This window comes from Mchenga conophoros, linkage group LG17 (assembly GCF_057382185.1).
Source record: "Mchenga conophoros isolate Kocher_MC1m ecotype Shallow Benthic linkage group LG17, M_conophoros_male_GT1.1, whole genome shotgun sequence".
In the NCBI taxonomy this organism is placed as follows: domain Eukaryota; kingdom Metazoa; phylum Chordata; class Actinopteri; order Cichliformes; family Cichlidae; genus Mchenga; species Mchenga conophoros.
Window position 1 is genome coordinate 5265944 of NC_140542.1, and position 144179 is coordinate 5410122.

The 144179-nt window shown below is 40.7% G+C and overlaps 1 protein-coding gene and 1 pseudogene across 1 annotated transcript; both read left to right on the forward strand.

The window, feature by feature from the left end:
- The first annotated feature begins 44369 nt into the window (after positions 1–44369).
- Positions 44370–47850, forward strand: LOC146554942 (uncharacterized; annotated as a pseudogene).
- Positions 47851–78342: 30492 nt separating this feature from the next.
- ntf3 (neurotrophin 3) lies at positions 78343–117042 on the forward strand. The gene is made up of 2 exons (XM_085252194.1): positions 78343–78483; positions 115965–117042. Exons 1-2 carry the CDS (start codon positions 78466–78468, stop codon positions 116826–116828), a joined length of 882 nt encoding a protein of 293 aa, XP_085108320.1. The 5' UTR covers positions 78343–78465; the 3' UTR covers positions 116829–117042.
- The last annotated feature ends 27137 nt before the right edge of the window (positions 117043–144179 follow it).

The window sequence follows — 144179 nt, forward strand, 5'->3', positions numbered from 1 at the left end:
ACAAAGCGAGGCCTGAACACAAGAAGTGAACGCAGGTCACTTAATTTTCTGATGATCTCACTGACTAAGGGGTGTCTGTTTTTTAAACTAAACTACTGTATATGCCTTCTTTGAAGAAGGTGATCGAGATTACATAACATTACAGTAGTCTTTTTTTAATCCATTATGCCACAGACTTAAAGGCCTCGTGTGATGTCTACAAACACTGTTGCTTCTTAGACTACAGTTCAGTTGTGACTGTTATGAAATTCTGTTTTGACACCTGCGGTCAAACCGGGTTGCTCCTCACGAGGTTCACTAATGGTCAAAAACAGAGTCTTATTGTAACAGATCAACAGTATACTTGTCTGTTGTTTATATCCATCTTTGAACACAGTTAAGCTTTTATGTACAGTTAGGTCAATAAGTATTTCAACAATGACACTTCACGTAATTTTGCCTCTGTACACCACCATATTGGATTTTAAAATCATCTAATCAATATGTGATTGGAGTGCAGACTTTCAGCTTTTGTTCAAGAGGTTCAGTAAAAGTATTGGACAAACCATTTATAAAGCCTGATCTGATGTTTCTGTGTTATTCCTACATCATTATAAAAATGCTGGGCCAATATTTGCTTGCCAAACAGGATCAACACCGAAACTGACCAATCATGAATGATTATTCAGTTGGCATTAGCCAAGAAGTTAGTGAATGATATTAAAAACTACCACTAGCAAACTAATACGAGTAACCTAAATTTGGCTAGCAACAAGCCTGACTTGATAATATATTTGTTATACTGGATCAATTCCAAAAGGTGGATTCTGTTCATCTGGACGTAACGTTTCCAGTGGGCGAAACGTTTTGTCACTCATCCAAGTGACTTCTTCAGTCTCAGCTGACTGCAGGTTTCCCCAAACTTATAAACAGTAAACTTGCACAATAACTAAATTTCTGCAATTGCAGCCATTCCCCAACTCTCTGTGAATGGTACACATGGTCTTTGATCAGTGATCTTTGATCAACTGGCTTTGATCAGTGGTTGATGATCAGTGGTCATGACAACTGACTATGGCTATGATATCACAACATGACTGGCCAGTTGCAATGTTGATCCTGAGCCAACATTATTATGATGATGCAGGAACAACATAAATGCATTTTTACACATAATCTCCAAATTTCAGACGCTGGGGTACTTGAGCAAACTAACCCGATTTTAAATGTAAGTATTCATTTTAGTACTTAGATGAACATTTTTGCATTCAATTACTGCTTGAAGTCTAAAACCCATGGCCTTTACCAAATGGTACATTTCACCCCTTGAGATGCTCAGCCAGGCCTCTACTGCTTTATTACTTTACTTTGCTACCTTCAGTTGCTGCTTGTTTGTGTGCCTTTCTGTGCTCAGATTTGCTTTCAGTAAGCATGCTCTTTTGGGTTGGACCTGACCACTGAAGTACATCCTACTTCATCGCCTTGACAAACTCTAGGGTTGCTTTTGCGGTATGCTTTGGTTCATTATCCATTTTAAGTGTGAAGCACTGTCTGATCAGTTTTGCAGCATTTTACTGAATCTGAGCAGTTTCATCTTTCCAAACAATTTCTTCCAGATATGGGCAGGCTCTTTTAGATGTTTAATAGCTAAGCTGGCCTTCTTGTTCTTGAACGTGACCAGTAGTTTGCATCCTGCTGTAAAGATGTCTCCTGGTTGTAGAAAACGACACTCTAGTGTTCTTATCTTGGTGAAGCTGTTTTCTTTAACCATTAGGAACTAATAGCGTTGCTAAACTGACTACTGCATTCATTCATTTTTAGAAATGTACCAGACTGTACATTTCCACATACATGGTATACATATACCAAATGCATGTTCAGCATTCGGAATAATCTCCAAAGCATTTATGGGCATAATTTGTCATGAAATAAAGAGGTAAAAGAGGAAACAGGGGTAACATAGAATTTGATGGCAACATTACTTTTAACAACAGTCTGTACACGTCTAGGAATTGATTTTGGGGGAAATTGTGGGTCCATTCTGGTCTGAAATAGGGTAGTCAACGGTCCTGGGACTTCTTTTTCATATTTTTCATCTCATAACCAAATGATTTTAGTTGATGAAATTCTGGAGGTTCAGCACCCGGATGCTTTTAACACACAGCCAGGTTGCTATTTCAGGCCTTCCATGAAAAAGACAATCTGCATGGGAGCATATGCTGCTCTAAAGTCTATATATACCATTAAACATTGATGCTGTCTTTACACAACTGCAATTTGCAAAATCTACAGGCAGTGATGCAGAATAATGCCTGATTTTAATGCAGTCATCTCTTACTCAGGATCATGGGGATCCAATAATGATTTTTGACTTTGTCCCGTGTGCACAGAGATTTTGCCAGTTCTCCGAATCATTTGATGGTCTAACGCAATGTAGATAATGAGATGTTAAAAGTCTTCACAATATTATGATGGAGAACATTTTTCTTAAATTGTTCCACCATTTGGATTCTTTGGTTTTTATGTTTTTTTTTGTGGCATTTTTGCAAATCGAATCTGAGCAGAGCCGTGTTTACTTCTGAGAAACTCTGTCTCTCTAAAATGGTCTTTTTATAACCAATCAAATGATCATCTTTTATGCCAATTAAGCAAATTAGCTGCAAAATATTCCCTCAGCTGTTTTGTTTTAGTACCACTTCTTTTTTCAGCTTTTGGTTGTTCCCATCTTATGATTACCGCCCAGTAGCACTCACTCCTATCATCACTAAGTGCTTAGAGCACCTGGTCCTAGCACACTTCAAATCCTGTCTCCCCCCCACCCTGGACCCCCACCAATTCGCATACCGCCAGAACAGGAGCACAGAGGATGCACTCTCCATCACACTGCACTCTGTCCTCTCACACCTGGACAACAACAACACATATGCCAGAATGCTGTTTATAGACTTCAGTTCAGCATTCAATACAATCCACCCCTCACAACTCATCAGGAAACTGACAGACCTGGGCATCAGTTCCCTCATCTGCAAATGGTTACTGGACTTCCTGACCAACCGCCCCCAACATGTCCGGCTGGATAACTGCTGCTCATCTACAATTACAATGAACACTGGTGTACCACAAGGCTGTGTGATGAGCCCTTTCCTCTACTCCCTCTTCACCCACGACTGCAGACCTGCTGATGGTTCCCACACCATCATTACGTTTGCAGATGACACCACGGTGATTGGCCTCATCAGTGACAACGATGAGGCCGCCTACAGGGAGGAGGTGGATCGTCTGGCTGAGTGGTGCGACAGAAACAACCTGCTGCTTAACACCGAGAAGACCAAGGAGCTCATCGTGGACTACAGGAGGAATGCTGACCCACATCCACCCATCCACATTAAGGGGACGGCTGTGGAGCGTGTGAGCAGCTTCAAGTTCCTGGGAGTTCACATCTCCGAGGATCTCACCTGGACGACCAACTGCTCCAAGCTGGTCAAGAAGGCTCACCAGCGCCTCTTCTTCTTGAGGACTCTGAGGAAGAACCACTTGTCCTCAGACATCCTGGTGAACTTCTATCGTTGCACCATCGAGAGCATCCTGACCAACTGTATAACAGTACGGGAACTGCTCTGCCTCGGACCGGAAGGCGTTGCAGAGGGTCGTGAAAACTGCCCAGCGCATCGCCGGAGCACCACTTCCTGCCATAAAAGACATCTACAGGAACCGGTGTCTGAAAAGGGCTGGGAAAATCATCAAAGACCCCAGTCACCCATCACATGGACTCTTCACCCTCCTGCCCTTTGGGAGGCGCTACAGGAGCCTCCGGACTAAGACCACCAGGTACCGGAACAGCTTCTTCCCCACAGCTGTCAGACTCCTGAACTCTGCCTCCTGACATCTGACCCACGTTAAACTCATGGACTGAACATACACACACACACACACAATGGACAACCGTACCCTCAAACACACAATAATAACATGGACTGAACCACCACTCACAACCACTAGCACTTTATATAGCCTCTGTAGAAACTATCTACACCCTCACTTATCTTAACTGCACTACTGTATAGCTCTGTGTAAATAATCATTCTGTACATTCGATAATCTTTAATCCTACAACTGTTTACAACTTGCACAGTTCCCATTTCTGTATAGCTGTATATCTCAGATTCTGTAAAGTTATTTATTTCATATTCTGTATAGTTTTTCATATTTATATCCTGTTCATATCCTGTACATAGCTTGTACTCACTACAGCCTGTACATACTTATAGTTATAGAATATTCACAACATACTTCATACCGTGTACATTATGACATACCATAATAGACCCATTTCTGTAATATACTCACATATCTATATTATTGCTAATATATATTGTAATATATCTATATCACTAAAGCACTTCTGGATGGATGCAAACTGCATTTCATTGCCCTGTACCTGTGCATGTGCAAAGACAATAAAGTTGAATTCTAATTCTAATTCTAACTTTGAGACATGCTGTTGCCATTAAATTCAAAATGAACTAATATTTGATGTGTTTTTAACATATGGGTTTATGAGGTTTATAAGCCATTAAATTTTAGTTTTATTTCCATTTTAAACAACATTCCAACTTAAAAAATGTAATCATAAGAAATAACAAATTTTGAATGTTGTGCAGTTATGAAGTGAACCTTAGATCACCTCTGCAGGGAAAGACATTTCATTCTGATTCAGTTAAGCACACTGCTTCGCTCTATACGCGTGCATGAAAGAGATTCACTATTGAAGTTTTGATTACATAACAGGAACTGGACTAGCTAGAGGCTCTGAAAAATAAAATCTTAGGCTTCTTTTATTGCTAAGATGTCAAAGAACAATGAGACATTTGGTATCAGCAATTTAAGACCAAACTAATTTTGACACAACACAAAAGAGCTTCACAAAAACTCCTCAGAAGTGCTGTTAAGTGGTTTGCATGCAATTTTAGGAAGCTTGAAGTCACCGGATCTTCTATCGTGACAAACTGAATATTGTATGTGCTGGTATTTAGGGGAATTTAGAGAGTTTACTTTTGTGAGTAAAGCAGCCCGTTTGTATAATGATACTGTTGTAATAGTGGTTGTGAAGGTCTTTGTTCTTCGTGCTCTGAAGAGTAAGGAAAACAGGCAAGAACTTAAAGATCTGAGGTTAGACTATTACTGTAACATGGATTTGGAGTTTGGTCGAAAAGCATCCAGTATCCAACCATGTGGACTGAGACACACATTTTCTCCCACTGGCCAGGGACTGAGTTTCAGTTGTGATATCACTAGTTTGTCTCTCTTTCCCTCTATCTAAATAAAGAAAACTGATTTTGGAGAAAGATCTTACTGTAAGATTATATTACTCCTCTCTCAAACATGATGTCTAAATTTGGCTTCATTTTGTAATTGTGTTTTAATGACAGTGCCAAATGTAAAGTGAGGTTCTGGAGAGCTGGAATGAGAAAATAGGCCCAACCCTTGTGCTGCCTTTGGATATTATAATGAAAAAAAAAAGGCTAATAAAAAGTTAGCTTGAAATATTTTACTGCTAATATTCATGCTAAATGTGATGCATCAGTTTAGCATGAGGTGATGAAAGAATGCTTTCTACTTTCACTTTCAAAAAACTTTAAAAAAACTTGTGCAACCATGTTGATACACTGTATACAGTGGGGCAAAAAAGTATTTAGTCAGCCACCGATTGTGCAAGTTCCCCCACCTAAAATGATGACAGAGGTCAGTAATTTGCACCAGAGGTACACTTCAACTGTGAGAGACAGAATGTGAAAAAAAAATCCATGAATCCACATGGTAGGATTTGTAAAGAATTTATTCGTAAATCAGGGTGGAAAATAAGTATTTGGTCAATAACAAAAATACAACTCAATACTTTGTAACATAACCTTTGTTGGCAATAACAGAGGTCAAACGTTTACTATAGGTCTTTACCAGGTTTGCACACACAGTAGCTGGTATTTTGGCCCATTCCTCCATGCAGATCTTCTCGAGAGCAGTGATGTTTTGGGGCTGTCACCAAGCAACACGGACTTTCAACTCCCGCCACAGATTTTCTATGGGGTTGAGGTCTGGAGACTGGCTAGGCCACTCCAGGACTTTCAAATGCTTCTTACGGAGCCACTCCTTTGTTGCCCGGGCGGTGTGTTTTGGATCATTGTCATGTTGGAAGACCCAGCCTCGTTTCATCTTCAAAGTTCTCACTGATGGAAGGAGGTTTTGGCTCAAAATCTCACGATACATGGCCCCATTCATTCTGTCCTTAACACGGATCAGTCGTCCTGTCCCCTTGGCAGAGAAACAGCCCCATAGCATGATGTTTCCACCCCCATGCTTCACAGTAGGTATGGTGTTCTTGGGATGCAACTCAGTATTCTTCTTCCTCCAAACACGACAAGTTGAGTTTATACCAAAAAGTTCTACTTTGGTTTCATCTGACCACATGACATTCTCCCAATCCTCTGCTGTATCATCCATGTGCTCTCTGGCAAACTTCAGACGGGCCTGGACATGCACTGGCTTCAGCAGCGGAACACGTCTGGCACTGCGGGATTTGATTCCCTGCCGTTGTAGTGTGTTACTGATGGTGACCTTTGTTACTTTGGTCCCAGCTCTCTGCAGGTCATTCACCAGGTCCCCCCGTGTGGTTCTGGGATCTTTGCTCACCGTTCTCATGATCATTTTGACCCCACGGGATGAGATCTTGCGTGGAGCCCCAGATCGAGGGAGATTATCAGTGGTCTTGTATGTCTTCCATTTTCTGATGATTGCTCCCACAGTTGATTTCTTCACACCAAGCTGCTTGCCTATTGTAGATTCACTCTTCCCAGTCTGGTGCAGGTCTACAATACTTTTCCTGGTGTCCTTCGAAAGCTCTTTGGTCTTGGCCATGGCGGAGTTTGGAGTCTGACTGTTTGAGGCTGTGGACAGGTGTCTTTTATACAGATGATGAGTTCAAACAGGTGCCATTCATACAGGTAACGAGTGGGGGACAGAAAAGCTTCTTACAGAAGACGTTACAGGTCTGTGAGAGCCAGAGATTTTCCATGTTTGAGGTGACCAAATACTTATTTGCCACCCTGATTTACGAATGAATTCTTTACAAATCCTACCATGTGAATTCATGGATTTTTTTTTCACATTCTGTCTCTCACAGTTGAAGTGTAGCTCTGGTGCAAATTACTGACCTCTGTCATCATTTTAAGTGGGGGAACTTGCACAATCGGTGGCTGACTAAATACTTTTTTGCCCCACTGTAAGTGTTCACCCAGATGCAGGTGAGGTATAAAACCTAATAGAGCCTTTACTAGCAGTAAAAACCAAAGTCAAAGAACAGACGAGACACAGCTGGGGTAATACATAGGTGACGGTAATCAAGACAGTCACAGCAAATGAGAAATACCAGTCAAGCAGTCCAAGCATGGCCAGGGATCATTGTGCTGGCTGGCCCAGGATTACATGCAGCGAATGTGGCAGCTTTTTTCCCAATTTCCTAAGGCTTCTGTGGCTTAAAAACTTGGGTACACCTTAACATCTGTGTTCCAGCTCAGGCACAGGAACACAATTTTCGGTGTGTTTTCAGGTGTTTGAAAAAGTTAAGTTGCTTTGCGGTGCAGATACAACTTTGCAACACTCTTTAAATATGATTTCTTCTTGGTTAAAGTCACTTTTACTGTTTACTTTCTGATGTGCCAAACATCTGAATTTGGTTGTATATCTGTCTTATAATTTAGTGTTACTTGTTAAAGCTGTGCAGTGCAGGGAACAGGTGTGACTGGCCCATGGAGATTAGTGACTGCTTGATCACGATCTATAATTATGGGAAGCCAAAATCGTAATCAAGATTAAAATTTGATTAATTATGTAGCCCTTCTTCATCTCTCTCTGCTGAGTTCACTATGGAAATGATGTACTGTTTTGAATGTGAAAACCAAATCAAAGTGTGAGATAAAGAAGGTAGGCAAGGCAAAAAACAAAAAGAGCCCTTACTGACAATCCAAAAAAAACAACAACCAAAAAACCAAACTGGGCACAAAACTGAAACCAAGCTGGCAGCAACTTAATTTTTCTTTTCAAATGAAAACAGTGGTCCGAATCTTTGTATTTCACTGATAGCACGACAGCAGCAAGCTTGGCACTGTTGCACACAGAAATCAGTGCTCCACTGGCATTTGCTTAGAAACTGCAGAAGAACTCCATCCCATCTACATGGGAAAGAATTTAAGAGCTATTCCCAGGCACATTATTGATTTTCCCATGTGTCAAAGTTTTGATACACTCACAACTGGCAGGGGCAGAACAGGGGGACCGCATCCAAATAAACTGACAGAGCTCCAAGATTTGACTTGGAAAGAAAAAAAACTGTATGTGTGTATACTACAATTTTTTAGCATATATATATATATATATATATATATATATATATATATATATATATATATATATATTTACTTTTTGTATCAAAGTCATGTTTTTGTGGATTCCAAATGATTTTCTTCAACAGTGAGAAGACTAATTTTAGCTGTTGGTGACATAACTTATTCCTAAATGTAGTATGCCTCTCCTGGGAGTGAGTTTGCCATTTTCTCCAATAAAGCTTTTCCCTTGGAGCCTTCTGTCTTATGTATGCTTTACAGAAGATTATTATGTGCAAGTTGAAGTGAATATTATGTGTGCATTCTAGAGATTAATGTAAATGAAACAATTCATTCAATAGTTTTGATTAATTAAAAGTACTGCCACAGACCACTAGATGACTATTAAAAGAAACGGCAGATTTATAGGTTACACATGAGAGCAAAATTCTCAGCAGCTACCGCAAAAAGGATCAGGTTCCAGTTCTGGACCACAGTAGCCCCAACAATGTTTGGCTGCTAACACGAGTGGTAATAGTGTTGAAAGTGCTGGAAGTTTCTGGATGGGAAGCAGTGGAGGGATCGTAACATGTCAAGTTAGTGTTCTTGTGGCTTTGAATGGATGTTTCAGACAGTAATGTGAACTTCCTGATCCTTATCTGATTCATTGAAATTCTTTATTGGTCAGCCCAGTTTTTAGAATTATGGTCATATTCAGTGTGTGTAAACTCATTTCCCTCCTCCCTTTTTAAACAGCCTCCATCATCTTTAGCTGACTGTTTTATGCTAGGGTGGCCTTACTCTATTTTTTACCTTAAACAAAGCTGGATTGTTCCCCGACTTTTAACACACTTTATAATAAAAGTAAGATTTTATGATAGTGATGTTGGAAAGGATCAGCCAATATTTAGTTCCAGCCCTTCTTTTTACTTTGAAGAAACAAAAAACACACAGCAGCAATAACAATTCCTTCAGGGATCTAAGCTAATGTTTGTTCTGCCCTGAAAGGTCAAAAACCTAATACCTATCTGAAATCATGTCAAAGAGCAGAACTTTTGTGCAGTCCCCTTGATGGCCCAATCAAGAGTCTGTCTGTCGCAAAAAGTTTTTCTTGTTGCCATATTCTTACCGTAAAGGAAAATTATGTTTTGGCATTTGTCTTCAAATCAAATTGTCTCTCTGTCATCATGTGGCGTGCAAAAGCACTTGGTTTGATGATGAAAAACAAGCAGATTTATTTAATCATGAAAGCTTAACTGCTCACACCAGGAGAAGCAGATATTTTTAGTGAAACCAAAAACTCATGGGACTTGAAACAGAGAAATGTAGCCACTTTCACACACAGCTGATTGAGAAAGAGTTGAAAGATGAATGTGTAAAACTTAATGTATATAAAAAAAACCCCCTCCAATTCTACGAAGTGGGAGCCATAATCACTGTAGTTCTCTCTCTCTATTCATCATTTCTCCATCAGACAGAGTTTTGACATTGCTGTGTGCCAGCTGCCTCAACGCCTCTCCATCATCTTCCTCTTCCTTCATTATGTCCCTGCCGTCACATGCTGTCACTTCCCTTTCTTCCCCCGCTTCGTTCACTCTTCAGTCTTGATGGTCCACTCAGGGGACTTTTAAACTGTAGTATGTAGAATGTGCATTTCTGTATTCATCATCAAAATGAATCATAATGACAGATACATTTTTAGAATGGACTGTTCTTCACTATTAGCCCTTTTCCACTAGTATCTACTCAGCTTGGCTCAACTTAGTTTTGGACGTTTTCTATTACAGTCAAGTACCACATAATGTGCATGGGGTTCTTATAGCAATGTGGCAAGAAGTCCAGGTCATCTGCTAATCACAAGGTTGGTGGTTCATCCCTGGCTGCTCCAGTCTGGATGCCTAATATCCTTGGGCAGCTACTAAGCCCAAGCTGCTCTCTGATGCATCGACCGGAGTATGAATGTGTCTAAATGGTAGATAGAAAGTAGTTCTGCACTGAAAAAGCTCTTGTATGAATGAGTAATGTTGTACAAAGCACTTTTAAAGAATCTGTTGATTTACCATTTGCTTTTTTTTTTTTTTTTTGGTCCAGCCATTTACCTCATTGCCAGCTTTCAAAAATGGTGGTTTTGATTTTCATGAACAAGATGCTCTGACTTGTCGAGTGACACCACTCAGTGGCATGCAGTCTCTTGATGTCATATTTTCAGATCACTTGGAACCTCTAAGCTGCGCGCGTGCGCAATTGCGCACTGCTGGCACGGTCTCTGTGCACAGAAGATCTGCGTTGCGCACAAAAAAAATCTAACTTGAATTGAAATTAAAATTAAAACTTTAACAATTCTGTTTTGCAGTGTTAGTCAGTAAGTGACTGGCTGCTCCCATATGGGATTAGAACAATGCCACCTTATCCCATAGTCCAGCCAATGATGCGATTCACATTCGTATATATAATATCGTATTGTAGCTAGCAAAGCGGCGCGGCTGATGTGGAACGTGTACAACCATTGGAGATGTGAGCAGGACAGACGGAACAATTGATGGAAAAAGTGTGGACTTTATATCAGTTTTTAAATTGTGTTGATAGGCCACGTAAAACCAGAGTTATGATAAAAATATATGCAATGTTTGGTTTTCTTCCTGAATACTGTCGTTGTTTATATTTACTGCGGCAAGAAACGGTAAAAACGGCGTTTTATAAGGAAAGCGCTCGAAAGCCTGTGAGCAAAAACAACGCCAAAAAACCCCACCCTTTCCTATTGGTGGAAAAATGTACCATGTCGACCAATCAAAAAATTATATGACAACATCGCATTTAGTTGTTTAGGAAGGGGGAAGTTTTAGGAGTGTTTTGAGATGTGAGAGATTTGCGACGTTTAGCGCAAATCTTGTGTGGTTAGTGTGTAGTGTAGTCAATAGTTTTGTTGTGTGTGTCAGAACAATGAGGCGACTGCTGAATGTTACAGGTGTTACAGCAGTGATACATCTCCTGCTGTCAGGCCTGCAGGTATCAGGCTGTTGTTCTCCTTCATCTCATAGTGGACAGAAATTATTTTTTGGAGTGGCACAAATAATTTGTGTGGCATCAGATTTGATGCAGAACAGCTGATTGTTCTGTAAATAGTTTGAAATGTTTATTTAAAAAAACGCCTTGGCTGCATTTTTAGGTAAACAGCTGCAAAAAACTTTGTTGTTTGCATAACTCAGTTACTTTTTTTGAAGAAGTAACTATATAATTAATTGCCAACATTAGTCATTATATACGGTATTTTGCAGACAGAGAGTTACAGACTCTCTCCCAGACCACAGACTCATACTCATAATACAAGTCAACTTTATAAAAAAAAAAGAAAGTTGTGTTTTCAAAACTGGAGTTAAAGTTAAGTTTTACTTCCAATATTGTTAATATACTACATAGGTCATGAACAAGATTTTTTCATTGTAAGTGGGCTAAAGCAGTTAATTAAAAGTAGTCTAACATAAATGCTGTAATTTGATTATTTTAATAAACCATGTAACTTGGATGGATTCGATGCTGGCGTGACCACAGTGCACATGTCTAATGTTGCTCACAGTGGTCCAAGTGTCCGCTCAGGGAGTTTGTATGTTCGCTCAGACACATGAAAAATTAGAGGGAACATTGCTTGGAACCCCACCTAATGGAAAACTTGAAAACCAGAGTTCAGCTGAGCTGGAACTAGAGGAAAAGGGCTGTGTGCACTCTTGGGGGAATGTTATCCGACTAATATTGTGGCTTACTTATTAACACTCTGGCAGTATCTGGTCACTAGCGAAAAATATTAACTGATCGATTTGGAGGTGGATGCTTGTGGTTATGGCTAGGTGAAATCATACACAATGAGGGTGTGGCACAAAATTTTTTGGTTGCTAGCAATGTGCATGCAGTTTGCAAGCAAAACACTGGCTCAGTAATCACTCAGTAGTTCTGAAACTTAAAGTAACTTAAACCAATTGTCAAAAGGATCAGCTTTTATTTTTAGGGTGAAAAGTCTCAGTTTCTGGCTTGTGTAAGACAACACCAAAGCCAAAAAGAGAGTGAATGTTAGACAATGTTAAGAGTTTAGGAAACATTATGATGCCAATAGCATTTCCCTAACCTAAGGAAGTAGAAAAATGCCTAAAAATGTTAATCAGCCATAAAAAGTTATTCCTCAGCTGTCTTAGGAGGAGATTCTTGAAAACCAATGAAAACAGATGGAGATTTCTTCCAAGATTCCTTTGGGAAAAAACAGATATGCAAGTGTTATAACCCCCTAAGCAGCAAAGACGTTATCTGGCACTGGGTGTAGCAAAGAAAAAAACTATTTACCACCAGATAGTTAATGTCAGTAGAAGTAGTATTTATTTTACCATTGAGGAAAACCAACCAATTGCAAGACAAAAATAAACACAGGGAAGCTTTAAGCTTTGGGCTCTCCAAGGCCAAAACAAATAAAATATCCCCTTCTAGCTTAAAAAGAGTGCTAGCTACAAGAAAAACAGTAGAATTGTTGAGCGGTCTGTCTAACCACAAAACATTAGAAAAAGTGCTGGAACAAAAATGATAGGGAACCCCCACCAGCTTCCACTGTGACCTGATACACTTGCCTTTGTAAATGTACACATTTAGCCACTTAGAAGTCATACCAAGCTGCACAAGGTTGTACAGTCACAGGCAGGATCAATGCAGATCAAGGCCCAGAGAACAAAAGGCATGACATGTTCAGATGGCTGATGAGCTGCAACACATCTCAGCTGCGGGAATAAGGAAAACCTGAAACAATGGAGGAGAAAGAGCTCTATCTACACATGAAGAGAGCCCCTAGAGGTCACTGACCATGACAGTAAAGTTGACAGCTTTTACATTGCAACTCTATTGAGTATTTTTCTCTTTCTTTTAATTGACAATGCTGAAAGAGAAGGTTACATGAATAAAAAAATGAGATTGTGATGTGTCGCCTCCATCTGTGGTCAACTGAAAATCAGTTGTCTTTAAAAAGCAATTTGAAAACCATTATCACAATAGCGTCCTTTAAGCTGCGAGGCATGTGAATATGCATTATGCGTTAAGACCTTTTTTAATTCCATCAGCTGCTAACCGAAAAGACACATTTCCTGCTGTGAGATGGAGAATGTGGAGTGACTCTGCTGTCCTAAATCTTTCCCTCATGCCTCTCCATACAGGACAGGGCCATGGAAATAATTCATGTTGTGTGTCCTCGTCCTTGGGAAGGAAAAAAAATGCTGCCGACATGTCTAGGACGAAAGGAGATGGGAGGAGAAAGACGTCTGAAAATAGAGGAGGGGATGACAGAGGGAGAGATGGATGGGTAGAGTGTAAGAGGTAGGAAGAAAAGATCGTGTGAGGGACTGTGAGAGACTTGTCAAAACCTGGCCTCTTTGCTGCTTTGCCAACTCCTTTTAGCATGCTGCTTACGCGTATTCAGAGTGGGGTATAAGTGTATGTGTCTCTGCATGCTAGGAATCAGCACCTCCTGCTATCTCAAATGCAATACTCAATTTATGGTTTCTAGTTTTCCTGCAAGTCAGTGCATTCTTAAGTAGAAAAAAGAAGATAAACACATACTCAGAACTGAAAAACAGATATACAGCACATGATCTACACATCAGACAGATAACTCAAAGCAGTCATAAAAGATGCAGTGAAATCTCCCCATGATAGTCACTGCATTTTTGTTGAAAGATAGTTGAAAGATAGCCTTACTCTGATGTTTTAAATAGATAACACACATTCTCAAATCCCGATAGCTGAACCAGAACTTGTGTGATTATGTGTGTATATATTTGAAGACATTCAGTGAAGCACCTTCAAGTCTTTAAACTCTTTAATGAACTCAGTAAAACAATCATTATTATCATCCAGCTGAAGGATCGATGAGGTTATGCAATGGTGAGGCTTCTCTTGTTTGTCCATTCTACTACTTTACATTTCTACTCCTCCTACGCTATTATTCAAATTTTACACACAACGATCACCTAATGGGTCTACACCCTAAATGTGTAAAGATACTGAACCGTAACTTGCTTTCAATTCAATTCAATTCAATTCAATTCAATTCAATTCAATTTTATTTATATAGCACCAAATCACAACAACAGTCGCCTCAAGGCACTTTATATTGTAAGGTAGACCCTACAATAATACATTCAGAGAAAAACCCAACAATCATATGACCCCCTATGAGCAAGCACTTTGGCGACAGTGGGAAGGAAAAACTCCCTTTTAACAGAAAGAAACCTCCGGCAGAACCAGGCTCAGGGAGGGGCGGGGCCATCTGCTGCGACCGGTTGGGATCAGAGAAGGAAAGCAGGATAAAGACATGATGTGATTCAATGCAGAGAGGTTAATAACACATGTTGAGTGAGAAAGGTGACTGACAAGGAAATACTCAATGCATCATTGGAATCCCCCAGTAGCCTACACCTATTGCAGCATAACTGATCCAGGGTCACCTGGTCCAGCCCTAACTATATGCTTTAGCAAAAAGGAAAGTTTTAAGCCTAATCTTAAAAGTAGAGATAGTGTCTGTCTCCTGAATCCAAACTGGAAGCTGGTTCCACAGAAGAGGGGCCTGAAAACTGAAGGCTCTCCCTCCCATTCTACTTTTAAATACTCTAGGAACAACAAGTAAGCCTGCAGAGCGAGAGCGAAGTGCTCTAATAGGGTGATATGGTACTACAAGGTCATTAAGATAAGATGGGGCCTGATTATTTAAAACCTTGTATGTGAGGAGCAGGATTTTGAATTCAATTCTGGATTTAACAGGAAGCCAATGAAGGGAAGCCAAAACAGGAGAAATATGCTCTCTCTTTCTAGTCCCTGTCAGTACTCTTGCTGCAGCATTTTGGATTAGCCGAAGACTTTTCAGGGAGTTTTTAGGACATCCTGATAATAATGAATTACAGTAGTCCAGCCTGGAAGTAATAAATGCATGAACTAGTTTTTCAGCGTCACTATGTGACAGGATATTTCTACTTTTAGAGATGTTGCGCAAGTGGAAAAAAACAGTCCTACATTCTTGTTTAATACACTGAACAAAAATATAAACGCAACACTTTTGTTTTTGCTCCCATTCCCCATGGGATGGACGTAGAGACCTAAAATTCAATCCAGATACACAATATAACCATCCCTCCCAAACAGTGGTCACAAATCAGTCCAAATGTGTGGTAGTGGGCACATCTGCTATATTGAGATAATCCATCCCACCTCACAGGTGTGCCACATCAGGATGCTGATCTGACATCATGAGTAGTGCACAGGTGTACCTCAGACTGCCCACAACAAAAGGCCACCCTGGAATGTGCAGTTTTGTCTCACAGCAAAATGCCACAGATGCCACAAGCAATGAGGGAGCGTGCAATTGGCATGCTGACAGCAGGAATGTCAACCAGATCTGTCGCCCGTGCATTGAATGTTCATTTCTCAACCATAAGCCGTCTCCACAGGCGTTTCAGAGAATATGGCAGCACATCCAACCGGCCTCACAACCGCAGACCTCGTGTAACCACACCAGCCCAGGACCTCCACATCCAGCAGGTTCACCTCCAAGATCGTCTGAGACCAGCCACCCAGACAGCTGCTGGAACAATTGGTTTGCACAACCAAACAATTTCTGCACAAACTGTCAGAAACCGTCTGAGGGACGCTCAACTGCATGCCCGTCGTCCTCATCGGGGTCTTGACCTGACTCCAGCTCGTCGCCGTAACAGACTTGTGTGGGCAAATGCTCACATTCGATGGCGTCTGGCACGTTGGAGAGGTGTGCGCTTCACGGATGAATCATGGTTCACATTGTTCAGGGCAGATGGCAGCTGAGAATGTCCCAGTTCTTGCATGGCCAGCATACTCACCGGACATGTCACCCATTGAGCATGTTCGGGATGTGCTTGACCGGCGTATACGACAGCGTGTACCAGTTCCCACGAATATCCAACAACCTCGCACAGCCATTGAAGTGGAGTGGACCAACATTCCACAGGCCACAATTGACAATCTGATAGACTCCATGCGACGATGTGTTGCACTGCATGAGGCAAATGGTGGTCACACCAGATACTGACCGGTTCTGGGTCCCCAGACCCCCAATAGCGCAAAAAACTGCACATTCCAGGGTGGCCTTTTGTTGTGGGCAGTCTGAGGTACACCTGTGCACTACTCATGATGTCAGATCAGCATCCTGATGTGGCACACCTGTGAGGTGGGATGGATTATCTCAATATAGCAGATGTGCCCACTACCACACATTTGGACTGATTTGTGACCACTGTTTGGGAGGGATGGTTATATTGTGTATCTGGAATGAATTTTAGGTCTCTACGTCCATCCCATGGGGAATGGGAGCAAAAACAAAAGTGTTGCGTTTATATTTTTGTTCAGTGTATGTGCATTGAAGGACATGTCCTGGTCAAAAATGACTCTAAGGTTCCTCACAGCGTTACTGGAGGCCAAGGTAATGCCATCCAGAATAAGAATCTGGTTAGATACCATATTTCTAAGATTTTCAGTGCTGCATTCTCCTTACCTTTTTTCCTACAATCAATTGTGCCTGAGCCCTCCCCCCCTCCCCCCCCCCACACACACACACACCCAACACACACAGAGCACAACACAGCTTCTATAGCATGTGACACTATACATTAAAGAATAAAATAGACAATGAAAAGGAAGTCATGAGGGAAATGATAGTGGAAGGGAAAGAATTAAGAATCACAAAAAACTCTCTTCCATTCTGTTCCTGCTCCTCCAGTCTGAGATGCTAATTCAGTAATTGATCCTGAGTGGCTGCACTGAAGTTACACTGTGTGTGTGTGTGTGTGTGTGTGTATGACTGGGGTTACAGCCCTTCTTGTTCTGAATCAGGGATGTGGAAGAGGAGGAAGGGTCACCGCCTGGGAACATAAAGAGGTAGAGGAGGAAATTGCACAGAGAATGAGAGAGGTTTCTGCTATGGAAGATACTTGGGTGAAAGATTTAATGTTAAAACTACAGACAAGTGCAAACAAGACAGAGAGAAGCAGAGAGCAGAGTGGAGTTGCAAAAGTTGTGTGAATTATAATGATTCTGGAAATATGGGTAGCATGACAGCAGGGCAGGACTGGAACAAAAAGTTCACAATAACAGTTGCTTCAAGGCACTTTAAGGTAAAGACTCTACAGCAATACAAAGAAAACTAAGGAAAACACCAACAATCATATGATCCCCTATGAGCGACTGCTTTGGTGACAATGGTAAGGAAAAACAGTCTTTTAACAGGAAGAAACCTCCAGCAGAACTAGGCTCAGGGCAGGGGAGAAGGGAAGAAGACAGGAAAAAAGACATACTGAGGAAGAGAGCAACATGGTGGTGGTAGTGTGGTGTTCTGGGGTTGCCTTACTGCTTTCAGGACCTGGACAACTTGCTGTAATTGATGGAGCCATGTTTCTTTTCTACCAGAAAATGATGAAGAAGAATGTCTAGCCATCAGTTCATGCATTGAAGCTCGAGCTCAAGTTATGCAGCAGGTCAATAATCCAAAATACACCAGCAGAGCCACGTCCAAATGACTTAAAAATAAATAAATAAACAAATAAATAAAGACATCCTGCATATAGCAAAGAAAAAAAAACTGGCAGCACATAGTTATGAAACTGTAAATGGTTAAATAGCAGAGTAAGAGGGGGTTTATCATTTCTGCTTGCGCTTCTGTAAAAGTGTGAGGGATTTGAGGCAAGTTTGTTTGCACGCTCAGAGGGCCAGGAAGGGTTAGCATTCATGCTAGGGGATAGAGTTCGCAAAGGTGTGGTTTACCTGCACGGCACAAACTGGGTGAAGATGATGTTCAAACTCTTTCCCTTGTACACATAACTTTACTGAGATCATTTTATGTAGCAACTTTACAAATTTTGCTCATTGAACATTTATAGTTTGTGCGAGCAACTGCATATCAAAATAACCAAAAAGCAAAAGAAAGGGAGAAAAGAAAGGGGCGATGACAATGGAGATTAAATGATTAGTATTCTGCTTTTAATTTACTGACCCCAAAATCAGTTTTTGGTATTGCCTAACATTTGTGTGTGTGAGTGAGAGACAAAAAAACAAAAAAACAAAAAACAAATCTTGAAAGACGGCAGAAGCAAGCATGGTGGTCAGAAATGAAAAGTACTGTTTAGGCTTCACATTCACATGCATAACATAAGTTAAACAACAAGCACATGGTCTTTTCTGGCAGTTCACTGCCTCAGCTTAGTGATGTCACTGTGATCTTTGTGAGGCTGAAAACATCGTTATTTTTCTTCTTTCTGCTAATCAGAGCACCCTTATAAATAAAGACATTCATTATTTTTGCAGCTGAATATAAAATCCATTCCTTTTCATGACCTAATGCCTTAATTTGTTTGAATGTTTTTAATGCTGATGTTTTATAGTCAGTAATTTTTTATGAATGTTGTCTTTTTAAATGGTGGCTGTTTTACTTGGGACAAAAATTCTTTGAGCATTCATTCAGTTCCTTGTATGGGTGTATAAATTATGCACAATGTTCAAATGGGATTTAAGATAACAGCAGAAGAGCAGACATATGGTGGAAAAAGTCTGAGATGCTTTTGGATAGCTAAACCCCAGATCTGAGAAATGTCTGCTTTTCATCAATCCAGCTCTAACGTTGGCCTGGATCCGATTTTTGTCCTCCTGGACTGAGGGGTAAAATGTCAGCAGAAAGCAGCACCCGGTCAAACCATCAGCTCCAAAATCCCACTGAGATGAGCTGAGAATTGACATCAGTGACTAGGCTGATGCAAACCGAGCCAGCAATAAAATTGCAAGAGATCTTACATCACACAACTAGCTCTATTGAAAGTATTGCAATGTACCATTCTGATCTCCCCTTTTTATGGGTGCAAAAAATGTAATATTATACAAAAAAATTGAGGTCAAAATACAGTAAAATACTATATTAGGATTATTAGTATTTGTTCAATGAAAATGGATCTGGATAAATTAAATACCTCTGGGACTAATGTGCCAATTCCAAAACTACAGTAGTTTGTATAGCCACTTAAGGCTGGCTATAAAAGTGTAGTCAGTCCCTGTAGTTTCTTATGCTGTAAATATCTTTACAGCAGCACATTTGTCTACAGTAAAAACAATAACATCAATGAAATGGTAGTTCATCCCGCTCTTGTTTCATATCAATTCATAGGTTATTGCACAGAGGTTAAACCAATGCTGTAGAAGAGTAGAGAATAAAAACAAAAATTGACTTTCAAACAATGAATCAGTCAATATTCAATACTAATCCATCAAATTCTTCTGTTTTTAAATGATAGAGTTGTGCTATTGATAAGTTTATAACTCACACAATCAGCAGCTGTTTAGTACTTTTCCTTTGTGCCTTCAGATATACTCAGCTTTATTAACATAGTGAATTTTTCAAGTCTTATTGACCAAAGTGCTTAAAGAACACACTTTTAATGTTACAGTGCTTTTCCTCTTACACACACTCCTGTGTCCATATTTTATCTTCTGTTGCAAAATCAGCTGCTCTACTGTTAATACAGTTTTCAATAACTGTAACTGGTGTCGAGTGACCCGGTGTCACGGTCGGATGGTCCTCCCCGGACAACGTGCCTGCTGTGTGTTTTGTTTGGTGTAGTGTGAGTCTGAGTCAGATGGACCCTAGTCAGTGAGACCCTGGTTCAGTGAGTCAATGTATCACGATGACTAGCTAGAGAGGAGGTAAGTAGTCGGGTCAGCAAGTGGTGTGGGAGTGGCTAAGTGTGTGTGTGTGTGTGTGTGTGTGTGTGTGTGTGTAGGTATGTGACTTGGTGAAGTTGTTTTCTTGGTGTTTCCCCCTTGTTTCCCCTAGTGTTTGGTCATGTTTTCTTGGGGTTTCCCACTTGTTTCCCCTAATGTTATGGTTAGGGTTTCCCAATACTGATGTTTTGAATATGAATAAAATAAATAAAAATAAATATGTTTAAGTTTACCAGTATAATAAATCAGAAAATAGAATAACAGTGATTCTAATAACAGGCCTCCCTCATTGAGAGCCCCTGTATGTGTAGTGCAGGATGAGGGTGAAAGAGACACACTGGGGCCACTAATTTCAGAGTTGTCTGACTTATAAAATGTATGATTTCATAAAAATAAGTTGCGTAAAATAAATCCAAATAAATAAATGATGATTGACAAACAGTTTTTAAAAGGAAACATTCCTCTGCATTTGAATTAAAAAGGGATTATGTTACAGTAAAAGCCATCGTAAAATGCGCTACAGACATGATAACCAGCTTCATGTGAGCACTTGTCCCGTACGTTGAACTTGCCTGACTGTAATGGGCTAAGTTTCCATTCAGCTTAAACACTCCCAAAAAAATCTCCAGGACGCAGACGGTTGAACTCCAGGAGTTTTTACTGGGCACTTTTGTGAAACTGTAAACACAATACAATGAAATATACTGTAAACACAATACAATGAAATATATGAAATGTATTATAGATGCAATAAGCTCAAAGCATCTGGCTAATTATTACAGCTTGACAGCCTAGCCGCACAGCTTATATGAGACACAATAAAGCCAACTGAATAACAGACAACAGTTCAAAACGCTTCACCGCTTAATTATACAAAATGAATTATACTCACAGACTATGCCTTAGCGGAGGGAAAAGGATTAAACCTGTAACGGTGGAGCTGGCGACTGCGTGAGCCCACACACCAATATCCAGAGCCACATGGTAAATTTAGTTCCTGACTCCCAGCGTGCACTGCTCTCATGTTGTCATGGTTACGAAAATACACAAGTCGCTCTAAGCTGCGATAACGAGATAAAAAGAACACATAAGAACACATTTCTGGAGGCATAACACTCCCCGCTTGGGATCTTTAAAGAGCCCACATCAATTGGCGGAATCGGACTTTGGAGAAAGAAGCAGAACTACTTCTGTAATGGGACGAGAGAATCCTCTTCTATTTCCATCCTTGACGACCTCCACTTCGACTCTTCGGACCAATCCGTCCTTCCCTGGAAAGGTTTTCGTGATGATGCCCATGGGCCACTCATTTCTCTCTGCCTGATTATCCTTTAAGAGAACTACGTCCCCTTCTTGAAGATTCGGCTGTTTCCCTTGCCACTTGTGCCGAAGTTGCAGTGTTTTGAGGTATTCACGCCTCCATCTGTTCCAAAACATGTCTGCTAAGCTCTGAACTTGTTTCCACTCCTCTCTGAAAAGATCTGCTTCCTCGAACTTGCCTGACGGCAAAGGAGGCGTGGAACCTGTTTTGAGAGTCAGGAGCATTGCCGGTGTGAGGATGCAGGGCGACTCCGGGTCGGATGACACAGGGATGATCGGCCTTGCGTTCATAATTGCAGCTACCTCGGACATAAGCGTGGTCAGAACCTCGTGTGTCAGGCGAGACTTTCTCTGTTCAAGCAGCATGCAGTCCAAGATACGGCGGGCGATGCCGATCATCCTCTCCCATGCGCCACCCATATGAGATGCATGGGGTGGGTTAGACACCCAGGTGCAGCTCTGTTTGCTGAGGTACTTCTCCACCCTGTCAAACCCTGGGTTTTCCTTGTCCATCCCCAGTTCACGGGAAGCGCCGACGAAGTTAGTTCCGCAGTCCGAGTGTATCTGCTTCGCGGGGCCCCTGAACGCAAATAATCTCCTCAAGCCGTTAATAAAGCTGCTAGCACTCATGGCTTTGATCACCTCAATGTGCACCGCCCTGGAACACATACATGAGAACATCACCGCCCATCGCTTGGAGTTCGAGACTCCTCCTCTTGTGCGGCGTGAAACGACGTCCCATGGTCCAAAGACATCGACACCTACGTAGGTGAAGGGAGGTGCTACTTGTAGCCGTTCTGCCGGCAGGGCTGCCATCTGTTGATGTTCGGCCTTCCCTCTCAGTTTCCTACAAGTGATGCATCTGTAAAGCAGACTGCTGATACAGCATTTGGCTCCCACGAGCCAAAACCCTGCAGCCCGAATGGCACCCTCAGTAAAATGTCTCCCTTGGTGTTTTACTGCTTCGTGATAGTGGGACACAAGCAGAGTGGCGAGGTGATGCTGGCCAGGAATGATGATGGGATGAGTCTCGTTCATGCCTAAGCCTGACTGCTCGATCCAACCTCCTACCCTAAGTAGTCGATCCTGGTCCATAATGGGGTGCAATCTCCACAAGCTGCTAGAAGATGGTATGTTGATTCCCGAGTTGATGCACTTGAGCTCTTCTGCGTAGCACTCACCCTGGACACTCTTTACAAGGCACACTTCGGCTCTCAGCAGCTCCTCTTCTGTAGGACGACAAATGTGCCAGCCTCGACATTCGCTCTGCGTCGAGCAAGCGAAAGAGCTAGCTACGTGGATCAAATGTGCGATGGCTGCACGGAGTGTGCTGAACTTGGAGAAGCGTTCAAAGCGATGAGGGTGTACCACACCTTTGGCGACGTGGGTGAGTTTCGTCGTCACCTGTGGACGCACTTCGGCATCGATGTCGGGGTTGACAAGATTGTACGTCTCTTGAAGCTCGGATGGATGCCCTGATGCGTCGCAGAGAAAGGCTGGTCCTTTGAGCCATGATGTGCTGCTGAGCAGGGCTGATGCTACAGTTCTTGACCCAACATCAGCTGGGTTGAGATGCATTGGGACGTACTTCCACTGGCCGGGACAAGGTGACTGAAGGATTCGTTGGACCCTGTTGTGTATGTAGACATAAAATCTCCTTGACTGGTTGTAGATGTATCCCAGTACGACTTTGCTATCTGTGTAGTAGGTGATGTTGTCAAACGTTGTGTCCATCTCTGCAACTATCATCTCAGCGATCTCGACAGCGAGCACGGCAGCGCAAAGTTCATGTCTAGGGATAGTTAAGCCAGGTTGGGGAGCCAACTTTGCCTTCCCAAATACAAAGCCAATCTCGGTCTGTCCCTGCTTGCTAGTTACCCTGATGTAGGCTACGGCTGCTATTGCTTTGACCGATGCGTCGGCGAAGACACAGAGTTCTCTCCTTAGGGCACCTGTGGTGGAGAGGGACGTATAAGGGCGTGGTATTTGGAGCCCCTCCAGGTCTTGGAGAGACTGTTTCCATCTAGTCCACTCGATCTCCATGTCTTTGGGAAGGGGTGCGTCCCAATCCTCCGCTTGCAAGGTGAGTTCTCTGAGTATCCGTCTTCCGTCAACTGTGATGGGTGCGAGAAACCCTAGGGGGTCGTATAGGCTGTTCACGGTCGAGAGTACCCCTCTGCGGGTGAACGGCTTCTGATCGATCTCGATCTGGAACGTGAAGGTGTCCGTGCGCATGTTCCAGAACAGTCCCAGGCTACGCTGGATAGGCAGATCATCAATGAAGAGATCTAGGCCATTGAAATCCTGAGAGTGATCCTGGGGGGGGGAATGCTCTGATGACCGCAGAGCGATTTGATGCAACTTTGTGCAGCCTGAGGTTGGAAGCCACAAGCATCTTCTGCGCTCGTTGGAGAACTGCGATGCCTTCTTCCTCTGTGCTGAAGGACTTTAAGGCATTGTCGACATAGAAATCGCGGTCGATGAATCTCCTGGCATCGCTGCCGTAGTCGGCCTCTGCTGCCTTAGCCGCCCGCCGCAAGCAATACACTGCGACGGCAGGCGAGGGGCTGTTACCAAAAAGATGGACCCGCATCCTGTAATCCACGATGTCAGAGGTAGGGTCGTTGTCTCTATACCACAGGAAATGGAGAAAATCCCGGTGGTCCTCTTTCACGATGAAGCAGTGGAACATGTGCTCGATGTCAGCAGTGATTGCAACCTGTTCCTTCCTAAACCTCATAAGAACACCTAGTAGGCTGTTATTAAGATCCGGACCAGTGAGTAAAACATCATTGAGCGATACTCCCTCATAGGATGCACTGCTGTCGAAGACCACGCGGATCTTGTCCGGCTTCCGAGGGTAATATACACCGAACAGGGGCAAGTACCAACGCTCCTGACCAGGTTGCATGGGAGGGGCGGCTTCTGCGTGCGCCTTCTTGAGCATCTTCTCCATAAACTCTAGGAAGTCAGCTTTCATCCGTGGTCGTTTTTCCAGTGAGCGCCGAAGTGAGACGAGGCGTTCGAGAGCCTGTTTCCTGTTGTTGGGGAGTCGCCGTCTCGGTGACCTAAACGGCAGAGGTGCGACCCAACTGTTGGAGCTGTCCTGGCAACACTCGGCTTCCATTATTCTCAGAAACTCTAGATCTTCCATGGATGGAGCAAGTTTGTGGTCGTTGGGAGTGCGAGCGAAGACAGTTTGCCCCAAATTGTCTCCAATTAGCATCGTCGAGGTTAGCGCTGGATGATGTTGATAGTCACGTGCTTGTCCAAACACCTCTGTCACTTTGATCTGGTTGTTACATGGCTGGAGATGACTTGTACGACCGTTTCCTAGAACGGCTGTTTTGTAACTTCTCACCTCCAGTGGTCTGTGAGCACCTCCGAGGCACACATCCCCGACAATGACCCACCCCAGGTCAAGCCTTTGGGCGAAGGGAGCATCTCCTGGGCCACTTATCTGCTCTCGGACCTTGTGGACCCGTAAGATATCTCTGCCCAGTAAGAGAAGAATGTTGGCGTCTGGGTCCGGAGGTGGTATCTTGTCAGCGATGCATTTTAGGTGGGCATGATGGTAGGCTGCACCGGGGGTGGGAATCTCCGCACGGACATTAGGGATTTGGTTGCACTCGAGGAGGGTAGGCAGAGAAATACTCAATTTCTCATCCAATGGCTCTACGGTGTAGCCGCTGGCTCTCCTCCCCGATGTCTCCGTACGTCCCGCGCAGGTCTTTAGTGTGTATGAGTACGAGCGCCCAGAGATCTTGAAGGCTTCGAAGAACTCTGACCGCGTGAGAGAGCGATTACTCTGCTCATCCAATATAGCGTACATTCTCTTGGCTTCCCCTCTGCGTCCGTTTGGGAACACCCTGACGAGACAGATCTTAGCACACGCTCTGGCACTCAGACCTTCCCCACATACCTGTGTGCACGTTGACTTGACCTCCTGGTTATCCGCTTTGTCCTCCTCCCCGCTATCCTCTGAGGTGGAGGGGAACGACTTGGGTTTCCAGGTAGGTGGGTGGGGGTGGAGAGCTGTTACGTGAGCAGCGCTCCCACACTCAGTACATGTTATCTCGGCTGTGCAGTTCTTTGCAAGATGTTCTGTTGACGAGCAACAGCGAAAGCAGACGTAGTGTTCTTTCAGAAGCTGTTTGCGATCGTCTAAGCTCTTCTCACGGAAACCTCTGCATTTCCTCAGAGGATGGGGCTTTTTGTGCAGGGGGCAATGTTTATTCGGGTCGATGCATTCCCTGCTTTCTTTAAACTCAGACTTGGCAGTGCCTGAGACCTGTGTCTTGTGGGCGTGAACGGACGTCTTCGTAGGCCTCTCCCATTTATTCCTTCTCTCGGCTGGAGGGCTTGGCATGAAGAGGTTGAAACTTGGGTCCGTACGTGCTTTCGCCTCGGTGCGGATGAAGTTCACCAACACGGAGAAAGGTGGGAAGCTGACGAAATGTTCTTGTTTGTATCTCGTCCCGTGGTATAGCCACTTTTCTTGTATGCTGTATGGAAGTTTCTCGATGATGGGCTTAATTCCTCTGGAGGTATCCAAGTACGACATGCCTGCGAGGTAGTCATCTTCCTTGGCGGCTTGTAGCTCTGACAACAGGTCGGCTAGATCCCGGAGCCTCCGTGGATCCTTTGTTGTGAGCTTTGGAAAGCTTTCTAGTTTGCTGAACAGAGCTTGTTCGACCGCTTCTGGCGAGCCATATACTTCGTCGGGGCGCCCCCATGCCGAGCACAGTCCAGTAGTTGGATTCCTGATGTTGACCGCTTTTATTCTTCTTACCTGTTCTGCTGACTCTTTTCCCAGGTGTTTGGTTAGGAGGTCGAGTTCTTCTGCGGCAGACAGGTCTAGATTGGCAATGGCGTTCTGGAATGATGTTTTCCAGGCCCAGTAATTTATTGGCTGGTCGTCATATGTGGTGAGACCTGAAGTCACCAAGTGGTTGCGAGCAAGATATTTGATGAGGCCGTTGGTTGTAGAATGGTCGTGGTCACCTCTGTAAGGCGTCCCATGAACGGGCTGGTGCGCGGGAGACATAAAATCCTGTTTGGGGTTCTGCTGCGGAAGTGTTCCGCTAAATTGGGGAGTTGGAGGGGGGTAGAAGGGCGGCTTAGAGCTCTGTCGTAACGGTGCATCGCTTTTCCAAGGGCCCTGAAGAGCTTGGTGTGGCATAATAGCAGCAGAACCAGCAGCTTGGGTCTTGCATAGGCTGGCCTGCTCGGAGATAAAGGCAGCCATGCGCTGGTCTTTGATAGACTGGGAGACCGGGCTGTTAACTTCGCTGCGTACTTCGAGACCCATATCTTGTAGACCAGCTACTAGGGAGTTCGCCTCTGCAACGGCGGCATCCCTTTCCTTTTCGTCGATTAATGCGTCGAGGCTGGCTTGAATACGTGCTTGCTCCACTTTAAGCTCGATTTCTCTTTTTGAATGTGCCGCTCTAGCTTGCGCGGCTTTCAGCCTTTGCTTTTGCCATGGCGATGGCTATGCTGATTTTTGAGCCAGACGATGTACCAGATGAGCGACTGCTCCTTGAGCGCACACACTCTGACTGGTTGTCTCCATTTCCTTTGTCAGCATTGCTACGTTGTGACATTGCGTGTCGTTGGGTCTCCAGTATCGGGAGAGGAAGGCTGCGGCGAAGTTCTCCAAAAGCTCTAGTGGAAGCTGCTCATCTCTTGGTAATGAGTAGCTCCGTATGGTGGCGATCCTCGTATGCCCTGTTAGCTGCGTTGCAGTTTTTTCACTGTAATGGGCTAAGTTTCCATTCAGCTTAAACACTCCCAAAAAAATCTCCAGGACGCAGACGGTTGAACTCCAGGAGTTTTTACTGGGCACTTTTGTGAAACTGTAAACACAATACAATGAAATATACTGTAAACACAATACAATGAAATATATGAAATGTATTATAGATGCAATAAGCTCAAAGCATCTGGCTAATTATTACAGCTTGACAGCCTAGCCGCACAGCTTATATGAGACACAATAAAGCCAACTGAATAACAGACAACAGTTCAAAACGCTTCACCGCTTAATTGTACAAAATGAATTATACTCACAGACTATGCCTTAGCGGAGGGAAAAGGATTAAACCTGTAACAGTGGAGCTGGCGACTGCGTGAGCCCACACACCAATATCCAGAGCCACACGGTAAATTTACTTCCTGACTCCCAGCGTGCACTGCTCTCATGTTGTCATGGTTACGAAAATACACAAGTCGCTCTAAGCTGCGATAACGAGATAAAAAGAACACATAAGAACACATTTCTGGAGGCATAACACTGACACTACAGGCCTCAGGCGAAGTAAACTGTGGTGCTGAGTTTTTACAGTTCTGCATTTGTTTTCTAAGTAATTTTAATTCATTTATATCATTTTGATTGTTAGTACTAGTTTTAGTTACAGTTTACAGCGTGGGATTACTTGTTTCAGTTTAGCTTTGTCATTGTCCTGTTGTATTCGTCTCTGTGCTTCATCTTGTGTTTTGGTTGCATCCTGTTTTACTTGATAGTCCGTTTGTGTCTGCTTGTGTCGCACTGCTTTCCCAGCTGCCAGTGTGTTACTCTGCATCGCCTGGTTTTTGTTTTTTTGCATTCTGGACAACATTTAGAAATACTTCCAGCTGTGAACATCCTAGCACAGATTATTAGGTATAATCTGATTTCTGGGTAATAAAAAGAATAGTGTTACAGGAGGCAGACACATTATGAGGTGGACTGACCCCATATTCACCCTATTATTTGTTTTGTGTGTATATGTGTGTATTTGTGTGCGTGTGCGCGCATGTGCACGTGTGTGTTTGCTGTTATGTGTGTGCATGTATGTTTGTTGGACAGAGATTACTCAATTGCTATTGTTGCCAGGTGGAACAGCAGCCAACCTGGTCATCTGAAAAAGGAAACAATGTGGTTACTTGTTTATTAATGCTTAATGTAAGTCAGATAGTATTGTTTGGTCAAGTGCAGCAAGAAGATGGATTACTTTGGTCCATTTAGCACCACTCCCTCGTCTTTATTCAGCAGCTGTCTAAGTCTAAGACGTCGAACTTTTGCCCTTGGGAGTGGTTCCACTTTCCGGACTAAATTATAATAAAGTCTTTATTTTTATAGCCCTTGCAGATGCTTTTAAAAGTTAATGGAGCGGTTATTAAGCCTAACAAACAAAAGGCACAGACACAGGATTATGCTGTACAAGCAAAAGAGATGAAAGCTATGAGAAACACTGTAGTAATGAAAACTTAAATAGATATTTGATCACCTGACAACATCTTTAGTTATGGGGAATGGCGTTTCATTTCAAAATTAATAATTTATGGTAAGTGGATGATTTTTGCAGTTATAAAGATAACAATACAATAATTGCTCTAAAGACATACACAGGTGCACTGATGTTCAATGATCAAAAATCACTTCATGGAGTATTAGGCATATGGTCCTAAAATGAATAAATTAATTTTATCAACCAAAACAGTAAAATATCAATACTTTAGTTGATGTTATCATGCCTGTTATCTGTTCTGAACACATGCAGTCATGAAAAATAACATTTTCAAAAGTATCTATACATTACTGTGAAAAACTGAGCGTTTGAAGTAGTATTTTTTATATTACAGACCAGCATGTCCAGTTTGGTCTCATATGTGATCTGTAAAATGGATTGAACATTAAAATGTTTAAGAAAGTAAGTTCTACACAATTCTTACTCAGCTAAACAATCTTGGATTGTACAAAACTGTAATAGTTTAGTCTTTATTGAAGTGCTGGAGGCCTATTTCAGTTTTCTTGTCTATGAAAAAGTTCAGTTAAATTCAATTCACTGTTATTTATATCGAGCCAAATCTCTCTCTATGTTATACAGTAACCTTACAATAATAGAAAAGACTTTGCTGCCACTTCATGGTGTGTTTTTTTGCTTTTGTCAGCTACATCAGGCTGTAGCTACACACCTAATGCTTATTTAGAGGTTTCTTTATTGGTGGATTTTGGCTGTACAGGGAATTGAAGACCACAGTCTTGGTCTAATATCAATAATCACACATCAGTTCTTCCATACTCCTCTTTCTGCTGAGTGTGCCATTTTTAAGTGCCAAGAACAGCTTTTATGCTCTTAAAAATAAAGACTGTGGCTACACAGTAGCTGCTGCTTATAAAAAGCAAACTAATATAAAACAGACCCAAGTTTTATGATCTACAGGTTTACCTTAGGGTACTGTTTCTTTCATTTTCATTGGCTGGTTTTAACTTTTACGATCTCCCTTCAAATGATCATTTACTGACTGATGTTGCTGCTGGTGAAGCATATTTAAAATGTACTTTTCTTATTGGTTTCTCTGCCAGGACGCATCACTTTTAACTTCTCAGTTGTTGTCTGTCCCTCTTTTTGCTGAATGTAATGAAACACAATAAAATCTTCAGTGTAGGCCCCATCAATTCCCACTTTATGATGGCAGGCGAGCTTTACTGAACATCATGAGCCAAACCGTTTCATTATGGCGCAGAAACAGCCAATTATCAAACCATTTAGTGCAACGTCCAAAACCATTTCTTTTCTGGAGACAAACCAAAAATGCTACTGCTTATTATGGGCAGAAGGTGAACATACATTTATCTACAAAGGCTGCATCTACAAACAGCACTGACCCAAGAAAACAGCTGACAAATAGCACAGTGTTGCCAAAACTTGAGAGCAATAAAATCTGATATTAAATGTGGTAGATTGAAGATTTTATTGCTCAAGTTTAGTTCAAGACAAAAGTGTCTGGCTAGAAATAAGTGTTGCAGTTCCACCACTGGAATGTAAGCACAAATCCCAGTGAGGATATTCAGTACTCATCTGAAATGATGAAGTCTGACGAATACAGAGCAAATATAGCTCCCTTTGGAAATGTGGTTAATATTTCCTTTCTCTTATTTTCCTTTTTGGTTATAGGCTTGTTGTCAGCTGTCTTTGCCTGGGAAATTAACTTCCTGCAGGTGCAAATGCATCAGCAAAACCCAATCTTAGTATTTTACTGAAGCCAGTCCGTGACTAAGAAAACATATGCTTCCTTCTCATGCAGTGAAAAATGTTTGAAAGAGAAATTCCTAAAATAAGGCTGTAGGATTTCTACTATACAGCAGAGGTGGGACCAAGTCATTGTTTTGCAAGTCTCAAGTAAGTCTCAAGTCTTTATCCTCAAGTCTCAAGTCAAGTCTCAAGTAATGTCAGACAAGTCAGAGTCGAGTCTCAAGTCACTGGTGTAAAAGTCCGAGTCAAGTCACAAGTCTGAAACTTTGAATTTCAAGTCCTTTCGAGTCTTTAAAAAAAAACAAAAACGAAAAAATAATGTTGCAGTTATATGCTAAATGTAAATATTAGACCATGTAATTTTAAAATCTGTGTTTTTCTCAACACATGACAAAATAGTGAACTTAGAAAATATACACAAATTGTGAAATTGCACCTCTTTAAAATGCAGCTCAATTAAACCTAGCTCCAAGAATAATTTTCACCGACAGTTCTGAGATAAGCTGCATGTTATTCTTGGATGCGTTTGTAGGACCAGCTTTAAAATCGCATGACAAAAATATCATACACATTAAAAAAAACTGTATCACCAACGTAGCCTGGACAACATTTGCTAGTTAGATGAAGTCAGCTATCTCATCTTAGCATATTTATATGCATATTTATAATCATACGGTTCTTGGAGTGAGTGCATACACTCATGAAGTTTAGTAACTTCAGGTCACTGCAACAAGCCCAGGTACAGTTTACCGACGGATGGGTGCAGGACCTTGAAATGCACCGTGTAGAACGAAAGACCATCATACGTATCATAAGTTTACCAGTCTCACAAATTGTCGTCATAAATACACATTCCTTAACCGTTTATTAATAGGACCTTTGAGCTCAACGGTAATTAATTAGCAGTGGAGATAATTTCTGGTACCCATCACAGAAATGTAGCAGTGACAATAATATTGTATGCTGTAATGGTCAGAGGGCCCGGTGGCGCCAGTGTCCGGCAGCCTCGCCTCTGTCAGTGCGCCCCAGGGTGGCTGTGGCTACAATGTAGCTTGCCATCACCAGTGTGTGAATGTGTGTGTGAATGGGTGGATGACTGGATATGTAAAGCGCTTTGGGGTCCTTAGGGACTAGTAAAGCACTATATAAATACAGGCCATTTACAGGCCATTTAATCGTACTGGGCAATTAGTGATACAAAAAACCTGTTTTATCCTGTGAATAAAAGTATATGTTTTTGTCAATGTACCATAATAACAGAAGCGAAACGCAATATTGTGTCAGGACAATTCACTATTTATGCACAATAAACACAATAAATAAAGGAGCATACCGCGACAATTTCTGTTCAGCGCCAGACTTGCTTGTAACCTATATCACTAATTATGTTATGAAAATGACGTATTAACTACTAAAAAACACTGACCTTCGTGTAAATGCTTGGAGCAGACTAACCTGTGAGCTGGAGTGTTCTGGGACGTTATATTTGGTCTTTGAATGGCTGCAATCCAGGCCATCCGTCGCGTCTTTGTTACTTCGGAAACATGGCTTGAACAATTTCTCTTCAACGACGTAATCCGATAACAACCGATCTCTTTACCCGTCGGCTTCCCGTGGCTGTCATTAGACCGGCTATTGCAGTTAATAATACAACAGCTTCTTGACATTTTTGTGTTTCTTTTTATCGCTGTGTAACAGATTTCAATTGAAAGCCTGCGTGCGCTAGTACCTCTTGCCACGAGTTCCCAGAATCCTTTGCGGTTCTACCCGTGAATGACGTCACATTTTCAATCTCTATATAATATGCATGTTAAATTTTATATTTGGGGTAAAATATCAAGTCTTTTCAAGTAAACCGGTTCAAGTCCAATTCAAGTCCCAAGTCATTGGTGTAAAAGTCCAAGTCAAGTCACAAGTCTTAGAACATTTTTTCAAGTCAAGTCTAAAGTCATAAAATTAATGACTCGAGTCTGACTCGAGTCCAAGTCATGTGACTCGAGTCCACACCTCTGCTATACAGTAATAATGAACAACCTGGTTATTCAGTAGCTAATAAGGTTTTGGCCATTGGCTGATCCTGCAAGTGTCAGCAGCTTCAAGATTTTCTGCTAATATTTAAAAAAGCCCAAATTAAAGAATATGCATGTTTTACTAGTTTGGGTTTACAGGGATTCAGTTGAAATGTAATGATTTCCAAGTGGAAACTGAACATTTGAAAGCTGTTGTGACCTAAGAAAATGTATGTGACACATAAGACTTAGTCATGTCGTTTTCTGATCGCTCTCCAAATACAAATGTGCGTGCATACCCCTTCCCACGGAGAAATGTTTTCCAGTAAGAACAATTAGCGATGGCTAATTCAGTTTGATGTTTATGTAGCAGATTAAGTCTTCGCATATGTCTGTTCGTAGGCGGCTGCAACAGGGTGACTTTATTTCTCAACTTACCCTTCGAGTTTTTGGCCATTAACTACATATGTCTGGGAAGTAAGCTGCTCACATGTGTTTTTTTAAGTGTTTCTGCCTCATCAGCAGTTGACAAAGCGTTCAGCTGCACCAAAGAAACGCTCTGCTCCTTCTGGTTTATAGATTGAAATGACAAGATAACAATAACCAAACTGAGCCACAGCGTATAGTTCTCAATGAGCCAGAGAAACACATTTTTGTGGATGTATGCATACATGGGTGGCAAGGTTTGGTCTGATTGTTTTATAGGATTTTCCTGCAAAGAGGTATTTTTGGTTTTAGCCAGAGCCAAAGGAAATTCACCATGTTAATGATACAGTTTTAAGCAGCTGTGCTACTTTGGGTTTATTTAGGTATGTAATGCAATTTTTGGTCATTAAATTGCAATAAAGAACAAGAAAATACAGACTTCTGACAAATAAAGTAACACAGATTAGGAAAAATGCATTTTGGCAGGAATGTGGCCCAATACTTTTGTAAGGCAGCTGACGTTTTTCTATACCTGTGGGGATTTATGAATAGACATGCTGCATATGTGTATTTACATTGTGTCTCTTTGGAGAGTTCATGTGTAATGGTTCGATACAAATCAGTCATGTGGGGAAATACAATAACATAATAAACTTTTGCTCCATAATGTTGTATTTTCACAAATGAGGCTGTAATATTGTGAGCCTGCTACATTAAATTTAACTTTCCTAGCCAACTCCTTGGCTAAAGCTATCGGAAATAAATGATTCTTATTTTATCAACAAGAAGGAAACAATGCATGATACCTCATCCTTGTCCACCAATAAGGACCAGCATTGCAGCTGTGAATGGGTGTGTGAACATGTGGGTTGGTGGGGCCCAAGGTCAATGACTCAATGATGATCTCTTTCTGCTTCTTGAACCTGCATCTCTATCTCAGCATCCCTCCCATCACCTCAAGCTCCATTCCCTTTGCCAATCAGTAAATAGCTGACATTCAGATGTGTATCAGTTAATGGAATTTTCAGCAAATCTATCAGTAATTTAAAATAGAGTTCATCAAGAGTTAAGGCCAAGGATATTTTATTGTTACATACTGATAGCAATGACAAAATGGGATGTTTAAGGATAAAGCTGTATTTGAAGCTGCGATTCAAGAAGACAATTATAAATTAAAGGATGGCAAAAAACTGCTGTCCAGCTCCAATTCCAAACAAAATAAAAGAAAATTGCTTTCCCTGTCTAAATCCCATGAGGATGGTGCCATTACATCCCCATGTTGTGTTTTATTCAAGGGCAGTTAGTCAGTAGGTAATGGAGTGATTTTAATTGGATGTCTTAAAAGCTCAACCAGGGGAAAAATCTGCACGTAAATTCAGTGAAGCAGAATTAAATTAATTCTACTTCAGTTCTATTTAAATAGCACCAAATTACAACAGCATTCGCTTTAATGTGCTTTATGTTACAACAAACCTCAACAATTAGACGCTTTCTATGAGCAAGGGTCATGTTTGTATGTAAAAGTCTTGTGTTTGCATTTCAAATACAGGGGTCGTCTATTATATATAAATATATAAAATACAAGATACAAATGGATTTTCTGTCCTTTGTTTAGAGTACTCCGTCAAGCCCTGTTGCCATATGTCGTAAAGCTTGGCTGCACATCCCAGTAATCATGTTAGCCAAGACCTTACCAACACCATATTCCTGCATATTCCTTCTTATAGTTGCAGGGAATTTGGCCTGAAGTTCACCCAGTGCAAACTGCTTTAATTTCGTGAAATCTCCATCCTGTGTTACATGAATCATAGCCTGTGATATGATGCTGACTGATTGGATTCTTGGCATTTGACATATAGTTGCTGGTCAGGAGGCTGTAATCAATGAGCAATGAGAGGTGATAGAACAGAAAAAAAGACAACAGGACATCCACTTTACCATCATTTATTCATATCAGCTTTAAGTTGGCGGCGCACACAGACGCAGCGGGTTTACTGCTCCTCTCATTTCATTTTACTGCTGTACTAGGTATGACTGTTCAGGGGCAATAAAGAGTTATCGTTCTTTATCATTTGCTTACCAATACCAGTTATGTAAATAAATCAATTTCTGTTTTGCCATTAGAGGATTTTTCTTCATTGACTTTTTACTGCTATGATGAACCCTCTAAAATTTAAGTTAGTAGTAGCCCGAACCGTAACCCTGCGTAATCAGAATGTGTAAATTTTGTTTGTATTCACTTTTCCAAAGTCTTAGTATTCCTTCCCCCCCCCCCCCCCCCCCCCCCCAAAAAAAAAAACAAAAACAAAAAAAAAGTTGTCTGTGTTGCCTTTTTCCAAAATATAAAGTTTAGGTTTATCAACTATGAAAACTGAGACCTCAGAGGATTATTAAAATGATGAAGTTGTGATAAATAATAACGTTGACTCCCGTCCTACAGCCTTAAGTAAGAGGCTGACTTGAGGCTGACTCTAATGTAAAGCAAACCATAGTCTTAACTAAATTTACAGTACATGGATAATTTCCTGCATATAACTGCTAAACCTCTGGAAGATGCTCCATAAAATCTTTGCATTTCTATTTGCATGATTCTCTTGAATGCACATTTTGAAAATTTTACCTGTATGGACGGTTGCGGATTGTGTTTTTTACATAAGTCGTTAATACGCTTTGCTTACGTGTTGCTCACGCCCAAGTTAGACTGTGGTGTTTGGTGTTGTGGGGGTAACTCTGCGTGAGAAACTGGGCGGTGGTGGAAAACTTTCTCAGAGTAAATAAAACTTGAAAATGTATCTGACACAAAAACACTCGACACAGGCAAGGACAACAGTGCAGAATATGAAGATAATTATGGAAAAGGGGGAGGGGGGGAGCAACTTCTTGTGTCATCAAAGGCAACTAGAGACAGTAAGTGCAAAGAAAATAAACTCAGGAGAGGACTAGATATTATCAGTAGCAAAGTCACTGCAGAAAAAACAAAATGACAGATAATGATCCATAAAGAAAACCTGCTGGCTTGATGAAAGCATAGCAAAAATGCTTTTTAGCTTAGTCACCAGGTGCATTGTGTACTAAAGGAATTCCTCTCTCTCTCTCTCTCTCTCTCTCTCTCTCTCTCTCTCTCTCTCTCTCACACACACACACACACACACACAGACACACACACAGACACACACACACACACACACACACACACACACACACACACACACACGCACTTAATCGACAATTAAAATATGACCTTGGGTGTACTCCACTGCCACAACTGCTACTACTACAGTACAGTGCTGGAAAAAAACTTGGATAAGTTTTGTTGAATTACTGGACACAGTCTATGAAATGAATTGAATAATTGAATAATTGTATATGTATAATGTATAAATGAGAATTTATTCAAAAACTTACAATGTAAGTAACAATAATGTACAACACAAAAATGTCACAAAAATCTGAAAATCTTTAAAAGCTATAAAACCGTCGCCTTTCATGTTTAAAGGGTTATATTAAGTGACTGTTCTTGGCATTGTTAACAATAGCAGAAGCAGTAAACCACCCTGGATCCAGAGAACAGGATGTAACTTTATTAAGATGTCAAATGTGCAATTAGTCTTATTTGAATCTTTTGCTAGAACTTGCTAAACAGGTTGACAGGTGCAGACACATCCACACACACACACATTACTGAAGCTTTTTACTTTATTTCTACAGTTTGGGAGTGTTATTTTATTCTTCAAATGTCCAAAATTAACAGAATATTAATATACAGAATATTAATACCTAATTGCTTAGCCCTGTTACATAATAACACCTCAGGTCAGTGGCTTACTGACATAACTAAATGTTTGATATTGTGTAGCAAATGCTTCTTGAGACCCTTAAAGCAGCTCCCTTATGTTAACATTTGTTACAAGGGTTTCTTTGTATTTTGGTCCACTGGGCTTCATTCACCAATTTGTGCACAGAAATGAAATAGCTGCATATTCAATTTTGCTTTAATGAAAATGTACTAGTGAAAGAAAAATATGATAATTTTGTCTCTGTGCACATTCATAGTGGATGTGAACCAAGATATGAATGAGGTGTAGGCTTTCAGCTTCATTTTAAGGAGTTTGAAAATGAATACTTAATGCTGTACTTCTGTAAAAGCCCTTGAATTACACCTGAAAGTCTGGATGTTTGATTTAAAATTCAATGTAGATGCGTATGGAGGTCAAATACAGAAAAATATGCCATTGTCCAAAAACCTATAGGCCTTCAGCAGCAACTATCATCTGTTCATCAGCAAGGAGGAGTAAAACAGTTCTACAGGCCACTACACGTGCTCAGACCATAACTCCATTTCTCCATGTGTTTTCCCACATTTTAGCTCTCTAATAAAAGTTATTTTTTATTGCATCTCTTTATACTCCAGAACCCCCTTGATTTAAAAAAAAAATTCAAATTTAGCTTTTCGATTCATGTGGTCGATAAAAGAACTGGATCTTGAAATTCAAAGTGTCCTCTATTAACTTCTATGACCTAATGTGCTGGTGTCAATGACTGCCTTGTTTTCTTCTTCTGTCTTTAATTTTAATTTCAACAGATTAATAGACTGAATTAAAGGCCTGATCCTCACTGCCCTTTTGGGCAACATCAGCATGTAAGACAGCGTCTTTTTGTTTTAGATCTCTTAAGGTCTGACTCTAAATAATTGCACCCTCTATCTCTGTAGTGATCAAATGACATCCTGGTTTAGAATAAGTTTTTTAGCAGCCATTTATCTTCATAGTTCTTATAGTTCAACAGAAGTCCTAAAAAATTAAAATGTAGTATGCAAACAAAGGCAATTAACTTGCATTAACCTGCATTAACTTCTTGCTGGTTGTAATCTTTATTACAGATTTGTATGCAAGAACAGCTATGGCTATGTGGGATGCTTGGAGGGAAAAAAGGACCCATTGTTTATGTTATTTAAACAAACCTGAGATAAAGGACCAAAAGTAGATGGTGTGCTAACTAGCTTCCACTCTAAACTTATACATTTTTGCTCTTTTCCACTAGATGTAATTTTTTCACTTCCATTTCCTGTTTTTCTCACTTCATTACATAAGTACAGAGTGGTTAAGGACACGAGTCAACCAGGTGGTTAAATGCTTGTTAAGCCTTGAAGAAACCAAACAACAGTACCAACATTGTCAGATGAAATTAAAAGTTCAGACCCTCTGAAGAACTCTACAAAGTTGGAAAACAACTCTTTGACTGTGTGGATGGCATCACTCAAAAGCTGATTCTAGAGCTGCTATAAAATAACAAAGGAGAGATTCATGCAACTAAACGAATGCTGTTGTTTAAGCAACTTGCACTTTCATTTTTCTTTGGTACAGGCCAGGGTAATGACATGCAGCGATAAATCTCATTGATTCCAAGTAAGACCTGCATGGCATCCTGCCAAACTAAGCAAATAAAACAAGAGCTAAGCATACATGCAAACCGAGATTTATTTCTTACATTTCATATCACTTCATAATTAGGTTATAGAAATATCTTTTAGCATTAGTAGGTAAACCAGGTAGTGCGAGCCTGTTAATGGCACTTTGTTTCAAAAGATGCGATACTGAGTCACTGTAGCGCTTATTAACGTTGTTAGAAAGTTGTGCAGCACGTAAGATCGACAGCGCACAGTGTGCTTTGAGGTAGGAGCCAAAAAGGGTGTAGTTTGTGTGTGTAAGTCCCCGTGTGTACACCTGTGAGCTACAGCTCCCCATAATTCCTGCATGTACCCTGAGCATATCAAAGTGGAAATCCATAATTTCTTTACATTAGGGATACTATGGTGCTGCTCATCTTGAATGACAGGAAGTGAGTGAAAGGAAAAACAGACACAATGGTGGCTTCTAATATAATCCACACATGTATATGTCTAGCTGAAGTGGCTCTTTAGCTAGCTAGTCATCCATTTGATGTATTGATGTATTATGTATCAAACAAAACCTACTGACCATGATTGGCCATTTCAAATTCAAAGTATACCTAAAGAACGTTCCTGGTGCCACATGTTGATACTTTGTATCATGTACATGGTCTCAATGCTAACACACTCTAGGTGCTGGCTCCGACTTGTGACCCTCCTATACCCCGAGAGGAAGCCTGCTACCCCTGTGAACGCGTAGAAGGTGGAAATGACATAGTTATTAAGCTGACATGAGCTCATTACTTTCATCCTTTTTCCTTGAGGTCAGTGTTGGCGGTTCTTTATTTTTCCCTTTTTTCTGTTTTCTAGGACCATTTTTTGACATGTATGATTTTGTCAATCAAATGATTGAAATATAAATTAAATGTTATGCGTGTAGGACAGATCAAAATGAGCCCAGGTTCAAACATGGCTGTGACTTAAAAGCTCACTGTTGTTGTTACTGGTGCCATATTTCCATTGTGGTTGCCCTTTGTTTCCAAGATGTGTAATAGGGCCAATTGTAGTTCTAAAGTCTAATGCTGGCTTTCTATGTGATTGGCCTTTTCTAACACCATTCATCCCACTAACACACCTCTGCTGAGGGTAATGCAACAGATCCCAGATAGCTAGTGATAGCTGGATTGCTTAACTGGCACAAGAATCAGCTTGTGCAGGGATAGATTTGGGATTGCTGTCACTTTAAGTGTTTTGCTTATCTTCAGATGAAGCACGAAAGAAGGGGAATGTGTTTTTCCATGAGATTAGGAGGAGAATTACTGTGAATCACTATGTGACTCTTTAAGCCAATCACCTGCTTTATATAAATGACATTAGCTCTTTTTTGTCTCATATTCTGATGAAGACCACAAGGCCAGTTTTTGTTGACATGGCCAGAACAAATTGGTGATATTGAGATTTTTCAAATTATTCCTTAAACTTTACTGTTTACTACTCAAAGAAATGAAACATTTTCTCAGGTTGTTGGGAGAGGAAATTTTAATATATCCCTTCCTGTCTGTCCTCAAGGGCCATGGCTACACAACATAATTTAACCTTGTACATTACACCCTTCCTGTCTGCATTTACCTCTACTGTTGATTGCCTACTGTTTTGTCACTCTAAATTCCCATTTAATTCTCCACAGACTACACCCTTTTCCTTTCTATTGTATATTTCTCCTGTTCTCAGCAAGTGCTTTATAGCCTGTTGCTTAATCTGACCCTTTGTATGAAAGTATGCCTTATGCAGTTAATGCCGTTACAGACCAACGGAACAATTTTATAGTTCTCTTCCTTTTAGTTGCAAGGAGGACTCTGCTTGAATCACGCAGCCCTATCAACCCAGCTACAGCTGCTTTAAAAAAATGCTACTAATGTTAAAATGAAAAATACAGCATTAATAATTATTTTTAAAACAACAAAACAATCCAACAGAGCCTACTGCCTGCATGTAAGACAGACCTGTTCTTCTGTAATGACACAATCAAAATGAATCTGTGTTTGTGCGTGTATTAAATGGTCAGCACTGAAGCTACTGTCAGCTACTGTGTTGAGTGTTTGTCACTTGTGTTATGTGAGTGTTAGGAGTCCAATGCAAAACTGGCAAAAGTAAACCAAAACATATTTTTCAGGTTGCAGCTCTGCATTTATAGTAAGTATGAGATGACAGCCACTACACTGATGGAACAGACAGCTGTACAAATACACTTTTTGATAAATCTTACAGTTATGGTTGGATCAGGTGACCCTGAATCCTCCCTTAGTTACATTACAATCGGCCTATGCTTCCCATGATGGACTGCATTTGTCTTCATCCCTCACCTCTTCTCGCTCTCTACAGATCTGTACTCTGCATTCAGTCATTAATTATTATTAATCTCTGGCTCTCTTCCACAGAGTGTCCTGTCTTACTCCCCTCACCCCTAACCTAAGCCTGGTCCTGCTGGAGGTTTCGTTCTGTTTAAAGGGAGTTTTTTGTTCCCACTTTCACCAAGTACTCACTCATACGGGGTCATCTGATTTTTGAAATTTTCTCTTTATTATTGTAGGGCCTTTACAATTTAAATCACCTTGAACAACTGTTGTTATGATTTGGCATATATAAATAAAACTGAATTAACTGTGAAAAACAGGATTAAACACTCTGTGTATACGTATAATTCTGAATACTGCAATTTTAGTTGCAGTAGACACTGGCGATGCTTTGGTGAAAAGACATGCCTGTTCTTGAAACCACCAACAACAGTAACAACAAATATAATACACTGCTAGTGAATTTTGACTATTGTATTTTGGAAATTCTTTTCTGTCAGTAACAGTAATTTGAGATATGTCTCTCAACTTTCACAATATAGTAAAGGTGACTGGAATTTGTCTAAGCAATATAAAATTACAGGAAATTCAATAGTGATCTCTTTGTAGAAACAGGACTACTTTTCTTCTTTGATGTATTTCCAGAGAACACAATCTCTACAGTTTTTCTTTAGGACTACATTATGCTGTCATTAGTATAGTGGGAGTCACCCCCTCACGAAACAAGTGCTCCAACTTATCACGAAATCTAATTAAACCAATGAAACTTGTGTTCATAGTAGATTCCTTGGAAATCCATCCAATAGTTGTTGAGATAATTTACCCAAAGCCACAATGTCATCCTTATGAAATGAGCTTCCAACATTTGAGGACCATGAATGCATCACAGATTTGTGTTGGAAAGCCAACGCTGGTATATTTCAGTCTGGACTGAAAAGCCATGCAGTAAGAATCACTCTTTATGGCACTTTTCTTTATGTACTGGTGGTTATCCAGAAATTGTCATGGCTGCTAAGCACAAAGTCACAGAGTCCAAAATTAATAATTTTATTATTTACATATTTACTCGGGCTTCTCTTATGAACTTTCATTGCATAACCTCATAAGGAAAACGTATTTAGAACTCATGTTGCGGCTTGGCTCACATCTCAGAAAAACAAAAGTCATAGTGCTGTCTGACTAATGTATTGGTTACGGAGGCATACCTTTCTTGCCTGTCAGTGTTGGTGCAGTTTCTGCATGTTGTATGAAGCAACAGATCAGGGTTTTGCTTTCTGTTATCAGCCTAACATCAGCCTGTCAAACAGTCACCTGAACAAACCTGTGACTTTGTTTTGAAGTATTAAATTTGATAGTTCAGTAAACTGAAACCAAGTGACAGTTTGCAGGTGCAGTACATTATTTTCCAACATAACCATCATAAACAGGGAAACTGTTTCCATACATGAGAACATTAGAACTTCATTTTTTCATTTATTTTTAAATGTAAAAACTTTTATATTATTAAAAAAATTAAAAATGAATTTTATGTGTGTCTAATAAAAATGACCAGCTTTGATCTCCGTAGCTTTTTCTCAGTTGTTGTTACTTTCTTCTTCCAGTCAACAATGTGTTTGCAATGTTACACAAGCTGTGATCCATATGTTAACTGAAGTGCCGCCCTGTGTGGGACAAATCGGTGAAATGCCTCAACGGAATAGAGACGACATCTGCACCATGTTAACTTTTTAGGGTCTGATTTTCCTTGTTCACTTTGTGTCACCTGCATGAACTCGAGTAGTCAATTAGTACATCATTTCTCTTTCCCACTAACAGTTAAATTTCAATCTAATTGTGCTCTTTAATAATGTCACGCATCCTTTGATTGCTTATAAGTTAATATGTGGTGGAGAGAAGGCTGGAAATGCCGGACATGGAAGCAGACAATGTTTAAAAAGAGGGGGTAAGTTATTTATTGACTGAGGTAAATTTCACATAAACAGGAATCAAAACCACTAACCACTGGCAGCTAGGAAAACATGCGGAACAAACACAGAACATAAACAAATGGTCTGGCAAGAAAAGGAGGGAAGAGAGCGCTATATATCATCCTAGGAACTAAAGCTTAACATCGAAGTAATGCTTAACAAATAAGATCTCTTAGGGGAGCTTTTTGATTAAACTGCACTCTGCACATCTACAGGACACCTGAAGCTTCATTTGTAGTTACACATGACATTAACTATTGATCATGCATTGTATGGCAGGAAGCATTTTGTGTGTCTTTGACATGTCATAAGCTCTCATTCACTGCGATGTGTGTTGTCTCCATGATCGTATGACAAATGAAGTGCCCTATATTTTTTGACATCATCATTGGGCTCTGTTTTTCAGTGTACTCTGTGTGCATCACTTCAAAATTACTGGTCACCTTGTTGACCTCGACCACCCTTTTGCTGGGGAGTATTTTTTAGCTTAGCGTCAAAATACTAAAATCTGCTGAAAGCTTCTTGTTTTTGCAATTTGACATCATCTGCCATCTTGGTGTATTGCACAACAGAGGGATTCTGTTTTTTATACTGGTCCCTTTTCCCAGGAGACCTTTTGTTTAAAGCATATCCAGTATTCCAGGTTCCTCTTGGAAAAGACTGTGACATCCAAGCAACTGCATTTCCTCAATTTCTCAGCTGGTGGTCAGTGAATCTAGTCCTTGTAAATCATTGGGACTAGCGAGCAAGATTTGGTTTCCCTGGCACACCCTGCTGTACAGGAGAGTGGCATGTACTGGGAATCATTTCCTCATCTACACAGGCATACAGTCTTGCCACATTGAGGGAGCCTTGTTGCAATCTGTTTAAGGTAGAGGTCTCATCTTCCAGAGGGTATCATTCTTTTTCTGCTCATCACAGATATCCCGATTGTTTGTTACTTTGATGGATTGCTTAGTCTCAAAGAAGCTGTCTCGACACATTGAATTAGCTATAACTAGCACCCTTATCTTTGCCACCCAGTAGACCTGGATCCTGGAGACATACCTTGTACACAGATTTGCCAAAGAATGCTTTCAGCCCCTCTCAAGTGGTTTTAAGGCTGCTCTGACATTTTTTCAAAAACGTGTGGTGTAAAGTCATTAGAGAGCCTCCAGTCTTGATGATTGTCGCCAGCACTGTCCTGGGCGCTGTAACAGGAAGCAGCATCGCTGAGTTTGTTAACTCTGAGAAGAGGGGGAAATTCTGTTGCAGAGTTAACTTAAACTCTGATTCAGTCGCCGGGGTCAGAGACTCCTCTCCTGCTGCATCTGAACGAGCTTACTGACACTCCATTTCCATTTGCTCATTCATAAAGTTGCTATCAAAGAAAATCAAATGCAAAATGAGGATTCTAGCTTTATTTAATGAAAATTCAAGTTCGATGAATGATGACCACAGATATGAAGAATATATAAATAATCTGTATATAAATGCAGCACTTTTGTTTTTGCTCCCATTTTTCATGAGCTGAACTCAAAGATCTGAAACATTTTCTACAGGACCCATTACTCTCAAATATTGTTCACAAATCTGTCTAAATCTGTGTTTGTAAACACACTTCTCCTTTGCTGAGATAATCCCACCTTACAGGTATGGCATGTCAACGTGCTGATTAGACTGCATAAATATTGCTGTTTGGGGAGGGGGGGTCAGTATGGTATGGTCACCATTTGCCTAATGCAGTGCAACGCGTCTTCGTCACATAGAGTTGATCAGGTTGTTGATTGTGGGGGAATGTTGGTCCACTCCTGTTCAATAGCTGTGCGAAGTGGCTGAATATTGGCAGGAACTGGAACACACTGTCATATATGCTAAACCAGAGCATCCCAGACATGCTCAATGGGTGACATGTCCGGTGAGTATGCTGGCCATGCAAGAACTGGGATGTTTTCAGCTTCCAGGAACTGTATACAGATCCTTGCAATATGCATTATCATGCTGCAAGATGAGGTGACGGTTGTGGATGAATGGCACAACAATGGGCCTCAGGATCTTGTCACGGTATCTCTGTACATTCAAAAATGCCACGAATAAAATCCATCTGTGTTCATTGTCCATAACATTGCCCATACCAGAACCCCACCGCCACCATGGGCCACTCGATCCACAACGCTGACGTCAGCAAACCGCTCACCCACACGATGTCTGCGTCTCCAACGTGCCAGACGCCATCAAATTTGAGCATTTGCCCACTCAAGTAGGTTATGATGACTGACCACACCAGGTCCTGGGCTGGTGTTGTTACATGTGGTCTGTGATTGTGAGGCCGATTGAATGTACTGCTAAATTCTCTGAATCGCCTTTGGAGACGGCTTATGGTAGCGGACATCTGTTGCCTTGTGCTGTGTGATCAAACTGCACATTTGAGAGTGGCCTTTTATTGTGGGCAGTCTAAGGCACACCTGTGCAATATTCATGCTGTCTAATCAGCACCGTGACATGCCACACCTGTGAGGTGGGATGGATTATCTCGGCAAAGGAGAAGTGTTTACTAACATAGATTTAGACAGATTTGTGAAGAGTATAAGATAAGATAACCTTTATTAGTCCCACACATTTGAGAGTAATGGGTTCTTTGTGTATGTAGAAAATGTTTCAGATCTTTGTGTTCAGCTCATGAAAAATGGGAGCAAAAACAAAAGTGTTGCGTTTACATTTCTGTTCAGTGTATGATGATGACAGAATGGCCCAAAGTGATTAAAATGACTCTTCCCTCTTTCTTTAAGGTAAATATCATGTTAGGTGTTAACATGTGTTCTTACTCCCCCAGTCCACTGGATTAAAATGGAGACTGCTCTTTATTTACCCATTGCCATGGTGAGTAACGGCATTGGAGGTGATCAACTGTTGTGGAACCTAAAACTCAGTTGCTGATCTTCGGGTTAATGAAGTCAGTCTTATTTTATGCTTGGAGTTGCTTCTTGGAATGGAGCCCTATCAAATTTTCTCCTTCACAATAGTTGAAACTAAATTAATGAAGAAAGGAGATAGAGCTAGTTTAATAATGAATACACTTCTAGCAAATAATAATTATGTAAATCAACAGGGCAAAGTTTGAGGAAATCATTTTGTATGCCTGTGTTGACTAAAACATCCTTCTAAACTCTCAAACTCCAGAGCCTCATCTTACACACTGCTTCTTTTTCTATGATGGGCAGTATGTGTGATCACTTTGTCCCTGCTCAGACTACCTGGAAACTTAAATTACTCATGTCAGCTATGACCTGGCAAAACCGAACACAAATATTGATTGTGGCTCTATGTCTAAGATTGTTTTTTCTCATGTTTACAGCTGATACAAGCTCCCACATCAGATCACCTTGGCTTTGTAAATGTTTCAATTGCCTTCCCATTTTCCCTTCCCTTTTTATTGAAGAGAGGCCTTTATTTATTCCAGGAGGACCACTTATTCTAGTGTTACCTGTTACCTCCCTACTCCCATATGGGAACTGCAGACTTATCTGACTGGGCAATCTAACCCAACAACTCTGTAGCACTCTTGTACACTCACACACACACTCTCTCTCTCTGTCACACACACACACACACACACACACACACACACACACACACACACACACACACACACACACACACACGAATAATTAAAAAAAAAAGAAAAAACTCTCTCCGTCTCCTATCTGGCAGAGTGATCTAATGCAGCAGCTTTCCTGCCGTCTGGCTGCCATGACTGGTAAACTAAACCTGTGGCTTTGAATTACTCCTCTTTTTACTGTGCCCTCTTCCTTCTCCCTTCCTCCAACTGTCTTCTTTTCTATTTGGCTACAGGTCCCACACATAAATGTTACCAAGCTGCTCTATTGGTATAGCTTAAACTTAAGCGTACTACTTTATAAGAAAATAAAAGTTTAATAAAAGGAACAAAAAGAGAAATATAGGATCAAGATAGCCACCATTCATAAGGTGCAATACTCAGAGCTACTTCTAGGGGGGTGAAGGTTTTATGGGTTGATTTGACTGTGGAAATACAGTTACTGTTACTTTTTATTCACTGCAATTTATTACTTTCACATAACATCAGAGCTACTGGGACATGCCTGCCCAGAGGACAAAAAAAGTGCTATGGTCCTTTGACCACCAGCAATCTATTGAATGTCTTCAAGTTTAACCAGATAGTTACTGTGCTATTTATCAAGGTTTATTTACAGCTGCCAGTTGGTATAGAGTATGGCAACAGCATGTGAACACACCTCTCATAACTGAAAACTATGGATTATAGTGTCAGTCTTCAACGAACCAGCTATGGCTGGTGCCTGATTGATAAGCCTGTGCTATAGCCCACTCTGTGATGATAAAAGTGACCCAAGCCACAGCCTGACGTAGACCTCTACGGGAATTTAACATCGCTATAGCAACAATTGGAACAACTGCTATTGAGTTGCTAGGATAATGGGAAATAGGTGTGGTAATTTATTGCTATCTCAAGCTTGAAAGTCAATATTTATTATTCATTTATTTTATCCAGGTAATTTCAGATTAGTCCTGGGTTTTCTGTACTATAGAGGTGGCACACATCTTACAGCAGCATGGTCTCTTACACTTTGAACCTAACCTCCAAGTTAGGTTCACATCTGGAACAAGTTAGTTTCGTAGTGTCACCATTACTGAAGGATCCCTCAGACCTCTGTGTGCAGATAGCAGGATGGTCTGAAGCAGGGATGTCAAACTCATTTTGTACTGTGGGCCAGATACAGCCCACTTTGATCTTAATAAGCTGAGCTAAATAAAACTGTCACTTAAACTTACATTGTATCAAATAATTGAGTATAATCTATCAGATTCTCCCACGTCTTAATGATAGAACTGTAATATTGATAAGTCTGTTACCTACACGGTATGCACTCTTGCTGTTTTTTTTCTTTCCAGGCTCCAAATTGGCTAAACCTCATTAATGAAGCTTATGTGTAAGTTCAGTAAGAAAGGTTTCACATCTGTCCAATCCCAGGTGCTGCTGGCTAAATCTGAGCTTTATCACTTCCACTTTCCCATGCTGTCAGGCTGTTTGTGACATCACTGGTCTAGTCCAATCACCTTGTTCCTGCCTTCTCCAGGCCAATCAGCATTCATGCCGCGTACTAGAAATCTCACTGTGCTTCTGTCTTTCTCCTTCGCAGGTGCCTTTGTGCAACCCATCTCCACCTCTCATCACACAAGCTCCATTCAAGCCACCATCATCTCCACCACCAGCTTCTAGGCTCCGGGTGGTCCTGCTCTAATCCGTTTCACAGCTGGGGTTCCGTCCTGGAAGTGCTGACATTATTGTGAGTTTGATTCCATAAAAAGTGACAAAAACATTAGCGTGTGCTGTACACTCTGTATGGGAAAAAAACTTGTAAAAGATTGTAAGCAAGTAGTAAGTAAGTAAAAATGACTATACAGCACTTTATAAATAGCACTTTTTAAGACGAGAATCTGTCACAAAGTGTTTTACAAGGATATTAAAAATACCTCACACAGAAACATCATAATACACAAAAACATTATCCAAATGCGTCTTTAAACAGATGTGTAAGGCCGTAAAAGTAAGAGTCATGATTTTAAACTGATATCTAAACCTAACCAGAAGCCAGTGCAAAGACTTTAACAATGGACTCATTTGTGAGAATTACTTTGTATCTTATTTTATGGTTATTTTTAAGTTTCAAAATCAGCTTCTCTGCTGCCAATAATCATATCCATAACTGTGATTGGCCAATGTCACCCCTTAGTAAACGACCAGGAGAAACCCTTGGTTAATTTGCTCACCAGCTTTGTGTAACCGCTTGTTCTGATTGCCAGTGTTACAGTAAGTGAAACAAGATAACGGAGAGATATCCTTTGTATGTTGCTTTGTAGTACAGACCTCTGAACAGTGTTTCTTGTTATTTCTTTAAGCAGTCTTCAGGAATAGTTCTCCAGGGTTCTTGTAGGATGCTGGAAAGTTCTTCTTTGGATGTTGGTCTTTTGTCCTGTTCTCTGTAAGATGATCCCGCACTGCTTCAGTAATTTTGAGGTCCAAGCTCTGGGGGGGCATTGTGTGTTTTTCTATCCAGGTATCCTTTTAATGCCCTGGCAGTGTGTTTGAGGTCACTGCCATGCTTAAAAATCTAATAAGACATTTTCCATTTTCTTAATTCAGAACTCCATTTTAGTTTTAACAAGATCCCCAACCCCAAACTATGCAGCCCCAAACTCTGACAGAGCCTCCACGCCTATCCTTATGCTAAATATTGGTTCCTCACTCAATAAGCCCTGTTGCCAGTGATTCTTAGTCCAGTTCTTGTGTAATTTGGCATACCTCTGTCTTTTCTCCCCATTTCTCTTCTTTAAGAATTGATTTGTGACAAAATTTTCTCATCAGAAATTAGACTTCAGCAAACAGTAGATGGATCAAACTGAAGGACCAGATGCATCTGTCAAGTGATATTTAAAGTCTGTTTTTCCAAATGTGTCTTTCAGGAACTGTTAATCTCCTGTTAATAGTGTTTTAGGTCGGCCATGTCTTTTTTTGTCCTTTACTTGTCCAGTTTCCTTCATTTTTAAAGGACACATTGCATATTATGCCAAGATATGCCAAGGTTTCAGCTAAACGCTCTTTGGAAATCAGTTTGTGATTTCCATTCAGTGTTCTCAAAGTGCAGCCCTTTGTGTTTCCCACTAAAGGGGAAATGATGTACTACTGTACGTTTCCTTCACATAAATGTAGGGTCCAAAATAGAACATAAAAAAAAATAAAAGTCAGCTCAGTCGGATTAACAGGCAATATGTTGCATGGCTGAAAGTGGCCAGCCTGTGGCTTTCCCTCTGCTTTCCTGTTGATCATTGCTGTTTATATCCAATAAAGCCAAGGATTAAAAAAATTTAAAGGACCAAAAAATATATTTAAAAAACCCAATAAAAGTGGTTATAGTTTGTATAATGTGTAACTAACACATGACCACAGCGATTACGTACTTCTAGGAAGTTTAAGAATCATTTCATAATGTAGGTTTACATTTTTTGAACCAGAAGTTTTGATGATGAGTGTGCACAATGCCCAAGAGAGAGTGCTCTGTACAAATATGCTGATCTGAAAGCCGCAAAACCCCCATGGGAAAGGAAGATCCCTGTGAGAGGGTCATATGAGTAGGTGCCCATTGATGCTTTTGTATGTAGCTTGAAACAAAAAGCTATACAGTTAAAAAAAATAAAATAATTAATGAGTGCCACTGTGTGCTTGAACACTGTGTTCCAGTTCTGGCTTTGTGTGCACCTTCCTGTATAAGGTCGCTACATGATAGACATGCAAACAAGAGCAAATGAATACATTCTCAGCCTTTGATGAGATCCCAAGTGTTAGCAAGCTAGTGTTTTTAGTCACAGAGTAAATGTTGCTCATGTAAGTGAGAGTATGTGTAGTTAAGTAAAAAAAGAAAGGCTGAGATAGAGAGATAAAGGCAGAGTGTGTTTGAAGAGTGTAAACATGAGACTGAGCCAACTAGTGAGCCAAGGAATTGAGAGGCCCCCGGGGAAAAGTCACAACCTTCTCACTGGGAAAACGTAAAACAGAGCAGCTGGGTCACATTGTATATGCATTTCATTATTGTACTTTTTTCTTTTATTAATCTCTTTTTCTGCTTCTAATTAGATGAATGTGTTTATAAATTCAAACCATAAACCCGAAGGTCCTTTTAAGTCTTCATCAAAATTGTTCTTCATCTTGTTCCTTTCTGCCCAGTTTGGCTTGTTAGACATTTGCGTGGCTGGTTTCCTCAGTTTCTTATTTATAGCTGACTGTTTTGTCTGCTTGTTTCATGTGAACACACACGTAAGCAATGACCCTTGAAACTAGGCAGAAATCTGACCCACGCACCACTAAAATTCATTATCCTCCACTCTTTCCTTTTCTCACCTGTTTTTTGTTCCTTTCCTCTTTTAATGATAATCTTTTCTTTTTGCGTTACATGACATTTTGAACCCCCCCGCCTCCCATCTCTTATTCTGTTTTCCCTACTTGCTTAATCCAAGGTTCTCTAACCAGCTTCTTCCTGTTATCTTCTTTATTCTCTCCTGCACGTCAACTCCTCCTGTCCCATTCAGCTCCAGGCTAAGGATCACTGTCACATACATGCACACAGAAGAATGCAGTAACAGGAGAAGAGGGCTGGGGGCAAATAATCTGTAAACTGCTACAAAAAAAGGGGGGGAAAAAGCAAGCAATTTCTTCCCTCGGTGGAAATCGTGGCTGTTTCTTGCTACTATTTCTGTGCTTATTGTTTGGAAAGACACACAATACAGCGTGTGAGGTAAGTCACAGAACTGGTTGTTCAAAGTGCACCCAGACAGCATGCTACTGAAACCAGCTGATAAGTTTAGCTTTGAATGTTGGCTAAATGGCTTTCAGTAGTTGTTCTAAGTAATACTACTATTACAAGTTGCTAGCAGACTGTCTCTAACACTTAATTGTAGACTAAGTGGGCTTTTATTACCTTTTTAAGTGGTGTTGATCATGCATTTGTCCCATGAGGCATGAGTGTGAACTCGAACAAAATTTTAACTAACACACACTCAGTGGCTTCATCTCATCGTAGCTCTTTTCCATCCACCACCATCCAATTCCACAACAATCCAACAGGCTCAGTTTATCCATCAAAAATGGTCTGTTTTAGCTTTTTAACTGGTTACAGATGCTGACTGACACAGAACATCTACTGTATGTCTGTAAGTGCAAGATGTTTTCCACAGCACAGGAAGCAAAACACCTACACAAACTTGAAAAATCAGGTTGTGCAGAGCACAAAACTCTGTTCTTGGCTGTTACAGTATAAACACACAAACACACAAACATCTGGGCCTATGTGACCCAAACATCCAGCCCGTAATTACATACAGAAGAAAAGTTTGACAAGAGTTAATCTGGATGAAATTCACACCAACTGGACGATTCCATCACTAAACGAATAGAATTTATTATGTCATTCACCCTCGCACCATCTTTGCGATTGCTTACTGAGTGTTTATTGGACTAAACAATTTGTATTTTTTACCTTTCTCATGGGGTAAAAGAGGAACGTATATCAACTGTCAGAGGTATGATCTTTACATTTTCTGCAATGCAGCATGATTCAATAAACATGTTAACATCAACAACCACTGATGACATCCAGTTCTACAAAAAAAGGAAAAGGTAAATGAAGATGTAAATATTGTCCAGCTACTTCCTCTCAGACTGAACTGAGTTACTTTTAATATCATTATGAAATTTGGTTTATTTTCTCATTGTAGTCAGACAACTTGGTAGCATTTTATAATAACACCACACTATTAAGAAGCATTGTTAAGGTATTAATAAGCTATCAGCAAGTACTTAATTCATCATTTATATAGCGTTACTCCTCCTTTGTATGCCATTTATAAATACACATATGCTATTGTGACTATGCTTATTACTGTAATTATGATTATGATTGTTACTTGCCAGTAGCAGTAGTAGCAGTGATAGCTCTACATGGTATAACAGTAACGGGTAGATAAACATATCAGTATTTATAAATGACATATTAAAAAGGAGTGAAGCTATGTACATTATTAATTATGCACTTGCTAATACCTTACACTGCTTAATAGCGTAACATTTTTATAAAGTGCTACCAAAACCTTTTATTTATTCCAGTGGAGCCTGTGACAGATCGGCGACCAGTACCCCGCCTCTGGACCCAGGACCTCTTCATAATATGACAAACATAAATATGAACAGCTGGTGGCTGTTCGGGACTAGAAGGCCTGGACTCTGTTACTCTGAAATTAATTGGCTAACAAAATTAATTGGCTAACAAAAAAAAAAAAAACAGCAATAACAAAAGCACAAGTATTTGTTGGGAGATGTTTTGGAGCACATTTTCATCTTGTTGTCCCTGGTCCAGCCTTTTTGAAACATCTTTTGTGAACTCTACCAGGTCTCTTCTGTGACTAGAAGGTAAAATTTATCCAAGGAAAAAATTCCTGTGCACAGACACCTTGAAACCCAGGAAGAACCATTAACCAAAAACTATTTCGAGGTTGATAAACAGATCTTACTAAGAAGCAAAGTTTTGTTTTTTTCCTTTGCAAAGAGTGTCTTAAACGAACTTGTCTGACTGGACAAAAAGAGAGGCGGAGCAAGGAGAATGATCTTCCCTTTTTGTTCATCTTTTGTTGCTTCTGAATTGCAGATTAGCTTCAGCATAGAACATGTCTTTTCCTATTGTACAAGGGAAAAAAACACTCCTCTGACACTGGTCTGGATCATCTTGTTTATTTGCATAATTGCAAAGTAACATGAGGGTTTGAAAAAAATGACTTTGAACTCAGCTTTTTCCACCTCACATACTAAGAATTTATGAATTTGTGTTTGAGGGTATGTTGAATTTTTATTTTTTATTCACAGTTACAGGCATTCTTCGGGATATGAAGTGTTTCAGTGGGATATAATAAAACATATGTATTTGACCTTTGCAGCCTATTTAGATTTTAATTTTTTAAGATGTTTTTTTAATGTCAATAACGTGTTAAATGGATCATTTAATTTTTATTTTTAACAACTGTGGAGATATGTTCTCATATAACTGTGAAAAAATTCACTTTAAAACTTTTGATCAGATTGATAGAGTTACTGGCAGAAATTCAAACTCAAATTCAAATACATTGGAACTGCTTGTTCACTCATTTAGTCTCTGGTTATTCCTGTTGGAGCCTCTCCCAGTATGAACTATAGGTGAAAGGCAGGGGAACACCTTTGGCAGGATTTCAGTTTGCAGAAGGCCATGCTTAATAAGAATCAAGTATGTCAAATGCTTGTATTCAGTTTCACCTGATTACCAATACGCAGACGTGCACACCCACCCAGCCCACCACAATATATATACAGTTGCATTTTGTCATTTATAGAGGTTTTCAGGACAAAAGTAGCTTTTCCTTTGCTTTCTGGTTCACTCTTTGTGTACTCTATATGTGCGTGTGTGTATTTGCATATCTATATTGCATTAAATTAACCTGTATTTACTCAGGGAAGGGTTGTTCAGCACCGATGCCTTTTAGCAATGCCCTGTTTTACATTTGTACATACAGGAGGACTAGTGTGACATAACTCTATATAACTGGAGAAACTTCTATGAAGCATTTATAGTGCCTTGTTCATTTGCAGAGATTTTATTTGTTGTATTCATACAGTCACAGTGTATTTCAAACATAAATAAATATTATAAGTTGTTCATTTCCCAGTTATGAAAGGCCTGATTAAACCAGCTAATAGCACAGTCAGATTCTTACACATTTCTACAAAAGCTTGATGAATCTGTGGCGATGGTGGGGCTGTAGTCAATGAGCAGTTCTAGATAAAAGGTTAAAAGCTAACCTCGCATAACTGGGCTTCTTTGTAGAGTGTTTGTTAGCATATCCCACTTTTGCATAACAAGTGGGCTAAAAAAAAGTTTTTTGTTTGTTTGTTCAAAGTTTATTCAAATTACATACCACAATGCATTATAGCATTATATTTTTACCAAAGAGTGGTTTAAGTTTTGCATTACATTTGCATTGCATTGAAGTTACATTTCTTTTAGATATCTTAGCTTAGCTACTTAAGCAGCTATTTCTACAACAACATCTGTTACTACATAAAACTAAACTTTGGACAATACAATTATTTATTATTGATGGAGACTTTAATAACGGCATTGCACAACAGAGGATCTGTCCTAATGTTTTATGTTATAACTGTTTAAAAAAATATTTTAGGAGAAATATAATATACACAGATGAGGACAAAATTATTAGCCCTCTGATAAAATATAACGTTTCTGTCAAAATGATCCTTGGGATTTTCAACATTTCTAAACATACTCATTTTTATTTCTAGTTACACACAATAACATTTATGACCCCAGGACAAATAGCTGCTGCATTACTGCAGCTACTGGGGATCTTACTAAACTCCAGTGAAACTTTTAATTCCAGAAAAAAAATCTGACTATTCAGACTAAAATCTGACTAAAAAAATCTGTATTAATTACTTTCAGATTCACTTAAAATATGTAAAAGACCCTGCTGCTTTTGTTTAATATTTATTGGCTCCATTGTATATGACATTGTTTCCTCACATTACTTCTCTACCTTTAACATTCCTTCCTTATGACATTCTTTGGATTTCATTTCAACTGTCATTACAGTCATTACAGTCTAACAGCTGTTAGTGACTCAAGCGTTACAAACCAGCTGTCCTTATATGCAAATCTAAGGTAGGGCCTAAGAAGCAAAATAAACCAATGGGATTATTTCAGTATTTTCACAATCATCTGTCATTTGAAAGCTGGCATGAGCCTAAACCTAGAAACATTTTAAATACTCCTTAATTTGAGGCCATTTGAGGTCAGTGGCCAATACTAAATAAACTAGATTCCCATAGACTCCCATGTTAAAATGTCCAACTTTAACAAAGCGAACCTCAGACAAGTCATGCCAAACTTTTACCAGCATGTCTCGTGTCCAACGAGAGGGGATCAAATTTTGGATCACTGCTACACGCCATACAAGCAGGGCTACAAAGCTGTCTCACACCCGGCTTTTGGGAAGTCTGACCACAACGCCATCTTCCTCATCCCCCAGTATAAACAAAGCATACGGAGGGAAGAAGTAACCACGAGGGAGGTAAAACGGTGGACTGCCCAATCAGAAGCTACGCTACAGGACGCACTCAACGACGTCGACTGGGACATGTTCAGAGCATGCGCAGTCGACATCAACGAGTTTACGGAAGTAGCAGTATGCTTCGTCAATATGCTAGCGGAGGAGATTATCCCCACTGCGAGAGTCACCACATTCCCAAACCAGAAACCGTGGATGGACAGATCGATCCGCACTGCAGTAAACGCCAGGACCGCCTCCTACAACGCGGCTCTCGCCACTGGCGATATGAGCGCCTACAAAGCGGCCTCATACGGCGTGCGGCGCGCGGTGAGAGATGCCAAACGCCGGTACCGGGAACGTGTGGAGTCCCACTTCCACCAGGGCGACACACGGAGTATGTGGCACGGACTACGCACCATTAGGGACTACAAAGCCAGGGACACTGCGCTGATCAACGCTGACTCTGCATTCACCAACGAGCTGAATCAGTTCTACGCCCGTTTCGAGGTTAGCCAGGCGGCTAATGCTATCTACCGCCTGACTACCGAGGACAGTGACGTCATCAGCGAGAGACCGGTGACCAGCATCGCGAAGCATGACACTGAGGAGAGTGAACACAAGGAAAGCGGCGGGGCCAGACGGCATCACCGGCCGTCTGCTGCGCTGCTGTGCTGACCAGCTAGCAGGTGTGTTCACTTACATCTTCAACGAGTCCCTGGCGAAGTCTGTGGTCCCCACATGCTTCAAAAGATCCACCATCATCCCTGTGCCCAAGAACAGCAAACCCTCATCCCTGAACGATTACCGGCCAGTTGCACTGACCTCGGTAGTAATGAAGGTGTTTGAGAGGCTGCTGAAGAACATCATCTCCTCCTCCATCCCAGACACCACAGATCCGCTGCAGTTCGCCTACAGATGCAACAGATCCACAGAGGATGCCATCGCCCACGTCCTACACACCACTCTCAGCCACGTGGACAAGAAACAGGGTAACTATGTGCGAATGCTGTTTGTTGATTACAGTTCAGCGTTTAACACAATAGTGCCCTGCAGACTGTTCACAAAGCTGAGGGATCTGGGACTTAACAGCCGTCTGTGTGCATGGGTGTTGGACTTCCTCACTGGCAGAACTCAGGTGGTGAGGGTGGGCAGGTGCTTCTCCAACAGCATCACCATCAACACAGGAGCACCTCAGGGATGTGTCCTCTCGCCACTGCTCTACTCCCTCTACACTTCAGACTGTGTGGCCACCCATGGCTCCAACACCATTGTGAAGTTTGCTGACGACACAGTGGTGTTGGGTGCCATCTCCAACAACGATGAGACGGCCTACATGGATGAAGTGAAGAATCTGGCATCGTGGTGCCAGGACAACCACCTCCAGCTGAACGTCAGCAAGACCAAGGAGCTGGTGGTGGACTTCAGAAGGAGTCAGCACAGAGACTACAAGCCCATTATCATCAATGGAGCTCCAGTGGAGAGGGTGCAGTCCTTCAAGTATCTTGGTGTCCACATCTCCTCAGACCTGACATGGGCTGCCCACATTCAGGTCCAGACCAAAAAGGCTAGGCAGCGCCTGTATCACCTACGACAACTGAGGAAGTTCAGGGTCTCTCCAAAGATCCTCAGGATTTTCTATACAGGCGCTGTGGAGAGCATCCTCACACAGAACATGACATCGTGGTTTGGGAACAGCTGTGTGAAGGACCAAAAAGCTCTCCAGAGAGTGATCCGTACAGCAGAACGCTGCTGCAGGATTGCTCTCCCCCCGCTTCAGGACACCTACACCAGGAGATGCCGGACTAGAGCAGCGCAGATACTGAAGGACCCGTCCCATCCTGGCAACAAACTGTTCCAACTTCTGCAATCTGGTCGAAGGCTCCGCATCTTCCGGGCAAGGACAGAGAGACTCAAGAGGAGCTTCTATCCCCAAGCCATCCGGGCCCTAAACACACACACCCGCCCTCTCACATCATCTATAATTGACTGAGACAGGACTCTTCCAGACACTAAACCAAGGCACAATGTACATTTCAATTCCTTTAATTTTAAATATGTTTATATTGTCTATCCTGTAAAATACTCAGATGTCTATTCATATTAATGTACAGAATTCACCTGCTTGCTGCTACTGCTGCACATTCACCCAATGTATATACTACATATATATATATATATATATATATATATATATATATATATATATATATATATATATATATATATAATGTTTTTCCTCTACACCCCCCCCCCCCCCCCCCCCCAATTTTTTTGCACATGTCGAGGAGCGTGTCAGGCTACATTTCACTGTGTGTTATACTTGTATAACTATGCATGTGACAAATAAAGAACCTTGAACCTTGAACCCTTGAACCTGTACTGCTATATAGCTGTATATAGTTGTTATTTTTTGGACCATAATGCGCACCGGATTATAAGGCGCATTAAGCGAAACAAAACACTTAGATAAGTCAGACTTTATTCAACTCATTCTTCTTGCTTCCTCCACTTACGTACCATTGATTCATTAATGTTAAATTCTCTCACAGCTGCTCTATTCCCATGTTGTTGCAGTATATTAATGACTAACCTCGTATTGTGGATGGATTATCTCAGTTGTTCTCCTGACTAAAGTTTGGTCCGTTTACAAGCATTGGGAACCCTCACGTTAACTTTTATCGAGTGGAAACAAGTTAGCATTAATCCTCCAGCTTCACTGTATTTGTTATGCTAACATAGCTGTGCCGCTAGCGATCACGTAGCACATCATTATATACCAGCTAGTCCAACTTCAGCAACCCTACAAATGTCACTACTGTTTAGTTTTCTGTCTTCCTTTATGTTGGAAGTGATAGCAGACTTTTTAATTTTTTTCAGAAATCTCTCTGTCAGAACATGGTCTATCATGTTTAGGTGGAAACTAGCAAGCTAACTTCCTGCTAACTTCTAACTCTGTTAAATGTAATAAATTCTGTTTTCATGGATGCCTGGATGTTAAACTTAATTTTTGCACCTGGTAAAGCAGCAACGCTGATCATTTTATCAAATATGAAAGAATTTAGACATGGAAAATTTTGTCAGGCATCACACCAACCAAGCTGAGTAGGTATGCGAGTCAACACATGATGAAAAGGGCATTGGAAATATTACCAGAGGACCTAAGAACCAGCTACGTGTTGACAAGGACTCTCTAGGTTAACTCTAGGTTAACTACATGAAAGCCTACAACTCAATTCCCACACGCGGATACTGGAGTGCTTGATACAGTACAAGGCTAATAGCGGACTAATTGTCTTCATCAGGAATTCAGTGGAGAAGACAATATTGGATGCCAACTCCAAGGCAATCACACAAATCAGCATCAAATGCTGATTTGTCAGCATCAAATCAGCATCAAATGCTGATTTGTCCCTGCTGCTTAGCCCTTAATCCCCATAGCCAGCTTTTTCACTAACAGTTATTATGGATATAAATTTAGGAGTGGAGTAACAAGATGACAAAGGAAAGATGCAAATGTGCCCTGGATACAGACATAACAGCAAGATGTAAGATCCAAGCTGGGGCTACATGCATTGAAAGGCCCATCTAAGTGGCTTTAATAGTGTACAGGAACATGTGTGCCACATATGGATTTGAAGTTCCCAACTCTATATGGGAGTGGCTTCTCAACCACCGCCAATGGTGGTTGAGAAGACAGGGGTAAGGTCCTGTGGGACCTCAAGTTCCAGACAGACAAGCAGGTGCAGGCAAACTAACAAGACACTGTGGTGGCTGACAAGGAGCAGAAGACCACAGTTCTGACAGACGTGGCAATCCCAGTAGACAGAAACATCTGGAAAAGGGAGCAAGACAAAACTGAGAAGTGCCAGGAGCTGAAGGAACAATTGAAGCTGATGTGGGAGGTAAAGTCCAAGGTATTCCCAGTGGTAACAGGAGCATTAGGAACTTTACCCCAAAAGTAGAAGATTGACTCTAGCAGATTCCAGGCACAATATCAAAGGTCTCTTTCCAGAAGAGTATAGTCCTAAGAACAGCTAAACAGCCCCATTAAAAGTCTCCAGTCATAATTGTTTTTCAATATCCATCCCATGTTCTTCCTAATGTGCAATATGACAGCCTATTTAAATAGAAGTGCCTCCCATATCTCATTTCAGGAAAGCTAGGCTATGTCAGATAGTAGGAATAAATGACCTACATTTAAAGCAGAACAAAGCTTTTATATTGCGACATTAAGCATTAAACTCTACTATCACTGTTGTTTTCTTCTCAGCTTTATTTACTTTAGTTTTTGTCTCACCTTCTGCCTCTGTCGTCTGGAATCACTGACAATCCCTTCTTCTTCCCTGGTGTTCACATTCCTCATTCACTTCACTTTGCCTGCTTCTGTCTCTCTCAGAGCAAGATGTTGTGTTCTGCTCGTATTATCATCATCATGGTATTTCTTTAAGAACTAAAAAACTAAAGCTTGCTTTATAAGTTTGGATTTTCAAGTTGTTAAGTCTACAATTACTAAAGATGGAAAAAAAGACGGCAGACCATGATGATGTAAAGGTGAATTAATATGAAAGGTACATTTGTGGTACATATATTTAGATTCTTATATACTTATTTATTGTTATATAAGTATTTTTTATGTGTGCTTTTATGGTGCAAGTGTATTTCCCAAGATTTTCTTTTTATATTTCTGTAAAAACAAATGAATATCTTTAAATGCTGTGAGCATCTCAAACTAAATTTCAGTGCCTCTGTCTTGTATTTGGATTAAGGTGGAAATGGCATGAGTGAACAAAAGGCAGGTCCTTAGCTCCATGCCCTGCTTTCTGTTCTATTGGCTAACTTCATCAGGTGGTAATCAGTGCCATCCAATCGCTTCTACCTCCCAGTGCTCTTGATTCCCAAAGGTTTAGTAATCTTCCCAGAAGAATTTAAGAAGTGGTTCATTTGCTGATATCTTTGGGTATCACAGCAGGACAAACATAGTTAGCATGTGCTTTCCATGTGTGGAACCTTCTGGCTGAACATGCTGCCAGTTATGCTTGTTGTGCTTATTCTACTCATTGGGGAATCTTGTACAGCCTTCCTGAATTTCCCATTTGGCTTGCAGCCGTGTGTCATTTGGTGATCATACAAGTTAATAAATGCAACAGATATCTTTCAATCTTTCAGTGTGAACGCAGCAAACCAAAATCCACAGTTCAATACTCTGACAACAAAAAACACAACTTAACTGTATACCCTGAATTCCTCAGCTAACCCCTGCAGGCATGACAAATTGGAATCTCACCAATAACTTTTAATTGCAGTTTGCTTGTGAGCAAAGTGCAGTACACGCCAACTGCAAGTCGCTTACCTCCTCTTCTCTGCCTGAAGCTCTAAACCCCTCCAAAAACTGTGTAATTCTACAGCGTTAATGAGCTTGGACTTGAAATCAACACTATCCCAAAGAACAGTGCTACTGGTCCTTACTTTTAGCTTGACAGAGTAGTATTTCCTTGTTGTACAAACGGTCTGCAAAGGGACTGAAACCTTTAACATCTTATCTGCTCTAAACCTTTAAATACATTCCTTATCAAGGAAGCCTTCACTTCCACTCATCTTGGTTTGGCTAAGCAAACATGTCTTACTCAGTTATTTTGCTGCTTCCTCTTTAAGCTCCAAAGTACCTACTGTCTTTATTTTAAACCCTTAGACTTCCCAGTCTTTGACTTTTTCCTTATGGAGTACATCATTCATGTGCTATGAACACTACCGTTCAGACCAAAGAGGTTTTCACCCATCTTGACTCATTTGGTGACGTGCGAGGCCACACTCCAGTCATAGCCTGCCCTTCCCATAATTGTTAATTTAAAAAATTGAAATTATTGTGTTTAGAATGGTGTGAAAAAAATAAAGTTAAATAAATATTTTCTTGTCCATATTTCCTTTACCACACCAAAGACTTCTGATGTATTGACATAAAGGGTGGCAAATTCAAACCGCTTACTCACTGACTTCACAGTCAGTAAACAGCACCATAGCAACTTTAAAAATGAAACTAAAACATGAAGCTGTACCAAGAATGAGGGTGCAGCAAGCTTTAAAGGTAAAGCTTTCTTCTATGTCTGCACAGTTGTGCAACAATCTGAGAAGAGAGGACAGTAATGCATTTTACAGTAACCTTCATAAAGAATCCCTGCCATCTGCCATAATAAGTACAGGGTGGGCCATTTATATAGATCCACCGTAATAACATGGGAATGGTTGGTGATATTAAAGTCTTGTTTGTGGCACATTAGTATATGTGAGGGGGCAAACTCCTCAAGATGGGTGGTGACCATGGTGGCCATTTAGAAGTCGGCCATCTTGGATACAACTTTTGTTTTTTCAATAGGAAGAGTCCATGTGACACATCAAACTTATTGGTAATGTCACAAGAAAAACAATGGTGTGCTTGGTTTCAACGTAACTTTATTCTTTCATGAGTTATTTACAAGTTTCTGACCACTTATAAAATGTGTTCAATGTGCTGCCCATTGTGTTGGATTGTTAATGCAACCCTCTTCTCCCACTCTTCACACACTGATAGCCAGTGTTGGTCAAGTTACTTGAAAAAAGTAATCAGTAACTAATTACTGATTACTTCCCCAAAAAAGTAATCCCGTTACTTTACTGATTACTTATTTTCAAAAGTAATTAATTACTTAGTTACTTAGTTACTTTTTAAAAACACGATTTACAACCTGAGTAGGTGATAAAGCGATAGATCTTTCAGCCCAATTCTACTTTTTCTACATAATCCATCATACAAAATGTAATCAAATGGAAAAGTCTCTTTTTAAAACTTGTTTTATTAGTTTTAACCTTTTAACTTTGTGCATCAAGCAAAAATTTAATTATATGCAACATTCTCTGACTGGAAGAAATTTGTTTAATATTTAAACCTATTTTCTGCACATTCCAGCACATCATTTTTTTGTGTGTGTGTGTTTACACTCACTCTTTCAAATAGATGCAAGTAAAACACAGCAGAAAATAAATAAAATCAAAGACTAGCGGTCCTTTTGCTCTATTTTCACCTGTAAAGCAGGAGTAGGGTAGGCAGAGGTTTACCCTGGTGCAGGTGTGCCGCGGCGGTCAGTGGACGAATCCGCGAGTTTCTCTGTGAATTTTCCATTACGTCGTTGCGCACTCGGTGCTTGCTTGGAAGTTTAGGGGGGGGTTTTTCGCTGTAAAAAGAAGTTTTCTTCCCACGCACAATGGACGCTAATGTTTTTGTCACTTTTTATGGAATCAAACTTAAAGGAAGGTCAGTACTTCCACGCTTTAAACGCTGCACGCTCATACTCTCTCCCGCACTCGATATATGTTGATCTGCAGACAGCTGTTGTCACAAACGTCGCACTTGCTTACGTCACTGTTATGTTATGAGACATTCTCGCAAAAAAATCACGGTTTTAGTAACGCAGCGTTCCTAAGGGAAAGTAACGGTAATCTAATTACCGTTTTTGCAATAGTAATCCCTTACTTTACTCGTTACTTGAAAAAAGTAATCGGATTACAGTAACGCGTCTGCTGATAGCAACACAGCAAGAGAAAGGCCAGCACAGGCATCCAGTATCCGTAGTTTCAGGTGCTGCACATCTCGTATCTTCACACCATAGACAATTGCCTTCAGACGACCCCAAAGATAAAAGTCTAAGGGGGTCAGATCGGGAGACCTCGGGGGCCATTCAACTGGCCCACGACGACCAATCCACTTTCCAGGAAACTGTTCATCTAGGAATGCTCGGACCTGGCACCCATAATGTGGTGCTGCACCATCTTGCTGGAAAAACTCAGGGAACGTGCCAGCTTCAGTGCATAAAGAGGGAAACACATCATCATGTAGTAATTTCAAATATCCAGTGGCCTTGAGATTTCCATTGATGAAGAATGGACCCACTATCGTTGTACCCCATATACCACACCAAACCATCACTTTTGTTGTTCCAACAGTCTTGGAGGGATCCATCCAATGTGGGCTAGTGTCAGACCAATAGTGGTGGTTTTGTTTGTTAACTTCACCATTCACATAAAAGTTTGCCTCATCACTGAACAAAATCTTCTGCGTGAACTGAGGGTCCTGTTCCAATTTTTGTTTTCGTTGAGATGGTGCAGAAGCTGGAGTTTGTAAGGGTGCCATTTGTGAGTAGCAAATACCGCCGAAGGGATGTTCGACTAATGCCACTCTCCAGTGACATGCGGCGAGTGCTACGCTGTGGGCTCTTGCTGAATGAAGCTAGGACAGCCACTGATGTTTCTTCATTAGTGACCGTTTTCTTGCGTCCACATTTTGGCAAATTCAACACTGAACCATTTTCACAAAACTTAGCAAGCAGTTTGCTAACTGTAGCATGGGAGATGGGTGGTCTCGTTGGTTGTCTTGCATTGAAATCTGCTGCAATGACTCGGTTACTGCGTTCACCAGATATCAACACAATTTCGATCCGCTCCTCACGTGTTAACCTCTTCGACATGTCAATGGCTGTAAACAAAGAGAAACTTGTAAATAACTCATGAAAGAATAAAGTTACGTTAAAACCAAGCACACCATTGTTTTTCTTGTGACATTACCAATAAGTTTGATGTGTCACATGGCTCTCTTCCTATTGAAAAAATAAAAGTTGTATCCAAGATGGCTGACTTCTAAATGGTCACCACCCATCTTGAGGAGTTTGCTCCCTCACATATACTAATGTGCCACAAACAGGACTTTAATATCACCAACCATTCCCATGTTATTACGGTGTATCCATATAAATGGCCCACCCTGTAATGAAGAGTAGTAATGAAGAGGAATCAAATACAACGACTATACTGGCACTCATAGTCATGTGATCAGTACATTGATATTCATTGTGACACTTTACAATTACTCATAATTTATGCTATCTAAAGCTCCAACAGTATAAAATTTACCTAAGACAGTTAATTCCATAATCTATGTCAAGTATTAACAAGAGGCTTGTTGAGCCTCACACACTCTACTTTGGAAAGGTGTAGAAGAAGGGTATGAGCAATCAAAACTGCTGTTTGCATAGCCCCTGCAGGTGAAACTACTGCTGATCGGGTACTGAGGACCGCGCAAAGTCACTTTGATGTGTGCCATCTGACATTTCTGACCCAGATCTAGTCATCTGTACTCTCTTTTTCAACAGCTGGACTTGTCCTTAGAGCCATAATGAGACACGGAACCTCCAAACCAAATGGCACCACAGTGAGTGTAGTGTATACTGAATAGTACTAATCGCTGTTCTGTCACACAAAAAATGCATTGAAATTGATTCACTGACACCCCCAACCTTGCAATGTTCAAGATTTTTATGGTATGCTCATATAAATTACAGAGAAACTGTTTAATCAGAGTATAGCATCAAATCATTTATCATTTTAGCATATTGATCTGGTCAGTTATGTATCAGGGGAGGATTTTAATCAGTTTCTGCTGCTGTGGTGTAAATGAAATTAACAACAGGTGCAGTAGGAGAAGCAGCAGAGACAACCCCCAAAACAGGAATGGTTTTACAGGTGGAGGATGCTGACTTTTTTCCCCTCATCATCTTTTCTGAGTGTTTTCTCACAAGTGTTGCATTCTGCTAAGGTCAGTGTCAATACTGGTAGGTTTGCTGTGTCTCCCAGCACAGTCTCAAGAGCATGGATTAGACTCCAGGAGACATGCAGTTACTCTAGCAGAGCTTGACAGGGCTGTAGAAGGTCCTTAACTCATCAGCAGGACTGGTACCTGCTGTTTTGTGCAAGGAGAAAACAGCATGAGCACTGCCAGAGGTACAAAATTACCTCCAGCAGGTCACTGGTGTGAATGTCTGTGACCAAAAAAGACCAACATCCTCTGGTGGGCCTTGTGCTTACTGCCTTGCACCATGGAGCCTGATTGGCATTTGCCATAGAATATCAAAATTGCCAGGTTCCCTCTGAGCACACGTGACAGACGTGAAAGGGTCTGCAGAAGCAGTGGAGAACGTTGTGCTGCCTTGTTTAGCATGACAGGTTTAATTGTTGGCTCAGTTATGGTTTGAGGAGGCATATCCATTGAGGTCCACGCTGACCTGTACAGTCTAAATGGCACTCAATCAAAAAAAACAAACAAAAAACCCCCAAACCAAAACAAGCACAGGTTGTTGTGTGCCTTCACTATCTAGCCATCTATAACCTGTCTTCATAAAGACAAACATTAAAGCCACAGCTGGGTCAAATTTGATTCTCTGCTGTTATTTTCCATGAATGCATACACATATTACCTTTTATAGTCCTTAATAGCATGTATTTTACAGGAAATAATGGAGGTATGCTCTTTGTAAACTGCACAACCTTACACACTAAACATGCATTCTTTTCACTTGTCTCTCAAGACCACAATCAGCAGAGACATTATGTCAACACAAATACACTCAGTGTGGGGTCTGTGTTCAAAGTGTTCCACTTTGTCAAAGCCACAGGTTTTATGAAGATTAGTATACACACACATTTTGTGTCGGTAACCTAAAGCCATCACTGTCTTCTTCTGCTGTTTTATTTGTCTACATGTCTGGGAAGCTGTAGAACTCAGTATTACAGTAACTCTCTTCACCTTCTCTTCAGTGCCCTCGCTCCCTTTCCACCTTACCTCTTCTCTCCATTCTGTGCTCAATTTCCTTAGTGCCTCCTTTCTGTCATTTAGCTTTCTTCCTCCATCCTATCCCAAACTCGCTCCTTACACTACTTTCAGCTCTCCATCCTCATGCGTTTTCATGTTGTGTTTTCCCTGTCCGCCTGCAGACATCTGTCTGTGTTAATTATGTGCGTGTTTGTCATCCTATTTTGTTTAAATAAGATTGCATGTGCTGAATTCATCCCTTTCCATAAATGCATTCATCAGCACTGCTGTTTAATTTTCCATGAAGCAAAGGGTGGCATGTTACCCAGAAGGCTGTGATGAAACCACTGTCCCATCAATTACCTGTTGTTGATATTTTTCAACAGGAGAGGTGTTTGCTATTGGTGATCAGGGGCCCGTTCTTCGTACGTCGCTTACTACATCCAAGATCAAATGACACATCCAAGATCAAATCATCGCGCTAACCGTGAGCTCGCTAATCCGGTTCCCCGAACACACCTGCTGTTGACGATTACTACAGCTGGACGCAGGAATGTGACATCACTGGGTGTCGTAAAAGGGGCTACGCATCGATAGTAGAAACATTGATCGGCAACCCGCTGATTGGTCGGCGAAAATGTCCAAGGGGCGTGTTCGGTATTTTCCGGCAGCAGAGCAAGAACTCATGAGTGAGGGATTTCAGGAGTTTCAGAGTTTAATTAAAACGCAAGAGAACACTGCAAAGGCTGCAAAAGCAAGGAGAGAGGGCTGGCAGAAAGTTGCTGACAAATCAAACTCGTAGGTAATTTAATAATAATAATAATAATGGATTGGGTTTATATAGCGCTTTCCAAGGCACCCAAAGCGCTTTACGATACCACTATTCATTCACTCCCACATTCACACACTGGTGGAGGCAGCTACGGTTGTAGCCAGGCTGCCATATCGCGCCATCGGCCCCTCTGGCCAACACCAGTAGGCGGTAGGGTAGATCTATCATATGACACTATATTGTCCAATATCATATGGCATTATATTATATTATAATATGTTATATTATATCCCCTTTCACATTAGAGCCACAACAGGACCCACAAGAACATGGGAACAAGTAAAAGTGGAATACAGGAGTATTCTACAGAATGGTAATATTTATCTCTTAGATTGCTTTGCGTCTCTTGGCAAGGTAATACTGGCCTGTAATACTCTGTTAGTTTGTTCATAACAGCAACCAAGAAAAGGGCAGAGGAAAAAAAGACAGGTGGTGGTCCTGCACCCCCTCGTCAACAAGTTGGTTAAGTAAATAATACCCTCACGGGAATATCGATATCTCTCTATGAGCACACTGTCGCGCTGAGCTAAAGGATCCTGTCTGTCCCGCAATATACGCTGAATTCTGAGGACTCTCCTTATCAATCTTGCACCTTCCGCAATGGGTTGGTCGCGTATACGGACAGGACATGGCTGCGACAGGCTTCCCAAATCCACCTTCGCTTTTATAGCCGTGGTCTCTCATCTTGATTACACGAAGTAATTTACAATTACTACTCTGAAATATGAATTACATCTGTAATAATCACATACATGTAATAGAATGTTAATAGTACATTTCCCTTTTTTAGGAAATGACCTGTATGTATCTGTGTGACATCAATAAAAGGATCAAGTGCTGCATTATCTTTAGTTACATTGATAATATTTATTTATGGTGAAACAGTGGAAAAATATCGCTGTTGCTTTCGTATAAATGAAGCGGACATACCTGCGTGGCCGCGATCTAATCCTGTTTACATAAAGTAAACCTGCTCCCGAGCAGGTTTACGCTTACGGCTCTGTTGCTATGACAGCAAGTCCCGGATGAGCTTCGGGGAACCGACTGATCCAGGATCACGCGAAATCGTCAACAATCTAATCCGGCTAACCTACTTAGCGAGGTACGAAGAACGGGCCCCAGGACTGTTCGCTGATGCCCTAGCACACTCCAAACAAAAACAAACGCACTGCGCTTAAGATCTTTCTGTGTGGAGTTTGCATGTTCTCCCCGTGTTTGCGTGGGTTCTCTCCGGGTACTCCGGCTTCCTCCCACCGTCCAAAGACATGCAGCTTGTGGGGTTAGGTTAATTGAATAATCCAAATTGCCACTAGGTGTGAATGTGAGTGTGAATGGTTGTCTGTCCCTATGTGTTAGCCCTGCGACAGACTGGCGACCTGTCCAGGGTGTACCCCGCCTTTCGCCCTATGACAGCTGGGATAGGCTCCAGCGCCCCCCGCGACCCTGAAAAGGATAAGTGGAAGCGAATGGATGGATGGATGGAGTTTCAAACAATCTTAAGGACAGACAACACAAAAGCAAAGCAGGGACAGCAAGAAAAGCACCCAGACTCTAATTTCCACCGGAAGTACTGTAAATGTATGCTCCCTGAAGGAATTTCACTGTAGAACAAAACTTACATGAGTATGGATTATGTTCTTGTGGTCAAGGAAAAGAGGTTAGGATTGGGACATAGGAGGTCCTCTTGGACCGCATCCAACCTCTCTCAAAGGCTTCAGGGGGATCTACCAGGCCCAGGAGCTATTGCCAATCCTCAATGAGGCCTTCCCCAAACGCAGCCTCTGGCATAGCTTGTTGCTCCATTATAAACAAGAAGCACTCCAAGAGTGCAAACCTTACACAAGGCCGCTCACTCTGGGGTAGTGTTTACTTTTAATGGAACAGTTTTGTATTTTATATACATTAATTTTGTTTCCTTTTATAAGGCTGTAAAACAAATTGCAAACTGCAAGTTTTTGTTATTTGCTCTGTTCAATCCCATTTTAATGTATTTAACATAATCTTTTTCTTTGTATTATTATAGGGTCTTTACCTCACAATAAAAAGCACCTTGAGGCAACCAGTGTTGGCGATTTTGAGCCATATAAATAAAACTGAATTAAACTGAATTGGCAGATGTGAATTGTAAAAGTGAAGTCAGGGGTCCAAAGTAACATGATGTTTAGAATCCCCAAATATCATTCCCATATATGCCTATATGCAATCCATACAAACACTGACAGAAACCGACGCAGCAATGTATAGCCACTATGTGGCTAGTGGTAGGTTCTCATTGGGAAGAGGTCATTTTTCAGTCACTTATCACTACGGTTCACGTCTCTCAGAGGGATTTGGTAACCTTAATGTAGCTTTCTCATTGACAAGACATCGGAAAAACGTTGCTTACCTTCACTTCACTCACTCTGTTTTGCACATTATGGAACCAGCTTCCAGTTTGGATTCAGGAGACACTATCTCTACTTTTAAGATTAGGCTGAAACTTTCCTTTTTGCTAAAGCATATAGTTAGGGCTGGACCAGGTGACCCTGAATCCTCCCTTAGTTATGCTGCAATAAATGTAGGCTGCCGGGGGATTCCCATGATGCATTGAGTTTTTCCTTTCCAGTCACCTTTCTCACTCACTATGTATTAATAGACCTCTCTGCATTGAATCATATCTGTTATTAATCTCTGTCTCTCTTCCACAGCATGTCTTTCATCCTATTTTCCTTCTCTCACCCCAACCGGTCGCAGCAGATGGCCCCGCCCCTCCCTGAGCCTGATTCTGCCGGAGGTTTCTTTCTGTTAAAAGGGAGTTTTTCCTTCCCACTGTCGCCAAAGTGCTTGCTCATAGGGGGTCATATGATTGTTGGGTTTTCTCTGTATGTATTATTGTACGATCTACTGTACAATATGAAGCGCCTTGAGGCGACTGTTGTTGTGATTTGGTGCTATATAAATAAAATTGAATTGAATTGTGTCACACCAGCTAGACTTTTTTGTGAAGCAGCATCATTGCGGTTTATTATGCAGCAGTTTTTAGCAGTTTTCTGTTGAAAGGGGATATTTTCCAAGCTTGGAGGATGCCCACTCGGTGAACGACTAGCATGTCTGTTCTTTTTTTCAACTACAAATTTAAGAATTTTTACAAACTGTCCCACTCGCTTCTCACCACCAGTACTACATTCACATCCACAAATAGAAAACTGTTCTGGAAATTATCCATAACGAAACAACAACGCTAGGGAGTGACTTGTAACAGCTGTTCTCCCAAAAATAACAAAAAAAATATAAAAGACAATGTATTGCACGCCACCCTTTCCTGGCTGAGATGCTGATTCTCATTCCCACTGCTTGAAATTTGGCTATGAAATATTCCAGTGCAAGCTGGAGGCTATCACCTAGTGAAGCCAACAGAACCACATCATCTGTGAAAAACAGAGACGCAATTCTGAGACCACCCAAGTGGAAGATTTGTGCCAAATTGATATGCCTAAAAGTTCTGTCCATAAAAATTATGGTCAGAATCGGTGAGAAAGGGCAGCCATGGCCGAATCCAAAACTCACTGGAACAAGTCCGAGTTATTGTTGGCAATGCGAAGCAAGCTCTTGCAATGGTTGCATAAGAACCAGACACCTCGAAGTACCTCTCATAGATACTCCAAGGGACAAGGTCTACTGCCTTCTCCAAGTCCACAAAGAGGTAAAGAGCTGGTCCAGTGTTCCATGACCTGGATGAAAACTGTGTTGTTTCTTCTCCTTGGAACTTGAAACTGATACTGCCGCTTAATTGACCCCCAAGTTTAATTGATGCTTTGATTAAAGAGTGCTCCCTTCATAAAGTGTCTACCTTACAATATAAAGTCCCTTGAAGCTACTGTTGTTGTGATTTGTGATAAATAAACTTGAATTGAAATAAATAAATTGAATTGTTGTTGGTGCAATAACGAAATAATATTACAACATTAATAATAATAATAATAATGAGCAAATGTGAACTAACATTAACACAGAGGAGAGGATGGAAACTTCCTCTCCTGCTGCAATAGTGGATAATTCGTGCAGGTCAGATGAAGATCTTTTACGACATCACAGAAAAATGTCTGAGAGACATTTCTGAAAATATCTCAAGGTTACTTTTCACTCTGTGCCTCATCTACTTCTCCTCCACTTTCACATAATTCCTCTTCAATAGATTCTACTTTCACTCAACCCTTTCTTCCTCTCACCTCCTGTCCTCACTCGTGCTTTTCCTCTTTTTCATCGGCCTCTCTTTTCTCTACTGACTCCTTTTCTACTTCTCTGCCTCTCCATCCATGTCACTCTTCCAAATCACCCAACTTTGTGCATATTTGATGATTTCACTGCCGTCCAGGATAATTATTACACAGTTTTCATGTCACGTGGGGGGCCTGTGGGACCTGCAGGAGATGTGTGTTGCCACTGTTCTGATTAAAAATTTACAGACTGCTTTACAGTGATGATGCTGAACAAAAGGGACTTCTTGTGATGTATGACTAGTGCTTAGTCATACAAAGGAAAAAAACACACACACAGTATAGTCATAATTTTGCTACAGCTCTCAATTGTGTTATAAAATCTTTAATTTTGCGGACATGTAATTGTTTTAACTTAAAATAAGTAGAGACCTCCATCCATCCATCCATCCATCTTCATCCGCTTTGTCCGGGGCCGGGTCGCGGGGGCAGCAGCCTAAGCAAAGAGGCCCAGACCTCCCTCTCCCCAGCCACCTCCTCCAGCTTATCCGGGGGAATACCAAGGCGTTCCCAGGCCAGCCGAGAGATATAATCTCTCCAGCGTGTCCTGGGTCTGCCCCGGGGCCTCCTCCCGGTGGGACATGCCTGGAACACCTCACCCAGGAGGCGCCCAGGGGGCATCCTTGTCAGATGCCCGAACCACCTCAGCTGGCTCCTTTCGATGTGGAGCAGCAGCTGCTCTACTCTGAGCCCCTCCCGGATGGCCGAACTTCTCACCCTATCTCTAAGGGAGAGGCCAGCCACCCTTCGGAGGAAGCTCATTTCTGCCGCTTGTATCCGCGATCTCGTTCTTTCGGTCACTACCCACAGCTCGTGGCCATAGGTGAGGGTAGGGACGTAGATCGACCGGTAAATTGAGAGCTTTGCTTTTACACTCAGCTCCCTCTTCACCACGACGGACCGGTGCAGCGTCCGCATTACTGCAGCTGCAGCCCCAATCCGTCTGTCGATCTCCGGCTCCCTTCTCCCATCACTCGCGAACAAGACCCCGAGATACTTGAACTCCTCCACTTGTGGCAGGAACTCATCCCCGACCCGGAGTGGGCACTCCACCCTTTTCCGGCTCAGCACACCCTCACTACGCGTTTAGGTGCACCAGGTCTGTCCAGCGTCCTCCCCCACCACCTGATCCAACTCACCACCAGGTGGTGATCAGTTGACAGCTCAGCCCCTCTCTTTACCCGAGTGTCCAGAACATATGGTCGCAGGTCTGCTGATACGATTACAAAATCGATCATCGACCTACGGCCTAGAGCGTCCTGGTGCCACGTGCACTTATGGACACTCTTATGTTCGAACAGGGTGTTCGTTATGGCCAAACTGTGGTTAGCACAGAAGTCCAATAACAGAGCACCGCTCGGGTTCAGATCAGGGAGGCCGTTCCTCCCAATCACGCCCCTCCAGGTCTCGCTGTCGTTACCCACGTGAGCATTGAAGTCTCCCAGCAGGACAACAGAGTCTCCAGGTGGAGCACCCTCCAGCACCCCCCCCAGGGACTCTAAGAAGGCTGGGTACTCTGAACTGCCACTCGGCGCATAAGCGCAGATGACAGTCAGGACCCGTTCCCCGACCCTAAGGCGCAGGGAACAAACCCTCTCGTCCACCGGGAAAAACCCCAACGTACCGGCAGCAAGCCGAGGGGATATTAGGATACCCACCCCAGCCCGCCGCCTCTCACCAGGGGCAACTCCAGACTGAGACAGAGTCCAGCCCCTCTCCAGGAGACTGGTTCCAGAGCCCAAGCCATGTGTAGAGGTGAGCCCGACTATATCTAGCCGGTACCTCTCAACCTCACGCACTAACTCAGGCTCCTTCCCCACCAGAGAGGTGACATTCCATGTCCCTATTGCCAGTCTTGGCAGCCGGGGGTCAGTCCGCCAGGGCCTCCGCTCCTGGCCGCCACCCGGCACACAATGCACCCGACCCCTATGGCGCCTCCTGCGGGTGGTGGGCCTGCGGGAGGATGGGCCCATGTCTCCTCTTCGGGCTGTGCCCGGCCGGACCCCATGGACTAAGGCCCGGCCACCAGACGCTCGCCCTTGGGCACCCTCCCCGGGCCTGGCTCCAGGGCGGGGCCCCGGTAACCCTATCCCGGGCAGGGTAAACTGTTCCCTCGGTGTCCTTTTCATAAGGGTCTTATGAATCGCTCTTTGTCTGGTCCCTCACCCAGGGCCAATTTGCCATGGGAGACCCTACCAGGGGGCAAAAGTCCCCAGACAACATAGCCCCTGGGATCCCTGGGACACACAAACCCCTCCACCACGATAAGGTAGCGATTCAAGGAGGGGAAAGTAGAGACCTATTTCTCCCTAATATCCTCAACAAAAATGTTGTTGCGTGACATAAAACATACACGTGGTTTAAAGAAGTTATTACATCACCTGTCATAAAAACAAAAAATATTAGGAATTGTGCTTAAAACTAAAACTGACATAGTTATGTATCGGGCAAATAACAAAGTGAAGTCATGTTTTATGCACCAGTTTGAGCCAGCACACTGGACTAATTTTTCTCTCCAGGAATACAAATAAATGTGTTTTTACTATTTCTTCTGTTTTCTTTGTGAAGCAGAAAATAAACATAAAAAATGTCTTTGGTAATCACCAATCCTGTTACAGTAAGTAGAGCAGCTGTGTGTCATCATTTACAAGGTTATCAAATCGCAGGTTTTATTATTTATTTTCTGCTTTAATATTAAGTAAAAATTTAAACTTCAAATTTAAACTTTAACATGTTACAAATTTGCCTGTGTACAAATCAAGGGTCAAACTCCACGGCTGAAAAATGAAGACACGGTGTAAGTCTGAACATTTGCATTTCCTTAGGTGGACACTAGAGGCTAACTCAACAAATGACTTAATTCCCCCAAAATCTTATGTTAAAACACCCCAATTTATAGGAAAATAAACAGGTTTATGAAGCGGTACAAAATTGGTTTTGCTATTTATCATTTCTGTTTTTTCTCAGCAAAACAACTGTACACATTTTGATGTAACTCAGTCATTCTTAAGTCTTAACAATAGACCTACTGCTGCTTTGAGTGACAGGTGGATATGCTAGCTGTTTCCTGGAACTGGACCTCTCAATCAATGGTGCCTTTTGAACGTTTTGATGTAAATATCTAAAAAATAACTTGGATGTACAGTCACCAACCAACTCTAGAGTTTACACATAGTCCAAAAAAGAGAAAATATTCAATGAGTGGAAGTTGGAAGTGTTTTGTTGATCAGGGTCACAGATAGGCTGAAACCTATCCCAGCTGTCGCAAGTCAAGAGATGCTCTATGCACTCTCTGTACAGCTCAGCAGGGCTAACACAAAGATAACCACTAAAACACACACTTACACCAATTATCCTAACCCAATCCATGTCTTTGGATGCACTGTTCCAAAAAATAGTAATGTCAAAGTATCTTTACAGTTTTGTACTGTCTTTCTAGAATATCAATAAGTAGACTGTGATTTTACATGTCGAAGGTAACATAACATCACTGTAAATATAGTAAAACACAATTTACTTGTTTTTTAAATATATTTTTTTGTACATATGCATATTTAGATTGTAAAAATACATTCAGAAATGTATCATAATTTCACAAATATTTGTCTGTTATGTGAGAGAAGGATCTGTTAAATCCAAATGTAATACTATGGAAAAATATATAAAATGGTTGAAAATTAATGAGAATAATCAATAATTAAAGGAGTATTTGAATCATAATTTTGCTGAAAATTTCATGTCATCTAGGTCTGATTCAATAATTCAGAGGTAACAAGTGAAAATATAATTAATAGGAATGAAAACTAAAAAAAACCATATAAAACATTGCACGGACACGCTGTGCTAATTATATATTTTAAAAAATAAATGTAGAGGTAGGAATTGCAATTAATATAAATCTCAAAGTATTCACAACATTCCTGAACAGAAATAGGCCTCTGCACCTGGGGTGAGGGTGTGGCCATGAAAACAATGTGACATGCCATTGGATGTTGGGACACATAATAACATGACGCTAAGCATCGGCCAGTGAATGTGAACTAACAACCACAAGGTCGCAGGTATGGCTGTACTGTAGGAAAAAATCCTAATATAAAAATATTCTACTGTGCATTTTACAGTTTTGTTCTGTTCTTCTAGAATATCATTAAAGTTACGTAAATAGACTGTGATTAACGTTAAATCACTGTAATGTAATAAAAACATTTTCATGATTATTAAATGTATCTGTCTGTACATATGCATTTTAGATTGTTAAAATACATTCACAAATGTATCATGATTTCACAAATATCTGTCCGTTATTTGAAAGATTGAACTGTTGAATTCAAAAGTAATGCTATGGAAAAGTATATAACATGATTCCTATAAGCTTGTGTTACATCACATAAGTATTATTATCTTTGCTATTTAGGGCGATCGGGGCTCAAGAGTTGGCAGTTCCCCTTGTGATCAGAAAGTTGCCGGTTCGAGCCCCGGCTCTGACACTCTCGGTATTGTGTCCGTGGTCAAGACTCTTCACCTACTGGTGATGGCCAGAGGGGCCGATGGTGCGATATGGCAGCCTCACCTCTGTCAGTCTGTCCCAGGGCATGCAATCCATTATTATTTAAACCAACTGTTAACTGTATATTTCTGTACATATACGTATTATGATTCATATTGCCACATTCATTGACCTTGTTTATAGGTAATTTCATTGTTTGATCACGTTAAAATGTTCCTAATTTAATGTCTAAAAGCACTTGGAAAAGGCAGAATCCCATGTAAAATTAACGCAACAAACTCTATTTTCATTACTGAAAATAACCGTATTTTTATGGGACAGTTATTTTCTGTTATTTTACGGTCGTATTTTGGCGCCCCAGCTGCTGGAATATTACCGTTTTTTTAAGATGTTTTTTTTAACAGTGTGGTGGAATAAAGTTGGAGTACCCGGAGAGAACCTGTAAGCTACAGAAAGGCCTCAGACTGGATTGAAAACTATGGACCTTTTTGCTGTGACGTGGCGATGCCGCCATAACTAAATATGCTGTAATGTATCTCTATTTATTCATTTCTATTCATCTCCTAGTTTTTTTAATGTGTTATTATTATTTCCTAAACAACCCGATGTTATTGGTCTGGTCCCTTAGGATGAGGATGATGTACACAAACTCCTTGAAGACAAAATTACGCTTAGTTAGCTTGCTGGCTAAAGCTGAAGATAATTTATCTGTTCTGGGGTTAAAATAATCTTGAGCGATATTATCCGTCTTTGCCAAAATGGAGAGCAAAACAGGTATAGCACCGGTTACTGGGTGGGGCAGGGCATTGTCAATGGTTGGTTGAATTAAATTACAAAGTAATAGTGTAGTCTACAGCCTATTTGGTTACAGTCAAACATCCACTGAGATCCTTTGGTGTCATTGCTGGCAATGCAGGGTAGCATCTTGTCGAATGAGGTTGAATCTATGCAGGTGCAAGTTTGAGTAACTTTGTAGTAGACTGGTGGACACAGAAACTACAACAAGCCTTTAAGTAGAATGCCTTATCCTACAGACACTGAAGCTAGGAGATAGCCAAGGCCTAATCCAACTCTGAGTTTTATTATTTTCCTCATTTAAGAATTATTTTTTATTTACATTATGCTGATCTCTACAAATGCATAGCAAAAATGCTGAAAGTTATCATATTATACTGATAATATTATACCGTGTTCACTCAAGGTAAACATGACAATGATATAACAATAATATGTGCAGTATATGAACAAAACTACTGGGCCACCGACACATCACACCTACAGCAGCTGTTCAACAGTGCCATCAATGAAGCTCCTGGCACACAGTTTTTGAATTGATGTTTGGCGGTTTGGTGTGTGTGCTACAGCACTCTGTAACTTGGTATTTCATTTCATTTTATTCATTTATAAAGCACATTTAATAACAACAGAGCGTTGACCAAAGTGCTGTACAACATAACAATTAAAGTTAGTGGTCTGCCACTTCGTGGGTGAGCTCCTGTGGTTCCAAAAGGTTCCACTTTGAAATAATAGCACTTACAGTTGATCATTCTATATCTACGAGGGAAGAAACTGACTTGTTATAGAGCTGGCACGCTAATGCTGTACCACGCTCAAATTCAGTGAGCTCTGTAGAATGGCCCATTTGTTTCTTTAGAAATGTTTGTAAAGGCAGACTGCATGGCTAGATGTTTGGTGATTTCTTTTTTTAGATTTACTTATAGGCTTGTTGCCTTTATTTGATAGGTCAGCAGTGGAGAAAAGAGGGGGAGAAAGAGCAGGAGAACACACAGCGAAGGCCCACAGGTCAACTTCAAACTGCATTTTAGCCACAGGACATATGAGTGATGCTAAGCCAGTAAGCTAAACTGGCAGCTCTGGTGATTTATTTCATAAATCTGTGGCAGTGGTACTGAAAACACCTGAATTTCAAGATTAAGCATTGTGTCCCGATATCGTTATCCATGGTGTCAGGAGCCTATCCCAGCTGCCACAGGATGAGAAGCGGGGTACACCTTGGACAGGCGGCCAACAATAATTCTCCTGTGAGGACTAACAGGACTTTGTCCTCTTTAGCAAAGTCTGATGTGTTTTAGAATTAAATAAAGTGCTTGAAACTGACTCTTACAAGAAGCTGAGTCAGATTTTTTAGGAACTTGCAAATAAAAGTTTGACACACTAATGTTGCCCAAATTACAATGATTTACCAGTTTTTATAGACTATAAAACAATCTGAATGAAATTTTCTGTCTAAAACTTGTACTGTTACTCAGACTGCAGTTTAATCTTAGTTTTAGGCTTTGAAGAATTTGACCAATAAAAGCCAGAACTACATACAGACAAACTGAAAGAGAGCATTAATCACACGCGCGGCACGCACACACTCACACGCTCCTAATTCTGTGTCCTAATTCATGTCAGTAGGCTTGCTTCGCTGACAGACAGTGGCCGCATGCATGCATGCAGGTCTTTGCTCTTTGCTGCTGCATGCGCCAAGAGCCATCTGTCCTGTAACAGAAAGAGCGGCGTAGATTATGTTGTCCAGAGAGAGAGAGAGAGAGAGAGAGAGAGAGAGTGTGAGAGAGAGAGAGAGAGAGAGAGGGAGAGAGAGCGAGTGTGAGTGTGTTTTTGTGTGTGTGTGTGTGTGTGTGTGTGTGTGTGTGTGTGTGTGAGAGAGAGAGAGAGAGAGAGAGAGAGAGAAAGAGTGTGAGAGAGAGAGAGAGAGAGAGAGAGAGAGGGAGAGAGAGCGAGTGTGTGTGTGTGTGTGTGTGTGTGTGTGTGTGTGTGTGTGTGTGTGTGTGTGTGAGAGAGAGAGAGAGAGAGAGAGAGAGAGAGCATTACGCACACCCTGATCTTGTCCACACAGAACTAGTGTGGCGCACAGACAAGCGGCAGCCCTCACAAAGTGGGAAGTTTTCGCCGAAGGATTCAGTGTAAAAATTAATCACCTTCATGTCGACTCTGTTGGATACTAACCCGCCGATGCTATGGTTACCTTTATTACGGTAGGAACAACTGATTTCATTTAACTGGGAACTTAGTGGAGTATTTTTGTCGCTGCAAAACTCTTTGGTTCTTTGACACCAGGTATAAGCCAAAGTGTGCGACTTGCTCAACATTATTTAAACGATGGTAACAGACTCAGATGCTCAGAGCTGCTGGATTTACAACTTGTACAAATGGCTTTAAAAAGTTTCAGAAATCCTGAATTTGGTAGAGAATCGCGTCTAAATATGTGCTGAAGATTTCGTATTTAGTTTAAAAAAAACTGTGTTATTTTGTGTTCACCGACTATTTCACCTTCTAACTTTAAGCTTTGGTCAGTAAAACCAAGTAAAAAGGGAAACTACCCAGAATGGACAAAGTAACGTATGTTGCACGTTTTCCTCGGAGTTTGGAACAGGTAGACTTGAAGGTTGGCTATTTACAAAGTTGGTTTACGCATACAAATGTTTGGAACTCCTGTTGTTTAGTCACACGCGGGAGTTTTACCAGCGGATCTGGCCGAATGCGCACGAGAACGATGTGCCTCTGGATTACCCACGCGCTAATTGCTCCTCAGATCGCGGTTAGTGGCTGTGAAAGTTGATGTGTCACGGATGACTCCTACAATAAAGGTGGCCTGTGCGCACTACTCTCCCTCTTTGCTTGTTGCTCGTTCCGTGTGTGTGCGTGCCCGTTGTTTGTATACGCATGCAGACTAAAACCTGTTAGACCTAAGAAGAAAAAAAAAAGAAAAGAAAAAGTGAGAGCTCTCCGGGCGCAAAGATACCCTCTCCAGAATCTTCATACGTACTGAACTTCAGTACTTTAAATTAGTATTTTGTTAAAAATGCGCATGCAAGAAACATTCCCAACTCGTTTAAAATGAATGTGAAAACATACTTAAAATATTTGAATTGGGGTTGGAGTAGGTGCACGTGGGTACATTGTATAACCTTGTTCCCTTCCATCAAACCACCTCAGACTTCAGATTTCACTGTTGGCAGGTGTTAAATGAGTCGCATAATCCTCCCAGAAATACTGATGCTGTTAGCGGGTGCGTGGACTAACATGATGGCCCGATGAGGCGCGTGTATTGTAGGATCTGTGGTCTGGGCAGCTTTGTGTAATGGCGCGCATCTGTGGGCGTATTCAGCCTTTTTGGTGGATGAGTCCCTGCTGCTGCTTCTCGTACACTTTTCTGAGTACGTGCGTGCGTCGAAGTGTGTATGCACGCCAAGAGGCCGCCGGAGCAGCTGTTGCGGTGGCGGATTTGAGCCTTTCCTGACATCCAGACACACAGCAGGACTGGGAAATTAGGACACATGGAAGGAGGCGAGAGAGGGAGACACCGGGTCAATTCCGTAACTTTATGGGCACTTGAGTCAATGATGGCCTCCCAGGAATCCTGAGAGAAGCTGCTGCTCCAGCTGTGAGCTGTTGCGTGCGGGCATGCCATGCAGCTGCAGTTTAACAGCGTTCATTTTGTGCTTTACTGCAGGAAGAATGGAGAAAAAATAAGGAGTTAGGGTTGTGAACAGCGTAGGGGCGGTGCTCAGTGTAAGAACATGAAGTACAGTAGATATGGTTAAAAACACTATACTTTTATTGTGGATAGTTTAACTTTTTTCTCTTGTTTATGCATCTCATCTCATAACTTGTTTGTATAGTTTTTGTTCTACTTTCATTTCTTGTGGCAGTTTTTCTTTTAAATCACCTTGGTTTAAATTCCAAGAGTAGCTTGAGAAAACATGTCGGGAAATTATGAATGCGCAGCTATCAAAGGACACAACAACCAAAGATCAAAATCAGAGCGAGCTTATTTCAACAGAAACAAACGTAATGAGGCATAAAATCAACTTTAACGAATGTGCAGAGTGAAAATGGCAGAGATCGTGCCAAGAAGTTTGGAGGTGTAAAAATGTGCGACTGTAACTATACAACACCAAAAAGTGTGCTTAGTACATTTTTCCTCACCAGATAGAAACTTAAATATAGAAACAGATGAAATCACTGTTCTGTTTAATTGGTCTCTTGTTGACCAATGGAGTTGGATTGGAGCATCAGCCAGGAAAAGGCAGTCTGGGTGGGTCACCAGTGTTATCCCATCACAGATGTTTTGTGACATTTCCAGATGGACTGACCAGAAGCTGTAGTGTCCCCGAACCCCCTTCTTCTTCTGGAAATCTGTTCCCCTCAACATGTGATGTTTTTTCACCTCTCCTTGTGCTGCAGGATTATGTATAATTCACTTTACAACTGACATTTTTCTACATATCCAGAAACTGTACAATTAAATCTTTCCAAAAATGGCAAATTAGTTTTATTAGATCACAGAAAACAAAAAATCCAACAGATGTATGAGGGAAGGATAAAGCGAAAATGTATATATCAAAAAATGCAACCCTCTCAGGCTCAAATTAAACTTTTTGTTGCTAATGCACAACCAAGTCCTGCAGTGGTACTTCTGAGTAAAAAAACACTCATAAAATATGTATGTGGGGTTGTTAGTTTTTAACTCTTGCAAATCGACAACGCCTGCCTTGAGAGGGTTAACAACTTTTACCATGGAAATGAAAGTAGTACATTATCTTTTAAATGCAAGCAGGCTTTTACAGAATCAGTGTTGGGATATATTTAGTGGGACAAACCCAGAGAATCAATCTTGGATCCCATTCTCAGCTTTTTGTGGCTGTAACAAATTTCAAATTCATTTAGAGTTATGCAGAAATCACTACCGACAAGTCCTGTGCTATTAACATACTTTGGCTAAAAAACAAATTATTTAAAAACATGTATAGTGTGCTCATTTGGTATATTTTCCTGAAATAAACTTGTTTTAATTCAGTTATTATTAACTAACAGTGATGAGGGTATTCTTTCAGGATGGGCCTACTGCTCGTACTCAGCTTAAGGTCCATGCAAAATTCACAAAGGGTGATGGGCAGCAGGAAAAAAAAAATCATTATATTCATCATGTTTCTTTTCAGTACGTTCACATGTGAGCTGAGTGCTCTGGCTGAGAGCACAGAAGCCAAAATGCCTTAATGTTCAAATATTCTTGTTGGGAAGTTAGTTAGTTTAAAGCAGTGGTTTTTAAACTGTGGGTCCCACTAGTGGGACATAGATGACCAAAAAGGAATATCAACAGGTATCTGCTTCTGTACTCGGATACGCCACTTTTCTGATATCTAGCATTGGAAAATGTGCTAATTACCAATATATTCACAAAGGCATTTATGTGTGCAGCACAACCTCCCACACTGAGGGGGAAAAACAATTAAACAATTAAATCATGAGGGTACAAAGCCTGTAATATGCGATGGTGCCTGTGGAAAAACTAGCAAAAGTCGGCTAGCTTATCTAGCATGGGACAGCTTCCTATCTTAGAACTTTGTGGGATTATGGAAATGGAGATTTCTACACTAGCGCTTTGTTCTCCAGTACTCAACTTCTACCACACAATAGGAGGCCATTACGACATACGCTTCGTCAGTGTCTGTGTACAACTAAAAACTCAAACTCAAACACAAATAGGAAAATGGCACCACCTTATGGAGCTGTTCAGCAACTGCATTTTACAAGTTAATTATTAATTGAGATAAATTCCAAATAAGGCAGACCCCTAAATCCGATAGTTGAAACAACAAATAAAGTCACAAAAAATCATGCAAAGTCCTTGCTCAGGTTTCTGACCGTGTTTTCCAGTTTCTGGTTCTGTACTAAAAAAAAAAACATCTGAAAAGGTTCTGTTTGGTCTGTTTGAGCCTGTTACTGTTTGTAAATTAAACTTTCAAAATAAAAAAAGATGCAACAAGAAGCTGCAAATTAAAACAAATGAAAAATATTCAGAAATTATGAATTTAATTTCTCATTTATTTTCATTACATCGTGTTCTGCAATCATCTTTTCTACATTTTTGGTCAACCATTGAAACTTTAATGCAGTATTATGGACTTGGATTAAACAGAAAGTTGGCAGAACATGTTCAATCTAGCAATACTATTCCATAAAATAGTTGGAGAAGTGAAAGTGAAGAAATGTCACCTTCACAAGGACCAGTAGTAACTTTTCTGGTCCCAGAGGTCCATCTATAATGCCGACATCCCCAAAAGCCCTCGACTATGTTTGGTTTGAGATGCTTTTTGAGTGTTTTGTAATTAAAGTCAAGTACTCGAGACTTCAAGCACTTTTCTTAAAAGATTTCTGGTCAGCGAAGACCCATCAACATGCAGTTAAAGCCTAAATGTCAAGCAAATGAATCAAGAGCAGTCTTAATACCAAAAGGGTGAGGAAAGCAAAGTATTAGTGGGTTTACCACGATCTTTAATTTCCCTCCTGTCTTCCCTTGGTCTTTGGTGTGGACCAAGCTGATTCTTTCATCCTATGGTCACAGATTCTCAGCCTCGCCTGCTCTGACATGGTTTACACATTTAGCAGAGTGTTTACGCTGCACATTTTTATGACTGTAAGGATGGGGATTAGGCAGCTCTGCTCTGTAGAACAGAAACGACACAAAGCAGGGGAGTTGCAGACGCATGCACGTATACATCCTCCACAATTCATTTAAGATGTTCATTACTTTGACCTGTAACCTTGAGTCTTGCTGTGATATAAAAGGCTCTAAATGGAAATCCTCATTAGCACAATTCTGTTTGCTTGTCTATTTTTTTTTCTTCATTTTCTTTAACGGTAATTCCCACAATTCCCAGAGAGTCAGAGTAGATAGAGATCATGAGGTTTCAAGGTGAGGCTTGGCCTTCCTTGCAGTGCAGTCATATGACAGTCCAGCTGTCCTCTTTCTGTTAGTTTTGAGACGGTAATCTTCCTCCCTGTCTCAACGATTTTCTTTATCTCCCTCACCTCCACTGTCTAGATCGTTATGTCCTTCATTCTTCACTCTTTACGTCTCCTTCCCAGACAGTTTTCTTTCCACTCACACTATTCCAAATTAAGAGGGAAACTCTGTGATGAATTCCCATAAAAAGCTTTTTAAGTGGTTATTTATGTATATACATAAAACCTGCCTGGCTAAACATAAGAGAGCCAGTATTCGGCTTTGCTGTCTTATGACCTTTCAAAATGTCAGTTTTTCCAGAACAAATTAATATCTATTTAATGGAGTTAAAACAGTAGCAGAAGTACCTAAATACCTCACTTTTTTGTCACTAAATTTAGAGACTGTGGCTGACTGAAAGCACTAAATGAAATCCTTTCAAACATCTCCTAACGCTCCTAATCTGACCTTGCACACAGAACATTTATGGGAAGTAGGTAACTAATCACAACGACTGCTTCCCGTTGGACTTGCAAGGCGAATTATTTAACTTGTTTATTTATTTCTGGCTATGCAAATTTGAGACATAAATCTGATACACAATCTTAGCTAATATAGCTTAGCTCCTCTCTGGAGGTCAATGCCAGCACCAGGGTGACTAGATCCCCAAAAAACAAATGTGGGCCAAAAACTGTTTCTGTGGAACAATGTGGGGCCTGTTACTAATGCTGGGAGGTAGTCTGAAATTTTCTTATCTAACTTAGAAATAAAAATAGAACTAAACTGTGCAGACGCACATCACACAGAGCCAGTCAAAATGTGGGACATCGACTCAGTTTGTGGGACAGGGGCAAAAGGCCGTATAGTCCCACATAAAGAGGGACATCAGGTCACCCTAGTCAGCACTGAGAGGTAACATTTGCATCCATATTTTTTTAATTTTTGTTTAACTTTTAGTGTTCCTTATTAAACAGAAAAGATTATGAGCTTTTCAAGTAAAAATTCATATCATGTGGAGATATGCTCTGCTGAATATCTTAGATTTACCAGGAGCACAGATATATCGGCATCTGTAGTAAAAGTACTCAATAGGGGATGCAGGGGTCGGATTGAGGGGCAACCACAGACAAGCCTGGCTACAAAACACAACCATTAGTTAACCAGTGACTTTTTTTAAATGCCAGATTGTTTTATGAAACCATTTGTCTGTGTTGTTTATTTCACAGGGTCAAAATAAATAAATAAGACAAAAAAAAATGAACTAAACTAAAAATAACAATTCTATGCTATATTCCATATCTTTTGTATTTAGCTACTCGACTATTCCCTTCGTCAAAAGGAGTCTGACGGTCAGATGGTGTCTAAAAAGATTATGTACACGTTTTCATTATTTTTGGTCACACTAATCCAATTTGCAACCTGATTTCATTTAGTTGTTATATCAGATTAAGATCTGGGGTCTTTCACCATTAAGATGATTATGGTTTCCCCGCTAAAACTATAAAACTGCAGGCAAAGTCAGGTCACATTCTCTTCCAATCTGTCAGTTTCAGCAGAGATTTATAGCACCCAAGTGGCCCATGCGTAATCTATGGTGCTTCTCACATCTGCTAAATTAACAGTCATTATTTGATTTGCCAAGACATGACATGGAGGTGCTGCTTTTACTACAGATTATGTTGTCTTTCATTTCTTAACGTCACTTCCATGAAAAATGACTCCCTTGGAGGAAGAGTTTTGTGTTTTTCTCTACTTTTTAGCAGCAGTGGGATCCCACTCAACTTTAATGTTTCATTGAAAAAATGAAAAAAAAGCACACATGTCCAATGTGTCTAAGATGATGCGCAATCTTCTTTTTCTCCGTATAGAATGAAATGCCTATAGGTGACGTCTGTGAGGACTGATGTGGCCACCTTTGATATTTGAGCTGGCAGTTGTTCAGGTGGCCTCGGGGAGAAACCTGCTGCCTGGTGTTTTTAACACAGACTCATAGTCATTGTACACAAACTCAGTTCCCTATACATGTCCCCTCATATGGTTTAATTCTAAACCAAACATAATACTAATCCCAACTAATGTTTATCTCAAAGCCCAGAAACCCCAAATTTGGGGTAATCATCAAAGAAATGTTTCCAGTGGTGTGAAACACATTGGCACTAACACTAACATGTTTTGCCATCTTTCTTTCTTTTCTTTTTTTTAAATTCTAGGTAGCCATCATTAGTGTATGACATAATATGGGTTTTGTCACATTTAAGCTAAAACTAAGTAACAGACGAACAAAAAGGTAGAAATTAAGTCAGCAAAATTTATGCACAGAATTCTGTGGTGGTCTATACCAAAACAGTAAGCCTTAATGTTAGTCAAATAACCCATTAAAATGCTCCTGAAGGTATCAACACTACGAACAATTAGTGAAGAGGTCTAATTCAATGTCTGAGGCCTAGCAGACGTTGGCCTGGCTTCCAGCTGCCTGTGACAGGACTCCCATAATCAGTTTGGCCACACCTCTAACTCAGTAATCTAGGTGGATGACTTAAAAACATCCAACTTCCTCAGAGTTAAAGTGAAGCTGTTCATAGAGGCTGAAAATGAATACTGTCTCAAGTGGCTCAAGAGGAACTGGAGTTTTTACCACTTCCACAGTGGCTTCATTTTTCAGCATTCTTCAGCCGTCCCTGGATTCCATTGTTGGCCTATCCATGCTTTTATCACTCAGGAATAAAGGACTGATTTTACTGATCTCTCTGTTGCATTAGTGACATTGGCTGGGGGCAAACACACCCTGTGGATACATTTCTGACTGTATGCTAAATTAGCAATTCAAGTTCCTGTTTACAGGGTACTCCTGAATGTACAGGCAACTATGATTTGATTACTTGATAGGGAAGAAAAAACAAAAGCATAATCATTCTCAGCCAAGTACTGAACTATGTTTTGTTTCTGTGATTTCCAAGTGAAGTGCATTTTTGATGCAAACTATAACTCACACTGAATGCGATGTGTTTCCTGTCTGTGTGTCAAGATTTGACTGAGTTATGATGAATGAGCGAGAAGAAGAAGCTTGGATTTATGACTTGGGTTTACCACACACATTATGTTTGACTCCCCAGTATAACTGGTCAGTAGGTTCATATTTGTGTAGCATTAAATCCATCATTCAAACATCTGAGTGAAGTAACAATAATCAAAGAACACTTTAAGTGAAAGGAGGCTTGTATAAATGTGGGGTGGTAATGCACTGGAAAGGCTGTTTGAATGATGTGTTTATGTGGCAGTTGGAAACATGAGAGCAATGCACGCTAACCCTATCACTAGACAAGGACGCTACAATTGGACTATTCTTCAAAAATCTGCATTAAATATTTATGAAATATACGGAGCTTGGAACTATGGTGCAGTGTGTATTAAATCAGAATGAAACCAGCTTCCATACCCTTGTCTTCCACCGTATTACTTCCACTGATGGCTGGCCTCTTATGGTCCAATGTAGTCATAATTCTAGTACTAGTTGCACAGGCTTTGCATGCTATAAAGGTGACTCACTCTTCGTCTGTGCTTTGCCTGGTGGTTTGCCTGACAGTAAGTTTATTTCCTGAGAGTCCTGTGCAGTATTGGGGAGTAACAGAATACATGTAACAGAAACAGGAGGTGGAAGCATGTAAATATAATAATAACCACTGCAGCCAAAAAGAGTGCCTGATGAGCCCAGTTGTAAGTGAGCTATTAAGACTCAACTTTACGCTGTGTTTGTGTTTTCCTCCGAAACAAAAAGTTCCGTTGAAGCAGCCTTTCAATCCCTCTCTCTGTCTCTCATTAGAAAAGTTGACCCAGACAACAAAGTAAAGCTAGTTTTCGGCTATGAGCCCGACACGAACCCGACGTATTAGCCAGAGGTCCCTTTATATACGCACGGAATAGTTTTCTATAGGAGATCGCTGCAAAAAGTGCAGCCTTACCTAATGTCCACACTACTGTTACTCATTTATATTAAAATTTAAACATCTAGTTGGTATTGGTATGGCAAGTAACCTTTAGTAATAGTAATAAATCACACAGCAATAGTACATTCATGTAGTTGTAAAAAGCATGATAATACACTCAACAAAAATATAAACGCAACACCTTTGTTACTGCTCCCATTCCCCATGGGATGGACGTAGAGACCTAAAATTCATTCCAGATACACAATATAACCATCCCTCCCAAACAGTGGTCACAAATCAGTCCAAATGTGTGGTAGTGGGCACATCTGCTATATTGAGATAATCCATCCCACCTCACAGGTGTGCCACATCAGGATGCTGATCTGACATCATGAGTAGTGCACAGGTGTACCTCAGACTGCCCACAACAAAAGGCCACCCTGGAATGTGCAGTTTTTTGCGCTATTGGGGGTCTGGGGACCCAGAACCGGTCAGTATCTGGTGTGACCACCATTTGCCTCATGCAGTGCAACACATCGTCGCATGGAGTCTATCAGATTGTCAATTGTGGCCCATGGGGAATGGGAGCAGTAACAAAGGTGTTGCGTTTATATTTTTGTTGAGTGTATATTAAGTAATCCAAAGTATTCAGAATACGTTACTCTCATTGAGTAAAGTAATGGAATACGTTACAAAATACATTTTGGGGCATGTATTCTGTAATCGGTAGTGGAATACATTTTAAAAGTAACCTTCCCAACCCTGGTCCTGTGTTCCTTTTCAAGACTGACTGGATGCTTAATCTGTAATCTGCACTATATCTGCTGCAAGTATTTGAGGCCTTTAATCTCACTTGTATTTCTATTCCGAGACCATTTAGTGATTTTACAAGCTACTTCACTTTTCAGTTGTTTCAGTTTAAGATCTGAAACACAACATGACCTGAACTGATTCTGCAATACTATTCCTTTTTTCACATTTAAACATGAACAGTCTGAGTTATGTCTGGATAATGAAAGATAAACACATTAAAGGCGTTGCACTTACTCATTTCAGTTTTTGGGTTTAGTAAAACCAAAGGGAAAGACAGCCCAGCTGATATACCGTATATCATTTGGTATCTAATATCATGACTTCTTGCTGCAAGCATGTGGAAGGACAATAGTGGTTAATTTGCCTGCATCTAATAAGCATTGCAAAACTAATGATAAAACAGAGGTTAGGCAATGCCTGACTTCCTCGAGAAACATGTTGCAAGTGATGTGGTGTGCTGCAACCCAGCAGTCAATAGATGTGTGAAGGCAAATTAAAAACTTCATGGGATATTCAAATGACTCAAATCTTTCAAATGATAAAAAACAGTCATTTGTCATAGTGTTTTCCCTGAGTGTAAAGGTCTTTATATGACTCTCAAACTATTTTTCTTAATGCCAGTAACATGTACAATTAGTGGCACTATGCTTTTTGCATGTGACCATATTTGACAGGAGTTATCATTTAAACACCACTGTTGGGTGTAACACGTTACAAAGTAACACATTACTGTAGCACGTTCTAGAGATGAGATATAGACATTGCATTTATTTTTTATTACACATTAAGGTTAAGAGCAGATGGCAAATGCAAAGTGTGTCCAGGACAGAAACAGCGTCATTATACCGCTAACGCAACTTCAACTCTTTGCTGAGACCTGTACAGACAGGATGCTAATGCTAATCTAGCCCAAAGACAAGCGTGAGTCTTAAACTGAAGAGGTAACAAAGGCAGTGATCAGTGGTCAGGCTTGCAGACTCTGTTTGGGCTGGTTTTCATCTTTGCTTTGTGTCATCAAGTTCTTGTTCATATGTAAAAACTAAAAGAAAGATCATATGTGTGTCCTTATTAGGATAGGGATTAGTGTTGGTTTGTGGGATTGTAGCCCCAGGGTTATATTGTTAACTGGTTATTATGAGATACTGCGTTTTGGGCTAATGTACAGAACAACAAGAAAACAGTGTAACGAGTAGTGTAACAAATTATTTTCTCTGGAGAGTAATTAACTAATGTGCCTCATTACTAATGTGTAATACAGTACTTTTTTTGAACAATGATCCCAGCACTGATTAACATGAGCCAAGCCTGGTTTTTGCAAGCTCCATCCATAAACATCATGGGTGAAATGCACGCACACACACACAAAGACCATGCGGTAAACGTGCTTTCTAACACTGCTAAGATGAGAATTAATGCAAATAAATGGTGAGTAACTCACTTTTGAAACCAGGTTCCCGTAATCTCTGAAGGAAATGCAGCTTGTTTGTCTTTTTGGCACTTCTACACTGGCTTCATCTTTCTGCCCCAGTGGTTTCCTCTTGCAAGAATCACACCAAAAATCAGTTGGCAGCAGCAGTGTTTTCCCCCTGGTACAGTATTACCATTGTGCTTACAAAAATGTAGTTTATCTCAGTTATTTGCATTTGGAACGTGATAACTAATGTGACAGAACCACAAGGTAGAATGTGTTAGATTTGGCAGCATGCAAAATTCAATCAGCTTAGACCAAGAGAGAAGAGAAAAATGAGTAAGGCTTACTCTTATTTTACATAAATCTGATAGTTTTTTAAAAATATATATAGTGTTTGAAATGTTTTGTATTAAAACAATTAACTGGAACAAGCAAATGATGAAATTTTCCACTGTAACATTTCTAAAAATAAGTTATTACTGTTGTTGTCAATGAATTTTCCTACCGAGCTGAATATTTCAGTGGGTAGTCTGAGTGTGTGTTATATATCCAGAGCATCAAACACTATCATTTTATCAAATGTCATTGGCACAAGGTGTTGTTTGGTGTTCTGGTCATATCGTAATTGGACACCAACGGATAATGATTCTGTTTTAAAGAAACATTCACAGCAAAGTCACTGTCAGAAGTTTCTTTTTTAAACATTCATTTTTCTGTTTTGCTTTACTTCATCTTTTCTGTTGCTCTCAGTTAGGTTTCTGAATTAAATTATGTGGTTTGATTTATGTAAAAATACATTTCACTTACACATCCTCAGTAAGCACTGATAACAGTCCCGAAGTGGTAATGGCACCAAGAGAGTACTTTTGACTGCTCAAGGCATCTGTTTCAAATGCTTATCTACTCCTATTGGTGCTATCAGAATACCGCTATATTGAAAAATTATCCTAACGGGTTACGAAGTGTGTTGCAATGTGACACTCAGGAGTCCTGAAGAAGCATCCATATGTGGTGACTTGGGAATACAAACAGGTTGAGGAGACCAAGGTTAGAATTTTTTTCGCATTCACCAAAAACCACATGGTTTGCAGAATACGTTTACATTGCATGTAAATGTGACTTTTTTCCCTAAACCACATTTAGGCAACTGCTTTGCCATTCTTAGTGGTGTTCAGGTTGTGTGTCAGGTTTCAGCTCATCAGCACTTTTCATTCAGCACAATTTTTTTGGCAGAATGAAAGAATTCAAAAATAAAGAAAGAAAATAACGCGATGAGCAATTAGAAATTCTACAATCCGGTTAGTTTGCCAAACCACACCAAATCCACAGCCAAAATACTGACAGGAGGTAGTTAATAATTCAGTATGTGGTGGTTTCTGCTGTCCAAGAACAACGGCAGTCTTATTTGGGCAAGAATAATTAGGCATGTGTCTTTAACATTTCAAATCCTTTGAGCTAATATTACTTTGTTGGAAACTGTAACCTCTTGGAATACAAATAAAATGATTTTTTCTGTTTTTTGTAAAGGGGTTTAGGAATGCTTGTGTTCAAAGTGCCTGACAGCAGAATAAGCACCAGCACCCAGGGTGGAACAAACACATGATGAATGACTATACTTACGATGACCTCTAATGACAGCATTCAAACCCTTAACTTTACATTTACCAAAGTTTAATCAGAACTCTGTAATCTGTACACAAAACTAGTGAGTCTGAGAGAAATGTGTCATCTGTGGCATTTATTTCCTCAGAAGTTACATAGCCTTGGATCACGTCTAACAAATCAATAAACACATTCACACAAGCCTGCATTGGTCTTTCAAAGAAATAGGGCAAAAACTAATGACTGTAAAACACAGTTATCAATTTAGTTATCAGTCTGGCTTTAACTCCTGCCAATTTTCCTTTAACCACGGGACACACAGCCAGCAAAACACTCCTATTTGGATCTCAAGTCAGATGACAAATAGTGCCTGCGAGAACAAAACAGCAAAGCAGGTTCTATTGTGACTAAACTCACCATGGCTTTTGTCAGTTTGTTGTTGATTTTGCTGGCATGCTTGAAGAAATTTAGAACAGCTCACCAAGAGGAAGGCCGATCATGTGCGCCGAATGTGACACACTGCCTTAATGACTTATCTGATTGTCGTCTGTCCAATTTATCATGGTTTGAGAGCTACTTAATGATAATTACACAAAAGGGAGAGAAGTATAGATGCAAATCGTAATCTGACTTGGCAACACTAATCCGACTCACATGGTGAAAAGGAGGAAAAAAAGGAGATGATTTTAAAACTGTGATGTCACTTAAAGTTAAAGACTGATAGTTGTGCCTTTTACGTCTTTGAAACAAGTGGACAAAAAGATGGGAATTAGAAAATCACAGTATGACCAGAAGAGACAGAACAGAGAGAGGTTGAAGGCATCAAGCTCAATCGACAGCCATATGTAAAAGTAAGAAAATAGCAGACATAGATTAAGGAGCAAAAGAGGGAATGCACTTGCATTTGGCATCTCAAAACACTTAACGATCATCCAAAATTGAACAGGAAGCCTTGGCCCAAATATTGTCTGTTGGAGGGCCCTAAATAACAATAATGATAACTTGCCATCATCTTCAGTGTCTAGCAGGCTATAAATCACAAACTAACACAAAAGTGCCAATTACACCTGTAACTGCTGCTTGTTCCAGGGCAAGTCCCAGACCAATTTAGGGCAAAGAAGAGGACACGTCTGCTTTCGATTAGGGTTCAAACTGGCATATCAGATGAGTCTGCGTGCTTGAGCAGGCTGAGACATCCTGTAGTGCAACGATGCTAAAACTCCAATTGCCCATCTTACACGAACTGTAGAAAAACCATAGAGGCATCACAAAACTTGCACTTTTGCAGATCAGGACAAGTCCTTTTGTTTGAGGAATTCCAAGATGACGTGATATCAGCCAAAGTGCTTGACACACGAGACAGCTTTTCAGATACAATTGCAGACATATAAAAAAGGCAGAGACATGAAGGCCACTGAAGACACAGTTGGCCAAACAGACAACTAGTAATCCAATCACACTGAGAGAAGTCCACAATGGACTTTCACAGCAGGTAGACTAGAAGCAAAGGTTACTATCTTGGATTACTCTATTCTTGACATTATCATTACATTTGTTCAGTACAAAGGGGGGAATGAATCAAATATGTTGATTGTGTTGGTAGTCTGGATTATGCTCTAAGTAAAGCTTTAGTGCTATAAATCTTTAAAAGCCTTATTTTAGGGGAAATCATGCAGTTGTTTTTTCATCTTGGTGACCAGTGAAATGAAACCCGTGGCTCTGCCACACCTTTCCTATAGATGTTCTTACTCTGACCCAGAGACATTAAAAAGGCAAGACTTGCTTCCAGTTAGACTCGGATAAGATGCAAGAAATCAGGAAATCACAGTGATGTTAAAAGATGGAGATTAGGGGCCACAAGAGATGGAGAGGAGAGAGGTTGAACTCATCAGTCTCAATCAGCAGCCAGTAGACAGACTTCTTGATCTAACCAAGATAATCTTACAACCATTACAGCTTGTTGGCAGTCAGCTGTGCAATCTGTGCACTCCTACATCTAAATGACAACAAACATTAACAAAAATGGCTTGTGGTTTGGGTATAAACTGTATATTGAAAAATGGACAAAGCTTTCAGTTTCTAGTTTACACACCAGACTCGTAAAATTCGTACAAATATTTAGTGCGTTAGAGATCTATCTTAATGCAGGGGTTTACAGCGACCACATAATTTTGTAGCATTTTATTTATTTTTGGATCAAGATTTTTCGCAAATGCAAATAAACAGATCTGACCAATCGGACCACTGAGTTTGACAATTGCGCTTGTAGCTCAAAACACACACTGGTTCTGAATAATGATATGAAAATAGTAAAATAATTGTATTTTATGTCGGACACACAGCTAGAGGCTGCTCAGGCTCACTTGGCTGGGATACAGCTTCAACTCCTGGATGAAATTCTCCCTGCTGCTGCCTTCTTGCGACAACTGGAAGAATTCAGGACCTCAGTTTCTCCCTTTTCTTGCTTACAAATATCAGGATCACCGCATCATCAGTTGCTGCCGACAATTATACCCAACCCGCTAGGGTTTGATTGTGTTGATTCTTCGGTTTCTCAGTCTGAGCCGCCCTCTTGCTTGTTACGTTTGTTAAAAAAAAAAAAAGCTATAATGGGAACACCCAAAATACCCAAAATACCATCTCAGAGCTGAAGCTCTGAGATGGTACTTCACTAACTTGAGGGTGATGTCACAGCGGCCATGTCTTTTATACACAGGTTTGATCAACAAAACAACTCATCTGCCACTCATACGGTTCGCTTGTCATTGTTAGGAACCGTATGCACATAGCTGCACATTTAACCTGTTTTGCTGGTAGTCTCTCTCGCCAACCATTAATCCAGGGAATACTTCCATTATACACTGACACATGCACTCTCACGCACACAAAGAAGCCAGGTCTAAGCCACCGTTGAGCCGTTCAGTCTATTCCTGTGTGATTCTATTAGGCTTGACACTGGATTAGCTCCCTTGATCTCTACATCTGATTTGGATTGGTAAACTATTACTGCTCTCGCTCTCTTACTATTCTCTCACTCTGCAGTTTCCTGACTATCAATCTACTGCATACACATACAGTATTTTTCTCAGTGATCAGATCACACAGTTCTCAGCTGTCAGGCTACTCCTGTGCTCAGTCTTTGTTCACTCTTCTCCTGCGGCTTGATGCCAGGCATGCGGAGAAGCTGCGGATTTAGGTAAGTGTTGGATATGAAATCTACTTAAATGTAACTCTGGAGGCCTTTCAACAAACAAATGTGTCACAAAGTGCTCAAGAGGCAAAAGGAAAAAAAGCAGAAAATTGATTTTTAAAAAATAGGTCAGGTGTAGAAGAGACCAGAAACACTGCTCAGTCCGTGAGTGCGTTTGGCTGTGTGTAATTCCAGCCAAAGTGGACTTCATCAGATGTAAGACACAATGAAAAACCACATCAAGGTAGAAGAGGATTTTTCCTTCCTTTACTCTTTGGGTAAACCACAGAAATCCAACTCTGACCATCCCTGTTGTGTCTGCATGGCCTGTTGTGTAAAAAAAAAGAGATGGCTAGAGGCTCTCTCGTTCCATTTGTTCCTCTCTCTTTCACACAAGGACTAAACTGTTAACACTGCAGCACTCGTTTATTCAATGGGGTAGGGAGGGGCAAACGTACCACTGAGGGTGAGGAGTTTGCAGGTTTGCTTTGCTACCCAAACACTCCAACAGCTGCTCTCAATCTTTATTTTTAAGTTTGAAAGCTCTGATAAACCGAAGCATACTTTAGTTACACAGCGCTGTGTAATGGTGAAACTCTCATTCTGGGAGTGCATAGTAACATTCTGTTTCAGTGCTCCACTCACATTTATCTGACATTTAATGCAGTCTTAATGCTTCACTTGGCAGGGCTCTAACAGGACATCATCAGTTTTACAGGTTTACCTATTTAAAGCTCGCTGTTACAAACTAGACAGGATTTAAAAGACCTGTAGGTTCACCTGATGGACATAATAAAAGATGACAGGGATTTGCATTTTGGGGATTGTGGGATCTCGCCACACTTAGGACTAAATAGCAGGTCGTGTAAGTGCCTACATTTTCACATTAATGTCCTACAACCCTGCAACTTTCTGGAAGTGCAATAATAAATCAGTGCTGAACAATCTAGCTAAATCACAAATAAGATGTGCAGCTGAAGAAGTAGCCACAGGAGCACTTTTAAAGTTTAAAACTGTCAATACATCCTAACACTTATCTGGGTTTGGTTTGTGGCCGGCACATCTGCCTACCTCTTCCAGCTCATCTGAGGGGATGCCAAGTCAGCCAACATATATAATCTTTCCAGTGAATCCTGGATCTCTGCCTGGGCCTTCTTCCATACCCCCCAAAAAACCTTACCTAGGAGGTGTCCAACCACCAAGCAAAACCTCAACTGGCTTCTTTTGTTGTGGAGGAGCAGTGGCTCTACTCTGAGCACCTCTTAAATGCCCGAGCTCCTCACCCTATCTCTAAGGACGAGTCCAGCCACCTTTTGAAGGAACTCATTTCTGTCATTGCATCCATGACCTCATTCTTTCGGTCACTACCCAGACCTCGTGGCCATAGGTGAGGATGAGAAATGCTGATTGACCAGTAAACTGACACCTTCACTTCTCTGCTCCACTGTCGCTTCACCACAACAGATAGATTCAGCTAACCACTTTCATTTGTGTCATTTTCTCTATGTACAGCAGTGAAACTCATGTGTACTCTCTAATGGTTTTAGGTGTTTCTTGGGTGATTTTCCTTTTTTAAATTTGTAACCAGGTCACTCTGGCACTTCTTCTCATCCAGGGGAACAATCTGTCAACAGCTTGAATACTTTATTGCAGATTTCAGCCAATGCATTGACTTACTGACAGACAGCCCAGCAATGACGGGTTTTCCAGGATGTCTGCTGTTCATCCAGCAGTTCTAACAAGAGAATTTAAAAAACAATGAAAGTATAATTTACATATTAAATTACATTTATAGCTTGTCTGTGAAAAAAATCTAAGACCAAAGACTAGTAGGGTTTCCTTGCCCCACAGTCTCCATGCAGTCGTCTGTTTCGGTAGAGTCACAGCCAAGCTTTTATTGCTATCAACATCTAATCATGACAATTTCAGAAACAGTTCTAGCTGTTTTCTTCTTGACCCTTTTTGAACAGAAAGTGGGAAAAAATATAGCCAACAAAAAAGAAAAAGACACAAACTGTTTAGATATATTTACATTTCAGGAAACACATTTTTGTTTAGATACGTCCAAACCAGAGATCCCACAGTAACTTTGACCCGCCTTTCTATTTTCTGCGTCAAATGGTTGAGATCTTGTTTTGAGATCTATTCCCATGCATCATGCATGCAAATTGTATATATCACAGATGCAGCACGATTGTCCTCTGAGTTATGACGAATTCATTGGCATGCTCAGAAAGTCAAGCTTTGAAAAATAAGGTTAATATTCATTGACCTAAACCACAATCTCTTTTACAAACCTGCCCAAACAATGGAAAAAGAGCAGGAGAAGTCAAAGGAAATACTATGTTTTCCCTTATTTTCTGTTATATAGAACACACAGTTACAATAGTGGATGCTCATATTAAACATGACAAAAGTTTTAAATAAGACTTTCAGTGTAAGTCTGAGTAATCCCCAGAAAAGCTCAGGATCAGTTTTTTCTACTCTTCACTCTGTATGCCGGTGAAAGCTGATATCCATCATATGGCCCTTTCTCCTCTCCTTTAGTTTGCTTAAGGAGAGGAGAGTGTGCTGTTTCAGACAGGCAGTGAACTGAGGAGTTGCACCAAGTCTTAGTGTAAGATAAGCAAGCTATTCAAGACCCAAAGATCTCTTTTAAGCCTAAAAATTAATATAAAGAAAATTAAAAGTATTTTTTCTAAACATGTTGCAGTTCTACCTACCTTGGCCACTACCTCTTAACGTCAAGGTTATGCTTGACGGTCGGGACTGTGATGTTGTAACAGACCTGTAACCATTTACACTGGCAGTTGAGGTGCATTCGTGCACTCCTAGGCAATTTAGCTCAGATGTAAACATCACTGCGGTGCTGAAATGGAAATGTCAGCACTGCGAGAAATCATAACATGAAAAGAAAACACTAGTGGGGTTTTCTGTGGAAAATCTTATCTCTTTCAAGGGTAACAGCAGCCTCCCTCAGTGCCGCATGGGAATCCCATGTTTGCAAACACTGACCCGTTCGCACACCTGTGCCTGGAGCCTGGCCATGCTGCAGCAGGTTACCGAAATTGGAAGGTGCACAACAAGCGTAAAGAACACCAGAGCACATGCTCGCAAAGCATGTGCTCCAGCAGCTGTCATGTCATTTTTGGCCCCCAAGGCAAGCTGCAAGCACTGAAACGACTCTGTTTTGTGCCTTTATTGTATGAATAAGTGCAAAATCCACAACAAACAGTTTACTACATTGCTGTGTGGTTAGAAAATCACGAGCAATAGTCCGTCTTTCTCCTGTCTGTGGTTTATTTTCTCGAGGTGTGTGTTCAAGCTTGTTTTTTCCTCTGAAAGGTAAAGGAATGCCTACCTGTAGGTATGTACATGTACTCTGAGTTAGAATTCACACCCGACCTGTGTGTGCGCAGACAGCAGACTTTCCTAAACACACAACACTTTGACCTCAAAATGTTTTGAAGCTTTCCACTCCCTCTCTTTCACACACACACACACACACACACACACACACACACACACACACACACACACACACACACACACACACACACACACACACACACACACACACTGACATCACTTTCCCTCTCTTGAACACACACAAATACATGCTACAGCGGCCGCGTCGCTTGCTTTTGCAAACTAGTATTCTTAAGAAATAATCATTGTGAATGCGGATGACTCACCTGGCTCATGGCAACAAAACATTCAGAGGGTAATTCACTGTTATGATTGGAATTCTGCCCTTCCCTGCACTTACCATAACAGCTCAGAGGCTTGAAAGAGAGCGAGGTGGGAGGTGGCAGAACGTAAAGGGCAAAGGCAGATCCTCACAGCATAAATGAGTGTGCGATCTTAAATTCGCTTTGTTTGCACAGGTAGAATGTACTGAGAATTATGACAATATAGGAAGTTTTTAAAAAAGCCCAAATAAAAAAGATAGAAACTATTTAAATATATTTACATTTCAGGAAATACATTTTTGCTCAGATACGTCGGCACCAGAGATCCTGGCGCGACCTCAACACGTCTTTCTGTTTTCTGTTATCAAATGGCTGAGTTGGAAATCTATTTTTCAAGATCTTGTTTTGCGATCAGTTTTGGAATATAACAAACCCCCCAAGCCTTGATCATCACAGGCTTGAACCACAGCTTTTAGCGTATCACGGGTAATGCTTGAAAATTGTGGGACATTTCAGGTATTCTCTTATCACTACTCCACTTGCTGTTTCTCTGGCTGTTTAGCATTTTCCTTACTTTTGCCATGCTAGCAGGCCAGATGGTAGGGAATATGAGTTTTTAAAATAAAAGTCCTGGTGTATTAGTTGGAACATTCTACCAAACATTCCACACGTTATTCGTGTTTTATTTAAACTTTTTTTGCTTAGGCTTTCGGAGCTCCAGATTACTCTTTGAGCCTTTTGTCATAAATAGCTCAGTGATTACACAGAGCTTTTCATAGCATATCTGCACCTATGTAACAAATGGGAATGGGATTTTCTCATCCCCCTCCATGTCCACACTACATTTTGTTAAGTTTCTCTGCGCTGATGAACGCAGAGAATAAACACTTGAATGGAAGTTGAGCGGCAGACTGGACTGGATGCCTCTGTCACTCTGTGTGTGTGTGTGTGTGTGTGTGTGTGTGTGTGTGTGTGTGTGTCCTGCAACATCTGGAGTCAATTGGACAGCATTAGGGCTCAGACATTGCTGGGTGAAAATCCCTCTAGAGGATATGCTGGTTTGGCACACTGCTCCACTAAGTCCCATCAATAAGTGTCCCTGACCTCACTGGGGTCTCCACGGTGACTACAGGTTTCTAACTGGTTCTGATTGGAGCCCCAAAGGTGAAAAAGTTCTACTAAATGCATTAAGGGGGTTTATTTTAGCTAACAGTTTGCAATGATAATCAAAATGGACTTGGGACAATACAGCACTAATGTGGAAAAATGATAGTTATCCCTTTTGACTCATTTCATTTTTCTGCATAAAGAAGCTGAAGCTGTTTACATCAAAGTTCCAAGAAGCTAAAGTTGAATTCAGACAACTTCAGGTAGTGATGTTTGCATTACTGTTAGAACCTATTCTTAGATCTGACGACAAGTAGGCAGGACTAACTGGTTAGCCTAAGGTTAAGCTTATTTCTGGTTTTATTTTACTAACTTTTGTTCGTGCACTTCTGCAGCTAGTTCAGGTGTGTTTATATCAAGTGTAACTGCACCAAGAAAATTACTTCGCGATGCAAAGGGACTGCTCATGTCTTGTTTTCTCAACTATTGGCTCGCTCAGTACCTGTGTGAAGTGGAAGAATGATGTTCCTTGTATTTCATTAGCTCTGCGGTCTGCCGCTGTAGTTTTCCTATTGAGTTGTGTAGAAAAAAACAAGTGTAAATCCAACAAATCCTACTGCTGCTTTTGTACTGTTGGTCGAATGGCTTTTTGCTTTCCTCACTATCATGCAGGTCCTTAACTTATCAGTGGCTCAATAAGATATTTTTAGAATGTCTACAGTTGTGCTCCTTTAGTCCGTCTGACTGTATTTTTGGATTTACACACTTATACAATGAACTATATCGCTCATTTCCAGCACCGTAGTTTTTATTCTTGGACTTCAATAGAGTAACATTGTCACAGTTCAAAATAATCTTTCTCTAATACTGGGCTTCAGTGCTTCCCCTTACAGTGGTTCATCCACTATCTCAAATAAGCTGCTTTTTCCTTCCTGGTTTTTTGTCTTTCAGCCAGCTTTATTTTGATTGGCTGCCACTTCTAAACAATAGGTTTGAACAGTAAGTGGGTGGGACATCTGAGCTCGCAGCGCTGTTTGCTTTAGATTGGCAGACTCCATTCTCACTGACATTACACAGAGCAAAGAGAAGAAGAAACTATCTGAATATGGGACTTTTGGCTCAGAGGGGTACATACAGTTCTCATTCTCATGTTTTTTTATTATATGCTTAATTTGATCATCCACAGTATATTTGCAAAAGTGTATCCATCCATCCATCCATATTCTTCTGCTTATTCATTCCGGTTATAAGGTTCACAGGAAGCAAAGGTTTAGAAAGAAAATGTGTTAAAATAGAAGAGGTCCAATTTAATAGAACATTTATACCTTTAACAAATCAGTTATGTCTAGCATCCAATACTTACTGTCATGATAAGTAATTCTACTTTCCACTACATTTTGCAAAAATAATGTGTCCGTTTGTGAGCCGTTTGATGTTGCAAGCAGCTGGCTGTAAGCGCCTTCATACGGATAAAAATTTAATAAAAGAAAAATATTCATAAGAACAAACCACACACAACAAAAACAGTAACGGCAGAAGTTGGCTGAGCCGCTGTGCAATGCATATAGCTCTACTTCACAAATAACACAGTTGTAGGTCCTTTTAGTAATCTAGTTGCTTTGTTGACAGTATTTGTTGTGTAACAGAAACTAAAGAACAACTGAGCACATAGAGACATTGCATCCACCTGAAAATGCAGTGAGAAAGGACATCAAATATAATTTGGCATTCATTAGGTGTGAGGATACTAAACACCATGCTGGTTTTATGTGCGACATAGGTGCAAAAACCCTGATTGGAGGTTCTGGTCAGGACATTGGTGTTTCCCCAAGTCCTCATTTTACTCTACGACTCTCAGTAAAGAGCTTTTCTTTGCTACCCTGTTACTTCTCCACAAACAGCAGTTAATCACTAATTAGTTTAAAGCTGGCGTCCTTACCTTTTTAGCTTGTCAGCCAAAGCACAAGTTTAATCACTAGAGTGGATCAGTCGATGGATCTATAGCAAGATAGTCGAGTCTATACAGGCAAAAGTATTCAAACGGCCAATTAAATCAAGCTTCATAAGAGGCTGAAAGTTCAGTGCGTGACTGATATTTTCTCTTGTATTCCATTCTGCCTGGAGAAAAAACGTTTCAGTCTTAAATGCTTGAAAGTTGACTGAAAGTGGAAAATAAAACCATAAGAGAGTAAATTACTGTCAGAAAAATATCTGCTGTCATGCCTCAAAATATGCAGTGAAATGCTTTTGGTCTTTGTTGTGTGTGAAGTTAAATTTGACCCAATATGCAAATGTTTATGGGTTTATGATTTTCTGTCCTCTGGTAGCATTTTAAAACAGTTCAGGCATTCCTTCTTAAGCATCAGTGTCAGCCGATCACTAAGCAGATCACCCTTCAGTTCGGAGGTTACACAGTGGAGTGCCTCTCAGTGTCCTTTTCACCACATCTTCTCAAAAATCCTTAATCTTCTCCCACAACTCTGCCTTAGCCTCCTATCACTGCTCAGCCATGATCATTTTTCAGTCGCTCCCCTTCCTACTCCCGCTCCCAGTTTGTATTGAAAATGACAATATGCGATGACCCTTTGAGCTCCTTGCTGTCATTTTGAAATCAGTCTTTGCGCCCTACTTTCCTTTTCTGTCCTATTTTCCGGAATCCTGGGACATGGGACAGGTAGACAAATCGTCTTGTGCTTTTTTGGGCACATAAGCACACATCCACATACATACACTATTTAGAAAAATGAAGGGAACGTGTGATCATCACAGTATAATGGAAATTCAAACTCCAGGGATCCCAGTCTGTCTAATTTGGAAGCATAAACCACTGTGAATCTGTTTCTCCTGCTTTGATGAAAGTGGCAACAGGTGCACTGGAAAGGTAGTGACCTCAGACCACCACTCTCTCCTCATCCATTCAGATTGATTTTTGCTAGTGTCCTTAGCTAGTGTTTGTATTGGTTCCTCTGACATGGCATATCAATATATACTATGGCTCTGAGCACAGCCTCAAGAGTGTTGAAGAGATACCAGGACACTGGACATTACCTGGGCATGGAAGTCATCCCATCAGCAGGACTGGTAGCTGCTCCCTTGTTAATCACACATGCCCTCATTTTTAATACAAACTGGGAACAGATGTCACAAGGGGAGTATCTCCTCCTGGTAGCTTCTCCACAGAAGGAGCACTGCCCTGCAAAATGACCTCCAGCAGACTACTCATGACCAAACTGTCAGAAACAGTTCCTGGAAAACACAGGTGGGACCTGTGCTCACAGGAATGAATGTGAAGCAGTGGAAATGAAAAGAAAGGCCTCTCGTATACAAGTCCTCTGGTTGTGTTAAAAACCTGTATCAGAATTTGTTAAAGATTGTGTTAGATTTTACTGATGTTGGTGCATTTTGATGATCTTATTTTTAGATTAGTTTAAATTATTTGCTCGGTTTCTATTGTTGGAAAACAAGGCACATTAGAGTGAAGTTTTTGGGCTGGGAAGTCAAAACAGCATGCTAAAAGAAGCTAAATGGCATCTTTAATTTTTCCGTCTCTCTCTTTGCTCATCCTTCTGTTGGGACAATTCTAGCTTTATTTTTTGTGTGAATTAGACATATTGCGATCTCTGCAACAGTAGCATCAGTAGCTTAAGTGAAGATAACTGTATTATACAGGGAGTGCAGAATTATTAGGCAAATGAGTATTTTGTCCACATCATCCTCGTCATGCATGTTGTCTTACTCCAAGCTGTATAGGCTCGAAAGCCTACTACCAATTAAGCATATTAGGTGATGTGCATCTCTGTAATGAGAAGGGGTGTGGTCTAATGACATCAACACCCTATATCAGGTGTGCATAATTATTAGGCAACGTCCTTTCCTTTGGCAAAATGGGTCAAAAGAAGGACTTGACAGGCACAGAAAAGTCAAAAATGGTGAGATATCTTACAGAGGGATGCAGCAGTCTCAAAATTGCAAAGCTTCTGAAGCGTGATCATCGAACAATCAAGCGTTTCATTCAAAATAGTCAACAGGGTCGCAAGAAGCGTGTGGAAAAACCAAGGCGCAAAATAACTGCCCATGAACTGAGAAAAGTCAAGCGTGCAGCTGCCAAGATGCCACTTGCCACCAGTTTGGCCATATTTCAGAGCTGCAACATCACTGGAGTGCCCAAAAGCACAAGGTGTGCAATACTCAGAGACATGGCCAAGGTAAGAAAGGCTGAAAGACGACCACCACTGAACAAGACACACAAGCTGAAACGTCAAGACTGGGCCAAGAAATATCTCAAGACTGGTTTTTCTAAGGTTTTATGGACTGATGAAATGAGAGTGAGTCTTGATGGGCCAGATGGATGGGCCCGTGGCTGGATTGGTAAAGGGCAGAGAGCTCCAGTCCGACTCAGACGCCAGCAAGGTGGAGGTGGAATACTGGTTTGGGCTGGTATCATCAAAGATGAGCTTGTGGGGCCTTTTCGGGTTGAGGATGGAGTCAAGCTCAACTCCCAGTCCTACTGCCAGTTCCTGGAAGACACCTTCTTCAAGCAGTGGTACAGGAAGAAGTCTGCATCCTTCAAGAAAAACATGATTTTCATGCAGGACAATGCTCCATCACACGCGTCCAAGTACTCCACAGCGTGGCTGGCAAGAAAGGGTATAAAAGAAGAAAAACTAATGACATGGCCTCCTTGTTCACCTGATCTGAACCCCATTGAGAACCTGTGGTCCATCATCAAATGTGAGATTTACAAGGAGGGAAAACAGTACACCTCTCTGAACAGTGTCTGGGAGGCTGTGGTTGCTGCTGCACGCAATGTTGATGGTGAACAGATCAAAACACTGACAGGATCCATGGATGGCAGGCTTTTTAGTGTCCTTGCAAAGAAAGGTGGCTATATTGGTCGCTGATTTGTTTTTGTTTTGTTTTTGAATGTCAGAAATGTATATTTGTGAATGTGGAGATGTTATATTGGTGTCACTGGTAAAAATAAATAATTGAAATGGGTATATATTTGTTTTTTGTTAAGTTGCCTAATAATTATGCACAGTAATAGTCACCTGCACACACAGATATCCCCCTAAAATAGCTAAAACTAAAAACAAACTAAAAACTACTTCCAAAAACATTCAGCTTTGATATTAATGAGTTTTTTGGGTTCATTGAGAACATGGTTGCTGTTCAATAATAAAATTATTCCTCAAAAATACAACTTGCCTAATAATTCTGCACTCCCTGTATTTAGTTTGTAGTGTTTTCAGACCTCATGTCACAATAATCACAATAAATGTTCAGGGATGTGGTTTATATGTGTAAATGCTTTTCAAAGGCTGTGTTTCATTACAGAATATTAGTTTTCAGTCTTTTCCAGCAGTGAGGTAAGTTTTGTGTTTCATTAAATAAATTTGCAGTTCGTCACGGTCCATGTCCTTCATGAACCTCAATGTAACCACACACACACACACGAAACACCAATGAACACATACTAGAGACCATGGAGAAGACAAACACACTGACAGTTTTGTGTTGGACGATCGTGTACACACACGCAGTGTATTTATGTCTGTGGTTAACTTGGCACAATTACTGGCAAACAGTAGACTTGGATAGAGGAGGTGCACATAAACAGGCTTCACTGTCATTTGCCAGTGAGCAACAAAGAGGTGCATGGACACTTTAGATGCATCTATTAAGATAACTGGTGACACTTTTTGAATGTTGTACTTGTTTTGCAAAACCTTTCATTAGAAAATCAAAATGAAAAAAAGAGAAATCTGAAATCTGAAAACAAGCTGATAAAAACTCTTCAAATTCAATATTAGAAGTGAGAGAGTAGCACTGGAGCTTTATCTTTGCTCTTCACTCCGTGTGTTGTTTCCACACTCAAAAACAAAAGCTGAACAGACCACCTTGTATGCACAATCACAGTCCGCTTCTGTGTACACTGAATTCTTCCAGCCCTCAGACTTTTGTCCAGGCCAAAAAGGAAGTGCTGCCATATTTCACAGTCAGTGGTGAGCTGAGCAAAATTCAGTAGCAGATAAAAATGTTGGTGAACATTAAGTTACAGGACATGTAGGTGAAGGTAACACGTGAGACAATCTAAGCACAGAATGTAACATTTCATTAACAAGGGGATGATGAAATGAACATAAAACATTTGGATTCATAAAACATATAGACGTTAATAATGGCTGTATGTGTGATGTTTGTGCAATGTTTTGTTCAGGTTGGCCCACTTATTAAGGAGACGATAGGGGAAGATTTTGCATTAATCTAGGCAAATATTAAAAATTTGTGTTTTGCCTGGTTTTTATCGTCTCACTGAAATTATGCAACTGTACTTCCCTGATGGCAAGTTTCTTATCTGATTCATCAAGTATCTGCAATAATACAAAGCACCGGGCAAGAATTATCATTGCCTGATGCAACAAAACGCCATATTTATGAGAGTCTATTACCCATCACAACCATTGCGACACAGTCACACATCAACACACGAAACCTGTGTGTGGTCTTACTAAGATGCTGCCAGCCTGAGGCTGTCTGAATCAAAGGTGTGACAATTTCAAAAGCCATGGGCTTTTGCCTTTGCACTGTCAGACTGTCTGCAATCATGCATCTTTTGCAAAATCTCATGTACCTGTCAAGATTTCTAAAGTTTGTGCATGAACATATAAGCATGTTTTTCTGTGTGCAGCATCTTCCTGTTTCAACACAAGCTTGTTCCAGATTAACAGCTTCAGTGAGCGTGAAGAGCAGGTGAAACAAAGTTCTTGGCAATTTCACTCACTGTGTTTTCTACGGGAATGATTAGCTTAGATATTTAAGACACATCAATCTATGGGCTTAAAGTGCCAAAACTTTTACATTAGGTATAGATCATTCACGATATTTCTTGCTCGTCTAAAATTCCTTACTAAAGTGAGTGTTTGTCACTTGGCTATGTTTGCTAAAAAAAACCTTTTCCTTACCATAGAAACAGTTCTGTGATCACCTGCCGCTGTTTTCTTCCTTGAATGCTTACTCTTTTTAATATTGCCAAGCTAAGCAGCATATTTCTTTTTGTCACAATGTACTAAATCCTTTTATGATTAATTTATTTTGTTTTTATAATCCAAGGATGTTTTCCACTTGCGCTAAGGTCTCCTTTAACCATGAAGTGGTTAAAATCCACCTACTCAGATTTATTCAGATAAATCTAATTTTCTAATTTTCTCTAGATTTGGACATGAAGTCCCTACAGACGTCTTGTATAATTGTTAAGGTTTTTTTCTTGAAAAGTTTCTGAATTATTTGTTTGTATAAGTCTTGTGATATAAGTGATGTCTTGTGATTTCTGTGTGTGTAACAGGTCATTACATTCTTCTATCACTGCTATAAAGAGAGAAGACATAGGTATTTAGATAGCAAACAGAAACCTCATACAACATGGTAGGAAGCGACATCAATCACACAATCCCGGTGCTAAACTTACAGTCGCTCTAAAAGCTACTTTTAACAGCTCATTTGTTGCAAAGTAGCACCGCCTGTTTTATTTCACATCAGAAACCCTTCCTGATGCAACCCCAGGGAATTTGTTTCTCTGGCTAGAATCAAACCAGCAACCTACATAGCCACTGCAATACAAGGGCAAGAGTCCCAAAATATTCTAATTTCATTGAAAAAGTTCAACTTTATTTTGTTATACAGTTATACAGATATAAAATAATGTTTTGCACCATAAAAGCTGCTCCCAAAGAACACAGTACATGTCTCAGCATGGTATGCAGTCTGTCCTTAAGCTTTTCGGGAAAATGGCACCAAATGACCAGAATCTGAAAGTCGCATCCTTAAGAAATAGGAAAAGATTCAGGACCGACCTGACACAGAACATGTGACTCTTCAGCTTGTCTATCACTAAAGCCTCATCAGAAATGCTCTCAGTAGAAGGGTGGCTGACTTTTGTACAATACTGTATGTGTGAGGGCAACTAATACTCACACTAATACCTCATACGACAGAGAACCTATAGAGAACTCACTATCAATTGCATATCTACTTGGCAGTCAGGGAAGAATAATAAATCATTCTATCTGATACACACAAAAAACTACTCACATTTTTTGGCTTTCTCCAAAATCAATAAATCTTTTAAAAAAAATCTCTTGTCATTTCACATACTTTAAACCCACAACCCCACCCCATTTTTCTTTAAAGGACGTTAAAGCTCACATTTGTAGATTTGTCTTCATCAAGCTCTTACCTGTCAAAACTTTGACTTACGTGTCAATGACCGCAAGAAGCAGAATAAAAAGCTTGTGGAATAAAGCAGTGGTATTCTGCAGTATGCTGATGATGTACTTGGCTCACACGAGAGCGAGCCGCTCTGAATGCAAAGGGTAAGTTGCTTCTTCAGGTGAAAGAGTTCAAGATTTGCTTGAACTGATGTAGCATCTGAAATGATGCCCCTTTATCCAGCCTGTTTAGGTGGATAAATTGGCGTCATTTCTGTTAAGAGGGACTGTAGTATAATAGGGGATCTTAAGGCTAATCTAACAATTTACTGCTCAGGCACTCAGTTATGGTCATGAGCTGTGTAAATAAAAGGGTGAGACAGCAATAAAACAGGCTGAAATATAGGCCGAAGTTCTTCACAGGGTGTCCAACATATACTATTTCTCCAACAATGTCTATAGAAAATGTTTTGAATTCCTTCTGTAAGAATCCTTAAATCTAAGATCTTACCTTCTATAGACCAGCGAACTTTCTCTGGTGTGTTGTCTTTTTGTCTGTGGTGTTCATTTTTAACCTTGAATTACACATGTCTGCTGTTAATGTCAGGTCTGCTAGCTACTTTTGCATACAGTGGGGCAAAAAAGTATTTAGTCAGCCACCAATTGTGCAAGTTCCCCCACCTAAAATGATGACAGAGGTCAGTAATTTGCACCAGAGGTACACTTCAACTGTGAGAGACAGAATGTGAAAAAAAAATCCATGAATCCACATGGTAGGATTTGTAAAGAATTTATTCGTAAATCAGGGTGGAAAATAAGTATTTGGTCAATAACAAAAATACAACTCAATACTTTGTAACATAACCTTTGTTGGCAATAACAGAGGTCAAACATTTACTATAGGTCTTTACCAGGTTTGCACACACAGTAGCTGGTATTTTGGCCCATTCCTCCATGCAGATCTTCTCGAGAGCAGTGATGTTTTGGGGCTGTCGCCGAGCAACACGGACTTTCAACTCCCGCCACAGATTTTCTATGGAGTTGAGGTCTGGAGACTGGCTAGGCCACTCCAGGACTTTCAAATGCTTCTTACGGAGCCACTCCTTTGTTGCCCGGGCGGTGTGTTTTGGATCATTGTCATGTTGGAAGACCCAGCCTCGTTTCATCTTCAAAGTTCTCACTGATGGAAGGAGGTTTTGGCTCAAAATCTCACGATACATGGCCCCATTCATTCTGTCCTTAACACGGATCAGTCGTCCTGTCCCCTTGGCAGAAAAACAGCCCCATAGCATGATGTTTCCACCCCCATGCTTCACAGTAGGTATGGTGTTCTTGGGATGCAACTCAGTATTCTTCTTCCTCCAAACACGACGAGTTGAGTTTATACCAAAAAGTTCTACTTTGGTTTCATCTGACCACATGACATTCTCCCAATCCTCTGCTGTATCATCCATGTGCTCTCTGGCAAACTTCAGACGGGCCTGGACATGCACTGGCTTCAGCAGCGGAACACGTCTGGCACTGCGGGATTTGATTCCCTGCCGTTGTAGTGTGTTACTGATGGTGACCTTTGTTACTTTGGTCCCAGCTCTCTGCAGGTCATTCACCAGGTCCCCCCGTGTGGTTCTGGGATCTTTGCTCACCGTTCTCATGATCATTTTGACCCCACGGGATGAGATCTTGCGTGGAGCCCCAGATCGAGGGAGATTATCAGTGGTCTTGTATGTCTTCCATTTTCTGATGATTGCTCCCACAGTTGATTTTTTCACACCAAGCTGCTTGCCTATTGTAGATTCACTCTTCCCAGTCTGGTGCAGGTCTACAATACTTTTCCTGGTGTCCTTCGAAAGCTCTTTGGTCTTGGCCATGGCGGAGTTTGGAGTCTGACTGTTTGAGGCTGTGGACAGGTGTCTTTTATACAGATGATGAGTTCAAACAGGTGCCATTCATACAGGTAACGCGTGGGGGACAGAAAAGCTTCTTACAGAAGACGTTACAGGTCTGTGAGAGCCAGAGATTTTCCTTGTTTGAGGTGACCAAATACTTATTTTCCACCCTGATTTACGAATAAATTCTTTACAAATCCTACCATGTGGATTCATGGATTTTTTTTTTTCACATTCTGTCTCTCACAGTTGAAGTGTACCTCTGGTGCAAATTACTGACCTCTGTCATCATTTTAAGTGGGGGAACTTGCACAATCGGTGGCTGACTAAATACTTTTTTGCCCCACTGTATAGGGATACTGTATGTACTGCGTATAAAATCACAAATCTCCATGATGACTAAACAATTCTCGAGCTGTTAGACGTCTACTGTGTACTTCAACACAAGCCTCAATGGTGTTTTGTTTCATTTCTTCTCATTTGTTACACCCTTTCTTACTTCGCAGCCTAGAGGTTATGACAACTAAATACAAAACAAGCTGATAATCATTTGTTAATTTACTCAGAACAAACTCAGATTTTAAACCGTACTTGATCAACATCCGTTCAGTAACTGTGACATTGGCCTCATGAGTTTATCCTGCCTCAATTCAGACCCTGCTGATTTGGCATACTGTGATTATAAAAGCTTTAAAAGGACATTTGGAAAGAACTACTGCACAGACTGGCCTAACAACTATGAGCACTTCCTTTGTCCATCTTTAGAAAGAGGAACCAATCGAAATAAAGCCAGCTGTATCATGTTTGTTGGATTCTGAACCTGTCTGCAAACCGAAGTTTAATGCCTTTTATAATATATTTTGATCATGAACTTTTAAACAAAATAATCCAGCACCAAAAGCAATATCCTGTTTTTCCATTTTGTTTGTGTCTAAAGCAGATTTTTAAAAACACATTAATTTATTTTATGGTTCCATTTATCACTGAGACTGATTTTTGGCTCAAGCATTATCCTAGAATACTTATTTAGGATAAGTGGCCTGGTTCACAGACAACAGAACATTTAGCCAATATTCATTTTAAATTAATGTGAATCACATGGGGTTTTTGTGGTTGTGCAGGGCAACAAGGCCCCAAAATCCTGCATTCCTGCTTTAACCAGTTCTCTGACTATATTCAGGGCACAGTACCATCTGAATGTCACATGAAAAATGTATTTTTGTTGAGCAATTATCCATTTGAGTGTGAAGTACAGTGCTCAAAGGCACGCGGAGAATTTCTTGTAAACATGCTACGTAGAAGCGATTCTTGTTTAAGGGGTGAAGGTTGGGCTAAGAAAAACTGCAAGTTTACAAAAAGATCCTCATGATAATCTCACCCTAAAACAGACTGGTAATGAGCGATGGCTTTGTCACAGTGACACAGAAGCTCTGGTGACATGTAGATGAATGTGAGGGTTCCTCAGAAACTTCCCCGAGGGCTTAGCTATTTCTTCTTGTCCTAACATGCTTCGTTAATAATTTAGAGCATGTCACAGTGCAGTAACTTAGTGGTAACCAGCTCACAGTGAGTCAATAGTTTGGCGATTATGCCCGCCAGCTGAATGATTGCATCCCTGGGTTCTCACCTTCTTAGCAACTCGGGCAAAAAATTTAATTCACAAGAAAACCTTCAGTTTGGTCAAACTGCAATATATGAGCAGTAGTGCTTTGATACAATAAAGGAAAACTGAGTGGAAATTGGCATATTAACCCGTTCTCAAAACTCTATGGGACAATTCGTCATCACGTCACACGTAGGCTATTCTAAACTAGTAACCAAAATTGATGGCCTATTTGAGTTTTTCATACACTCCTTAACTCGCTCATCATTCCGGTCACTACATCGGTCCTATGTCACATGCCAACATATATCAATTTCCTGTCCTCTGTGAAAACAGACAGGCACCAATGTTTTCGGTAATCTATACGAGGACGTGAAAGTACAGTGACCCTGAAAATTCAAATGCGTCATATAATACTGTTTAGTGTTAGCTTGTCACGTCTGCAGCTTGTCCGGTATGTTACTGTTTCCCCCAAAACACTTCCATTGTGTTCCAAGACACACAAGCTGAAACGTCAAGACTGGGCCAAGAAATATCTCAAGACTGGTTTTTCTAAGGTTTTATGGACTGATGAAATGAGAGTGAGTCTTGATGGGCCAGATGGATGGGCCCGTAGCTGGATTGGTAAAGGGCAGAGAGCTCCAGTCCGACTCAGACGCCAGCAAGGTGGAGGTGGAGTACTGGTTTGGGCTGGTATTATCAAAGATGAGCTTGTGGGGCCTTTTCGGGTTGAGGATGGAGTCAAGCTCAACTCCCAGTCCTACTGCCAGTTTCTGGAAGACACCTTCTTCAAGCAGTGGTACAGGAAGAAGTCTGCATCCTTCAAGAAAAACATGATTTTCATGCAGGACAATGCTCCATCACACGCGTCCAAGTACTCCACAGCATGGCTGGCAAGAAAGGGTATAAAAGAAGAAAAACTAATGACATGGCCTCCTTGTTCACCTGATCTGAACCCCATTGAGAACCTGTGGTCCATCATCAAATGTGAGATTTACAAGGAGGGAAAACAGTACACCTCTCTGAACAGTGTCTGGGAGGCTGTGGTTGCTGCTGCACGCAATGTTGATGGTGAACAGACCAAAACACTGACAGAATCCATGGATGGCAGGCTTTTGAGTGTCCTTGCAAAGAAAGGTGGCTATATTGGTCACTGATTTGTTTTTGTTTTGTTTTTGAATGTCAGAAATGTATATTTGTGAATGTGGAGATGTTATATTGGTTTCACTGGTAAAAATAAATAATTGAAATGGGTATATATTTGTTTTTTGTTAAGTTGCCTAATAATTATGCACAGTAATAGTCACCTGCACACACAGATATCCCCCTAAAATAGCTAAAACTAAAAACAAACTAAAAACTACTTCCAAAAACATTCAGCTTTGATATTAATGAGTTTTTTGGGTTCATTGAGAACATGGTTGCTGTTCAATAATAAAATTATTCCTCAAAAATACAACTTGCCTAACAATTCTGCACTCCCTGTAGAGGAGCACAGAGCAGACACACAGTCTCCATATCAGTCCAGCAGCTGAAAAAGTGGTCACTCACTGACAGCACCTCATTAAAGCAGCCTCATTTACTAGAGTCAGGGCTTTTATGGTAGTCATTATGAGAGCAGGGGTAAGATTAATTTCTCACGTTCATTTTTATTTTTTTTATGCACAAGTGTTTACAGGCCAGTCACACAGAGTTTTGGTCTAATGAAAAGTGGAAGAAAAACTCAAAGGTTAAGTGAATGGCATCTTAAGGAAGTGATGTCAAATACCAAATTGCTGAGGTTTTGACTTGTATAAACAGTTTCATTTAAAAAAAAAAAAAAAAGGACGCCAGCAAATATTACTGTATAGAGTATCCAGATGTGTTATTAAATGGTGGGAGGGGGGGTGGGGGGGGGGGTGGGGGGGGGGGGTCTTTGCAAGCTCTGGATCTGCAAGCCACCATACAACCCACATCACCCCCAGCTTCTCCTTTTCATGCTGCTGTAAACAGAGCCATACCACTAACATAAATTACTACAGGTGGAAATAATAATCTTCTTGTAATGATAGTCGTTTTAGCTGTTTCAGTTTGCTACAGCATTAAGAAGTGGGAGACTGATGGGAAAAGGCTGAACAGCTTCTTAGAAATATACATGTTCTATTTTGGAGCCATAGCTCAAGGCTGTGCAAGAGCTAAAGGTTTCTTTGAATAAAGACTCTACTTAATTCATTAAGGAGCATTTCAGATATGTTCCGGGGACACAGGAATATTGTGATGAAGCTCTAATAAAAAGTGTTTGCTGTTAAAAGCAAATATGATCATCTTTGTCCCCACATGACTGTCATCTGTGTGTGAGTTTGCAGCAGCATTGCAGTGATACTTTTGAATGGGCCTGCAAACAACTGCGATGTAGTAAGAACAAAGAAATGTGTGTGTCAGTCCACGTGCTTGTCTTTTCTGAGCCAGTGATTACAAGGTGACATTGCTGTGCGTCTTCCTCCCCACCTTCCAACAGCTACATGAACTGGGCAAAATATTGCTGATGGGAACATGTCAACTCTTTTTGTTTGGGTCCACCTGTCAGCTAATTACTCTCTATTCTTTCCTTTTCCTCTTCTCCTCTCCCTCTAAGACATTGCAATATTAGCTGATGGCTTAGTGAACATGCTTGTGTCCTTTCGGCAGCACTTGCATATATAAAGAAATATCTAGACATGTCCTTCAAAGTTTTGCTTAATCTTAAAGATATTAATCGCATTCTCACAATCACACTGTAGCTGATGAGCATGCAGCAAGTTAGTTTAATTGCTCTTTCTTCAGCCACTCACTACACACAACTTTGGTATTTATGGTCATTCCAAAATATGACTTTTCGGAAAATGTTAAATTTTAAATTCTCTCTTTAAAAGTTTTTTGTTGTTGTTGTTGTTTTTAAGTTTGATGGATCCATGACTTTACAAAGCAGAGCTGGGGAAATGAAAAGCTGAAACGTGTTAGCTTAAATTTTGCCCAACTGCTAACGACTGTGGCTGTAGTAGAGCGCTGTTCATATGAGGAACTTTATTAATACGTGTAAGGGTCTTTCAGCTTTGTTTGTAGAGAAAGTCATGTGGTGATGAAAAATCTGCTTTTGGTGCAAATGCATAAATTTACACACGAATTTTCAAAATATATAGTCCACAGTCGTAGTTAATAAAGAAAGACTCCAAGAGATGACAGAAAACAGAGTTCTGTCTTTTTATAATTTGACAATGAAAGGCAACATCATGACTAAGTTCACTTGTTTCTTACAGCCAAGCCCTCTGTCACATAGGCCTAACCCATAATTAAGTATAATGCTAAACAATTTGACCTTAAGGATCTCTGTAATTAGTCATCGCTCGTTAGTATATGACAGTGATGCAAGACTGTTTAATAAGCAGCAGCGTGTTTTCTCCTGGTAAAATGTTAACCATCCAATTACAAAACTGCCTCTCCACCAAATAACATCTAAACTAAATTTTATTCTACATTTCTGCAAAGCAACTGATAGTTTCATGTTTTCTTTACATGATCGTTATCATTAGTTTAATGTGTTTATAAAGGACAAAGACACTTTTTGGGGACACAACCATGAATGCATGTATGGGAGTGAGGTTTTTATTATGCAAATGAATGTTACAGGCATTTTTTATGTCAAAGGACAATTATGGGACTTCTAAAAAAACATGTTATACATGCTGCGGCGTGTTATTTCCCGTAATGTGCTCAGTTAGAGACACGTACATACATGCACACTGGCTGTTATTTACACTGTTGAAATGTTCAAGTTTTCAGAAACATTTTTAACTAGTTAACATTAGTCTGAAGTCCTAACATTCCCCCAAAGAAAACTACGCACCCTTTCCCTTGGTGCATGTTGTCCATGGAGACTTTTATAACCCCTGCCCATTTGGAGCTAGGAATAGCCCCCAGCGGTGGTTTTTAAAGATTTTGTCCTTCTCTTAATGGCTGAGGTTCATGAGGTAGAGCAGGTCATCTGTTAAGAAGGTCAGTGCTTCAATCCTTGACTGCTCCAATCTACATGCCAAAGTATCCTTGGACAACATACTGAAACCTTAGTTATTGCCAATGTGTTCACGATAATGTGAATTTTAAAAAGCAGAACTCAGATTTGGAAAAAAGTGCATGGGTTAATGAGACATCGTAGAAAGCACCGTGAGTGCTCGAGTAGAAAAGCATTATATAAGAACCAGTCAATTTGCTAGTGTTACTATTAAGGTCTTAAACCTGTCAAAGTGTGAATTGGTTTTCAAAAGGCATCATGGCAAAACTGGCTCTGTATAAATAGGAAAGAGGTTGTCGTTAGCTGTAGGGTATAACTTGACAAGCTTTGTAGAAAAGCTTTTATTATGATTTCTAACCCAAGTTTTAAACGCAGGTAAACATTAGTGATAACCCTTATAGCAGACAAGTCTGGCCCGGATCTGGTGTCAAGCTGACACTGTTGGCTGACTTCTGGCATGGTAAGTGGTATGTCATCCAGATGGGCCAGGTCTGGCGTAGGTGGCACTGTTTATGTGATGACATGCCACATCTGTCCCGATTGTGGTTTGATTTATGCGGCCCAGGCTCATAGAAAACAGGTCTGGCCTGGATCCGGCATCAAGCTGGCACTTCTGACTGACTGGTGTCATGGCAGGGTGTATGTCAACCAGATGTGGGCCAGGTCTGGCAATGATGGCAATATTTATGTTATTTATGTTAGTGGTTTGATACCTGGCTCCTCCACTCTGTATGAATGTTGTTAGGAAGCACTCAGTTTAAAGAAAGTGTGTGATTGGGTGAATGTGGCATGCTGTATAGAGCACTTTGAGTAATCTGCTAGAGTAGAAAAGTGCTATGTGAGATTCACTGTCTGAACAGAGTTTTGTCATGTTACTTTTGCACTATTATGTTGTTATTACATGGCTTGTTTAAGGTACACATTAGGCTGACATCTGGGGCCAGAGCTGAAACTGTTCTGGGCCAGCGCAGGGCCAACAGTGTGTCTGCAACTGGCTTTGTGCTGGCCCATGTGTGGGCCACCTCTGGCAAACCAGATCTGGGCCACCAAAGGGCCATCATTCTTTGCGGTATGTGGGCCATGTGTAAGCACATTGTGTGGGCCAGATCCGGGCCACACCAATTTTGCTATGTGGGATATATTTCTGTTTGACTATCTTTTCACTCTGAAAAGGAATAAAACTTCAAATCAATCAAGTCCTGAGTTTTAGGAGGACAGAACTTTCATTTATAGAATCTTCTTCTTCTTTTTCTGTCATTGCAGATCTTACAGGTGAATCTAGTGATGTCCATCCTGCTGTATGTGATGGTCCTCGTGTACCTCTATGGTATTCAGGCAACCAACATGGGTAGCAGTCAACAGCAGCAGCAGCCAAGTCCAGACCCTTTAAACTCTCTCATAATCCAGCTACTTCAGGCTGACCTAACAAGGGGGAAGACCAGAGGGAACGAGAGCGAGCAGGGGAAAAGCAGAGACACTGAGCCGCGGGACACTCTGCCTCCCGTCAAGATTGAAAACTTTCCTTTGGAGGACAAAGGAGATGCAGAGGAGTGGCTAGAAACGCGTCACAGTGATGATTTTCTGATGGATCAGCCGGTGATGCTGTTGAACTTGGACATCCTTAGGCAACACAAGCGCTATAACTCACCGCGAGTGCTACTGAGCGACCGGCCTCCACTGCAGCCACCGCCATTGTACCTTTCTGATAATTTTGTGAGCAGTGTACCGGTCTTAGGGGCAGCAGGAAACAAGACACGAAAGAAGCGTCACACTGAGCACAAGAGCTACCGGGGGGAATATTCTGTTTGTGACAGTGTGAGCGACTGGGTGATGAATAAAACGTTAGCATACGACATCAAGGGACAGCGCGTGACTGTTCTGGCCAAGTTTAAAACCAGTGCCACAAAAGACATCAGACAGTTCTTTTATGAGACACACTGTCGGACCTCCAAGCCTGTCAAGGATGGCTGCAGGGGCATTGACGACAAGAACTGGAACTCACAGTGCAAGACGGCGCAGTCGTATGTTCGAGCACTGACACAGTTTCAAGATCAAGTGAGCTGGAGGTGGATACGCATAAACACTTCCTGTGTCTGTGCATTGTCAAAGAAACGTCGCAGGACGTAAGAGACTTGTTGGGAATTCTACTTCCTGTATAGGATTTTATTTCCTGCTCACAGTGCTTCCCATCACAGGATTATGTGTCATGCCGGTGACCAGCAAAAATCTGCTATAAAGTGATGCTTCTACCGAAGAATCTTAGGTCCATTTAAATGATATTTCAACATTAATGTGCTGCTCTAAATCCAAACGCTGGTGCAGCACTGAGGAACTCACTTAAGGGGATGGGTGGGGGTGTGGGGAGGGAGGCAATAAGTGTGTGAGAGAGAACTGTATATATAAATTATTTAAATTATAAAAAATGCATGTAGTTTATACATGTTTATCTATCTATATATGATCTATGACTATATTTGTGTTATTTATTGAAATAAGTCTTCTTCAAAAGGATAAAATGTTTATAAAAAGGAACAAAACAATCTAGGAACTCATTCAGAGACTGTAATACTGAGATGGGCTGCAAAGGTGCTTCACAGTAAGACTTTATGTGTGCCTTGACCAGTGTGGCTCCAGAGCTGAGCAATAGGACGTGGTAACTCACAGACAGCATTTGCTGCAAATGGTTTGGTGAGTGAACCTAAAAAAATGACAGAACAGCAGGGACCTACTGACCAATATGGAGCCCAAATTCTGACCGATTTGACATTTGTGATCATAGACATGTACACTGCATTCACAATTGACACTACTTTTATGATGTAATGCACAGCAAGCCCATTCTTTCATATGGGAGACAATTTTGACCAATAAAAAAAACTTCTTGTGGAACCTGCTGGCAGTGACTGGAGATTCAAGATTCACAGACCACCTTGGCTTTGTTCACCAATTTTTAATCTCAACTGGTATCTTGAGCTGTTTTTGTTTCTTCCTTTTAATAAAAATGTATATTTCTTAAAGTTGGAACATTTTCATTATTTAAATGCTAATATGAAACGCTTCCAGTTTTTCTGACTTATACCATTATTTACCTCTTTACAACAAATGCAGCCAATTCCAAACTGTTAGTTGTAAACCCACAGAGCTAACAAGAGTCTATAATTATCCAAATAAACATTTCCTTAATTACTTCAATTTAGGGGGGAAATTGAGTTTATTTATTAGCATTTATGCATTATATGTAATGTCTCTAAAATTTGATAAAAATAAAAAGATTCAGTGTTATAGTTATTCAGTTCACCTTATAATGCCAATCATCTCATAACATAACCCTGCAATATTAAGAGAAACTCTATGAGTTTGGTGATTGTGGGGAGGAAGAACACCCTCTTAAGAAGAGAAGCCAGAAAAGAAATAAAACGTGGCAAAAGTCTTTATTTTGTCATCTTTTACAATTACATGAGAGTCAGAAAACTGAAGTTCAGACTAAACAGACTGTTATGTTTATTCACTAATGATTGAAGATAGAGCATTTGTATTTTTCACATTTTAAAAAAATGTTTTGTTACAACGACAAAACCAACAATGGATTGATTCCAGTAAAAGGAAATGTCGCCAAACCAGTTACGGCTCCCCTGGATCTTTATCAGATTGTTACATTGAGTAACATTGTTGAGTACAGCTGAAACTATGGTGAACCACTGTTACAGACAATTATTCAGCCTTTTTATAAAAGAAAAATTACAACATATTTTTAGGACACACTTTAAGGATGATTGTCTTAAGTTAGCTATTGAGTGTCACAAACTGGAACCTAAAACACATGTATGGTTAGCTTTTGTATTGTCTTAATAAAAGCAAGCCTATAGATTTTTACTATCCTTGTCTTTATATCAGAGCTAGTTTGCAAATTTTCCAGTTCAATGGATATTTTACTCTACTACAGTAACTTGAAATGACTCGAATTTCAAAACGATCAGCATTTTTAATATATAAATTTAAATTAAATTGTATGAAAAAGAACAAAAAAACAATTATTTTATCCAAAAACAGATCTTTTTTTTTTTTTTAGTTCTAACCTAACTAACCTCAACTAATTTATTTTTAATGCCAGATTCTAACCAAGTTATTGGTAATGCCTAAACGTTTTGTTGTTGTTGTTGTTGTTGTTGTTTTTTAAGCATTTGATTAAAAATGATACAAAGGATATGTTAAAATGATTTGACATGTATGACACAAATTTTCGTGTCTGTGTATCTAAACTGCAAAATGACTGACCAATCCCTCCAAACTGAAAAATATGCATTTTGTGTAATTAGACACAAATCAGTGCACACAAGACAGACTAATGTCGAGAGAGGGGGAAAGAAAGGGGTTTAGTAAAGGTTTAATAAATGGTTATTGCTTTCACTAATGACATGTTTTACATTTCCTTTGCAGCAGAGAGAGAGAACAAAGGTATCAAAGCTTCATCTGGTGGGGTCAATGTTCAGATTTTAACAATATGGACATTAAAAGTTTAAAAAAATGTATCTGTTTACTTTAAGCCGTTTTACTCAAATTGCAGAACAAAATTTATAAGGTAGTCAAAATTATTTGTTAAAGAACTGAAACAAAAAAAGATGCAGGTCCAAATATCTAAAGAATCAACTTAAGTGTCACAATGGATGAAATCGTAATGATATGACAAATGCAGGATAAAATTATCTGATACTTATCACCATATGATATCATCTATAGTATTCAGAGGCTGGAAAAACAGTCATTGCAGAGGCTGTATTAAGGGGCAAAAACTTAAGATCAAGATATTTTAAGTCATTATTTCCTTAGACTAAACATAGGGTAATTATAGGAACAGTTGATACAAACAATCTGCAGCCTTGATGCTGAAAATAATAAACAGGAGATCAGTACAGACAGAATGGCACCAAAACAAGGGCATGAAAAAATCAAATCAAGCAACGCTACAGAAACAGACCGGAGGCAACGTGATTGTCAAAAATGTGACTCAGTCATTATCAAATTCTTGTGCGGTCACTGCAGACAGGAACGTGTATACTAAAGCTAAAAGTATGTTGTGTGAAATCATAATGATTCAGATGATAAGAAAGAGATTCCACCTCAAGAAGCATACGCTGTGAGAGTACAGGGTGGGCTATTTATTATGTTACGTTGAAACCAAGCACACCATTGTTTTTCTTGTGACATTACCAATAAGTTTGATGTGTCACATGGCCCTCTTCCTATTGAAAAAACAAAAGTTGAATCCAAGATGGCCGACTTCTAAATGCCACCATGGTCACCACCCATCTAGAGGAGTTTGCCTCCTCACATATACTAATGTGCCAAAAACAGGACTTTAATATCACCAACCATTCCCATGTTATTATGGTGTATCCATATAAATGGCCCATCCTGTACATTACCTGTGGCTTGGACTCATTTTCTAGAGTAAACAATTCTGTAATGAAGCAATCCAACAGCTAAAGGGTCACAGCTGTTGATGCTAGGCTAAAAACTAGATGCTGCATACATTTTGTTTTTAAAGGTTTTTCTGTGGGACATGTAATATTACAATCTGATGTTTGAAACATAATTAAAGTGTAAGAGCCTTTTGCTGAAGATGCAATTGCACTTTAATGGTAAGGAAAGAGAAATGAGTGGTACAAAAATGTAAGAGATACAAAAACATGCCCACAAGCAGAAAGAAAGAAACACAAAGACGATAAGCAACATTTCTTTTAATGTTGTGATGAATAAAATGATTAAGCAGACTCCGTATAACAAAACAAAAAGGGTGGTAACTGATAATGCTGCATATATAGTGCACAGCGTATTCCAAAACTCCAAAAGAGAGCAGGGCAGAAAATCAACTAGGTGTGAAGACAAAGACAGGAAATAAAAACCAAAAAAAGTAACTTGAGAAAAACAGATATCAAAATAAAACAGGAAACAGTCAAAAGACAACCAAACAGCAAGACATGAAGACCAGCACTATAAACATGATGAAGAAATGATAAAAGAGAGACAGGAGCCCACAAGTTCTGGTGTTCTCTAAAGTTAACTGAAATAAATATATATATTATATTAGTGGATTAATATTGCACTTGCTGTCACTATTCTCATAACTGGCAAATGACGGATTATGATACACATAATACCCACTAATGCTGCCCTTCGAATTTCACACTGAAACTACAAAACTTTTCCTTCATTTGATATTTGTTCCAAGTATTGATAGGTGATACTGAGCTTGTACTGATGCTGAACATTCATCAAAAATAATTGACAGGCTAATATCATTACTTGAACTAATTATACATAATGTGGTCAATTTGAAATAAATGACTTGGAAAATGTACTGGTAGGTTTTAAAAGTCACAGATAACATAAGAAACACTACTATCAATTACCTTGACTGACCTTGATTTTTGCCCAAAAGGCACAGAAATTCAACTGAATATCATTCATTCAGCTCAACTTTATTTGATTCTAAAGGGCTTCTGGTGTTATAAATTGAAACTGTGTGAGTCATTATCAGATGTTTTCTGCAGCCAACTCCAGCACTGGTGGTGTGACTGTTTACTTCTGGTGACACTGGGTGTGCAGTGGGCTTTATGTAAAGGAAAAGAAAGGGTAATGAGATTAGAGTATTGAGAAAATTTACTTCCTATATCATTATTTCACCCCATCAAAACAAAGCGTGTGGTTGCTTAAACCCACCGTACTCTTAACACAAATACAGTACTGTGTTGTATTTTGCTTCCAAAGCGCAAGAATTTTGTGTACTTTTTTAAAGTGCTGTTGAGTATTAGTCCTCCAGGTTTTTGATCATTTTTATTTGGACACTTTGACTGTCTTTTTCACTCATTTTCTGTCTAGTCTTTATTTTTATCATTACCACACTCAAGGGATGAACCAGTGTTGTGTATAGATAAAAAAAAGACAACTTAACAAAAAAGCAATTTAAATGGTATCTTTGGGCATCTCTAGTAACAAAGATGCTGTTACTAGAGATGTTAAAAACATATTTGTTCTATTTTTTTAGCTGAATATATTAAAAATACAAAAAGAAAACTTGGTATATTTTAGCATGGAACAAAGTGTATCCTTAAAAAAAAGTGGACAAACCAAAAAGTGGCAGAGCTAAAAAACAAACAAACAAACAAACAAACAAACAAACAAACAAACAAACAAACAAACAAACAAACAAACAAACAAACAAACAAACAAAACTGTAAAAATTAGGGGGGAAAAATCTGGCAAATCAATTTGTTGAGTCATTACATTTGTAAACACTGTAGTATTGCACTGTTCTTCTTGCATTAGCAATACAGTCAAGGAAGGTTTGTACAACCCTTGAACCGTTTGGGGCATCTGTCAAAGAAGCTCAAAAACCTTTAAATGGTGTGCAGACTTGACAGAATTAATCAGGTGAACCTAGTCCAAATAAAGTCATGAGGTCATCCACTGCAAATCCTTTCTCTCTAAAAGTGTTCACTAAAAGTCCCAGCAGTTAGACTGCCAACGGTTACCCATCACCCTTCGGTAATTTGTTATTAATCAGTAGCAGGTGAAATAAGTGGAAAGAGGAGCGCCAGAATGTGTGACTTCTAATGACACTGGGTTTTACTGAGAGGTAAAGCTAGCTTAAGGAGATGTACATGCATGCAGAGCTGGGATCTGAGGCTGTAATCTCTTATTCTAAGAGCAGCTTACCACTTGTCAGGCTGCAGAGTAGAGCCGATCAGCAACACCTTGGTGCTTTTGTTCCTTGCCTTAGAGTCAGAGCTATAAGTACATCACCAACTTGACTAATCTGTGATGTCACAACAACGTACATCTAAGGATAATATTAGTAGGAGAACTTGGCAAAGGTAGCTGTAAGAGCAGCCAACATGATTACATATTTGGAAGTACTAAGGAACCGCTAAGCAGTATCTGTTGCAAGTCGTAACACCTGTGTCTACTGAGGATAAATAAAAGTTTACATGCATTTTTTCCCACCCTGCAAGCTGTGATATTTTTCTCACAGAAAGAAAACCAGCATTTCAGGCGATTGCCACACTTATTGGAGAAAAGCAAGTAATGTAGTATTATTCCAAGATGGCGCCGGTGTACATGGCTTGCCGTCCTCGGCTATATCTGCTTCGCTGCTTTTTACCCTCTCTATGCTCTTTATGGACCTTGGCATTGTATCTTTTTATCCTTTTAGTTGTATGCTCATCTAATGGCTGTGCACTGATTACATACGACAGGAAAACACTTTTAAATCTAAGACTCTCTCATTCCTCTGCTGGAACCTGGGTGACGCCACCGCGCCCCGACCGGACCCTCCGACTGGACCCTCCGACCGGACCCTCCGACCGGACCCTCCGACCGGACCCTCCGACCGGCTTCCTCCACCTACCTATTCCGAATCTACACAAGAAACGCTATAGGAAACGCGGTAGAAGGAGCGGCAGTCGCGTTCGCCTCAGGGTCTACTTTAAAGCCAGAGCCACAGACATCGCTCCGACACGGCGTTTGCCGAAGCAACCTAAGTGTCCTATGACGCACCACCCGTGGCGACTTAGCCCCTAGGATACGGATGGTATTGCTTAATGTCAGGTCGCTGGTCAATAAGACCTTTCTCTTAAATGACTTCCTCTCCAATAATGGGATTGATGCTTTATTCCTGACTGAAACCTGGAGAGTTTATCCCTTTTACCGAATTTCTTCCATCGGACTGTGTCGCTTTTAGCTCACCAAGGTTTACTGGTAGGGGTGGCAGTGTAGCCTCGGTCTTTAAAAATTCTTATGCAGTTCGGCAGCTACCCTCACCTACCTACTCTAGCTTTGAAGTCCAATTATTGGAGATGACTGCATCCACGACCACACTCTGGTTTATCGACCACCTAAATATAGCAAATATTTTATCACGGACTTTGCTGATCTCCTAGGCTCCTTTCTTTTTAAGTATGGTTGTGTTCTCATTGCCGGTGATTTTAACATACACACTTGCTGTAAGGATGACCCATTTGCTAAAGACTTCCTTACTTTAACGGACTCTTTTAACCTGGCTCAGTGGGTTAATGACCGAACGCATGTTAAAGGACATACTTTGGACTTGGTTTTCTCATATGGTCTGGACATATGCTCTTGATCTTGATTCAATTCAATTCAATTTTATTTATATAGCGCCAAATCACAACATATGTCGCCTCAAGGCACTTCATAGATACAGAGAAAAACCCAACAATCATATGACCCCCTGAAGGCGGTCGCACTTTTCTCCTCTCCTCCTCTCCCTTAGCTTCCCTGCTTAGCCTCTTATTTCCTTGTCTAGTCTCGTGTTTTTTTGTATTACTTTTCCCTGGAACACTCTCCCACAGTATGTTCTCTAAAACCTAAAAGAGGAATTATGGATTTGATCAACTGGTCCCTAAATGCAATTGACACCCCTTTCTCAACGAGAAGTTTGGGCTTGGGTGAGCCTGAGTGCTGAAGATATCTACCTATTCGGAACCATGGTAACAGGGTTCTGGCTGATCGGAGCTGGCTTGGCCCTGACTTATCGAAGAATTAAGAAAGTGGAACCGGCTGTTCAAACCCCCACAAGGCTGCCCGCTGGGATTGGAACAATGGGAAGAGGCGTGAGTTTCTCAAAATGGGCTCATTGAGTGCAGCACGGATAAGATCTTGGAAAGGCTTACGGCTGCCGTGAATACTCAGAATAAGATCTCTGAGTGCAGACTGGATACATCTTGGAAGGGCTCACTCCGAATAACATCTCTGAGCGCAAATTGGATACCATCTCGGTGAGGCACACTGTCAGAATCGGCTCTTTGAGCACAAGAATGACAACATCACAGAGCGCAAGTATGGCGAAGCTCGCGGCTCTCCAACGGGAGATTGAGAGACCAGTGTTGGACTGTAGAACTGCTTTGAAATTCATATGAGCTGTTCGCTCAAAAAAAAAAAAGCACCACCACTTCATGCGGATACCCTTTCGGCGCCAGATGCGGTCGCAAGCCTGGAGTCGAACAAAAACACCCTGATAACGTGTTGAGTCTGTTCCTTCCCATTCCATTCAAGGCCACCTGGGTTGGCTGGAAGACTGTTTACTTAGCCTAGCAGGGCGAAGGACACTGTCTCAGCTGAACTCTGGACACGCACACATACATATACACTGATATGCACACACTCATCCCCCCTCCCTTTCCAAACGCCTTCAATGCTTGTTCCCTCCTGAGCCCGTGCTGGAATGGTAGCGCTGGGCAGGATGGCTGCTGTGTTTGCTTCGGATTACTCCTCACCCCCCACCTGACCCTGTGGCTTAACACGTGTTCCATACTGTTGTGCTGTGGACATTTATGTGCTTTTTTGTGCAGAGGAGTTTTTTTGTTTCCTGTAGACGTCTCTTTTTTTTCCTCTTGTACTTTCCCATTGTAGTGTATATTTCAGTGTTATTTTTCTGTAATGCTACCGATCTCCGACCTGTATCCCCATGTGATGTCTGTGTTGTGTGTGTAAGGTCGGGGGTGGGGGGTGGGGGGGTGTCCTATTTCATTTCACTGCAGGGCAACCTGCACGTGGCGAATAAAGCCTTGATTGATTGATTGATTGATTGACATTTGTATCAAGACATTTGTATCAAGGATATAAGTGACGCTGGGATCTTGGATCATTTCCCAGCTATATTTGATACTGGCTTATGCACTAATGAACTACATCCTGCGGCTCCCCTTCGCCCGCTGCGTGTAATTAATGTTGAAGTGATGTCAAACTTCTCTATGTCTTTCTTGGATTCTGCATCTGTCACTCTCGACTGTTGTTCTTTTCGCTTGGTTGATGACTGTGCTAATACCTTGTTATCGCTACTTTCTTCAATCCTTGATACTGTTGCCCCCATTAAGATGAAGTGCCCTAGAGCCTACTCTCAGTGTTAGCTTAGTGACACTGCGCACGCTTTACATCACGTGTGTCGGCGTGCTGAGAGAAGGTGGAAAAGAAGATAAATTTCAGGTTTCTCATGACATGCTACGGACTTAAAATTCCAAAGTGCTGCTAAAACGGCCAAAGCGTCCTTCTTGTCCAAAATCATCCTGGCCAATGACCATAACCCCCGTACCTTATTTAAAATTTTTAACTCTGTGGTTAACCCATCACCGGACATGCCATTAATTTATTCTCAGGCTATTTTCAAATTCACTTTTTAGATAAGACCACATCTCTTAAGTCCCCCCTTCCCCCTTTTTTATATCCTCTCCCCATTCCTGAATGCATTTCAACTTTCCACCAGTTTGAGCCTGTGTCACTTTTGACTCTTAAGTGGCTAGTTGTTCAAATGAATAACACCAATACTGTGCTTGACATTCTTCTATCTCGCTTAGTATCCTATTTCTTATTAACTTTTCCTTGCTCTCCGGCTGTGCTCCTTTGGCCTTTAAGCATGCTGCAGTCCACCCGATTCTTAAAAAAAGAAACTCTGACTGTTATGACCGATCTCTAAGCTTTCGTTCTTGTCCAAGATCCTGGAGAGACTAGTTCTCTCCCAGCTCCAGGCGTACTTGGACACGAACAATATTGCTTAGAAATTTCAATCTGCCTTTAAGCCATTGCATAGCACTAAAACAGCGTTGGTTAGAGTTCTTAATGATATTCTTGTAATCACTGCTACTGGATGTTCTATGGTCCTAGTTTTACTGGACCTCTCTTTGGCCTTTGATATGGTGGACCATAACATTTTATTACTAAGACTTGAGCACATTGTGGGTATTAGAGGCACTGCCCTCGACTGGTTTAAATCATATCTTGCTGATAGATCCTTCTCAGTTAACTTAGGCACCTTCTCCTCTTCCTCCGTTGTGGTGTGCCTCAAGGATCAGTTTTAGGCCCATTCTCTTCTCATTGTATTTGCTCCCTCTAGGCGCAATCTTTGAAAAATACAATATCGCCTTCCACTGTTACGCCGATGACATACAGATCTATTTTGAACTTACTGACGACCTTGCTGTGTCCCTATACTACTTTCAAGAATGCATGCGGGAGGTCAAAGAATGGTTCCTGAGTAATTCTCTTGTTTTAAATGATAAGAAGACTGAGATTGTGGTTTTTAACAGTAAAATCCCTCATGCCCAACTCTGTGCTGCTCTGGGTTCCTTTGCTAGCTCTTCCTGTTACTATGTCAGTAACTTGGGTGTACTGCTGGATAGCTCGCTCAAACTCGATAAGCAAGTGTCTGCTGTAGTGATATCTAGCTTCCCCCAACTGCGCCTTATCTCTAAGGCTGGGCATTATGTTCCGCATGAGGACCTGGAGAAGCTTATTCACGCTTTTGTGACCTCCAGGTTGGATTATTGTAACTCCTTGTACTACGGTCTTCCCTCTTCTCTTCTTCTTAGACTGCAAACAGTCCAAAATGCAGCAGCCCGCCTCTTGACTGGTACCAGGAAATTTTGCCCTATTACTCCTGTTCTAGCTAGCTTGCATTGGCTGCCCATAAAGTACCATATTCAATTTAAAATATTACTCCTTACATTCAAAACTATTAATAAATTAGCGCCAAGTTATCTTAGTGAACTTCTCAAACCACATGCTCCTGCTAGAACACTTAGATCTGCCACTCAACTACTTCTGACCCAACCTAGATCTCAGCTGAAGTCCCGGGGTGACCGTGCGTTTGCTCTGGCTGCCCCGGTACTGTGGAATAACCTTCCTCTCGACATCCGTGCATCTGATTCCATTGCACTGTTCAAATCATGACTAAAAACCCACTTATTCAATCTTGCCTTTCCTTCTAGTTAATATTTCTTTTATGATTTTATATCATGCACTTTTATGCTCATTTAATTTCTTCTTTGCTCTGTACCTGTTGCTTTCCTATGTATCAGTGACAGCTACCTGCTTGCATACCTAGTAGTTGCTTTCATCCTATTTCTATTATCTTCCTTTTATTCTCTATGTTACTTGTTAAGCGCCTTGGAATACCCTTGGTTTTTAAGTGTGCTTTATAAATAAAGTTTATTATTATTATTATTATTATTATTATTATTATTATACCTACTTGGCTTGGGTGTAAGGGTTTTAACTTATATCCTTCTTACTTGCTTGACTAACAAGAAAGGCAGTGGATTATAGCAGGAAATAGGATTCTTTTACACAGACTTGGCGTGGGTGTAAAGCTGGTTTACTGAACTACAAGAGGTTTTCTCTTCTTGTAGTTCAGTAAACTACAAGAAGAGGCGATTGTGGCTCAAGAGTTGGGAGTTCGCCTTGTAGTTCGCCTTGTAATCGGAAGGTTGCCGGTTCGAGCCCCGGGTTGGACAGTCTCGGTCGTTGTGTCCTTGGGCAAGACACTTCACCCGTTGCCTACTGGTGGTGGTCAGAGGGCCCGGTGGCGCCAGTGTTTGGCAGCCTCGCCTCTGTCAGTGCGCCCCAGGGTGGCTGTGGCTACAATGTAGCTTGCCATCACCAGTGTGTGAATGTGTGTGTGAATGGGTGGATGACTGGATATGTAAAGCGCTTTGGGGTCCTTAGGGACTAGTAAAGCGCTATATAAATACAGGCCATTTACCATTCTCTGTCCGGAATTGATACTCCTGTGTGTGTTGGGCGATGAGGATTTGCAGGAAGGGGTGTTCAAGGTGAAGCTATCCACAATGATTGGTGTGTGAAATCAAAATTCTGAACTTAGGCACTGAAAAGCTACTCCGGGGTTTTCATTCAATCCTGGCACCTGGTGAGAACCTGAAGGTGTTTGCAGGTGGCAACAAGATCTGGTAACTGTCAGTCCAACTGGAGCTCACACATTACAGCTAAAAAGTAGGAAATTGCTTCAGAGCCAAGAACAGTTTTGAGTGTTGACAACTTCTCAAACATTTTAAAACAAACAAAATGAAACGGAACTTTTTCAGAGGTGGTTTAGCTGGAATCTGCAGCATGGCCCGAGGCCTGTAGATCTGATGATTATCAGCATGTGCACAATAAATATATTATATAAGGGCGACCGTGGCTCAGGGGTTGGGACGCATACCCGTAACCGGAAGGTCGCCGGTTCGATCCCTGGGCTCTCTGTCCTGGTTGTTGTGTTCTTGGGCAAGACACTTTACCTTACTGCCTACTGGTGTTGGCCAGAGGGGCCGATGGCGCGATATGGCAGCCATGCAAACAGTATGCAAACAGTGTTGGTGTTTGGGCTAGTCAAGAGAAACTCTGTAAACCTGAGCAAAACAACGGAAATCAGAAAAACACAGCAAAAGCTGAATTATATATATCACAAAACAGAAGTGTTTTTATGGAAACAGTAATATGACAGAACAGAAGTGACAAGCTAATATTATTTATAATATTAAATGAATTATGCGTTTAAAACAGCCGGCATTTTTATTTTTGTCATTATTATTATTATTATTATTATTATTATTATTATATTTTATTTTAAATAAGCGTTTGTAGGGTTTTTCTATTTGCTGGTGTTTTATTAAGTTGCAGTCCATTTGACCTCAGGATTAAAGAGTACTTCAGAGCAGCAGATCATACCCAAAGCTAGTTTTTTGTTCAACGTCAGGCATTCCATAAAACGGCTTTGAGGGATCTACTAATACTAGGTTTTTTAAACTCCTTGCATTTCAAGACAAATGGCCTTATATGGTCCTCAAGGAGGCCCACTCACATTATCACCAAAATAGGTATGTTCTACAGTATCATTTAAATGTGAGTCATTGTTGAACTGCATATTAATGGTGCAATATGCCACTCAATGTGCTGGAATTTGGGTTAAGATTGTTTAAGAGCTTTGGATAGGAACATGTAGGTAGGGATCCAGTGAATTTAGCAAAATTTTAAAGCAAACAATTCACTCACAGGTCCTGCAAAAGATGCTGTTAAAAGTGTAGCGCTTTGACTTGTTTACCTAAAAAGTAATGGTTAGAACACAAAGGCATCATAAAATCTGCAAACTGATGCCATCACCCTGAACAAAGACAGAAGCATTTTATGAAGTGGAAGTATAGACAGTACTTTACCCATAATCTGTTTTCCTCTTTTTTAGCACACCGCAAAGATGATAGTGGTGCTGACAGTCTTTGACACTGGAAACCAAAAGAAAAACAGAAGTGATGCCAAAGGCTTGATCAAAAATCTTAAAGGATTCTAGACCACAAAATATCAAGTGTTGACACTGGCTGTGGTTGATAGAAGCCAGCCCACATGGAGGCCTTTAATTGGGTGACAATGGGAGGCCTGTGTACATGGTAGTAGGTGAGTGCACAGTGGTGTGTACATACACTTCAGGGGATAAGAGAGGAAATGAGAAGGCGCAGGTCACTGAGATGATTGGCAGGTAAAATTTCCTGCGATATTGGGTAGCTGGTCAGTGGTGTGAACATCTGGAGTTAAATGCAGAACTGACCACCCACTGGTTCAGAGTGTGTGTGTGTGTGTGTGTGTGTGTGTGTGTGTGTGTGTGTGTGTGTGTGTGTGTGTGTGAGCAGACAGAACAAATGGGCAATGAAAAGCGACAATGTTGGAGGTGCAGACACGCATAAATAAAATCCATTTGGTCTTTATGAAATCTCCCAATGTGTTGCAATTCTCAACTGCCAAGTCGAATTAGAGCTACAATCAACAGCTTGACACTAAAACAACATAAGTTGAAATGTGGACAAACACATGTATTTTGCTGCATGAGAAAGCAAAGTGCATCTGATTTTCCTATTTTGTAATTTCTATGAATGCCAATGAGAATATGATGATTTTTATTATTATGACTCTTGAGCTGATTGTGTTGACCAGTGTTGGGAAGGTTACTTTTAAAATGTATTCCACTACAGATTACAGAATACATGCCCCAAAATGTATTTGGTAACGTATTCCGTTACGTTACTCAATGAGAGTAACGTATTCTGAATACTTTGGATTACTTAATATATTATCATGCTTTTTACAACTACATGAATTTACTATTGCTGTGTGATTTATTACTATTACTGAAGATTATTCGCCACATCAATACCAACTTTTTAAATCTTAATATAAAACAAGTAACAGTAGTGTGGACATTAGGTGAGGCTGCACTTTAAGCAGCAATCTCATAAAGGAAACTATTCCGCCACAGGTCTGTGGCTCCGAACCGTAGTAAAGGGACCTCTGACTAATACGCCAGGTTCCGGGTCGTGCTTGTAGCCAAAAACTAGCTTTACTTTGTTGTCTGGGTCAACTTTGCTAGCGAGAGACAGAGAGAGGCGTTGAAAGGCTGCTCCAACGGAACTTATTGTCCATCCATCTCCTTCCGCTTTGTCCGGGGCCATGTCGTGGGGGCAGCAGCCTAAGCAGAGAAACCCAGACCTCCCTCTCCCCAGCCACCTCCTCCAGCTTATCCGGGGGAACACCAAGGTGTTCTCAGGCCAGCCGAGAGATATAATCTCTCCAGCGTGTCCTGGGTCTGCCCTGGGGCCTCCTCCCGGTGGGACATGCCCGGAACACCTCACCAAGGAGGCGCCCAGGAGGCATCCTTGTCAGATGTCCGAACCACCTCAGCTGGCTCCTTTCGATGTGGAGGAGCAGTGGCTCTACTCTGAGCCCCTCCGGGTGGCCGAATTTCTCACCCCATCTCTAAGGGAGAGGCCAGCCACCCTTCGGAGGAAGCTCATTTCCGCCGCTTGTATCTGCGATCTCGTTCTCGGAACTTATTGTTTCGGAGGAAAACACAAACACAGTGTACAGTCGAGCATTAATAGCTTACTTACAACTGGGCTCGTCAGGCACTCTTTTTGGCTGCAGTGGTGTTTACACGCTTCCATCTCCCGTTTCTGCTCGGTGACAACTCATACTCGTTTTTGACTTTCCTTTTTCTCCCTCCCTGGCGCACACAAACACATAACGGGTATGGCAGTCCATTCTTTCTGCAGCATGGACTACACTGCCCATGAGGCTACATTCTTTAGGGCTATGCCTGTAACACTCTGCCTATTGCTTCGTATTAAAACATTTTTTGAATAATTTTTAAAAATATTTCTTCACGTCATTATGTGGGCTGCAAATAGAGGTGACATGGGCTGCGAGATTGAGACCCAAGCATTAATTATGCATATTTTGTATTTTAAATAAATAACGGCAGTACATGTATTCCGTTACTCCCCAACACTGGTGTTGACTTAGTGACTATCTGTTACATTATTATGTATTTAAGCTCCATCAGGTGTCTGTAGACATCTGCAAATAGCATGTTGCATGCTACCTTAACATGAGCAGAAACACAAAACTGGGACTAACAGTCAGGCAGTCCTGCAATCTGACCTGACCGATAAGCAGCAGCTAACTTTGCTAATTTGGTAACTGAAGAAATCATGACAATAACAAACTTTCACTTAAAGAAAATTCACATCACACTGAGGTGTTATGATGGCAGCAAATTTGCTACTGAGACTAAAACCAATTCTTCCTCCAGGCTATAAACACATAATTTCATCTGTAAAGTCTACTTCATGAACGGCTCAAGTCGACATTCTTAGAACTGGAGCTTTTGCCACCTATGTACGGTGGCTCTGTGTTAGGATGCCTGGGTCGTCGACCCAGGGTTTTTGAGTTTATAATATTATTATGTATACTTTCTAGTTTTTGGTTTCTTTGAGTTCTGTCTTATGGCTTATGTCTCTGTCTTCTTTAGTTGCTCTGTCTCCCCTATCACCTGCATCCCCTTGTCTAGTTCGCGTCTATGTGTATCTTAAGTTCCTATATCCCCGTGTTCAGTCAGTGTTTGTGTCTGCCCTGTTCCCACGTCTCTGTTCCCTTTGTTATAGTGCCTGCCCGTGAGTCTGTGTTATGTTTCCTGTTTTACTTTGAAAGTCCATGTCTGATGTTAATGTGTCTGGTTTTGCTTCCCCTTGTCTCGTTAGGCCTGATTTGCCCCAGCTGTGTTTCCCTCCTGTTACCCATTCCCTGATTGCTCCCTCTGTGTATTTAAGCCCTGTGTTTCTTGGTGTCTGGGTCGTGAGCTACCGTTTACGTTGCTGTGTGTTTTGCGCATCCACCGGTGTAAGTTTATTTTGAGTTTTTTCTAGTTATATGATGTTTGCGTTCAGCATTAAAGCTGTTTTGGTTTAAGTTCTGTCTCTGAAGTCTGCACCTTGGGTCCTATTCCTGCCTGCACACAGCCACACCTAACACTCTGAGAGTTTTAATGCACTGCATCTTAAGAACACACCAGCCAGAAATGCTGCAAAGTCACAAAAAACACAACAGAAGCGTTTTGGGTGGCAGAATAATGTGATGGAACAGCTGCTGAAGTGAAAACCTAATGGTATACACCTAATAGCAAACATGTATCTACAGTATTATGTGAATTATGCATTTAAAACACATATTATTTTTGTCCCTCACAACACACCAACACACCCTCTCAACACGTCTCCAGTTCTTTTACATCTCGGTCCCTTCTGAGTTTTAGTTCCTGTCACGTTTGCAGCTTTTCCATCTTCCCAAAAACACTTTCATTCAGAGATTTTTTTTTTTTAATATTTGTATTTTGCCATCTTGTTCAACTTCTGCTCATTTAGTATGTCTTTGAAGCATTTCTATTTGCGGATGTTTTCTTTAGTTGCAGTGCAATTGAACTCTCCGGGCCGCCATACTTACTGTAAGCACTGGCTTCAGTATTTTGTTCCAAAGATATCACCAGTGCTTGGCAAGTTACTTTGAAAAAGTAATTAATTATAGTTACTAGTTACTTCCTCAAAAAGAGTAACTGAGTTAGTAACTGGGTTACAAGATTCTAAAAGTAATTAATTACTTGAAAAGTAACTATTACGTTACTTTAAAAAAAATGTTCAACCCTCTGGGGTCCAGGGTATAATTGGCCATTTTTAACTACTTTTGATTTTCCCTCCACATTTCACCTTTAAAAACTATTTACTTTGCCTTGTTTGGTATCATTCTTTTCAGCACAACCTCACATGTCTGGATTTACAGTTATCTTTTCATTTTGATGTACTGTACTAACACAATTGATCTAAAATCAGACAAAAAACATAAAATCCAAGTAAAAAAAGTTGTATTTTTTTACTGTAACAACCACAATGAATCATATTTTATAACTTTAAATGCAAATATAAATTGTCAATTTTAATTGCAAGTTAAGTCAAGTTATTTGCAGCCATTTACCTTTTAAACTATTTACATAACAATCAGCTGTTCTGCATTCAATAAGATGCCACACAAATTATTTGTGCCACAAGGAGAACATCACAGCCTGATACCTGCAGGTCTGACAGCAGCAGGTGTATCACTCCTGTTTCTACCTGGAGACAGCAGTCGCCTCATTGTTCTGAGACACAACACAAAACTATCCACAACACATTAACTACACACTCCAAACACGCTAAACGTCACAAATCTCTCACATCTCAAAACTCGCTCTCTCTCTTTTTCTTCTGTCTTTCTTTCTCTCTCTCTCTCTCTCTCTCTCGCCTGGTGTTACTCCTAAAACTTCCCCCTCGTCCTAAACAACCAAATGTCATGTTGCCATATCGTTTTTGATTGGTTAACATGGTACATTTTTCCACCAACATGAAACGGCTGTTTTTTGTTTATTTTGTTTTGTTTTATTTTGGTCATAAGCAGAGAGTGCTTGCTAGCGCTGTCCGTAGACAGTAAATACATTCATCCCGAATGTATTGAGGAAAAAACGCCGCGTATATATTGTTTATCATGACTCTGGTTTTACGTGGCCTATCAACACAATTTAAAAACTGGCACATTGTTGCTTTGTCATCTTGAAGTGGTCATGTGATTGGCTTACCATGACTACCTCAGTCAAACAGCAGCACTCATGCGATTGTTTTGCCCCCTTAGCTCCAGGTGTTCTACCAAAAAGTGATCGTCGTGCAGAAAGTGATTGCCGTCCGCAGGAACGTGGGCAGCTGCTTAAAGCTGTAGCGCCCAGATTACTTACAGCTACTTTTGTGCAACTGATATAAGATGCGGTAAGCTGAACACAGCTCAACCCTTCGTCTAGCATTAACCCCAGTTAAAAAAACAAACTGGTTCTTTCTTTTTATCGTTTCTCTCTGTAAGTTTAGACTGGAAGTTAAAGCAGGATACTTGCATCACAGTTACAGTTTTTAATGCAACTCTAATTCAAAACCCTCTAAAAACCAGTGATTAGTCGCACCACCCAAGCTGACTCCAGTGTGAGAAATTAATGTCTACAGTCATTGTGGCAAAACATCTTTCTAAAGATAAATTTCTTTTCTTATCTTAACTCTTTAAGATAAGAAAAGAAATTAATTTTAAAAAATGTGGTCTCACCTCCTCCACCCACTCTTTCCTCTTATGAGCCTATACATTTTTCAGAGAAGGAAATTAATCCCACAGGATTTTTGCCTGTGTGGTGTCTTTTGTTAAGCAAACCTAACCCATGTGTGTTTCTGTTTTCCGCTGGTGGATGATTCACACCCATCGAAATCTTTGTATGTGTTATTGCATGAATATTTTGGTTGGAAATCCACCGAGAATACAGATTGTGCTCTTTTATTTTCCTCTGGTTGGGAGCTCAAGTTTATACAGCTTGTGATATGAAGTGGTTGAAGCTGCATTTGAAAATATAAAATCCTCCATGTCTGATCAAGTATGTGTAGATCTACAAGAGCTTTTGAAAATCACTGATTAAAGCTCCACAGAAGTGATGAAGTCTTTTAAATGTCCACATTTCATTCACAAATAAGAATTTATATACATGAAATAAAATAAAAAAGTTGTCAGGCAGTTGTCTCCATTACCGATTCTTTTATTCCCAGTTGTTAAGAGTGCGGGTTCTTTGGCTGATCTCTGTAAATAGAAAAGTAAAGCAATGGAGTCTACACGCAATGACCAGATTAAAAAAATGCAACTTTCTGAATAAAAAATCTCCAAAAAACATGACAGGGTAAAGTGTCTGACAGCAGTAATGGAGGTTAAATGCATGCTAATAGATCAAGAGGCACTTCCGTAACACATGCTGCTTCATGTCCCCAACGGATTCAAGGTCTATCATTCCTGTTTTTATAAAATCTCTCAAGGCCATAGAACTAAATCCTTTGACATTTCAAATGACATTCTATACACTAAATTGCTTTCATTAGGGTCTTTTCTCATTTTTTGTTATAAATGGTTTATGTTTCTTTTTTACTCTCTGTGGAATCAGTACTTTTTGTACTTGTTATTTTAAAGACTTTGCACTGTGTCAAGTCCTACAGAATTAGTCTTTTTCCCATGCCACATCAAAGCCTCATGGAAGACAGTGATGGAAACATGAACCCTGAGCTTCAGAGAAGAGACAGATATCTTCTCCACAGTACTCCTGTTCCCATAACTCACTGACATAATGTTATTTTAGTTCCTGCTCGAGAAAAGTCGTGACCCAGGAACTCTAAATGATACCTCGTAGCATTTTCTCACTCTCTGACTGGCCTAGTTTCAGTCATAAAATATTCATGTTTATATTTCTTAGTAACAAAAAATGGAAACATCACTCCTTTGGGCAGATTGATCACTATAAAAATATCATACATTTTTCTGCAGTTCATGCAGAGATGGTGTCATTAATCACTGAGTCTCGCTACCAGACAAACTAGACTAATATGTATATTCATATACATTCATCTTACAGCACTGAATGGAAGATTGATATTTTGATCAAACATTTTTTCTGAAAACCATAAATACATTAATTACATGTTGACCTGTAGGTCTCTATAACTCTCTAGTCTGGATGGTTGGGGTCATTTTTAGGGGCAATATAAAAAATTTGGAGGTCCAAAGTAGTTCAAATATAAACTGTTATTATTAAACAACTCATAGATCATCCAGAGCAACCAGTTTTTAGCCACAGCTGAAGTTTTAACTAGTCAACGCTGGCTCGAAATAGCGATGTGTTTGTTGAAACTTTCTCAATGTCTATTTGATGAATTGTGTTGAAATTTCATAATGAAATCCTCTGCATAATTGTGTCACAGGAGAAAGGATCAAAATGTAGAACACAGGATAACTGTGGTTGTCTTTGTTGACTTGTGGCACCACCTTGAGGATGACAGCAATTGAATTTCGGAAATATTATACTTACCATAGTTAGAAATAAGGAGAGAATTTCCCTGTAAAAATGAAATTTTCAAAGAGTATTTTCCAAATTCTGCTAAACAGGAATTTTTAACGCAGGCTTTCCAAAAATCCTTGTTGGATCTTATTTTGGATGCTTACATTATTTTAATTTGAACACAAAAATAATCGATGAAGTTATTTCACAAAATGTATGGTATACCCACCCCTCTGATGCTACCAGTCAGCTGTGTATCCATTTTCATGGTATACAACATGATGACCCAGATCATTTTGCTGCTGCTTGAGGTTTCTTTCAAATTCTTTATGATTCCTTCCACTTTGACAAGATTCCCAGTTCCAGATACACTGAAGCAGCCTCACAGCATAATCCTCCCCCCACCATGTTTCACTGTGGAGATGGTGTTGTTTCGATGGTCTCCAAACATAAGTAGCCTCTCTGTGGCCAAAGCGCTCTAGTCTCATCTCATCTGACCTTAGGACACACTTCTGGTATTCATAATGTTTCTCCAAGTTATCCTTAGCATAGGTTGTGCTGTATGTGTAAGGTGTTTCCCCTGCATAAGTGGAGTTTTTCTTGCTAGTCCATTCCTGTGCAGGGTTAAAGTGATTGTCTTCTTTCTTTGAGACTACGTTTCCCAACTTGGCTAAGTCATTGGCAGGAGTTCTGGGGTCTTTAGACAAATCTTCCACTAGTTTTCTTTCCAGGCTTTAAAATCTTTTGCTTCCTACCTTTGTCAGGCTTGTTTTGTGTTGTGTGCCTCACTTTGAATTTCTTGATGATAATTGGAAAAGCTGTAAAAATGTATTTATCCATCTCCTGCTTTGTGAGCATCAACTATTCTTTTTCTTGAATCTAAATATATTTTTTGTTTTGTTTTTTGGCATGATCCTTTCCCAAGTGACTGCTCAAACTACAGAAGTTTTTGCACTGTGTGTAAATCCTGTAAAGTAACCCTCAGCCTTGACTTGATTTTAAAACGTTTGCGCATTACAAAGCTTCAACTTAAGCTTAAGCCCTAAGCAACAGACAGTGAAATCAGACCCTTGGGAAAAACTGAAAAAAATTTGATTGCCTCACCTTAATATAATCTTTTTTTGTTTGTTAGCATACCTTGTTAGCATGCCAAATGGCAAATTAAAATGGTGCACATAGTATATATTTAAGGTTGCCAACCGTCCCTTAAAAAAACAGAATCGTCCCGTATTTAGAAACAAAAGTACACGTCCCGTATTGAGCTAATAAGGGACGCACTTTATCCCGTAATACAGTGAGAATCAAAAGTAGTCTATAAATGTTTATGGAATTAACGCTTTGTTTGAAAACATAATTCCCAGCCCCTCTCCTGCTTTGTGACCAATGAGCTGACAGCACACTTATGACAATTCGAGTATGACAATTCAGATTGCCGCTCATCTCATTGGTCGAGGAAAGGTCGCTTACGGAGAAAATACCGGAAGACAACAGATGACCACAACAACAAGCATGGCCAACAGGGAAACAAACGCTGACACTGCGGTGCAAGTCTCGGACGACAGTACACCTAATGCTGGGCAGACACTGTGCGATTTTTTCAGTCACGTTATTCAGCTCCTGCTCAAACTGCACGATTGACTCGCAGGGGTTAGAAGTTGGTAGGTCACGATGCAGAGTCTCACACTATACCGCCCGATGCTCTGATGCGACCTGAGTGCTCACACTGTGCCTCCATAAAATGAAGGTTATAACAGAAAATCTGTCGCTCGCTCTCTCTGTCTTTCACTCACACAGACACACCACCACCATCAACTTTGCTAAATTGCTAATGAAAAACATTGATCAGGCAGCTGTGATTGAGCAGCAATGTAGATCCAACTATTTTCACGGTTGTTGTGGTCATGGTAATTTTGTGAGGCCACATCGAAAAGGCTCGGATGAGCTTTCCAAAGTTCTACAAGTTGTGCCTCCATCGCTTGTGTCCAGATCACAGGCTGCACAGCCGTGCTGCTCCATCTTTTTCACCGACGTTTACATGTTTGCGCGTGAGCAGTGTGAGTGGCTGTGGTGACACCCTCACAAGCGATTGATGATCGGGAGCTGGTCGTGAGGTGTTAATCGCTTCTCGTTACCCCACGTATACTACACGATGCACGATGAAGGCCAAAATCAGGCCGATCACCAAATCGGTCGCACGACTCAAAAATCGTCTCAAAATGGGCCAAAAATCGCACAGTGTGAGCCCAGCATCAGAGCAGCAATGTTTGTTCGCTCAGAGAAAGAAAAAAAGGCTGCAAGTACAGGGAGGAATGGGAAAAGGAAAACACCTGGCTGGAAAAGTGCACGATAACACCTTTAAAGCGCACTGCACTGTGTGCCGGCGCACTTTTTCCATAGGCATGCTTCTAGTGGTGGGCACATGAAGAACATGAGGGGCGTGAAAGCTCAGGGAACCCTTAACCAATTTTTTGTCCACCAGGCCACGGCAGAAGCACATATGGTATGTAAACACTGGTTTGTTTGTTTTTAAACCCTCTGGTAAAGGTTAATATCTGCAGTGAATATCAGCGCTATGTGGCCAGAAGTGTGATAATATAATTTATTTTGTGTAATAAACAACTGCAAGGATAGATGATTACAACAAATAGATCACTAATACATAAAAGTAATACATAGATGAATAATGATGATGAGTTATGATGCGTAATCATGGGAACAAGCGGGTTTACAAACAGGAGCAGCTGATGAGCTTTAGAAAAGCTGAAATAATACCTCAACTGAAGCCAATTGTACTAAATGCACTATATGTGCACTGTTACAAGAATGTTTTTCGTTCTATTGTTTTCTATTAATTTATATAATTTTAAGTTAAGCAGGACAGAGTTCTTTTAAAGAAAGATTTACTTATATTCTCAAAAGTTAAGCAGGCTTCTGTTTAAGAAAGAGACCTGTTTTACTGTGTTAATGTTGTCATTTTGAGCTAAAAATAAATGGCTAAATGATCATTTGTTTCCCATATGGTCATATCACAAAGAATATGCATCTGCTTAAATCAAATTCAAGTCAAATGGTTAAAAAATAATTTCACACACAAAAAAAAGAGCTACAAAATTCACCACACTGGGAAGGGTGAACTGGGTTGCCCGGCCCTGGCCACGACGTGTCCCTTATTTATTTTTCAGGGAGTTGGCAATCCTATATATATTATACCTGCTAATCATTGACCCGGCAGATTCATCAGTATGAGTATGTTAGCATGCTCATGAATTAGCCCAAAGCACTGTTTTGCCAAATAACCTGACAGCTCTGAGCTCTATTTATCTGCAGCGTCTCCATGTTAGCAACACAAACCAAATTCCTTTTAGCTAAATTATACTTGGTTTATTGTAGCCGGAGGTGTTTATGAGAAAACCCTATCAGAATATGAATTGAACATCTAAACATCATAACCCGAAGAAACACTGAGCTGGCAAACAAATTTAACATGTTCAGGTGTGCTCAGTCTTGTGTTGAACTGCATACTTTAAATAGATGAAGATGATGATGTAGAGATATTGGAGCCATTGGACTGAATGTAATGAGATGTCTTATGCAGGAAAAATAAGCCCAAATACATGCATGGTTATTTCAAACATAGGTTTTTTCTGCTGGGATTGGGATGATGTTCAACACAGCCTTGTTAACGCAACATCCAAAGAAAATCACCCACATACACATCCTGCCCTGACAGAGATTGAGGTCAGGGGATTGTCCAAACAGTGCCACGCCAACAACAATCTCATACAGTCAAAACACTATGCTGCCTGGGATAAGATAACAGGATCTGAAATCAGAAATATACACACATAGTAAATACATAGCCACAAAATTAATTTAGCTTTTGGCATGGGATGCAAGGAACTTAAGAAGATCCTTGCATCCTATGAGTTGCATTGTGAGCCACACAATGTTTCAACTGGTCAGTTTGTATCCACACATTGATGTACATGTGTAAAAAGGCAAAAGGGGGATATTCAAATCCCTGTGGTCACCATCTGTGGGCTCACACAAACTATCCTGTGGGTGAGATGCAGTCCACTGGGGCCTGGAGCTATGCTGGACAAATGTATACAGATAGGAAGTTAAGCCTCTTGCAAAGCACGACTTAGTGACAGAGGGATCAGGCGTTAAGACATAAAGCATGTTAGGATGGTTCATGACAAGAGCTTTTAAGAAGGGTCACTCCAGTTCAGCAACACACTCACATCTAAGTTCACTCAAGCATTAAGACATTTCTAATGTAAAGGAATTTGATAACTTGATTACTTGAAGGTTATTTCAGTTAACCGCTGTGTTTAATAAAACTTTACCATCAGTATTTATCTGCAGCTGTGGATGGGTGGATGGCTATCACTGAAGAACCAAGAGGACATTAAAATCTCGTGAGAATTTTGGAGGAAGTTGTAGGATTGGAGTCTAATGTGACCATATTTAGACTCTGGGGATTTTTATTTTATTTTTGTTTGTGTGCCTTTGTAGGGTTATAAGTTGAAAGTTCTAACTGAACTACTGAACAAAGTCGATTCATATTCATCGTATTGCATTTTTCTTTCCAAGCACATCCCTCATCCAGTGACGTAAACTAAGAATATAAAGTGGATAAAAACTACAATTACTTCTTGAAGAGCGTCAAAGTGTCTCAGGTTTGTGTTCAAAAGCTAGGGGAACATGTGCTGACAGAGACTGACAGATTGGTGTTATACTAATGTTGTGGTAAAGAGGTAGTTAAGCTCTCAACTTACCTGCCAATCTGCCTAAGTTCCAACACTCAGCTGCAGTCATGAGCTTTGGATAATGCCCTTGAAAATTTGGAAAAAATTAGTAGAGTCAAAGAGCAATTTGTGCATTTACAAAAAACAACCATTACAAGACAGTGTGGAAAATTATTTATCTTATGTGACAATATAAGTTTTGAGGTTCGATTAGATTTTATTGCTTAAGATATCGCAAGCCTGTTACAAGTTAGTTTAAAGAAGCCAAAGCTGATACACCATGTAGTACTATAAAATAGTTGGTCTTCACACAAAAAAATAAATAAAATAAAATTCAAACTTAATGCTTTAGAAAAAAAACTTAAACAAGGAAGCATAAGGAGCATCAACTCAGTTCAATTTTCAACAATAACAACACAACAAAACTAAAGATTTGACGTCAAAATTCTGGCTAGTCTTGCACTTGGCAGTGAAGAAAATTTCCTCACTGATTTTTTAAAATCATGTAGAAGTTATTAAATTAAAGCATGTAGGCAAATATGAAAAAACGGAGCGATCGTGGCTCAAGAGTTTGGAGTTTGCCTTGTAATCAGAAGGTTGCTGGTTCGAGCCCTGGCTTGGACAGTCTCAGTCGTTGTGTCCTTGGGCAAGACACTTCACCCGTTGCCTACTGGTGGTGGTCAGAGGACCCAGTGGCGCCAGTGTCTGGCAGCCTCGCCTCTGTCAGTGTGCCCCAGGGTGGCTGTGGCTACAACGTAGCTTGCCATCACCAGTGTGTGAATGTGTGTGTGAATGGGTGGATGACAGGTTGTGTAAAGCGCTTTGGGGTCCTAAGGGACAAGTGCAGGCCATTTACCAAATATAAAAATAATTTCATGAAAGCGAGTATACATTTTGAACATATTTCATTTCATTAAGAACATTGTCTGTGTTCACATTAGCGAACTCATCGGTTGGAATTAAAAACATGCCCTCGTCAGGCATTTGCCAGACAACTGCCTCATTTTTCTTGAAACGACATTCTCAGACATTTTGGGAGCCTCCAGGGAGAAGCTGTAGGATGTGACAGAGTAGAAAGACATCTGGGCTACCTTGGTTAGCCTGATGCCACTGGTCAAAAAAGGATGGGAACTAGAATCAGAGGCCCAGTGGGAGTTTAGCATTCTTCCTTAAATGATATACACACCCAGCCTGTGCAAATGGTAAGTAAGTACACTTTGTAACCCACTCTGTTCTGTAACCTATAGTTATTAAGTGAGGAAAATCCTAAAACAGAAGTTTGGTTCTGTGTGTTTTTCCCCACATGCCCATAAAAGACAACGTGAAGACTTGTTCTAATAAAAATGGATTACAGTGGCATGAAAGAGTCCAAGAGGGCAATAATGACACTGACTGAATCCATGTATGGAGAAGCATCTGTTGTGAGTCTGGGATGAGATGGAGCACAAACAAAATACTCAAAAATCATTGCAAATAGTGATTGTGTGAAAGACATTTGCATAACCACCTCTGATACTTTAAGTTGGATCACATTTCCTTATGCTGTATTTCAGTGGAGAAAGTTGATGAATATCCAGAGGTTTTGTATTCTTACGTGATTGGTGTTTGATTTCAAGATGTTTCTTGTTTCTAAGCCGTACCATGATATTATTGTCATTATAGTTATTTCTTACTCATTCCATCCAATATTATGATCAGGACTAATGCAGTTAGCATGTAACTGTTAGGCTGTTACAGTGCTGAAGGATCATCGCCTTTCAATTATCGTTGATTATAACCAAATGTTTTAAACAGGACAAAGCATGCATGGCTTTCATTTAGGCTGTGCGGGTTTCAGACTCGCATGCAGGCATACTACAATAAAAAGAGGTCTTTTACTATGTGATTTTTCTCTGTGACTTTGTTCCTGGGGTCACCAACTTGTTTAAAGCTTTTTTTTATAGCTACAGTTATATTTGTAAAACAGCAATTAGGGGGAGGACAGAGGACATAAACTATGGCAGAACGAGCATTAGAGAGAATGACCATCAGCCTTACCAGTGGAGGTAAAGAGAAAGCTCAAAGACGAGCAGTGAAAAAGCAACAAGCAAAAGGAGCATGAGAAAGAGTCTGTTCATGTGGTCCACAGAAATAAATTTTTGTTTTTAAACCTATAGTCCATTGGTGTGAGTTACATAGTAACCCCCCAATTTGGTGGTCAATTTATCCTGCACTTACCAATATCTACCTCTGACATGTCAGTTCCACCGTCACCTTGCATCGTTACCTGCAATTCCAACCCCTCCGCCACCTCGTCATCCACCTTTGGCTGGATTTTATTCAGCAACCCCCAATTCCATACCATATACCAAAGAGTGATGAACTCTGATGCATAGACACCAGACTATAACTGTATTCTGCTGCTGTACAAATAATTTCAAAGTTGAGTTGTCTGAGGGAAATTCAAATATTTGACATTATTAAAGAAAACTAAAAAGAGGTTTAATGAACTATTACCAGGAAGTTTTTGTAGTTCTTTATTATTCGTATATCACTGTTTTGTTATCTGTGGAAAGTTCCTGGCAAATAAAGTTCAAAGTTCATATAGCAGCACAGACTGTACATAAAAGACGGTTTCTGGACTTTATAGTTTTAAGCATTAACACCATGTTTATTTTTGTTGTTGTTATTGTGTTTGAT